This window comes from Vulpes lagopus, chromosome 21 (genome assembly GCF_018345385.1).
Source record: "Vulpes lagopus strain Blue_001 chromosome 21, ASM1834538v1, whole genome shotgun sequence".
In the NCBI taxonomy this organism is placed as follows: Eukaryota; Metazoa; Chordata; class Mammalia; order Carnivora; family Canidae; genus Vulpes; species Vulpes lagopus.
Genome location: NC_054844.1, coordinates 44840015 through 44979280, shown reverse-complemented (window position 1 = coordinate 44979280; position 139266 = coordinate 44840015). Strand labels below are relative to the sequence as shown.

The following is a 139266-nucleotide window of genomic DNA, read 5'->3' as shown; positions in this document are numbered from 1 at the left end:
GATATTTCCCACTTATTTTTTTCTCCTTTCCCCTTTATTCCCTTTCACTATTTTTTATATTCCCCAAATGAATGAGACCATATAATGTTTGTCCTTCTCTGATTGACTTATTTCACTCAGCATAATACCCTCCAGTTCCATCCACGTTGAAGCAAATGGTGGGTATTTGTCGTTTCTAATTGCTGAGGAATATTCCATTGTATACAGAGACCACAGCTTCTCTATCCATCATCTGTGAATGGACACCAAGGCTCCTTCCACAGTTTGGCTATTGTGGACATTGCTGATAGAAACATCGGGGTGCAGGTGTCCCGGCGTTTCACTGCATCTGTATCTTTGGGGTAAATCCCCAACAGTGCAATTGCTGGGTCGTAGGGCAGGTCTATTTTTAACTCTTTGACCAGTTCACATTCCCACCAACAGTGCAGGAGGGTTCCCCTTTCTCCACATCCTCTCCAACATTTGTGGTTTCCTGCCTTGTTAATTTTCCCCATTCTCACTGGTGTGAGGTGGTATCTCATTGTGGTTTTGATTTGTATTTCCCTGATGGCAAGTGATGCGGAGCATTTTCTCATGTGCATGTTGGCCATGTCCATGTCTTCCTCTGTGAGATTTCTCTTCATGTCTTTTGCCCATTTCATGATTGGATTGTTTGTTTCTTTGGTGTTGAGTTTAAGTTCTTTATAGATCTTGGAAACTAGCCCTTTATCTGATACGTCATTTGCAAATATCTTCTCCCATTCTGTAGGTTGTCTTTGAGAGTTGTTGACTGTTTCCTTCCCTGTGCAGAAGCTTTTTATCTTGATGAAGTCCCAATAGTTCATTTTTGCTTTTGTTTCTTTTGCCTTCGTGGACGTATCTTGCAAGAAGTTGCTGTGGCCAAGTTCAAAAAGGGTGTTGCCTGTGTTCTCCTCTAGGATTTTGATGGACTCTTGTCTCACATTTAGATCTTTCAACCATTTTGAGTTTATCTTTGTGTCTGGTGCAAGAGAGTGGTCTAGTTTCATTCTTCTGCATGTGGATGTCCAATTTCCCCAGCACCATTTATTGAAGAGACTATCTTTCTTCCAGTGGAGAGTCTTTCCTGCTTTGTGGACTATTAGTTGACCATAAAGTTCAGGGTCCACTTCTGGGTTCTCTATTCTGTTCCATTGATCTATGTGTCTGGTTTTTTTTATATAAATTTATTTTAAAAAAAAAGAAAAAAAATAAATTTATTTTTTGTGGGTGTTCAATTTGCCAACATATAGAATAACTCCGCACTCATCCTTTCTAATGGCTGCGGAATATTCCATTGCATATCACACGTCTTCTTTATCCATTAGTTCCTTATAGATTTTAGATCATCCGATGTCATCTGCAAATATCTTCTCTCATTTCATAGGTTGCCTTCCCCGTGCAGAAGCTTTTTTTTCTTGACGACGCCCCAATAGTTCATTTTTGCTCTTGTTTTCCTTGCCTCGGGAGACGCGTCTAGTAAGAAGTTGCTGAGGCTGAGGCCTGTGTTCTCCTCTAGGGCTCTGACGCTTTCCTTTCTTACATTGAGGTCTTTCATCTATTTTGAATTTACTTTTGTATGTGGTGTAAGAACCTGGTCCAGTTTCTGCATGTGGTTGTCCAGTTTTCCCAACACCATTTGTTGAAGAGACTCTTTTTCCCACTGGATGTTCTTTCAGACTTTGTTGACGATTAGTGGACCTCAGAGTTGGGGGCCCATTTCTGGGTTCTCTGTTCTGCCCAACTGCTCTGTGTGTCTGTTTTTGTGCCAGGACCACACCGTCCTGATGACTCCAGTTTTGTAATAGAGTTTGAGGTCTGGAATTGCGATGCCTCCTGCTTTGCTATTCTTTTTCAACATCATTTTTGGCTAATCACGGTCTTTTCTAGTTTCCATACAAATTTTAGGAGCGTGTGTTCTAGCTCTGTGGAAAAGGCTGGTGGCATTTTGACAGGGATTGCATTAAATGTATAGATTGTTTCGGGGCAGTAGAGACATCTTAACGATATTTGTTCTCTCGATCCATGAGCACGGAATGTTTTTCCATTTCCTTGCGTCTTCCATTTTTTTTCATGAGTGTCCTATAGTTTTCAGTGTACGGATCTTTTACCTCTTTGATTAGGTTTATTCCCAGGTATCTTATGGGTTTTGGTGCATTTGTAAATGAGGTCAATTCCTTGCTTTCTCTTTCTGCCGCTTCATTGTTGGTGTATAGAAACGTAACAGACCTCTGTATGTTGACTTTATGTGCTGTGGCTTTCATGAATTCATGTATCAGTTCTAGCAACATTTGGTGGCATATTTCGGGTTTTCTATATAGAGAATCACGTTGTCTGCAAATAGTGAATGTTTGACTTCGTCATTGCCCATTTAGATGCCTTTTATTTCTTTTTGTTGTCTGACTGCTGAGGCCAGGACTTACAGGGCCGTGCGGGACAACAGTAGTGAGTGGACATCCCTGGCGTGTTCCTGACCTTAGGGGAGAAGCTCTCAGTTTTTCCCCATTGAAGATGATGTTACCTGTGGGTCTTACATATATGGCCTTTATGATGTTGAGGTATGTTCCATCTATCCCTACTTTCCAGAAGGTTTTTATCAGGAAAGAATGCTGTATTTTGTCAAATGTTATTTTCTGCATCTATATTGAGAGGCTCAGATGGTTCTTGTCCTTCCTTTTATTAATGTGGTGCATCACATTGATTGATTTGCGGATGTTGAACCACCCCTGCAGCCCAGGAATGAATTCCTTTTTTTTTTTTTTAAGATTTTATTTATTTATTCATGAGAGACACAGAGAGAGAGAGAGGCAGAGACACAGGCAGAGGGAGAAGCAGGCTCCATGCAGGGAGCCCGATGTAGGACTCGATTCTGGGTCTCCAGGATCACGCCCTGGGCCGAAGGCAGGCGCCAAACCACTGAGCCACCCAGGGATCCCCAGGAATGAATTCCTGATCATGGTGAATAATCCCTTTAATGTACTATTGGATTCAATTAGCCAGTGTCTTGTCGAGAATTTCTGTATCCATGTTCATCAGGAATATTGGCCTTTAATGCTCCTTTTTAGTGCAGTCTTTGGTTTTGGAATCAAGGTAATGCTGATCTCATAGAATAAGTTTGGCATCTAGAGCTTTTTATTCAAGGTTTAAATAATTGCAAACGATGTATATTAACGTCTGTCATACAATCCGCATGGCTCACTACCTCACTAACTTCAGGTCTTTGTTCAAATACCACTTTTTCAGAGAAGCCTTTCCCGGCCAGCCCATCTAAAATTGCCACTTTCTTGGGGCGACTGGGTGGCTCAGTCGGTTAAGCATCTGCCTTCAGCTCAGGTCATGATCCCGGGGTCCTGAGATCAAGCCCCACATTGGCCTCCCTGCTCAGTGGGGAGAGTCTGCTTCTCCCTCTGCCCCTCCCCTCGCTCCTGTGCTCGTTGGCTCACTCTCTTTCCCTTTCATATAAATAAATAAAATCTTAAAAAAAAAAAAGAAAGAAAGAAAGGAAAATTGCCACTTTCCTCCCATATGTTCCCAACTTTATTTTTGTCCTTAGCACATCTTTTTCTTCTTGTCAGCTTTTTTTGAGGTATTATTTAATGCACCAAAAAAAAAAATGGCACATATTCAATGTAAACATTTTGGCGAGTTTGGACATATGCATACACCCATGATACCATCCCACAATCAAGGTAATAAACATATCTCCAAGGGATTTCTTTTTTTTTTTTAAGATTTTATTTATTTATTCATGAGAGGCACAGAGAGAGAGAGGCAGAGACACAGGCAGAGGGAGAAGCAGGCTCCATGCAGGGAGCCCGACGTGGGACTCGATCCCGGGACTCCAGGGTCACGCCCTGGGCTGAAGGCTGATGCTCAACCTCTGCAAAAGATTTTTGTGTCCACTTGCCGTGTGTGTGTGCGTGCATGTGCGTGTTAAGAGCACTTAGCATCTTAGCCCCGGATCCACCCTCTTCACAAGCTAAGCGCACGGCACGGTATTGTTCACTACAGGCACCAGGCTGTGATGCAGGTCCCTAGAGTCCGTTCACCTTGCAGCCCTTCTCACCCTCTTGTATCCTATATAATTTACTCACCTGCCTGTTTTCTTCGCCAGGATGTAAGCACTGTGAGGACAGGGGTTTCCGTTCTTCTCACTGATATAGCCCCAGTGCCTAAAACAGTGTCCAGAACATACCAGGCTCTCAATACACATTAGCCGAAAAAGTGAATGAATCGCCACTTTCACCCGCCTCTGCATTCTCATCCTGTGACATCTATTTGTCCATACTCTTGTTTTGTGCAGGTCTCAGCCTATCGGTAACGCACGTGGCGCCCTTGTGCTTCTTATTACGATTGCAAGATGCCCTTCGGCAATAACATCGTGGAACCTGGAAGACGAATCAAAGCTTTATGACTTATGAAACCTGAAAATGCTGGGCCACCCCGCAAGGCCGTGGGGAAGAAAGAGCATGCAGGCCTGGGGGTCTGCTTTTATTGGGGTCAAGGGTGGGGACCTAGGGCTTCATAGGCTCACTCTTCATTGGTGAACCTAAAATATAAGAGCGGGAATTTAAAGTCCTGGGAGAGAAAACACCAGCAGCGCAAATGGTCCGTCACGAGACCCCCGAGAGCTCTGAATCAGGAGCGAGGAAGGGGGCTGGCTCTCCGCGGAGCCCGGCGCCTGGCTACGTGCGTGCTGGAGACAACCCTCTTGGAAGCGGACGCCTCCTGGAGGTGATGCTGCGCCTGTCAAAGCTTACGCCGGGCACTTGCATGACGAGAAAGAGAAAGCCCAACCGCAGGGGGTTTACACTACACGCCCCTAGTCTCAGACCACTTTTGGCACCTGTGCTACGTCTTCACCAGACAGGAAGCTGGGGGAGGCAGGTCTGGATACAGGAGCCATCCCGGTGTCTCCAACTCTCTAGGTAAGAGACGCTTAGCAGGGGGTCCGTGTAGCGAACGGGGAGTCGTGTAGGAGCCAACCCCGGAGGCCCAGACCCCCACACAATGCTCCTCCCATCTTCTGCACTAATACCCGCTCCCCGGACTCTGTGGGCACCTGCCTTCCCGCACCCCCACCCAGCCCGGGTCCTCTGGCCCCACAGGGGAAGAAATCTCCAGGACCACACATCCAACCCGAGGTGCGTTTGGAGGCGCAGTGATCACGACAAGCCTGATGCAGGGGACCAGCTTCCCCAGACGCCGGTTCAGAGAACCTGCAGCCCGGATGGAGCCTCCTCAGCCCCGGAGACAGTGGCCCGGCAGAGGGACGTGGGCAGGCAGCCAGCCCTCGTGGCAGGGGCCTGTCCAGCCCAGCACGGTCACCTGGCTTGGGGGTGGTGGGCCACCTGGCTTGGGGGGGTCACCTGGCTTGGGGGTGTGGGCCACCTGGCTTGGGGGGGTGGGTCACCTGGCTTGGGGGGGTGGGCCACCTGGCTTGGGGGGGGTCACCTGGCTTGGGGGGGGTGGGCCACCTGGCTTGGGGGGGTCACCTGGCTTGGGGGGGTGGGCCACCTGGCTTGGGGGGGGTCACCTGGCTTGGGGGGTGGGCCACCTGGCTTGGGGGGGTGGGTCACCTGGCTTGGGGGGGGTGGGTCACCTGGCTTGGGGGGGTGGGCCACCTGGCTTGGGGGGGTGGGCCACCTGGCTTGGGGGGGGTCACCTGCCTTGGGGGGGTGGGCCACCTGGCTTGGGGGGGTGGGTCACCTGGCTTGGGGGGGTGGGCCACCTGGCTTGGGGGGGTCACCTGGCTTGGGGGGGTGGGCCACCTGGCTTGGGGGGGTGGGTCACCTGGCTTGGGGGGGGTGGGCCACCTGGCTTGGGGGTGGGCCCGCAGGGTCACTGCAGGGAAACCAGCCAAGGTGCATGCAGACCCATCTGCGTCCAGGTGGAAGGCTAACCACAGCTTTATATCCCCCCCACTTTCGTGAAACGACCAAAATAATTAATAATAATAATAATAATTGTTTAATTAAAACAGGCTCATTTCCAGGTTTGCGGTTGTGTTCCTGCTTCCTGGGGTTACGGATGGCTCAGGTGCAGATAGGGATCATATTCTAAATAAATCGTATACAAATTAATGGGGGAAACGCTTAGCAACATAATTCCAAATGTAAAGAGGGGGAGCAAAGACTCCTCTGCCAACGTCTCATCCCTGAAGCCAGCTGACTCGATCACCACAAAAACAATAAGCACAGATACGGAAGTTCCAGTTTGGATGAAAACAGAAGGCGCTACAACCCCAAAGAACGCTTTCGGTGGAGAAATCCTGCCAAGTTCCCTGAAACTGGAACCGAGCCGCGGGCGGATGGGAGGATGCTGGCGCAGCCCCGGAGGGCCGGCCCCGCGCAGCTGACCAGGCGCTTCTCTAAGGGACACGAGCACTGGGAGCAGCGAGCTCGAGAGCCCTGCCGGTAACCAGACCCGCCGTGTGTACGCTCTCCGCTCCCGAGACACACAACACCCAGCAAAGGAAGACACAGGTGGAGGCAGCGCTCCTTAAAAATAGAAGAAAACTGGAGCCTCGCTGGGGGAGGGCGCCCCGGGAGCCAGGCGCTGGGTGTAGAGTTGCGGTTGTGCAAGATGAACAAGCTCTGCCGATGCCTTTCGCAACTACTGAAAGTAACACCAGTGATCTTACAGTGAAAGTGGTTTCTAAATAAAAAAATTATTTTTAAATGGGACGCCTGTGTGGCTCAGCAGTTGAGCACCTGCCTTCGGCTCAGGGCCTGACCCTGGAGTCCCGGGATCGAGTCCCACGTCGGGCTCCCCGCGTGGAGCCTGCTTCTCCCTCTGCCTGTGTCTCCGCCTCTCTCTGGGTCTCACGAATAAATAAAAAGTCTTTAAAAAGTGGTTTCTATGGTAATTCTATGATATGTGTATTTTACCGCAGTCAAAAAATTAAAATTAAAAATAGAAAACTTTAATCTGTAGGTTGAACGGAAAAAATGGTTCAAAAAGACCAACACTGGGTGGCTCAGTCCGTTAAGCATCTGCTTTGGGTTCACTCCAGGACCTCGGGGTCCTGGGATGGGGCCCCACGTCGGCTCCTTGCTCCGCGGGGAGCCCGCTTCTCCCTCTCCCTCGGAGCACATCCCCTCCGCGCACCCCTGCTCCCGCTCGCTTTCTCTCGCTCGCTCGCTCACTCTTCTCTCAAATAAATAAATCAAATTAAATTTTTAAAAAGACTATTGCTGAGAACTGGCCTAATACAATTCTTTATCTTTGAAGATAAAGAAAGGGTCGGTGGGCATTCGGGCAAAACTACCAACACATTCACTGAGGGGAAGAACATATTCCGGTTGCCTCCAGACCACACCAGCAAAAGACAGTGAAGAAATCCCGAAAGCAGGCAGCCCCGGTGGTGCAGCGGTTTAGGGCTGCCTGCAGCCCAGGGCGTGACCCCGGGGTCCTGGGATCGAGTCCCGTGTCGGGCTCCCTGCATGGAGCCTGCTGCTCCCTCTGCCTGTGTCTCTGCCTCTCTCTCTCTCTCTGTGTGTCTCTATGAATAAATAAATAAAATCTTTAAAAAAAAAAAAAAGAAAGAAAGAAAGAAAGCGCTAAAGCCCTCGGGTGGCGGGGAGGGGAGAAAAGTGGAGACCCAAGCACTTTGTACTGAATCTAACTATTGTCCCAGGCTAAAGGCAACAAATATTTCCAGGATGCCAAATTCAGGGAATTTCACTCCTGGGAACCCTTTGCGGACACGCTCTCAGACACGAGCCCCAGCCAGCCAAGAGATAAATGGAGAAAATGAGTAAAAGGATCAGCTGTGAGGGCTACATCCATCTCAGCGCAAGAAGGAAGCCGAAGACGTCCCGGACTTACGGTTACAGGGCAGAAGGCAAGTGCTATAAACTAGGACGTGACCAGAGGTCAGCGTGGGGAAGACGGGGATGGAGAAGCAGGCGGGACTCGATATAAATAAGCTGACACGCGTGACTTTCATAGTCGGAGCATCAAGAACTATTTTTAACCTGCTGAAGCAAGTAACAGAAGTGCGAAGGGAACCACTGCAAGAAGTAATAATAATCCCTGAAAGCCAGAGGGTAGAGAGACGGGCGCAAGGGGAAGCAGCTTAGGGTTTTAACCGTTGCCGGCAGAGGGAATCAACACAGAACTGGGGACGTCGTTTGAAGATTCGGTTACGACCATATAACCACGATCTTTACAAAGATCATCCCTACAGGACTATAGACAAGCCCTGAATGTCTTAGGTTTCATCCGAAGGGCCACACGTGAGAGGGAAGAAAGCAGCACAGGTCGCACCGCGGAACATAGTGAAGGGCAGCGCGGAGGTGAAGCCGGACCGGACGCACCTGTGCTACGGATGGATGGAAACTGCACGACGTCATGCGTTAAATGCAGAAGAGCCTCAGGCCGGACCCCAAGGCAACCCTGAGCTACGAACGGTGGATTAAGGGACAGATCCGTGACGAAGCCACTGTTTCATTTTGTCTTCCCCGCCACCTGGCCGCATTCCTGGCTTCCTCCCTGAATAATTCAGTGCAAAAGCCAGGGGCAGGCAGAGGCGGGCCAGACAGGTGCCCCCGTGGGCCGTGGGCCGGGGGGACCGGGGATTGCCCGAGAGCCGAGCTGGGTGGTGCAAGTGCAAAGAGATGAGGAGGGGGCCTGCCCAGGGGAGGCAGGGGCCTGGCGTGGGGATCAGAGCCCAAGGGGGCGCAGAGGGGAGTCCACCTGCTGCGGGTGAGTGGGCCGGACTCTCCGGGTGCCACACTGAAGCTGGACGCAACAGGAGCCACGGTTTTCAGGGGCACCCGGGCGACCCAGTCGGCAGAGCCCCTGACTCCTAGCTTGGGCTCAGCTCGTGATCTCATGGGTCATGAGAGGCAGCCCCTGCCCCAGTGGGCTCCGCACTCAGCGGGGTCTGCTCGGGACGCTCTGCCTCTGCCCCTTCCCCCACTCGTGCATGCTCCCACTCTCTGTCTCTCCCAAATAAATCAATGTTTAAAAGAGAAAAAGGACTCAGCTTTCAGTATATATACAAATAGATGTAGAAATCCACGGCGATGTAAACGGGCACGTGTTGTACATACACGTACACAGGTAGGTCCATACACGCGCCTCGTCCCCCGCTGTGACCACGGAAGGGCCTGGAAGCACTGACGTCTCAAGAACATGGAGCACCCTGGACCCATATCTTTATTTTTTTTTTAGGATTTTATTTATCTATTCATGAGAGACCCAGAGAGAGAGAGGCAGGGACACAGGCAGAGGGAGAAGCAGGCTCCACGCAGGGAGCCCGACGCGGGACTCGATCCCGGGACCCCGGGGTCACGCCCTGGGCCGAAGGCAGGCAGATGCTCCACCGCTGAGCCCTCCGGGCGCCCCTAAAGCCCCGAATCTTTGTTCTAAATACCATGAAGGGAGCAGAGTTCCTCGGAGAAACGGCTGAGAGCGGGCAGGGCCAGAGCAGGGAACGTAGGACGCCGCCGCGTCTGGAAGGTGTTCTTGGGCCACAAGAGGAAAAAGTGCTCAAAGCCGGGTGGAGACACGACAGAAGAACTCGGGGGCGAACCGGGAGGCTGGCGCACCCCCACTACCGCCGGCTTGTCACAGACTAACCGCGCTTGATGGAGAAGAACATTATAAAAGATAATAATAGTAACAAAATCATAATTCATTGACGAAATAGGGAGTCGTGAGCCCGTAATGACATAAATGAATGAACGGACGGGGACTCGAGAAAGTTTTCTTACAGCGGAATGACAGCTAATGAACGTAGAGGGAAGAATGAACTAGAAGATCACCATGGGGCAGCCCTGGGGCAGCCATCAGCGAACCAGCAAGTCTCCCAGAGGCGTCAATGAGGGGCTAGAGCCGACTGGTGACGGTTCGGTGAGGAGCAGGGCATTTGCGTGGCCTGGACCTTCCAACAAAAGGCATATTGACCTCAAAGAGGGAAAAGCGTGGGGCGCCGCCGGGGTGGCTCCGTCGGTGAGGCGACCGCCTGGGCTGGGTCATGAGCCGGGGCCGGGATCGAGCCCTCATGGCTGGGGCTCCTTGGGCCCGGAGCCTGCCTTTCCCCACCCTCCGCTCCGCCCTCCCCATTGCTGCTGTGGTGGGGAGGGGACAGCTAAGAGGGAAAGCCCTCGAGGCGGAGTAGCCTCCTCTTCTCTCAACCCTGGGCCTACAGGTGGCCTGCGATGTGCACCCACCGACCACAGGTACAGGTACGTCTGGAGAGCAGGGGTGCAGGGAGGAGGGCGCCTGGGGTCAGCGCAGCGGGGCCTCCCAGCAGCCTCCCAGTTGCAGATATTTGGCCATTCGTGACCTACAGAGAGGCCATATCCTATCCAGAGGGGCTGATCCTTACACCCCTGCTGTGGGGCCGAAGGAAATAAGAACTAGGTTTCCAAACAGGAAACGGAGAAACGCATTCCTCAGTGCTTTATGCATAGTCACTCGACCAATCCTTGCAAAAAGGGACCAAAAGATGCGATCCCCATTTTCAGATGAAGAACAAGAAGTAACGGGTTCTCACCGCTGTTGTTGGTGTGTCCTCCTGGAATCAGCTGGGGGGGAGGGTGGCCACACGCGCCTGCCCCCCAAGGCCTCCCAGCTGGGTCCAGATAGGGCAGATTCTCTGGTCACCTGAGTCCCGCTGCTCAGGGCAACTCACCTGCAAGTGACAAAATAAGCACGACCTGGGGCGCTGGAGGTTGGGGGGGTCTCAGCAGGTGAGCATCCGCCTTGGGCCCAGGACATGACCCCAGGGTCCCGGGATCGAGTCCCGCACGTCGGGCTCCCTGCATGGAGCCTGCTTCTCCCTTTGCCTGTGTCTCTGCCTCTCTCTGTGTCGCTTAAATAAATGCATAAAATCTTTATAAATAAATTAATTAAATTGAATTAAATTAAACAAAGAAGACAATCAGGATCGGGGACAGCCAACCAAGCATCACTTACCAAAGATTAGCACAAATTATCTGGAGCCAGAATCTCATTCCCGCTTCAGCGGCGCCCAGGAGGCTGCAGGCCCGCGATGCCTCCGGTGCCCTCGCCCTTAGGAGCCCCTGTGCTGGAGCCCCCAGGCGGGTCCCGGGTCTCCTCCAGGGCAGGATGCCCCCCCCCGGGCTCCCTCCCCGCCTGGGCCTCCCCGCAGAGCACCCGGCTCACCCGAGGACGCGACCCAGACGTTGCCAAAGGGGCCTCTCCTCCTCCGCGGCTGCCCGGGGACAGCAGGGAAGAGGCCCCCGGCCCCAATGCGTGTGTGCATCGCGGCAGGGAGGGCAGCGGACGCAGAAGCCACACTGCTCGGGGCCGTCGCCCGGCTGCCCAGCTCCCCACCCTGCAGGGAGGCCCCTGCCTCCCGGAGGAGATCCTTTCCACCGGCATCAGTTTTCAAATTACAATTTTGTTTTTATTGGAGTTCGATGCCAACAAAGAGCATATCACCCCGGGCTCATCCCATCAAGTGCCCCCCCCCAGTGCCCGTCACCCAGTCACCCCGACCCCCGCCCACCTCCCTTTCCACCAGCCCCTGTTCTAAGTACAAGTCACCACAAATATACCGGCTGAAAACAACACACATTCACCATCCGGTGGTTTTCGAGGTCAGAAACCTCACATGAGCCCCCGGGGCAAGAGTAGAGGCGCCAGGAGGGCCGCGTGCCTTTCTGGAGGGGGGACCCGTGTCTGCGCCCCTCCCGGCCTCCGGAGGCCACCTCAGCCCTGGGCTCTCGGGGCCACTGTCCCATCTCCAGAGCCGGCCGTGTCCAGCCGGCCCCCGGGGTCCCTCCCCGCATCCGAGATTCCCCGTGACTACGCGGACCCAGCGCATCCGGGTAACCCCCTATTGTAAAGGCAGCAGATCAGCGACCTGAAACCCAGGCCCTATTTAGGCTAACGGGTCTACAGATTCCGGGGATCGGGACGTGGACACCTCTGGGGCCACGATCTCGCGGACACCCGCGAGACCCCTCCTCCCGTGGGACCAGCCCTGCCGCCCCCTTAGGCCTTGGCGCCACTGGGGTCCATTGCCAGAGGCCCGACCACCCAGGCAGGTGCTAAGGTCTACACCTGCCCCACTGCCCCGGAGGAAGGCGGGTCAGCCAGTCCCTCCCGCCCGTCGGCTCCGTGTTCCCCAGGGCGCCGGGGCCAGGCCACAGCCTCCAGGACCCCAATCCAGACTCACCTCTCCCCAGGCCAGGCCCGCTCTCACCGTCCCCCCATACGGCCTGGTTCCCCGTCCTCACCGGCCGCAGTGTCACTCCCCGACACTGACTCATCCGTCACGGCTGAGCCTTGGTAGCTTTGACACCTCTGGCCACCTCCATCCGCCCCCACCTGCCCCTGGCCACCCCCCGGCGGCGCTCCGCTTCTCTGTGTCCAGCACGCAGCCCTCCCGTCCGCCTCCCCAGCCACAGGGGCTGGTTTGCAGCTCCTCGGGCCTGTGCTGGACCTCCCCCGACCTGGGCCTCCCCACCTGGGCCTCCCCCCGACCTGGGCCTCCCAGCCTGGGCCTCCTCCCCACCTGGGATCCTCCCCACCTGGGCCTCCCCCTGACCTGGGCCTCCCAGCCTGGGCCTCCTCCCCACCTGGGATCCTCCCCACCTGGGCCTCCCCCCGACCTGGGCCTCCCCCACCTGGGCCTCCTCCCTGCCTGGGATCCTCCCCACCTGGGCCTCCCCCCTACCTGGGCCTCCCAGCCTGGGCCTCCTCCCCACCTGGGATCCTCCCCACCTGGGCCTCCCCCCTACCTGGGCCTCCCAGCCTGGGCCTCCTCCCCACCTGGGATCCTCCCCACCTGGGCCTCCCCCCTACCTGGGCCTCCCAGCCTGGGCCTCCTCCCCACCTGGGATCCTCCCCACCTGGGCCTCCCCTCCTGGGCCTCCTCCCCTCCTGGGCCTCCTCCCACCCTGGGCCTCCTCTTGACCTGGGTTTACCCCCCTCCTGGGCCTCCTCCCCTCCTGGGCCTCCCCGCCTGGGCCTCCCTGCGGGGTGTCGCTCCATCTGTGGCTCCACTACCTGCAGGTGCTTAGCGAGGACCCGAGCCCACCCCGAGGCCGACCCCTGGGCGCCGCCTGGTGTCTGGAACCCGAATGAGAAACTACATTCCTACGGGTACAAGCAAGAAAAAGGGGGTTTGAAGCGGGAGGTGCTGCCCTCTGCTGGCCCCTGGGCCCAGCCGCGGCCGGCGTCCCCCTCCCCTGGCACAGAGACGCTGCCCTGTGGGTTCAGAACCTGCTGCCCCCCTCCTGGCTCGAGCTTAACTGTCCAGGTGCTTCCATGACGAGATGTTAAGCTCAGGGTCTCAGGGACGCCCGGGGGCTCGCGGCTGGGGGTCTGCCTTCAGCGTGACCCCGGGGTCCCAGGATCAAGTCCCACGTTGGGCTCCCTGCCTGGAGCCTGCTTCCCCCTCTGCCTGGGTCTCTGCCTCTCTCTGGGTCTCATGAATAAGTAAATAAAATCTTTTTTAAAAGAGAAATTGTTATTTAAAAAAAATACAATTGCAGGTAAGCACCAAGACACAACGGATGAAATCGTATTTATTTACGTATTTGAGAGAGGCCCCGTCGCCGGGAGCAGGGGAAGGGGCGGAGGGAAGCCCAGCAGCCCCCCTCTGAGCGCAGGGCCTGGGCCGTGCATGCGCCACCCACGGCCTGAGCCGAAACCGAGACCCACGCACTGACACGACGGGGCCACCCGGGCACCCCGAGTTTTAAGGCCAAGTGCCAAGTCACCCTAAGACGAATTCCGAGGGGATCTTTAAGAACTGGTTTCTGGCCGCCTCAGCCAGATGAAGGGTATTTTTTTTAAGTCCTAACATGGAGTGAAGGGAGGATTTGGGGGGAGGCACAGTAGGGATAGAGGAAGGAGAAAGGGGCCCCTGCCTTAGAGCAGGCCTAGCGGGCGCCCAGGGGTCACCCCAAGAGCCGAGTACGGAGCCTCTAGAGTTGAGGGCCTGGAGGAGCCGAGGAGCCCGGCCAGGAAACTCCACTCTGGGCCGTGGGAGAGGAACAAGCGAGCCCCGTGCACCCCTCGGACGCTGCCCTGTGGGGCTTCCTCAAAGGACTAGAGGACCCCGACGGCTGGGGAAAGGGGTTCACGTTCCCCGAGTCGGGGAGCCGGCGGAGGACGGGGGCAGAGGCCCCAGAGGACATAGAGGGGAGGGGCCGGGACCCTGCCCGCCGGGGGAGGGCGACGCTGCCCATCGGCCCCCGGCGCCCCAGCCCTTCCCCGGTGCAGCTCACTGGGGGGGACGGGCAGGCCTGGGGGGCGAAGGAGGAGGGGGGACCGGACAGACAGGTGGTCGACCCAGCCCCCGGCCCCCAGCCCCCCGGCCCGGGCCTCGGCCGCTCCCACTGAAGCAGGGCCCACAGGTGGCGGTGACGGCAGATGGCCAGGTTGTCCCCGCTCCCGCGCAAGCCTCAATGCCTGTCTCTTACTTGACAGCGAGCAAAATCCTTAGGATTATTCCCTGGTTTGGGGGCACCTGGGGGGCTCAGCGGGTGAGCATCCGCCTTCAGCCCAGGAGTGATCCTGGAGACCCGGGATCGAGTCCTGCATCGGGCTCTCCGCAGGGAGCCTGCTTCTCCTTCTGCCTGTGTCTCGGCCTCTCTGTGTGTCTCATGAATAAATAAATAAAATCTTTAAAAAAAAAGAGTCTTCCCTGATTTTTTACACGAGGACAAGGGGAAAAGTCAGCCCCACTGAGCAGCCCAATAAAGTATCGCTGCCCTTCTTCCCTGGTTCACCCCCTGGGCCCTTCACCCCTCACTCTCCAGGAAGAGCCCCCCAGGCCTCTTGAGAGCCAGGCCAGCCCCTCCCAGAGATGCTGAGCTCTTTCCCCGGGGGAGACGGGGAGGCAGGGAGGCAGGGCCCCGCAATGCGCTCGGGGTGAGGCCGTCCCCCTGCCCCCCGGGGCTCTCGCTGCCGGGCTCCTGGCGTCTCCAGAACACTCGTGTGCACCCAGAACCTCAGGTGCGGCCTTGTCTGGAGATGGGGTCTTGGCGGACGTGCTTGGTTGCAGCTCTCGAGATGAAAGCGTCCTGGATTTCGGGGGGAGCCCCGAAGCAAGGAGAGGACGGGCCACAGAGAGGCACCGGCCCCGCGCCAGGAGCCCCCGGGGCCACCAGCAGCTGGGAGAGGCCAGGAGGGGGTCCTCCCTAGAGCCCTGCCGGCCCCTGGATCCCAGGCCCGGGCTCCAGGACCGCGGCCCAAGTCCCCGCCGCTCGAAGCCGCCCAGTCGGAGGCACCCTGTTCCCCTGCGCGTGGCCCTAGCCTGAGAGGACGGGAGGGCGGCTGGCTGTGACCTTGAAATGACCCCCCCGGGGCCCTCCCCTGTGAGCCGCCCAGGGGGAAGCCCAGGCACCTGCCCCCACCTCCACCAGCGCCAGCCACACACCCCCACCCCCACCCCTGGCGATGGTCCAGAGCCCCGGCCCTTCCCTCCCAGGCCTGCTGACCTGCCTCCTCCTGCCCCGCGGCTGCAGAATTTTCCATCACATCCGCAAGTCCAAGTCATTAGGTTCAATCATTAACAGGGCGGGTGCCAATTAGCGGGCGGCGGGGGTGATGAGGAGCTGATCAGGCGAGGGCAGGCGGGGGCCCTGGCAGACGGCGAGGCTTGTCCCGGGGGTGCCCACCCCTAATCCTGAAGGCTCGGACCTCCCGGTGCCTTCATCTCTGCTTCGCCCAGAGTCAACGAGGAAACGTTTCCAGGGACGAGCCCCGGCTACCCCCGCCCATTCCTCGAGGGCCCAGTGGGTGCCAGGCCGGAGCTCAGCATCCTGGGGACTCCACCCTGGGGACATCGCCCCGTCCCCTCCCGGCCTGTGACATCAGGGATGCCTGACTTTACAGCGGGGAAAGCGGAGCCTCAGAGGCCAGTTTTGCCCAAGGTCATGGGGCTTCGTGCCCCAGGGACACTGCCCAGAGGCCTGGTGATGCGGAAGGAGCCCCCGGCCCGTGCCCCACTGTGGGGGGGGGGGGGTTGAGGGTCGATGACCAAAGGGTTCAAATGCGTCCCAAGAGGCCCTCGGGCCCGAGCCCGCTTCAGGCTCAGCCGCTGCTCTGCCAAAGCCACCACATCGGGCTCGTCGGGAGCCGCGCTGGCGTGGGTTCCAGGCCTCAGAAGAGCCGCTTCCTCTCTCTGGCCTCAGTTTCCCCTCTCTGGCTCCCAGGGCATGGGCCACGCTGCAAGTCCCCCCCCCCCCACCCGCTACCCGGTTACGGCTCAAGAAGACACAGAGCACTTTGCAAATGAGCAGCCCCTGTGTTTGAGTCACCAGCTCTGGCTCGGTCCCCAAGAGTGCCAGCTGCAGGGGGGCGTACCCAAGCCTGGCACACTGGCAGCAACGGGCTTTTCACAGCCAAGCCGGGCGCAGTGCAGGCAGGCGGGGCCTCCCAGCTGCCCCCTGAGCAGCCCCCCCCCCCCGTGCTACGGCCCAGCTCGCGGACAGGTGTCCCCGGTGGGCGTCGGAGGCCCGGGGGCAGGGTGCCCACACCTCGGCTGCAGGCCCAGCCCTGCCCCGCAGCTGCTCCCTCCTCCTCAGGACTCCCAGGCGTTTCCAGAGGAGCAGAGCCACTTCGAGGGACAGGCTTTCCTGCTCCCTGAGTGTTTTCCAAGCACGGGCCCCAGCCCCGAGCCCGCTCGAGGAGCCTCCAGAAGCGTGTGAGGAGCTACAGCAAACTGGTGTGAACATATGGCTCCCCGGGGGGGCCGCCTGGGTGGGGGGTGCTCCTTCGCCCACGAACCAGCCCCCCCGCCTGACGGCCCCAGAGCCCCGGGGAGAAGGGTGCACCCAGCAGGCCTCGGCCCGCCCACGGCCGTCGCATCGGAGGGAAAGGCCAGGCCAAGGCCCAGGTCCCTGCCTCTGGCTGCAGCCTTGGGTCCAGACGTCCCAGCCTGTGGCCGCGGCCCCTCTAACTCAGGATGGCAACGTTCCTAAAAGGGTTTATTTCTTCATGAGAGACACAGAGAGGGAGGCAGAGACGCAGGCAGCGGGAGAAGCAGGCTCCATGCAGGGAGCCCCATGCAGGACTCGAACCCGGGACCCCGGGGTCAAGGCACATTCTCCACCACGGAGCCACCAGGGGCCCCAGGATGACAACATCTGAGAATGGGAAGAAACCCACACAGTCACCTGGCCCCCTCCCATCAGGGATGAGAAAACAGACGGGCGTGTGCCTGGGGGTCGGGAGGAGCGACTGCCCCACCACGGAGGCCCAGAGACCTGGGCGCAGAGGGAGGAACTGACGTCTAAGCCCCCAAATGCCCCGCGGGCCCGGCCCAGCCTGGGCTACAGGACCCCCAGGCCTGAGAAGTAAAGCAAGATCCTAGTCCGTGTGTCCGTCCCGGGGGTGTGGGGTCGCTGAACTCACACCTGAGGGGCTGCTGGGGGTGAGGGGGACATGAACCAAAGCAGAGCGTGCTGAGGGCCAGGAGCAGCCCACGGACCGGAGCAGGCCCGCCCAGCCCAGGGCCGCACCTGCCCCGCACCTGCCTGCCCCGCGGGGAAGGGACAGGGCGGCCCCCGCCCACTGCCCGCAGCTGCACAGGCTCCCACCCTGCAGGCTAGCGCAGGGATGCAGGTGGAGCCAGGACGCCCTCGCAGGCCCGCTGTGCCCCACCAGCACCCCTCCCCGCCCTGCCCCCACAGCACCCAGCGGGCTCCTCCCTCCCTGCGCCCTCCTCCTCGCCTCCACCCCAGCACCGGCTGCTCCGGGCCCTCCTCCCACACGGCCCCCAGCAGCTGCCTCCCCTCCTCGCCCCGAGAACTGGAGCTCGAGGAGGCAACACGACGGTGGCCGAGGACTCTGGGGGGGGTCCCCGTGGCCGGAGCAAAGTCTGGGGGGAAGGGAGTGTGAAGGGGCCGGGCACAGCGCGGGGGGGGTCCCTCCCCGCGGGACCAGGCAGGAAGCAGGGCCACTGCGGGCTGCTCGAGGCTCTCCCGGGCGCCCGCGCCCGACCGCAGGCGATGCTCAGCCCTCTCGGGCCAGACTCTTCTCCCATTTTGCAAATGAGGAAACTGAGGCTCGGGGACGGGATTCTGTGGCCCCAGAGTCCCTGGTTCAAGTTCCAGGGTCCTGGTGGAATGGGGCCAGGCAGGGCCGAGTCCCCGACTCCGGGACACTGCGGACTCCGTCCTCTGGGAGCCGACAGGAGGGAGGCGAGGCGGGGAGGCCGGAGCAAGTGCCTGCGAGCTGACGGGCCGTGCTCCCCACCCGTCCTTGCCCTCCAGGCTTGGGGTCCTCGCTCCCCCTCCGTCCACCACCACTTCCAGCTGAGAGAGGAAGGGACAGGTCACCCCCCGCACCCCGCCCCGTCCACGGCGGCACCGCTCCCCGCGGCCAAGGGAGGAACCCGCAGAGCATCCGCGGGGGCCAGTGGATTGGGTGGTGACCGGGCGCAGGTTCAGGTGCAGACGTAGGTGTGTGTGCGTGTGCAATGGAGCACGATGTGGCCGCAGAAAACGAGGGGATCCTACAACACGGATGGGCCTTGGAAGCAGTGCGCTGCGTGACGTGAGTCCCTGCATGACCTCACCACACGCGGACTCTAGAACAAAAATTAAAAGAAATAAAAAAAAAAAAAAAAAATCAAAGTCCTTGAGAAGGAGGTCAGCTTTGGGGCGATCGGAGGCAGGAGGAGGGGCAGCGGGGATCGGAGGACGGTGGCCAAGAGGTACAGCCCGCAGGTGTAGGGAGGAAGGGGCCGGGGCTGGGGCGCGGACAGAGAGCTGCGCGGGCGGTGGGGAGCTGGAAAGGGAGTGACTCCTGAGTTCTTACACAAAGAGAACATTTTTCCCCTTTTTTCTCTTTTTTTCTCCTTTTTTCCTTTTTTTTCTTTATGGTTACCTATGTGAGACGGTCGCCAGCTGCACCTGTTGTGGTGACCGCGCCACGATAGGCCTCAGTCATCGTGTGAGCTGGGGTCTGTGCCTCCAACGTACACAGTGACGGACGACACGTATCTTTCATTAAAACCAGGGTGGGGGGAGCTTGTAAGAGGGTTGCTGGGGTCCCGGGGCGCTGACCCGCAGCAGGAGGGGTCGGTCCCAGGGGCCAGGGACCCGCAGGGCCCACGTGGCTGCAGAGCAGGCCTGGCCCGACCGCAGGAGCCCAGGCCTGCCCCAGGAGACTGAGCTGCCCGGGCTGGGGAGGGCCCGAGGTTATTTTGGGAGGTAAAGGGAAGGGGGGGTGACCTCCAGGTCAGGGGAGGGTTCCCCGAGAGCGGAGGCGGCCAGAGCTGAGGCTACCCCCCACCCCGGGGTCGCGGGGGTCACAGGGCCCCGAGGTCACAGTAACCTGCCGGGAACCTGCGGGTGCTGCACTTGCGCGCCCCTCCCGCCCCTGCCTCCCCGGTCCTCCCCCAGGGGTGCAGCCCCCGCCCCGGCCCAGCCCCTCCCCAGCCCCTCCCACCCCAGGCCTGCGCGGTGCCCACCGGTCCTGCCACGCCCCGCCGGCCTCATCCCTCCTCGCTGGTCCTGAGCCGCGCCTGGGCCCCGCCAGGCCGGGAAGTTCCCCCGCGAGTCTGACCTGCGTCCCCGGGACCCCCCCACCCCCGCAGTGCACCTGGAAACCGAGCACCTGCGCCCCCCCCCGCCTCTCCCCTGCGCCCCCACGGCTGAGCCACAGAGCCCAGCCTCGCGGGCCCCGCCCCCGGGTCCTCCCGCCTTGGCCCCCGCCCGCGCACCCCGGGGACCCCGAGCCCTCTGCCGCCCGCCGCCCTCCGCTCCAGCGTCGCGCCTCCACCTCCAGGGACAGTCCCCCCCTGCCCCGGGAGGCACCGCTCTACGCCCCGCGGGGGTCTCCCTCCGCCTTGGCCGCCGCCCCCGGGACCTGCCCCCCCCCAGGACCTGCCCCCGCTGGGGTAGCTCCCGCCCGCCCCACCCGCCCCACCCGCACGCACCCCTGCCCCACCCGCACCCCGCACCCCGCCCGCACCCCTGCCCCACCCGCACCCCACCTGCACGCACCCCCGCACCCCCACCTGCACCCGCACCCCGCCCTCACCCCTGCCCCACCCGCACCCCACCTGCACGCACCCCTGCCCCACCCGCACCCCACCTGCACGCACCCCCGCACCCCCACCTGCATCCCGCACCCCGCCCGCACCCCCACCCGCATCTCCGCCTCCACCCCTGCCCGCACCCCTGCCCCACCCGCACCCCACCTGCACGCACCCCCGCCCCACCCGCACCCCACCTGCACGCACCCCCGCACCCCCACCTGCACCCCGCACCCCGCCCTCACCCCTGCCCCACCCGCACCCCACCTGCACGCACCCCCGCACCCCCACCTGCACCCCGCCCGCACCCCCACCTGCACGCACCGTGTCTGCACCCCCACCCGCATCTCCGCCTCCACCCCTGCCCGCACCCCTGCCCCACCCGCACCCCACCTGCACGCATCCCTGCCCCACCTGCACCCCGCACCCCGCCCGCACCCCCGCCCCGCCCCGCCCCGCCCCGCCCCGAGCTCGGGGACCCCTGGCGCCCGCCCCTCCCGCAGCCCGCGGCGCGGCCACGACGGGGTTAAGGCTCGGGCTGGGGGCGGGGCGGGGAGGGGCGGGGGGAGGGGCGGGGGCGGGGCGGAGCCGCCGGGCGGCCGCCGAGGCCCCGGGGCCGGGAGCCGGGAGCACCGAGCCGGCAGCCGGGAGCCGAGCGCGCAGGGCCGGGGCCGGGGCCGAGCGGAGCGGAGAGGGAGCGCCCGAGCCCCCGACCCCCGAGCCCCCGAGCCCCCGAGCCCCCGCCATGGAGCCCGACAGCAGCCCGCGGAAGATCCAGTTCACGGTCCCGCTGCTGGAGCCGCACCTTGACCCCGAGGCGGCCGAGCAGGTGCGGGGCGGGCGGGGCGCGGGGACCCGGCTGCGGGCCCAGGAGCCCGGCTGCCCCGTGGGACCCCAGCCCCCTCCTCCTCCCCCCTCTCCCCTCCTCCAGCCCCCTCCCCCCTCCCCCGGTGGGACCCTCAGCCCCCTCCCCCAGCCCCTCCTCCAGCCCCCACCCCCCAGCTCCCCTCCCCCTCCCCCACCCCCCTCTCCTCGCGGGACCCCCAGCCCCCTCCTCCCCCCTCCCTCCTCCCCCAGCTCCCTCCCCCGGAGGGACCCCAGCCCCCTCCCCCAGCCCCTCCTCTAGCCCCCACCCCCCAGCTCCCCTCCCCCTCCCCCACCCCCCTCTCCTCGCGGGACCCCCAGCCCCCTCCTCCCCCCTCCCTCCTCCCCCAGCTCCCTCCCCCGGAGGGACCCCAGCCCCCTCCCCCAGCCCCTCCTCTAGCCCCCTCCCCCCTTCCCCAGCCCCCTCTCCTGGTGGGACCCTCAGCTCCCTCCCCCCAGCCCCCTCCCCCGGCCCCCTCCCCCCCCCCGTCCTGCACCCCCCCAGGCGACCCCGCGGGAGTTCCTGAGCTGGGGGGGCGCCCGAGGCCCCGGCAGCCTCGCGGGAGGGGCCTGGGGCCGAGGCCGGGACGCAGGCAGGGGTGCAGGCAGGGGTGCAGGCAGGGGTGCAGGCAGGGGTGCTGTTCCAGGACTGGACGGTCCCGGGGCCCCCGCCCGCGAGAACCGGAGGAGCCCCCGAGGGCGGGCCGGGGCGGGGGCGGGGGCGCTGGGTCTGCGGCCGAGGCCCCCCCAGCCCGCGCACGTGGGTCCCCGCTCCCAAGTCCTGCCCTGGGAGCCGCGGGGGGGGGGGGGGGCCGGGCCCTGCTCAGCCTGGCGCCCGGGGGGTGGGGGTGGGGGGTGGGGGGTGGGAGTCCGAGGCCCTGGCCCAGGCAGGCCTGCTCTATTTTTAGCTCGGAGCAGCCTGGCAGAGGCGGCGGCGTGGATGAGTGTGAGCAAGCGTGTGTCTCAGGGAGAGGGAGCGTGCGAGGGTGACCACCCGGGGCCACTACGACGCCCGTTTGCCAAATATTTGCTCATTTGCTCATTGCTCCATCTCTGTCCCCTGGCCTGGCCATCCCTGTCCTAAGGAATCCCCGGGGGTCACGGGGTCGGTCCTGCCTCGCCCCCCCAGCCGGCTGCCAGGGCTCTGGCCAGGCCTCCCCCCCCACCCCTGGAAAACCTCTGGGACCTCCTGGGATGGGCCAGAGCCTGTGTCCTCCGCGTGGCCCCAGCTGTTGGGGGCATCAGGTCGGGCGTGAGGGAAGGGCGGGGACCACACTGTCCCTGGATGTCAGGGGCCCTAAGTGTGGGAGGGGGTCGGAGCCTGCACCTACCTCCTCTCCCTGGGGGCGCCGGGGGTGGCAGTAGGAGGGGAGCCCTGGAGCTGGTGAGGATGAGGAGGGTGGAGAGCCGGAGCCCGGGGAGTGTCCCACCAGCGTCAGGGGCCAGGCCACTGTGCCCCGCACCCCGAGGCAGGGCCCTGAGATGATCTCAGACCCCGAGGAAGGGCCCGTGGGTGTGCGGGGGAGCAGGCAGCCGGGCTGAGGCACCGGGAAGCACTGCCCTCCACCGGCGCGGGCGGGTCTCCCTGCCTGACACCTGCACCTGTTTGGTGCTGGAAAGGCAGGTGTCAGCGTGTGGGGTGGGGGGGCAAGGCCTGCGGCTTCAGGGGGACACGGGGAGCCGGGCGGCAAAAAGAGAGCCGGGACTTCCACCCGCTTTCCTCTAATCTTCCAAAACTGGTGTCCACTAGACACCTGCTCCCTGCCGTCCGGCCTCCACCCCTCCTGCAGGGCCCCCGGGATTACCCACGCGAAGGGCTCCAGGCGTGGCCGGAGCCCCTGACCCAGACTGACCCGAGCAGGCAAATGGGGTAGAAGCCGTGGGTTAGGGGCACAGAACGGCAGGGCTGCCGGGGCGCCCACGGCCGGGGGCGCAGCGGCAGATCAGGGCCGGGCCCCAGGTGCCCTCGAGCGCTGGGACGAGACCCCGCTGCGAGGAAACGAAGGGACCGTCTATTTGTTCCCTAGTAGTTCGGGTGCGGGGAGGTGTTCGAGGAAGGTGGCTGCACCCCCCCTCGCTGTGGGGACCCTGGGTGCCTAGGAGTCCCGTCCAGGGCTCGGAAACTGGTTAAGGAAGGGGCGTCGGACGGCTCCCGAGGCCCTCGCTGACACACGTGGGTCCTTCCCAGGCTCCCGCCTCCCCCACCGCCCCCCAGCCCGTCCCTGTGACTCCTCTACCGCCAGCACCCCGTCCACCCACAGCAACAAAGAGGAGCCCCCTCCTAGGGAGGGGTGGCCCTCATCCGCACGTGAAGCACACGCGCACCTGCTGGTGCCAGCGCATCTGCATCAGGACTGGCCACACGGGCCCACGGCTAATGGGGGGGGGTCATGCACACACGCGTGCGCGCACATTCAGGACCAGTACTGCCAGGGACCTTGGAATGTCACCCCAAACAGATGTCGCTCCAGAGAAAGCAATGACCCGGCCCAGCATACCCTCAGCATATGCGTCCCACTTCTTGGGGGACAGTCCCCCTCTCGGAGCAACACCGCGCCTCTACTGTGGCCGATGCCCACCTGCTGGGCACAGAGAAGGGCGGGCGTCTTACCCCACCCCCAGTCCTGGTGACACCACATCGTGGACACAGACACGTAGAAATTTGATCCCTCGGTGTCCTCACCCTGCTGCCTCAGCCCCGGGTCACGTGAGCTCCTTTCCCAGCCATGTGGCCCTCTGTCCCCTCTTCTGCCCTGGAGGGAACCGCAGGGACGCGGCCCCACGGTCCCCTCACCGCCCAGCCTCGAAACCCTCCAGAGAAAAGGGAAAAGCCACAAGTCCCAGGAGTCCTTGGATGGCCTTCAACAGCGGTCACCTTTGTGGGCAGCCTGGCAAAGGAACGCAGGGGCCCGGGGACGCTCGGCTTTTGCCCGTCAAGTCCTTAGAACGGGACCCCGGAGCCGGGTGGGATGGGGCGGTCCCGCGGGGGCTCCTGCTGGTGGATTTACCACCCCGAGGATTCCCCCCGCCGCGCTTCCTGACCTACTGGAAGGGCAGTGAGTCCAAGGAGAGAGGGGACTTTGGGGAATGAGCCGGGGAATGCAGCTTCACCCCTGCGCCTGCACCTTCACCCCTGTGCCTTCACACTTGCGGTCTCACCCCTGCGCCTTCACGCCTGCGCCTTCACGCCTGCACCTTCACCCCTGCACCGTCTCGTCTGCACCTGCACGCCTACACCTTCACCCCTGCACCTGCACCCCTGCGCCTTCACCCCTGCACTCTCATGTCTGCACCTGCACGCCTGCACCTTCACCCCTGCACCTGCACCCCTGCGCCTTCACACTTGCGCCTGCACCTGCACCCCTGCGCCTTCACACCTGCCTTCCCCACGTGGCCCCCCGGGCAGCTGGGGCCTGAGGGGCGCTCTCCACAGATGCCAGGCCACAGACTGTTCAAGCCTGTCTTGGGGGCGGGGGGCGGGAACACCGAGGGACAAAGCCTGTCCCTCCTCCCGGGTGGTTTCTGACCACTGGTCGGGATGGACGGAAGGACAGCAGCCAGGGATCGATGCCTTAGAGCAGATGCAGCTGCTGAGACGGAGAGCTGGGGACATGCAGGCGCAGAGAGGGGTCGGGTGGGGCCTTCGGGGGCCCCAGGGGAGAGGGATGGGCCCGAGCATCTCCGGCCCGGACGGTAGGGCCAGTGCAGGGGCATTTTCGAGGTGTGTCCAGCAGGAGCCTGGGTCCCGCTGCCCGGCGGCACCGGGCGGGGCTTCGATGCCTCCACGTGCGCTCGACCTCTTCCCTCAGATTCGGAGGCGCCGCCCCACGCCTGCCACCCTCGTGCTGACCAGTGACCAGTCCTCCCCAGGTAAGCCCGGGCTGGGCCGCTGAAGGCAGAGGGGCTGCGGGGCGGCTGGGGCCAGTGAGCGAGGAGGTGCAGGAGGGGTGCAGGAGGAGAGCGGGCCTGAGGGGCGGGGGCCAGCTCCTGAGCCCGGACGCAGGGGCCGCATTAGCGGGACGGTCGCCTTTGCTCCGGAGAGATGGAGCCGTGCTGGGGGGACACACCTGGCTCCCGGGCCCCCAGGAGCCGGGCTGGTCCACTGAGTGCCGGTTGCTGCGGCAACAGCCTTCGGGTTGCTCCAGCAACTGCCATCCCCCCCAGCCCCCCGGGGCAGTGACAGCTGTGAGGGGAGGGACGGCCGTCAGCCAGCCTGCAGCCCTCCGGGAAGGGGAAGGTCGGGAGCACTCAGGGAGCAGCTGGCGTGGTCACCAGTGCACCCCGCGAGGTCTGGGGGGAACATGGTCTCGGGGAGCCTGACGGGATGGCGGGAGGCAGGTGCTGCTGCTAGTAAGCGAGCCTGCGGTTAGGACGCCCAAGTCCCGGCCTGCACCTGGCCACCCCCGGAGTGCACTCAGCCACCCTGGCCTGCACCTGGCCACCTGGCCTGCACCTGACTACCTCCGACCTGCACCCGGCCACCCCGGCCTGCACTCGACCACCCCCGGCCTGCACCCAGCCACCCTGGCCTGCACCGGGCCACCCCGGCGTGCACCTGGCCACCCCAGCCTACACTCGACCACCCCTGGCCTGCACCTGGCTACCCCCGGCATGCGCCCGGCCACCCCCGGCCTGCACCCAGCCACCCTGGCCTGCACCCGGCCACCCCTGGCATGCGCCCGACTACCCCCGGCCTGCACCCGGCCACCGTGGCCTGCACCTGACTACCCCCAGCCTGCACCTGACCACCCCCGGCGTGCACCCGGCCACCCCAGCCTGCACTCGACCACCCCTGTCCTGCACCCAGCCACCCTGGCCTGCACCCGGCCACCCCTGGCATGCGCCTGGCCACCCCTGGCCTGCACCCAACTACCCCTGACCTGCACCCGGCCACCCCGGCGTGCACCCGGCCACCCCCGGCCTGCGCCTGGCCACCCCCAGCCTGCACCCAGCCACCCTGGCCTGCACCCAGCCACCCCTGGCCTGCACCCGACTACCCCCAGCCTGCACCTGACCACCCCCAGCGTGCACCCGGCCACCCCGGCCTGCACCCAGCTGGATCGCTCCTCCTCCCTGCCCAGGGCGAGCCTGCTCGTCCTCTAGTGCCCACCGCCCTGCAGGGTGGGCCCCTGACCCCCGACCCCGGGGGAGGGGGCAGTGCTGGGGAGGAGAAGGACTCCCGCGCACCTCAGAGGGAGGAGAGGGGCCAAGGGTCCTACTCGGGAACCTCCAGGTGTGAGGCCAGGACGGAGACACTGACCTCGGAGTCAAGGACGGGACCGCGTGCGGGCAGGGGCGGCCCTCAGGGCCAGCCTCCCAGGGGCAGACGGGAGGCTCAGGGCTCGGGAAGGAGGCGATGGCCGAGGCTCCCCCTTGGGACGTCAGCCTCGGAGGGTCTCCTGTCCTCTTCACTTTCTGCCTTCCCTGTTCCCCCCAGAGATAGACGAAGACCGGATCCCCAACCCGCTCCTCAAGGTGAGCTGCTCGCTGGCGCTCAGCCCAGCCCACAGCCTGTCGGGGATCATTCCCCAGACCCCCCAGCCGGTGTGGCCTTTGGACCCCCGTCCTCTGCAGCCGCCTGCACGAGCAAGAGGGGACGCGCCCTGCCCCCACACCCAGGCCCCTTGCTCAGCACCGTGGGGGGGTGGTGCTGGGAAGCCGGGAACCCCCACACACCTTCTGAGGCCCACAACCCACCCCCAGCTCCAACCCAAGAGCCTGCAGGCACAGAAGGGGGGAGGGCTGGCCTCCACCTGTGCCCTGTGTCCCTCACAGTCCACTCTGTCCATGTCTCCACGGCAACGGAAGAAGGTGACAAGGACCACACCCACGATGAAAGGTCAGCAGGACTTCCGTCCCCTTGTCCCCCGCGTGCGGGGGGCTGAGCACTAGACCTACTGACCCCTTTGGAGGGAGTCCTCGGGAAGTCCTTCACCCTCCCTGTTGCCAGCCCTGCGGGTGCCAGCTCCGCCTCCGGGGGGCTGGGGGCCCAGGAGGACCCGCCTCACCTGCCGGGCAGGTAGGTGGCCTGGGGAGTGCACCCCACACGGAGGGGACTCGGGGATTCCTTGGAGTCTAGCCAAGACGGGGATCCCAGCCCCTCGGGAAGATCCTTGTTCCTAAAGGCCCTGCCCGCCCTCCCTCCCTCCCCGCAAAGGAAAGATGCTTTGCTGTGTAGCCTCGGTCGCCCAGCGATTGCCCCGCCCCAGCCCGGCCCCTGTCGCCAAGTGGCGGCCACGTCCCTCCCTCTGTGCCCCCAGAGCTCCAGATGATGGTGGAGCATCACCTGGGGCAACAGCAGCAGGGAGACGAGCCTGAGGGAGCCGCCGGGAGCTCGGGGACCCGGGAGCCCTGCCCGCCTGGGATCCCAGACACGGAGGCGGCCTGCAGGCCGGGCGCAGGGAAGGCAGCAGGTACTGGGGGGGGGGGGGGGGGGGGGATCATGGGGGGGAGGGGGGATGGCGGGAGGGAGGGGGACGGGGGAGCCAGGGTGCGGGGAGGGCCATGGGGGGCTGGGGGGCCGCCGCAGGAGGAGCAGCCTCACCTGCGTGGGGTCTGATGGCACAGAGCCGGCCATGCCTAGGGCTTCGCGGGGCTGGAGGGCATGACCTGGCCCCGCTCTGCCTGCCTTGCTGCCCGGGAAGGCTCAGGGCCTCAGCCTCGGGGCCTCGGGCGGCCTGAGGTGACAGCACACGATGGCCTGGCCTCGGGGTGTTGGTGACAGCGGGAGGAGGCGGGTGAGGGCCCAGCCGCTGGGGCAGGCGCAGCACCGGGCGGGCGGGAGTGATGCTCAGGGGCATCCGCAGCCCTGCAGACCCTGCAGACCCCGCAGCTTGGCAGCCCCCACAGCCCTGCAGCTCCGCAGACCCCGCAGACCCCACAGGCCCCGCAGCCCCGTCACCCTGCAGCCCCCACAGACCCTGCAGCCCCTGCAGGCCCTGCAGCCCCCACCACACTGCAGACCCCGCAGCCCCGCAGGCCCCGCAAACCCCACCACCCTGCAGACCCCGCAGGACCCGCAGACCCCACAGGCCCCACAAACCCCACGACCTTGCAGACCCCGCAGACCCCACAGGCCCCGCAAACCCCACCACCCTGCAGACCCCGCAGACCCCAGAGGCCCCGCAGCCCCCACCACCCTGCAGACCCCACAGCCCCTGCAGACCCCGCAGCCCCCGCAGATCCCGCAGCCCCCACAGACCCCGCAGGCCCCGCAGCCCCCGTCACCCTGCAGACCCCACAGGCCCCACAGCTCAGCAGGCCCCGCAGACCCCACCACCCTGCAGACCCCGCAGCTTGGCAGCCCCCACAGCCTTGCAGACCCTGCAGGCCCCACAGCTTGGCAGGCCCTGCAGCCCCCGCCACCCTACAGCACCTGCAGACCCCACGGCCCCACAAACCCCACCACCCTGCAAGCCCTGCAAACTCCCACCACCCTGCAGACCCCGCAGCCCCCGCAGCCCCTGCAGCTCAGCAGGCCCCGCAGCCCCGCAAACCCCACCACCCTGCACACCCCACAGGCCCCACAGGCCCCGCAGCCCCCGTGGGCCCGAGCCCGGAGCTCTCCGGGTTTCACGACAGGCACCCGGGCTTTACCCACTGAGACACCCGCGGGCCTTGTCATCGGACCAGAAACGCCTCTGCATGGAGCGAGGGGTCCCATCCATGGGGAGAGGCTGCACGTAGCCCGTATGGGGTCAGCTTTAGCCGAAGTGGACCCAAACTTTTTAAAAGTTTTTTTTTTTTTATTGCAAATTTAAGAATAGGGCCCTGTAGTGATGGTGGCGATGAGCGGGAACAGCCCGACTGTCCGACCGTCCCCAGCGGGGTCCGGGGCCACCGGGGCTCAGGGCTGGGGCGAGCAGCCCCCCCACAGGCCTTCCCAGCGCTGCCTTTGCCTCCCCAGGGCCTGCAGAACCCACGCGCGAAGCTCAGGAGAGGGGCAGGGAGAAGCCCGGCAGCGAGGAACCCACGGCCCATATACCACCACCGGCCTCCCTGGGAGCCAAGCCGGTGAGAGCCCCCGCTGGCCTCCCGGTGCTCGGGGGACAGGCTGCGTAGACAAGGGCAAGGGCTTGGATCTGGACTCGGGCTTAGGGGAACCCAGGGCCAGCTTCAGTCCCCGAAAAGCTGTTGTCCCGGGCAAGAAGACTTGGGGGTGTCAGGCACCCGGGCACAGAGGAGGGGCCGAGCCGAGCCGCAGGGGCAAGGATGAGGTCAGGCGGGTGTGAGGGCCTCCGCGAAGGGGTAGGGTGCAGGGTGCAGGGTGCGCAGCAGTGGTGCCCGCAGCGGGGCTGGCGACGTGGCTCCCCCCTGCTGGACTCGTCGGGCTCACCCCCCCCCTCTGCCCCCGCCCCACAGCAGGTGTGACTCGGAAGGAGGCATCCTGCCATCGACACTGCGGCTGGGAACGCACGGACACTGGATCTCTTTCTTATTCACTTTTGGGGAAAAAAAAACAAAACAAAAAACAAAAAAAAAAAACCCTCTTGTTTTTAAAAAGTGATAAATTTGGTGTTAGGTCCTCAGCATTTTCCTTCTTTCCCGGCTTGGAGACTCCCTGCTCCGTCCCTTCGCACCCTGCCCTCCCCGTCTGCAGCCCCGTCTCCTCGCCTCCTGTGCCAGGGAGGAGGAAAGAGGGAAGCTGGAGCCTGGGGGGGGCTCCCCGCACCCCGGCCCCGACCTGCAGTGGCAAGAGCAGTGTGAGGACCCCCAGGGTACCGGGAAGGAAGGAAGGAAGGGCCTGGGTTCTCTTTTCTCTTCTCTCAGTTGAGGGAAAGATAAGCAGCCTCCGGGGGGGTGGGGGGGCTGCCCTGCAGCTGCCGGACTTGGGGGGACCCAGGTGGGTCCCGTGGGACTGGGCAGGGGGAGCTGCGCCCGGGGCCCTCGCCGTGGCCGTGGCACCTGTCAGTGCCGCGGGGGACCTCCTTGCCCTGCCTCCGTGATTCCGTGCTCCAGGCCGGGACCCCCTCCGGCTCCGAGGCCGCCGCCACCCAGTAGCCCACCCGGGGTCCCACCTGGTAGCCAAGGTGGCCAAGAGCACCGTGGTTGTGAACACAGAGGCCCTTGCCGGGACTCAAGGACCCGGGACCCGCCGTGTCCCTCGTCCTGGACGACACCCAGCCCAGGGGAAGACACTTTGCGGGGCAGCCAGGCCTCTCCTACCCGCTGCTTTGACTTTCCGGGGCTGGCGTGGGGAGGGGAGGCGAGGCTGGGCTTCCTCACAGAAGCAGCCCCGGGGGAGGACGTGCCAGGTGCCAGGTGCTCCTCCGCCCCCGCCCGACCTCAGCTCTCCCCGCAGCTGCCCACCCTCGCGCGCAACAGGGACAGCACCAGCACCGCAGCAGGGGTCAATGGGCTTCGAGAGCGCGTGGGTGCAGAAGCTCGGGGCCCCTCCCAGCAGACACCGGGCACGGCCAGGCGGTCTCCCTTCTTTATTGATCTCTGGCTACAGCAGGGTTCCGGGAGACCGAGGGCAGGGGTGAGTCACATGCGTCTCTGCCCCACTTGGGGTGGGGCGGGGGCAGGGTCGAGGAGACCGTGGATATGGTCACGCCACAGGGCCCACTGTACAAATGCAGGTGGTATGTACAGGAAGGGGGAGGGCGGCCGCCCGGACGGGGGCCTGTCCTGGGACGAGGCCGCTCCAGAGCCTGAGGAGACGCGGGGGCCCAGGCCTGGCGGGTCCCTCCCGGGGAGGGGCCAGAACAGGGGGAGCAATGCAGGATGCCCGGATCACAGCTCAGCCTCCCCGCACCCCGGCCCCCCCGGCCGCCCTCCTGCCTGTGCGCCTGAGACGCACCCTGAGGGTGCTTGGCTGGGGAGACCTCAGAGCACTTTACAGACATTGGTCGGATGGGAGCCTCCTGGCCCCGGGGCGGACGGAGGGGGCAAAGGGCTCAGGACACCGGGCAGGCGACAAGCCCCAGGGCCCAGGCCAAGCCCAAGCTCTTGAGGACCCCAAAAGGCCTCCCTTCTTCCCCGTCCACGCTTCAGATTGGGGGGGAAGGAAGATTGGGAGGGAAGGAAGATTAGGCTGGGGAGGGGCGGGGAGGGGCGTAGGGCTGGGGTAAAGACAACACCCGCGTTCCCAGGCCCCTGGGAGCCCCCCCTCCGCGCTCAGGGCTCTGACAACCCCCAGCTCCCTGTCCTACTCCAGCCCCTCCCAGGGGAGGGAAAGGGGGACCCAGACCTGCCAGCTGAGATCTGGGGGGGGGCTGAGGGGACCCCCAAAACGTATTGCTTAGAAACTTGGAGGCATAAAGGATGGGGGGAGCCCAGGGGCTGGCGTCTCTGACCCTCCCCCCGGGCCCGGAGGCCTCCGAGGAGCTCCCCTCTCCCAGCCAGGCATCAGGCCACAGGGCGGGGGGAGTCCGGGGGCAGGGGACGGGCACAGTGGCCACTGGGAGCCTGAAGTTCCCCAGTCTTGCTGCTGGGAAATTAAAGGGCGCCCCAGTGGGTGTCGGGTGGGGAGGGGCCCCTCCCCCACCCCCACAGTCTCTGGCGTCCGGCCTTTGGCCTTCGGGTGGGTCGTGCTTTCCTGGGCCTCCAGGCTCCCTTGGAGCAGATGGGGGAGCCGGTCCCGAGGGATGGTGCTGATGGCGTGGAACACGTGGGACTCGCTGAGGACCTGGGACACGGGAGCCCGCTGAGCCACGGCGTCCTGCGGCCTGGCTGGGCCTGCTCCCCTCGGCCCCCCTGCCCCCGGCGCCCGCCCCTCCCGCTGCACCCCACAGGCTCACCCGCCCAGCCCCGGGCTAGTCCAGGTTCCCGTTCTGGTTGTGCTCGTCCTCGGCCGGGGAGGGCAGGGCCTCCTCCTCACAGGGGGACAGTTCGTCGATGGACATCTGGTTGGTGACGCCTGCGCGGGGCCGGTTAGGAAGCTGCGCCCAGACCGCGAAGCACTGTTCCCCAGAACCCCAGGGGTACGAGGAGCAGCGCAAGGGCCCCCGTGCATCCCCCGCCTTCAAGATGAGCCACCTCCGCGCCCTCAGGCCTTAGAGCTTTCCCGACCGAGGCCCCAGGTCACCCACATCTCCCGGGACCCCACTGGAGGCCGCAGCTTGTATGGGGTCCCGTGGGCCGCGGAGCTCGGCCGTTCCCAGCTCGTCTCCCGTCCCCGTTCTAGAACAGTCCGGGCCAGTCAGCCAGCCGGTCTGTCCTGTGATCTTTAGTCCAATCAGCCCCGTTCCCCCCTCTGGGAGCCAAGGGCAGCTCCAGGGCTTGGAGGGAAAGGTCGCGAGCGCCCCACAGCCCCCTCCGCCCCGCCGCCCGCCAGCGGCACCCACCACTTGCTGCCCGCTCCTTCCACTTCTGCTTGTTCTCCTGAATGTACTTGGTCCAGGTGGAGCGGAAGCGGACCACGTCAGGGTTGGGGTCTCCCACCTCCACGTCCAGGGAAGGCTGGCGCCACTGGAAACTACAGCAGGCCCCCGGCCGCTCGGAAGAGCCCTCCCCGCCCTCGGAGTCAAGGGGCCGGGGGGCCGGGGGGAGGCCGGGGGGCTCCTGTCCCCTCTCCCTCTGCCGGGAGCCCCTGGACCCTCCACTTCGCCCCCTCCCCTCCAACCTTCCCCCCTACTAGAAGGGAAATAAAAACAAGATGAGCAGAAAGGCAAGAGAGACAGAGCCGTGGGAGCAACAGAACTCGGGGGGCTGGGGGGGGGGCTGTCCGGCCAGCCCCGGGGGTGACGTGGGCAGAGAGGCCTGCTCTCCGCGAGTCCCTGTCCCGTCCCCAGAACCCGGACTGCCTGCCCCGGCCCCCCTCACCTGGGCTGGTTCTTAGACTTGGAGTCGTCATCCACCAGGGGCTGGACGCTCTTCTCGGCCACGTCGGTCAACACAGAGAACGTGGGCTCCACGATGAAGTCAATGAACCCTGCGGGGCAGCGGGGACACGGTGGCGAGGTCCCCCCCGCACGGCGGCAGGCCTGGGAAGTTCCCGCGGGGCAGCCTCCGAGCTGAGTCCTGGGACCCCGCGTGTGCACCCCCGGCCGCCACCCGGGACCCGTGGCCCTAGCGCGGGCCCACTCCACAGGGAGGCCGGCCCTGAGGGTGGCCACGCGGGGAGCCTCCTCGCCCTGCCCGGCGCTCTCCTCCTGCGACAAGGGACACTCACCAATCTGCGACTGTGCCACCAGAGTGGAAGTGCGGTCACACAGCGGAGAAAAGGGCAGGCCCAGCTCGGCCTCCTTGTCGCCCTGGGGAGGAGCCGGGCGGGGAAGCTGGAGGGGCTGCCTCCGACTACCAGGCCGGGGGCGCAGCGCGGGGAGCTGGGGGTGCTGGGGAGAGGGGGAGCCTCGGGGCCTCCCACCTGGAAACGGAGGTGGGCAAGCGGGGCGCCACGAGGGCCCGGGCGCAGGAGAGGGGCCTGTGGCCCCAGGGGTTGGGGATCCGGTGGGAAGGCCTGCAAACGGGGGGGACCTGCAGGGCTGGGGCAGGGGGGCCGGGGCGGGGGGCTGCGCGGCTACCTGGCGGAAGAACTCCTCCATGAGCGCCTTGGTCCAGCGGCTGTGCACCGCCCACTGCTTGGTCGGGTGGCTGATGTCCGCCGCGTGCAGCAGCAGGGACAGGGCCTTGGGCTTGTCGATCCTGGGCGGGGTGGGCGGTCACGCGGGGACACGCGAGCTTCAGGGCAGGGAGCCCTGCATGGTGCCACACCCCCCACCACGCGCCCTTGGCTGCCCGCACGGCCCTTCCAGCAGCCTCGGGCAATGGGCATGCGCTCACGCGCCCAGGCACACGTGTACACGCACGCACACAGGTACACACACACAGGTACACGCACGCATGCACGCACACAGGTACACACAGGTGCACACCTACATGCATGCAGGTACACGCACTGGTACACGCGCGCACATACACACAGATGCGCACATGTGCGCACACACAGGTACACACGCACACGTACATGCACGCAGATGTATGCACACAGGTACACGTACACAAGTACTCACGCATGCACACACACAGGTATGAGCACACATGCATGCATACAAGTACACACCCAGGTACACACACACAGATACACGCACACACACAGGTACACGCACACACGTACACAAGTACACATGCATGCACAGGTATGAGCATGTGTGCAGGTACACACCCAGGTACATGCACACAGGTACATGCACACAGACGTGTGCACACACAGGTACACACATGCAGACACGCACACACACGGGTACACACGCACAGGTACACACACTGGTACACGCACACACGTACACATACGCAGATGCACACACAGGTACATGCACACACGCACATAGGTACACACTGGTACACGCACTCAGGTATACGCACACAGATACGCACACACACACAGGTACAAGCACATGTGCATGCACACAGGTATGCACATTGGTACATGCACACACACAGGTACATGCATGCAGATACCCACATGTGCACACACACAGGTAACCTGCATAGGTACACGCGTGCAGGCACACACAGGTACATGCACACAGACACGTGCATGCACGCACACAGGTATGAGCACGCAGGCATGCACACACATGTGCACAGGTACACGTACACAGATACACACGCATGCACACAGGTATGCACACAGACACGTGCACACACAGGTGCATGCACACACACACAGGTACGGGCACACACACTGGTACACGCAGATATGCACACACACAGGTACACACGTGCACGCACACACACCTGTACATACAGGAAGCAGCCCAAGTTCTTAGAACCAGAGGGCAAGGGTTCGAATCCCCGTGTACCCATCAGAGCAAGTCACTTAAAATTTCCTATTCCACCTTCCTTAATCCTAACCGGGAATATTAACAGAAGTGACCACATAGGGTCGTTCTGAAAATCAAATGACACACAACACACAAGTATTTACTAGCGCGTCTGGCACGGCGCTGAGCAGGTGTTCCCTAGAATAACGGTACCATTATAAGTGTTGATCATCCGCCAACGATGCCACGCGGCACACTGTGCCCCGGGTCAGTGTACGTGAACACACACCTTCAGGACCCACAGGCTCGGTCTCTTCTCCGTCACACGCGTTTTTCTACTCCCACCCACTTGTAAGCGCCATTCAGTGTGGCCACGGCCTCTGTTCTGTGCTTTCTTCCTTTCACCTCGCATGACTGCCCAGCCCTCCCAGCGAGGAGCTGGCCGCCAGCTGCGGCAGGGACGCCCACCGGGCCCACCCTGCAGCGGGGGCGGGGGGAGGCCAGAAAGGTTGCCTGGGTTTCCCGGCATTCCAGGGTGAGGCTGCCCTGCAGCAGCAGCCAGAGGCCCACCTCCGACTCCCAGCCTGGCGACTCTCCAGGGGCCGCACGTCACCCCAGGGCCGTGTGCACACACGTGTCTCACACACACACACACACACACACACACACACACGCGTGCGCGGAGATGGGCTCACACACCTGGAGCCAGGAGAGCTTCTCCATCCAGCGAAAGACCTGGCACAGCAGTTCCCCGCGCATGCCCGAGTCACACAGCCCGCACCCCGGCCCTGCCCCGGCCACACCCCACCAGGCGCCACCTCTCCAGCTGCTGCAAGGCCGTCTTCATGCACTTCACTTGCTGGAAATGGCAGGACATGTCCGTGGCCAACACCATCTCGATGACCAGGGCCCGTAGCTCTCTGCACCGACACAACCAGAGAAGCCGTCAGCCCCCTCAGCCCCGGCTGGCAGGAGGCCCGGGTCCCTCCAGGTCGCCCACTCCCGCCTTCGGCTCACACAAACTCATCCTTGGTGAGGTTGATGAAAATGTTCATCTCGTCATCCTGCATCATGCGGAAGACGGAGCTGATGTGGTGGTTCTCCAGCACCGAGCGATCGTTGTACAGGATGGCGCACTCGGACCTGCAGAGCCAAGGGCCCCCGAGCGGCCCCCGTGAGCCACCTCGCCCACCCCCGCTCGGCCCCTCTAGCCCCCGCCACAGCCGCCCGCTCACTTGGTCTGGATGTGGAAGCTGTTGGTGGTGCCCGTGTGCTCGTAGTCGTGGATGGCCGCAGCGAAGATGATGGCTAAGATCTCGATCTCCGACAGGCAATGCTGGGACAGAGGGCGGCGTGAGGGGCCTGCCCGGGGCCGCCACTGCCCGAAGGCCGGCAGCCCGGGCCGCACCTCCCGGCCTAGGCCAGCTCTTGGGCTAAGCCGGCGGGCCCCTCAGCTCCCTCTTCCCAACCTCGACCCGCCCGCCGCCTCCCAGCACACACCCCAGCACGAGCACGGCCCCGGAAGTCACGGTCCGCCCCGGAATTCCCCAGAGTGACGAAGATCTGACCCTCAAGCCTTTGCGAGACCAAAGCGAGGCAAAGGGAAAGGGGAGCATCGTCTAGGCCTCCCGGTCCTGCAGCCGTAAGGCCTTAAAAGACGGAGGGATGATCCCCGGGCACCTACCACCATCCCCGTGCGCAGCAAGAAGCAATGCACCGTCTGGGTGACGTCAGCCGCGTGGATCTGGTTGTGATAAGGGTTCTTGTACTTCCCGTAGCCCGTCTCCAGCGCGTCCAGGAAAGTCATCAGGAACACAGTGGGGATCTGCAGCGGGACGGAGAGAACCGGCGGCCCGTGGGGGTCTGCGGGACACGGGACGCGGGGGCAGCGGAGAAGGCCCCGGCTCCGCCGTCAGGTGAACACGGCTCGCACCCTGGCTCTACCACCTGCTGGCCCTTGACCCTGGGCAGGCCACGGGCCTCTGAGACTTGGTCGCAGAGTGAAGATCATGCCCCGACCTTGCATTTACCCTCCGGTTAGTGCTCTCCAAACAGCAGCTGTGACGATGACTGTTTCCCTGGAGACTTTCAAGAAAACTCCCCCCTGTCTTCCGACCATCCCGTCCCTAGTCCAGTACCCCGAGCGGGGGGCGGAGGCAGGGAAAGAGCAAGAGGGCCGGGAGGGGCCTTTCCGGGCAGGCAGGGGTCACCACCTCGCCCAGGAGGGCTTTCCCTGTGCCCACCCCGACCCGCACACGCACACGCACCAGGGCAGCGCCCCGTGCAGCTATTATCCGCCGCCTGTATACGCCCTGGGAGCAGGCCTGCCTCCGTACAGGTCAGGCGTCTGCACCCGCCCCTAGGTCTCCTGAGGCTGCGAGGAGAGCCGGGTTTGGGACCTCGGGAGGGAAGCTTCCGTAGAGACGTAGAGACGCGGAAGTCCAGCCGTCCCCCACCCCCACCCCAGGGCTGTGCCCCACATTCAGGGAATTTTAAAGGGCCGTTTCCATGAGAACTGCCCTTGCTTCTGCGTTGCCATGGTGTCCCTGGAGGGGAGGGGAGGGAAGGGAAGGGATGCCGGGGAGGGGCTGGGTGCCCCGGAAGGGAACGCGGAGCGTGCAGGGCGGCTCCCCTCTCGGCCACCAGGGCGCGCTCGGCAGTAAGCAGGGTGGCCACCCGCCCCCCCTTGCCCTGGAGGAGCCAACTGGGCGGCCAAGCCCAGGCTGACACAGGTCCCCTGGGGGGGCCTCCAAAACCAGGCCTTGCAGGTAAGGAAGCAGAGTTTGGGAGAAGCTGGTGTCTGCAGCGTCTGAGAATCGTTTGGAGAAACATGAGCCGGGACAAGCCTTGGGGGAAGGAGGGCCCTGCTGTGGTCTGTCCCGGAGGGGACGGGATGGGACGGGGCGGGGAGGAAGAAAATGAGGCTGCAGAAGGGGAGGCCTCAGGAAGGCACTGAGGACAGTCGCAACGGAGCACCTCGGGAAAGTTCTGGAAACCTGCGCGGGAGCCGTGGAACGAGGAGTCAAGGGTCGAGCAAAGGCTCCCACGCACCCAGAGCCCGTCCTGGTGAAGCAGAGGCGGAGGGCGGGGGATGCCCAAGCCCCCGAGAAAGGCCCCCTTGGGACGCACGTTTCCTCCGCCCCGACGCCCGTGTCCACCCCCACCTAAGCGCTGACCACACATTCCCCTGCGACTCCTCAGCCCCATCACCCTGCACTTCCCAAGAGTGGCTTTTCCATGCGGAAGTGGCTTTTCCCAGCCCCTATTCCCAAAGGACACTCCCTCCCGGCACAGAATCTGGAGAGGACTTTAATCCCGTATTCTTTGTGGCCGGCCCAGCGGAGGAGCCAGTGGGGTCCACACGGCCTCCGCCCCTTCATTCGGCCCTACCGGCCTTGCTGAGAGCTGATGCCCTCCCTAGAACCCCTCGGATGGAGGCTAGAGGGGAGGGGACGGAGGGGGTGACCGACGTTACCCCCTCCGCCCACCCCGGGCCCACCCTGTCCCCCTGCAGGGAACAAATGGAGAGATGCGAGTCCCAGGGGCACCGGCGGGCAGCATCTGGACCCTCGGCCCCGGGCGTCCACAGGCAACAGGCAGGGGAGGTGAACCCCAAGCAGCCCGGAGAGGACACGTCCGGGAAGGAAGCAAAGCGGGACAGAGCAAGGTCCTAGGCCGGATGCTCGCACGCCCTGAGTCTCGTCCTAGAGGGCAGCAGGTGAAGTCCGCGGCCCGGGATGTAGCGGGTGACAGAAAGGCTGGGCAGGGGCCCCCGTGTGCCGGGGACCTTCTGGAACAGGAGTGATGGGAGCGGAGACCCCCCAGGAACAGGGCCGGGGGCTGCCCAACCTTAAAGCGGCTGATGAGGTTATGGCGAGTCAGTAACTCGAAGACAATGGTCCTCAGGGCGTGCTCATCTGCTGCCCGGTTCAGGGAGAAGACGTCGAAGCACCAGCGGTCCAGGTTCTGGGGAGACACGACGGGCTGGGCAGGGAGCCTCCCACGGGGGTGCCTCCCACGGAGGGGGCCTCCCGGGGCAGCAGGCTTGCCCTCGGCTTCACGAGGACTCCCGGCGTTTGCAGACCCCCGGGCAGCGGCCTGTCCCCCCAGACAGTGGCCGGTGCGAGCTCCCGCAGAGGGTGCACACGTGGTTGGGGGAAAGCCGGGAATGACGGGTGGCAGGGAAGGCAACCGTGCCCCCATAGAGTCGGGAAGTCCCAATGCCCCTGCCTTCCCCCAACCTTCCCCTCTTCCCCAGAAACCCGGGGATCAGTCACCTTGAGACAGTTGAGGACCACAGTGGAATAGGTGGGGCCCACGGACGTGTACGTTCTCCGGAACATCCTGGGGGCAGACGCAGAGGCCGGGCATGAGGGTCCGGGAGCCGGGGTCTCATCGGGCGGGGCTGCGGGGGGCTCCGGGGCCAGGGGGCACGGCCAGGGGCAGGGGGAGGCCGGCAGGGGCAGGCCTCACCGCTCCACGAAGATCCCGGCCTGCACGGCGTGCACGATGCTCCGGAACTTGGGCTTCTCCTCGGCGCGGCGGCCCTTGGCCCGGGCCTGCTGGGTGAAGGTGGACGCCAGCCAGTCCCGCACCTCCGACGGCACCGCGTCCGACCGCAGCTCCTGCAGCTCGTCCTCCGTGTCCAGGATTTGCCTGAGGCCCCGAGGCGAGTCCCGCGTCCCTAGGCTGCTCCAGCACCTAAGGACGCTGCACCCGGCCGCACCCACAGCTCGAGAGCCCCTCCCCCCCCACCCCGGCCCCGGCCCCGGTCCCAACCCCGTTGTTTTCTTTATTTCTGTCCCTCTGATGCCTCCAGGACCGAAGCCGCCCGGCCTGAGCGGCGCACCCCAGGCCCAGGCACAACCTGGCGCAGGTGCCCCGGAGGTCGGACGCCGCCACCCCCGTAAAAGCGATTTGGCCGCGTCTAGAGGCCGCGTTAAAGTCCGAGGGAAGGCGGGGATTCCTCTGAATGAACACGCGAGGCATCACACCCAGTGCGAAGGCTCCACACCATCCACCGTGTTTCACGAGGACACCAGGCCCCGACTCACACAAGAGCTCACGGGCCACGCGGGCCACGGCTCCCCCCACCCCCGGGGGCAGGGCGCTGCAGGGCGTGGGGCTGGCCAGACCGCGGAGCCCGTCCCCCCGTCCCCCCGTCCCCCGTCCCTCCATCCCTCGCTGCCCTGTGTCCCCACCGGGCCAACTCCCTCCCTGTGCCCCCACCCCTTCCTCCCGCCCTCCCTCCGGGCCCCCCTGTCCCCCCACCCCGCCCCGGGGCGCCTCTCACCGCGTCTCGTCTATGTAGACGGCCTCCAGCAGGGACGCCGTGTACTCCAGGTTCTTCTTCAGCTCTTCGATGTTGACCTCCCCGTTCTCCAGCTGCTTCACCATGTAGCGCAACCTGGGCGGGGCGGGGGCGGGGGGTGCACTTAGGCGCCGCGACCTGGGCCCGAGAGCCCGACCCCTGGAGGTGCCTCAGTCTCCACAATCCTCTCTGCCCGACAGCAGGAGGAACAGCAGCTGGCGCGGCTCGTGCTGGGCTCTTACCCCTGCCTGTCGGACACTGCCGACCCCCAAAGTCTAACCCCAGGTCCCCCGACCCTGCCCCAGCCACCTGCCTCCGTCTCCCCACATCCCTAACCCTGGGTCCCTGACTCCACCGGCCCCACCTGTCTCTGTCCCCCACATCCCTAACCCCGGGTCCTCTTCTCCACCGGCCCCACCTGCCTGTCTCCCCACATCCCTAACCCCGGGTCCTCTTCTCCACTGGCCCCACCTGCCTCTGTCCCCCACATCCCTAATCCCGGGTCCCCTTCTCCACTGGCCCCACCTGCCTCTGTCCCCCACATCCCTAATCCCGGGTCCCCTTCTCCACCGGCCCCACCTGCCTGTCTCCCCACATCCCTAACCCTGGGTCCCCTTCTCCACTGGCCCCACCTGCCTCTGTCCCCCACATCCCTAACCCCGGGTCCTCTTCTCCACTGGCCCCACCTGCCTCTGTCCCCCACATCCCTAACCCCGGGTCCCCTTCTCCACTGGCCCCACCTGCCTCTGTCCCCCACATCCCTAACCCGGGGTCCCCTGACTCCATCGGCCCCACCTGCCTCTGTCTCCCCACATCCCTAACCCCGGGTCCCCTTCTCCACCGGCCCCACCTGCCGGTCGCCCCACACCTCCCTTCGGCCCATGTTTCCTGACCACCCCTGTTTAGAAGGCCGGGGCGGCAGGATGCGGCAGGTACAGGCCCGCGGGTGGTGTTTTGCACACGATGTGTTTCGTAGCCCGAGGGACCAAGAGCTGGGACGGCCATGTGCCCCCGGACAGTGAGCGGTGGGGTCCTCCGCAGTCGGGAGCCCCCATTACATCCCCGGTCACAGCTGGGAAGGGGCGGGGCGCACGTCCACGCACCCACAGGCCCCCCCAGCCCACCGTCCCTGGGTCCCTGGCGGGGATGCGAAGACACAGAACAAAGAGCAATCTGAACGCTTTCGCCTGGCCTCCCTCTATTCAGGCAGAGCTAATGGATGATGATTCCAGAATCCGTCAACCGGGACAAAGCAGGATTAACCCCCGCCTCCCCATGCCGTGCGAGAACCTCGGGCAGCGTCTGACTGCACCCCTGCCCCGCAGCGGCTCCCCAGGGCCCAGGCGGTGCTGCGGGGCCAGGGGTCTCACGGATGCCCTGCCAGAGGGGCAAGGCCTCCTCTTTCACGCTCAGGATCGCTGGGGCTCGGTGACCAAGGGGAGACTCCCTAAAGGACGTCTGGTGGGCGGGCCCAGGCACGGCGAAGCACAGGACCCTCCTGACTTTCGATGGTGGTTTCGGAGCAAGCAGCTGACGGGTCCCCTGCGGCCCCCTCCCCCGCCCCGCCCCGCCCTGCCCCACCGAATACCCACGCGGGGCTGAAGTGGAGCCGTGACACTTCCCCACTGAGAGGAGCTTCAGAAACCCCAGGTCCCCCTATGAGTCAGGGAGGAAAGAATGAGTCAGGGACAGAGGCTGAGTCGGCGTCAGTCCCGGGGGTGTCGGGGTGTCGGGAGGGAGGACCACGGCGCTCCTGAACACAAGCAGCTCCCCAGTGCGAGTGCGGGGTCTCAGCAGCTTGGGTTGGGGGTGCCGGGAAGAGCCAGCCCGCACCCAGGGGCCGCTACCTGGCAGTGTGCATGCAAGTGGGCAGGGGGGGGATGGGGGCACAGCAGACCAAGGGGACGCCCCGCAGCCTCTTCAGCGGCTGAGCCTCCGACCCCCCTCCCGCCCCCCTCCGGGACGTCCCACGGCACCTGCACCACCTGCAAGTGGCAGCTGCTGACCCACAAAGCCGGGGGGTGGGGGGGTGTTGCTTCTAGAAGACCTGGCCCAGCTGCAGCCCCACTGGGGGCGGGTCGGAAGCCACACACTAGAGGCCGGAGAGCTGCCCCGAGGGCGCAGAGCAAAGAGGTTCCTGCACCTCCGGGCCCCGCACCCCCCCCCCATCCGTCCCATGGCCAAGGGCCCTCGAGGCTGCAGACGCACAACCCAAGAGGAAGGAAAAGCCCCCGGCCCTCGTGGTCCACGTGGCTCAGCCCTCCCTGGACCCAGCGCAGCTCTTCTGCGCTCTCTCGCCCCATATCTTGAGACGCTCGCCCAGCTCAGGCCCCAGCGGGCGGCCGAGCCCACGCGGCTCATCTGCACGCAGCCGCGCAGGCTGACACTGCTGCCAGCCCCGGGTTTTATTTTAAAAAGCCGTTTCTCCTACGTTGTCTCATATTAGCCTCACGAAGGGCGGGAGTTGGGAAGAACCCACCAGCCCTATTTCCCGGGCAGGGACCGCGGCTCCGGGCACAGTCCTGGGAGGCAGGAATCCCTCCTGGCCCCGAGCCCTGGGGCGAGCACTAACTCACTCAGCATCTCTCAAGAATCACTGGCCCCAGAATTACCTGGGATACTCGTGAAACACTGAGACCCCAGGCCTCACTGCGCACCCACGGAACAGAATTCCTAAGGGTATGACCCACGGATCCGCGAACACGCTCACCACCACCCGGGGTGATTCTCACCCACTCCCACGTTGGAGAACCTTTCCCTCGGAGCCTCTGTCCTTCCTCTGTAAACAGTGAAGATGATGATAAACCACCTGTGAAGGGCTGTTAATAAGAACTATTATTTATTTTATGACTTATACACGAAGTAACATATGCAAAAGGCCTGACGCCTACAGAGGGTCTCTCTAAAGGTGACGTGAGTGGGAATGAACCGACCAGATGGTGCTGGCCCCACCCAGCTCCCAGGCCAGGGCCTTCCAGCACACGAGCCCGCCTTCTCCGTCCCAAGTCCGGCGGGAGAAGAGGGAGGCTAGCGTGGCTGGAGGCTCGAGATGAGGAAGCCCCCGAACGGGGGAGCGGGACGATGAAAATGGCCAGGATCTCTCCTCCACCCGAGGAGGGAGGTTAAGGGACTGGCCCAAGGTCACACAACGTGGCTGTCCTGGTCGCCAGCAAGCCCGGCGCTCACACCGCTGGGGCCTAACTGCACACGACAGGTAAGGGGCCAAGGGGCCTAACTGCACACGACAGGTGAGGGGCCAAGGGGCCTAACTGCACACGACAGGTAAGGGGTCAAGGGGCCTAACTGCACACGACAGGTGAGGGACCGAGGGGCTGGAGGCTGTAAGCCCCTCGGAGCGAGGCGGGGGCCCCTCGGTCGCCGCTCCCTACTCCGTCGTCTGCCCCCAAGCAGTGCTGAGCCCACGGGAGACCTGAGCAGCCTATGGTAGGACAGTGGCTTGTTTATCCCGCCGCTGTACGGGATGCGCTCGGGGAAGGTTCATTAGATAAATAAAAGGGAGGGAGGGAGACTGGCGGGGAGGGGGGCTGTCTCCCTGAGCTCACCAGAGATCTCTGAGGCAGGGTCTCCGCAACCCTAACGGAGAGCCCGCGGGGAAGAACAAGGCCGTGGAGCCTTCCTCCCACACAGCCTTCCCTCCGCGTCTCCGCAGCCTCCACCCCGAGACCCCGCTCTTTTATGGCTCCTGTTGAAATCTGAACCGAGCGTGACCGAGACACCAGATGGAGCGGTGAGGGAGGGGAAGAAAGATTAAACAATAAACTTGACAAATGGGGAGTCAAGAAGGGGACCTGGACCTGGACCCAGGCGGCTGGAAGGCGCCAGGTGCTGACCCCCCCCAAGGCCTCTAACTCCCCAACAGCGCCCTCTCCAGCCGGGCAGTGGCCGCTCCGGTTCTCAAGTCCTTCAGAGTTGGGAGCTCCCCAGACCCACGGCCCGGCCTCCCCTCACTTTCTTCTGCAGGAAGCGCTACTTCCCTGCCGGGGCAGGTCCTCACCCAGGCCGAAGGAAAACTGGAAGCTTCCGCAACAACCCCTCCACCTGCAGCCCTAGCCCTGTCCCACCACACCCACTTCTTTCCCCTTCCCCCTCGGCCCCCGCAGCCTGGGAACAGCCTCAGACCCCGACCCCTGGAAAGCATCAGTCGGCCCCAGCTCCAGGCAGCACACAGGAAGGGGAGGCTGGGGTAGGCATGATCCCCGCGCCCCAGGGGAGCTCAGCTCCCCCACCAGTTCGTCTCTTTGGATCATCACGGCTGATGATCTGGCAATTTCCAAATTTCCAAATTTTCCCGTACTACTTCCTGCACCCACACTCCTAGAAGGCCAGGGTAAGTGGGGGGCTTCGGACAGAGCAGCCTCAAGGCCCAGGGCTAGGCGTTGGGAGAAGGATCTCATTCCCTTTGGGGCTCTTAGCCCCGATGAGGAGGTCTCAGAGGAATGTGAGGTCCCACAGATGCCGGGGTGAGGAAGGAGAGAAGGCGGGTGGTCACAGCCACGGCGCCTGCCTGCCACGGGCAAGAGGGAGCAGCACAAAGGAAAGGGAGATGGGAATGGGAGGATAAAGGGAAGGGCAAGACAGGAAGGGGAGAAGTGGGCACAGGTGCACGCAGCATGTGAGGACCAGGTCTCGATCCCCCTCCTCCTGCCCGCGGTGACCCCAGGTGACCTGTCCTCCTCCTGCCCTCGCCCTCCTCGGCTCTGGTGCCTACCTGAGGATGGGGCCCTGGAGGTGGCTCCTCTGCACAGGAACAGGGTTTGCCATGGGAATCAAAGTGTCCTACTCCAGAGCACCCAAATCCGCCCGGGGCCCCAGGGCCCCTGCAGGGAAGGGCCCCCTCCTGGGCCCAGCTTGATCTCCCAGGACCGAGCTACTGCTCCTCCGGGGAAGGAGAGGGAGACCAGACAGGCAGCCAGCAAGGGCGGGAGGCCCGGGAAAAGTTTCACATCGGAATCGGGAATCGGACCGAAAACAAGAGCCTGTTCTCAGAAGAATCCCAGAAAGGACAGAAATAGCACAGTCCGGCCCCCTGCTCCGAGGAGGTGGGGCTGCTCCCGGGAGAGGGGGCTAGTGCGGGTGCGGGGCCAGGGCCTCCCCCAACCTGCGGGAGGGCAAGTGCCCCAGGGTGAGGCCTGCAGAGCCCCCGGGCCCAAAGCAGGGTCCCCCAGCCCCGCAGCCCCCCAGCCCCCCCAGGCATCCTTCACCACCTGGAAGGACGGAAGCGAGGCAGGAAGAGACCAGACCCGCGGGAGGGGGTCGGGGTCCGGGTCCCCCCCCCCCCGCCCCGCGTGAAGGAACCTGGGGCGCCCCTGCTGGGGCCCCAGGTTGGGCAGGTCACTCCCACCGCCAGCCCCCCCTTTCCACATCTGGAAAACCAGGACGGGGGGCGGGGGGGGGGGACTGGGAGTCACTGGGGGTCGGACGCGGTGGGACGCCCGGGGCGGGCCTGGGGCTGGGACCCGCTCGGCCTCCAGGCTCTGCCCCCGCCCAGGTGGGGGAGGGGCTCCCGCGAGGTGGGCCCGAGGGGCCTGGGGTGACGTCACCAAGCCAGGCGCATCAGGGCCGCGATTGGTCAGCGGGGGCGGGGCGGGGCTACGGGGGGCGGGGCTGCGGGTGGGCGGGGTTAAGGGGCGGGGCTGGGGCGGGGCTAAGGGGAGGGCGGGAGAGGGGCGGGCGGGGGCGAGCGCCGCAAGCTGCACACCCGTGGACCAAGCTCCTTCCTCCCAGGTCGGGCCCAGGAGGCCCGGGAGGGTGCGGACAGGACGGTTTAGACCAGAGGGTGCAGACAGGAGGGTGCAGATGGGAGGGTCCAGCCGGGAGGATGCAGATGGGAGGGTCCAGGCCAGGAGGGTGCCAGACAGGAGGGTGCAGACAGGAGGGTCCAGCTGGGAGGGTGCAGACAGGAGGGTGCAGACAGGAGGGTGCAGACAGGAGGGTCCAGCCGGGAGGGTGCAGACAGGAGGGTGCAGACGGAGGGTCCAGCCGGGAGGGTGCAGATGGGAGGGTCCCGGAGGGTCAGGCTGGGAAGGTCCGGCCAGGAGGGTACAGGCGTGAGGGTGCAGACAGGAGGGTGTGGACGGGAGGGGGGGGCAGGGGGGGCGGGGGGATTGGGGGGGTGACAGGAGAAAGGGGGAAGAGAAGAAACAGACCAAGAGCCAGGATTTTACGACGGGAAGTCTTCCTCCCCACTGCCGTCCCCGAAAAGCGGAGAGAAATTTAAAAAGCTTGTCGCTGTGCCAAAGCCGTGAAGGATGATAAACAAATGAAGTTCGGGAACCTGCTGTTTCTCAGCCTCCCCGCGACCCGGGACAAGTGGAAGTGGGCTCCGACAGCAGCAGCAGGAGCGGCAGGAGCGGAGGTTAAACATCCACAAGTCGTTCTCCAGTGAACTCCTGTAGCCACGAAGCGGGGCCGCTGCAGGTCTGGGAAGACAGGAAGCCCCCCCCCTGCGCCCCTCTCATGTTCTCAGCGCTCCCACCACACACACACACACACACACACACACACACACACACACACACACGGTAGTGTTTTTAGAGAAAAAGGACTAGGCCCAGAGTCAGAGCCCCGGGGTGGGGGGTGAGGGACAAGCCCAAGGCCTGTTGGTGGCCACGCCTGCCTGGAGGGCTGGGGAGAGGGGAGGAGTGCGGGGGGGCGGGGGGGGGTGGCCAGCGGCCTGCACGGCCTGCACAGCCTGAGACGCCAACAATCAGGAGCCAGGGCCGCCCCCCTCCCTCGGCTCACTCCAGGCCCTCAGTCCAGGCCCCCCCACCTCAAGCAGGCACTAACCTCAACCCACCCACGGCAAGCGGAGACGTCTTAGACTAGAGAAGCCTTGGAGGGAGATGATACCTTGTCCATCCCTCTGCCCTCCTGCCCAACAGAACCCAGAGCCAGCTGGACAAACGACCAGCCCCGTCACCCCACACAATACGCGTTGCATCGTCCCCATACGAGCGTGCACCCCATACGAGCCCACCCCAGCCTATGACCGTTATTAACCGTCCCTAACAAGAAAGGAAACCGGCCGGCCACTAGCCCTTCCTGGGGAAAACAGTCTCGCTCACAGCCACTCACCCGCGCATACACACACACCACACTTGTGTCCCAGCCGGGGTGGGAGGCGGGGCGGACGTGGGGTGACCCCAGCAGAGTCCAGCATGGGTTTGCCTTTAGCCTAAAAATCTAGTTTAAAAATAGCAAGGAGCACGACCATGATGCCTCCGTCCCAGGCCCAGGCCCAGGCCCAGCATCCCCCAAGTGCCCTGAAGGACAGGAGTGGGGATAGGTGACCCCGCCTCTGGTCAGAGCAGGACGGTGCAGGACAGGGGGTGGCAGTGGGGTGTAGGTGGGAGTGGGGTGGAGGGGAGCGGTTGGGGAAGGGATTCACCAGCTGATCTCAAGGTGCCAAAATCTCAGAAATCGAAAGAACCAAAGAAATCACCTAAATCCAGGGGAAAGAGGACATGAACTAAAATCAGAAGACTTGGGACGCCTGCGGGGCTCAGCGACTGAGCGTCTGCCTTTGGTCCAGGGCGTGACCCCGGGGTCCCGGGATCGAGTCCCCCGTCGGGCTCCCTGCATGGAGCCTGCTTCTCCCTCTGCCTGTGTCTCTGCCTCTCTCTGTGTCTCTCATGAATAAATAAATAAAATCTTTAAAAAATAAAAAATAAATAAAATCAGAAGACTTTTGCCTAGACTTTATCATCATGTGTGACCCTGGGCAGGACGCGCGGAGCCCATTTCCTTGTCTATGAAATGGGAAAATAGTATGTGCCTCACAGAATGCACACAAGGACCCGCCGAGGTCGCACGAGAGCCCCTTGGGAGCCAGGAAGCGAAGCGTCAATGCCACAGCTGACTCCTAGTCCAACTAGTCCGCTCAGCAAACGGCGGGTCCTCCGTGAACCCTCGTACCCAGGACCTCTGGGGTGGAAGCGCCCCGGTGACCCTGCCGCCACCTCTCCGGATGTCTAGGGCTCATCCCTGGCTCCTTATCCCACAGCGGCCACGGGGCAGTGGAAGAAGGAGGGGGGACGCGCAGAGCCCCCGGAACGCCCTCCCCCTGCCCGGCCCCGCCGCTCCCCTCACCCCCTGCTTCCCACTGCTATGCGGGCAGCCTCCCTTCTGGCAGCTGGCTGGGCACCGTGGCGGGGGTGGCTCCAGAATTAAAAATAGCCCCCCTGGTGGCAGAGCCGGGGCGCCATGGGGGGGTGGGGAGGCCCGGACAGAGGGGGGCGGTGGGGGATGGAGGACGGGTGGGAAGGACAGAAACGGGGAGAGCACAGGGAGAGGAGGGGGCCGCAGGGACAAGGGGGCAGAGAGGGAAAGAGGGGAGACCTGAGAGAGCCGGAGAGGGCCTGGGAAGGACGGCGGCGAGGTGGGGGGGTGGCTGGCTCCCCCCAACCTGCCCGCCCAGAAGCTGCCCTAGCAACGGCCCAGCGAGGAACAGGGTCGGCCAAACAGCTTGAGCCTCGTCCGGACTACGGACCCCAGATTGCCCGCACCCAGAGTCCCTCAGCCTTAGACCTGAGCCCTTACGAGAGGGAGGGACTGGGGGGGGCAAGAAAGTCCAGGGGAGGCTGGGGACAGAGGAGGGCCCCAGGACACAGCGCAGAAGAGGTCCCTCGGGCTCCCGCGTCCCCGCGCCCCCTCCCTGCTCTGCTCCCCCCTGCTCCTTAACTGCCGCCCCCCGACCGCCGACCGCCGACCGCGGACCCCAACCGCCGACCCCGACCGCCGACCCCGACCGGCCTCCAAAGCGCACCCAGCACATGCTCCAGCCGACGCCGGCGTCCAGGGGCCCAGCAGGTGCTGGAGGCGGCCTGGGACGGGAGAGGGAGGGGAAGCTTGGGGGACTGGCGGCAGGTGTGGCGGGAGCCGCACAAGCGTGTGCAGGCCGCAGGCGGGCCCCAGCCCCGGCCCCACCCGACCAGCCGTCCCTGGGCAGCACCTTCCCCCTCTGCTAGCCTGTCGGATGTCGGATGTCGGGGTCGGCTGCCGGGGGCAAGGTCACCCTCTCTGACTAGCTCGCTGCCTGCCCAACTCGCCCCTACCCTGACGCTAAAGGGAGGAGGGCGGCTTTCTCCCTCACCAGAGGAAGGTCACGTTCTAACCTCCGTGAACTTTTCAGGAAGTTCTCCCGCATGTCTATCTTTACTCCATCTTGCTGCAATTAAAACGACAGGAAATTTTCTTGGCAACTCAAAAAAAAAAAAAAAAGGCAGGACAAAGACGTCTTTAGGGTGAATCTGGTGCACTCTGATTTATGATATTTCTTTAGGGCTGGAATTTCTAAAGCTCCTGCTTAGCAGAGACACAGTGAGGGTTCAGGGAGCCTGGCAACACTGCTGGCACGTGTGCTCGCTCAGCCCAGGCCCCAGAAGTTTCCAAAGGCGGTGGGCATGGAGAGCTGGGGGGTGCTGCACCCGACACCAAGGGCTGATGAAGAAGACGCTGCTCTACCGCCAGGTCCTGCCCGCGGGAGAACCACGAAGCCCCCTGGAGGCCGAGCTCCCTTCCCACCACCGCTCGGGGCCAACGCCAGCTGGCAGCCTGATCCTGCCACTGCAGCCACAGTAGCTGTTGGCAAAGCTGACTTCTCTGCAGCTGCGGAATCCACCGGCCCAGGAACCCGGCTGCGCCCAGCAGCACCACCTGCAGCACCCCTTCCCAGCTCTCCTCCAGCCCCAGGGCCCCCAGGCCCCCCCAGGCCCCACCCTGCCCTTCCCCCCGCCACGACCCCGTCACAGCTCCCTCGGTGGACTCGGGCCAGGTCTGGGATGCTGACGCAGAATCCGAACCTGATGTTTCCTTCCCAGAGCCACACAGATGCAGCGGGAGCGCAGGGGAGAGGAGCAGGTGTGGGATGGGGGGGCTCGGGACAGAGCCGCAAGAGCACGGCCAGCAGGGACCCCCTGCACGGAGGACAACTCACTCGCTTCCCTTCCCCTTCCCAGGAGCCTCCTTCCCCCTCGATTCCGATCTTTGCCCCAGTCAGCCCCCCCCCCACCGTGCCCTCCCAGTTCCCCAGGACCCTTACGTCTTCCTCCCGGAGGGGACCATCTCATTATCTGGGACAACTCCCAGTCTCTCGGGGACCTCACCTGCACCCCACCTGCTGCCCTGGTTTTGTCCCTTTTCCTCTGCTGCTATCCTGAGCTGGAAAATAGCTACCCAGCTTCCGCACCTGAGAAGACGAGCCCCCAGAGAGCAGAAGGCAATGACTTGGCTTCCTCCCCAGGGCGGCTGGGAGGTGAGGTCACCGAGAAGGCAAAACAAAGGCCTTGCAGAAAGAATCCTCCGGGGGTCGCAGACACCCTGTGCCTCACCCTGTGCTGCCAGCATCACACGTGGGGTGGGGGCGGAGGCCCCAGGCATTTCCCGGCTCCAGGCCAAGCTGAGAAAGGGGTGCAGGGTGGGATCAGGGAAGGCCAGAGAGGCCACGTCCAAAGGAATAGGGAGGGAGGAAGTGGGACGAGAGAAGAGCAACTGCAGCCCAGCAGGGAAAGATGGGAACAGAGGAGAGGGACGGGGAGCAAGGGTGCAAGAAAAACCAGAGACGGGAAAGCAGAGGGAGCAGAGAGGCGGGAAACAAACCCTCGACGATTCCTGGAGAGACTCAAAGGAGAGGGAAAGATGCGCTTCAAGGGTCCCCGCTCCTCCACCCCAGGGGAGCGGCCAGAAACGAGGGGAAGGTAGGCGACAGGTAGGCGACGCCGCTCACCTCATTGACTTCAGGAGCTCCCTGGACCGCGGGCAGGTGCAGGGCTCCAGGGAAGTCCAGCCTCTCCCTCTCCCTCTCCCTCACCCGCGGGTCTCCCAGGGCCAGTGCGACCCACCCCGAGCCACCTCACCTGCCTCCCGGCAAAAGTGACAAGTGCAACCTCCACGGTGGAGTTTCCTCTCTCGGTCTTTCTAACTGGCCTCCTGGGGCTTCTGGGCCAACAAAATGACGTTTGGGTTTGGGTTCTAAGGGACTTTCGAGATTCTCTAAAGCAGCATGCGGCATCCCTGCTCATGTCCCCCCCAAGGCCCAGACACTCGGGATCGATGCCAGAGGACAGTTTCTCCGACGTTCCCGGATTCACCAGTGGCAGCCCCTGGGCTCCCCGCGCCCACCAGGGCCTAGAGCTGCAGCCGCCCTCTCCCCTGGGGTCTGACCACCGCGGAAAGGGGTGACAGGGGCAAGTCCTTCAAGTCCTTCCTTTTTCCTCCGACCTCAGTGCACATCCTTTGCAGGTAGCCCCCCCTCCGCCTTCCGCTCTCCAGGCGCAGACACCCGCCCTGCCCCTCCAGACGGCGCCCGGTCAACGGGACTCCCCAGAGTGGTGGCCCAGACGCTAGGCCCCAAATCTGTTGGGCAGTCGACAGCCCTGCCTCTTGGTCTTTATCGGTCTCCCCTCCGAGCCTCTCATTCCCTCCCCCCACCCCACCTCCCAGGGAGCAAGGTCTCGGGTGCGGAAGACACTCTAGACTTTATCATTTAAGACTCGCTCTCATACGCGAGGCATCCAGTGAGGAACTGAGACTCGGACACACTCCGTGGCTCCAAGACGTGGGAACATGAAGTCGGAGTCCACACACAGGGCCACGCACATCCTCTCGTCCACGCACAGGACGGGCTCAGGTGCCCGGGTGCGCGCAGGCCTCCCCTCACGTGCCATTCATAAGCCTGAACACCGAGATGTCGTCACGGAGCTCCGAGGCCGCAAGCTGTCCCCCGCCCGCACGCCGACCTTCACCCACGCGTCGTGCACACGTCCACGTAACGGCTGCGTGTCCTCTCTGCATCTCCTTCAGCTCCAGGCTCCGGCCTGCGTCCTCAGACCCCGTCCCTCTTGAACATCAGCCTCTCAGAAGGCAACACGGCCTCCTTTTCTTCCATTTCCCCCCATCCCCTGCGACCCGCCCCCCTCCGCCCACGAACAGGAGCACGCGCAGAATCAGAGCCACACCTGGGCTCGGCGTCATATACACGGGTGACCAGGAAGTCATTTGCTCACCCCTTTGTGAGAAACGGCGTTTCTCGAGTGCCTGTTCCATTTCAGGTTCCGCACTAGACTCGGTTAAAACAAAGACGAGCCAAAATAATCCCCAGCTGGGCCCTTGCTCGCGCTCAGCTGTAATGACCTTGAGCCACAGCTTGGGACAAGTGGCCCAGCCACTCGGGAGTCCTGAGTACCATGTGAGGAGAGGAGGAGAGGAAGGGACTGTGCGCACCACCCCAGAGGAAAGGGGAGTTCTGTCTGTAAAATTCCAGGAGAAACTGGGGCAGGGGGAAGAAGGTGATGCTTGTGGCATCCTGGGAGAAAGGATTCCCGTGCGTGTGAAGCCCCCGGCCCACTCCGCCAAAGGAAAAGATTAGGCAGGAATGATAGAGGGAGAGTTTTACCACTTGGATGGATGTAGCAAAGAGAGGAACAGGGAGCCTTGTCCACTCCTACTCCTCTTGTCGGACCTGAACCAGACCATATACCCCACAGGAGCAGGACGGGGCCTACGAGGCCCACCAGCATACCCCAGCTCCAGCTCACCGCCTGAGCCTCAGGAGGACCCGGCTACTAGATGCTGAGTGAATGAATGAGCTAAGGACGGCGAGCCAATCTCTGTTTGCAGATTTTCTTGATTCACAGAAGACACAGAAAGCCCCGTGCTGCGGAGCCTCCCCTACACCCCTCAAAGCCCTCGGTCTCAGAGCAGCGTAGGCAGCCCGGTTAAATCCTTCATCTGAGGGTTCGAAATGCTCGTTCTGCTCACCCCATCGTCTCCAGACTCCCTAGCCCAGCCTCTCTCACGCCCCCACTTACGAGTCTGCTTAGGTAGGAAGATTTTCCTGCTAGGTAGAGGCGACATCCCATAGCTAGAGACTCCTCAGCTCATACGCTCCAGATTCTGAATGAATCTTTGGCCGAGTCCTACTGTGGGAAACAGGATTCCTGGATGCCCTCCCCAAGAAGAAACTGCCCTACAACTTATATTAATATGGGCTTTTTAACCAGAGGCAAAAGCACCAGACCCAGGCTCCCTGGAGACGAGCTAGATTAGATGCCCCAGATTAGAGATTAAAAGGATTGTTGGGGGGGCGGGGAGATAGGAGATGTCGTGTAGGGGAATCGAGGCCTTTATGTGCACGTCTTCATTCTACTCAGTACCCAGCCATGAGATAATGGCATCCGTCCCCCATCCCCTCACTAAGGCCTCCCCAATATTCAAACGGCCCAACCCAGTAATCCATCAACTAGGGATCTACCCTGATATCAAAATCTTTGTCCAGTTTGGGAAAGTGAGATTGAGAATCTATTCGTGCGGATTAATAACATGGAAATGAGACTTCTCTGCGTGAGTTATTACATGCAGCTAGCACTTAAGGACCAGACAGCTAAAGTAAGGGAAGGCCGGAGTAATTCAGTCCGTAAGCTTAGTGACCCCTGTCCAGCCCCATCTCCGGTAAGGACATCTCAGCTAACGCACTGCGTAGGGGCAGCTGCCTCTACTCCCTTCTTTCCCTGGGTTTCAACGTCTCCTCTGGGGATCCTCTTCTCTCGCCATTGAGCACTTCTCATACTGAAGGAAGAAATGGGAATTTGCTTCCAGGAGAGACTTTTGGCTAGAAAGGTATGGGAGGCAGTGAAACAGGCACAAACCTGCCCTTGCAGGGCCCACTCATTACCTGGAATGGAGGCAAGGAAAGGATAGGCCGAGGGCCGGGGCCGGGGGCCGGGGGCCGGGGCGCATCCCTGGGACACCTTGAATTCTCTCATTCATAATCCCCGAGCTCCCTTCTTTGCCTTTCCACCACTTCCTTACCTGTCACCCGCCCCAAGCTTCGTTACCATTAACAGAGCATCGTTTTTCCCCGTCAAGAATCGCTCAGTGCTCCTCCCAACAAAAATCAATTCAATCCGGCTTTCCATTTCTTCACCCCAGAACTCATTCCAAGGCTGCGCTTCACAGAGCCCGGCAAATTGCATTGGCTGGAGGCAGCAAAGGACAGGAACCGAGAAGCACAATTTGGATGCCGAGCCTCATTGCCCACCAGGGCCCGGTCGTCCCTAAGGCCTCGCTAAGCAGACCCACCCGCCCAATGGCCGGGCGTCATCTTATTAGCACGGGCGAAGCATTTTAAAAACAAAACAGTCGTGAGCATCTATGCGTCGTCTCCTGCCACCTGTCTCCCTCCACCGGGACCCAGACACGGAGAGCTTCAGTGCTCACTCTTCAGGATGATGGGGAGGAACTGGGTTTCGGGGCTATGGTTCCTGCAGTGCCTCCCTGAACCCCTACAGCCTCTTTCCCGGGACTGCTGGGAGTCGCATCAGGGGGACGGGCACCTTCCCTCCTTGTCTGATTAAGAATCCACAGACTGCGGAGGTTCCTGGATGGCGGCTCCCCGGGAGGTGAACGTGCTGCATGGGTTGACTCTGACCCACTCGTCTCCCTCTCTGGGGAACAGAAAGAAAAGTTGCTTCCGTCCCCTGGGACGGGACTATGGGGTACCTGAGTCCCTCGGTGGCCTGTTTACCCGTCATCCGCCCCCCCCCATGCCCTCCTCCTGCAACAACAAGAGAAGATGCCTAAAGGTGCTTGGAGATCCCTGGGAGACCCTACAGCCACAGAAGGGCTTTGACGTCGCCCGGCCTGTCAGCCAAGGTCCCTCCCCAGCGCCCAGCTCCCGGGGACCTCGTCCAGATCCCGGCTGCCCACGGGGTCCAGCCCCGGAGCACGGGCAGCTCAGGTGTGGGCACCCGGTCCCCACCCCGTCCCCACCCGTCCCCACCCCGTCAGGCGCAGGGGGCAGAACCCCCGGTGCCAGCGGACACTGGGGACCCACAGGTTGGCCCGAGCATCCCCGCGCGCTCCGCTGCAGCTGTGCGCTCCGCACACCGAGCGCCCCGCGGCCCTCGCGCACACGCGTGTGGTGTGCACCGGCGTCCGCACGGCCTTGACACGGGTGCGTGTGAGTCAGCGGCAGCCCCGCGCGAGCCCGCACAGGTGGCGGCGCCCGGGGTGACCTGCCCCCGAGTGTGCGAGGTGCCCCCCCCCCCGGCCCCGGCCCCGCCGGCCCCTCCCCGCGCGCCGGGACTCACAGCGACCGCAGCTTGATCCACATCTTCTTGCCCGGGGCCGACTTCAGCTCCAGGGGGCACGGGCAGTCGGGCTCCAGCATCGCGGCCGCGCTGCGCGGGGACAGCTCCATGCTCGGCCTCGCCTGGGTCGGGGCAGGGCGCCGCGGCTCAGCCTCCGCCCTCCGCGCCCCCGCCCTCCCCGCCGCGTCCCCGGCCCCGGCCCCGTCCCCGGCCCCGGGCCCCTGCGCTCGGCCGCGGCCCCGCTGCGGCTCCGGCCCCTGCGCGCGCTGCACCCGGCTGCGGCTCCGGCCCGCCCCCCGCCCCGCCTCCCGCCCCCCGCCCCGCCTCCCCCGCCTCCCCCTCCCCTGCGGGCGGTCCCCCTCCCCCGCGCCTCCCGCAGGGCCGCGGGGCTCACGCAGGAGCGGCGCCGAGGGCGGGCACGCAGGGGTGGGAGGGAGGGGGTGCGCGGGGGTGCGCCTGGGTGCGCGCGTCTGGGTGCGCGTGTCTGGGTGCGCGCGTCTGGCTCTGCGCCTGGGTGTGCCCGGGGGTGTGTGCGCGTCCGGGTGTGCGCCTGGGTGTGCGCGCGTGTGCCCGGGCTGGGTGCGCGCGTGTCCGTGTCTGGGTGCGCGCGTGTCCGTGTGTCTGGGTGTGCGCGCGTGTGCCCGGGGTGTGTGCGCCCGTGCGGCCCCGCGCATCCCCGCGCCCCCTTGCGCCCCCGCCTCTGAGCCCAGCCCCAGGTGCGCCCGCGCCGCGGGTCCCTAACGCGCTGGCCCCGCAGGTCCCCGCCGGCCTCCCTGGGGGCGGGACCGTCTTCCCAGCCTCGGGCTCCCCCGGGCAGGACAGCTGGGGGGGGGGCTCCTTCCCGGCTCCCGGTTCCCGGCTCCCGCGCCGCCGCCCGCCCAGCCCCAGGGCCCCGCAGTCCGCCTTGGGCACCGGGGACGCGGCCGCCCAGGACCCAGCACGGCGCGGGCGGGCGCACGGCCTCCCCCAGCGGCCCAGTCCCCCGAGCCCGGCCCCCAAGCGCCCCGGAGCCCTCACACTTGCTCTCCTGCCTCCATCACCACCTACCTCAGCCGGGTGGGGAAATCCTCTGCGAAGGGAGAGTGGAGATGCAAGAGGTGTCGGTCCCCTAGGTCCTGGTCGCACACAGGCCTCTGATCCAGGATCCCGGGATGGGACTTGTAACTTGGAGGACTGGAGGCTGGAAGGAGGGTGGTCAGGAGAAGGTATTCACTCCATTCCAAGTGTCGGGGGGAGGGTCCCCCCTTCCCAGGCAACGGGGAGAGAGGAGCAGAGGCGAAGTGGCGGGTAAAGACGTCCAACATAAAAGAATCGCCTCTTAGGTGATCGGGTCAGGGCAGGCCTTCAGACCCCAGACCCCGGATGGCCCAGTACCCGCAGAACCCGCTCCCCGCAGAGGCCCCCACGGAGGGGACAGCAGAGCCAGCAGCAGGAGAGGCGGACAGCCTGCGGCACCTGGCCCGCGGGGCCTCTGGCGTGTGCCTGGGAGCCGCTCTCCCCTCCTCGCCCGGGAGGAGCCCCCGCCAAGACAAAGCTGCAGCTGAGACCCCGTCGGACTCCCACACACCCCAGCTCTCCAACCTGGAGCAATCACCTTCCCGAACAACTGGAAAAGAATGGGCTGGCAGCTACAAAAGAATTGCAAATGAGCATCAGCGTTAAGGAGCTGCCCAAATTAGGCAGATATTTAAACTAAGAGAGGCGGAAAAGGGGCGGGAGGTGTACCTCCAGGGGGACCTCGAGGGGCCTCGTCAGCGCGGCAGCAGATCCCACCCTGCTGCCCCGGGCCCCCAGCCCCTGCCCCATTTTAAGAAAAGGAAAATTCACCAAAGCAAAGCAAAGGTTATTCATGAAAGACACGTTAGAGTCCATCTAGCCCAGCCCCCTGCGTTCAACAAAGGGGAAAACCAACAAAGGGGAAAGCCCAGGGAAGTGATGGTCCCACAGAGGGTCAGCACCGAGCCCGGGCCAAGCCTCCACCCTCCTCCTCCTCCCCACGCTTTTCCATCCTGTGGCTCTCTTTCTCCTTTAGTCACCCGTCCCGGTGTTTGACCTCAACCCCATCCTTCTGGCACTTTCATCCCCCACCTCCTCACAGATAGGAACCCCATTTGCCTGCTCCATCCATAGGCTCTAAAGACCATGGCTGTTCCCTCCCTGTCCTCTTGCCCCCCCCACCCCCGCTTTTCCAGGCTGCCTCTGCCAGCCTCACTCGTCTCTCTCCTTCGTGCCTTCCGAGCTGCCCCTGCCCCTTGGAGCCCCTGCCTCCTCACTCCCCGAACCCCACTAGCCTCCCAACCAGCTGGCAGTTTGATAGAGACCAAAAATGATGCTTTGGCAGCGGTGACGGATGGATGTGATGTGCCTCCCACGGGAATGCTATTTAAAGGGGCGGCCTCGCCATCCTCTCCTTCCAAAGTGACAGGAGAAGAGCCTGCTCCTCAATCTCTCCGGAGCTGCAAACTCAGCTCAAGTTAACTTCTGGCTTCCTCACCCTGCAGCCTGGCCTGTGCTCCCGCTTCCTGCTCAGGTGGGAGGGAGAGTACTTGACAACTCACGGAGGTGTGGGGGCTGAGGGGGGCTCATCTTCATCTCTTTTGATGACAGGTACTTAGGAGGAGCGGGAGGCCCAGGGGGGGACGGGAGGCACAGTCTTCCCCCAACCTCGTGAGTGCATTTCAGCCATGTGCCAGCTTCTTCTCGGAGTCAAACTTTGTTGGAGAAGAACGGGGAGAGGCCTGCCTTCCCTCCTGGGCCCCGGCCCAGCAGCCGCTGTTCTCTCCCTCGCAGGCGGAGGCCCGCAGGTGACAGCCCCGGGCCAGGCCCGGCCGCTCCGTGAACCACCCGGGTGGCGGGAGCTGCGTGGCACCGCCCGAGGAAAGGGAGCTCGGCTGCCAGCATGTCACCCCAGGCCTGGTGGGAGGGGGCGTTCCACCTCAGCGCCGCACACAGCTAATGGAGGCGCTACTGAAACCACCGCACTAATGAAACTGCTGAGGCTGGGACCTACTCTCTGCCTGCAGACAAAACGGTCGAGTCAGGCTCTCTCCCCGCACCGTTCCTCACTTCCTTTTAAGGCGTAAATAAAACAAGCCTGGGATGTGAGAGCAGCTGGTTGCGTCCCCAGCAGTCAGGGGTCGGAGGCCCTCCTGGTCAAGGAAGCATAGGGTCCCTACGCGTCCATGAGATGCTCATGGGTCCGTCACGGCACCCGTCCCCTTCACCTCTAGACACTTCTTGTTTCGGGTGGTAAAGCCTCGTGCCCTCACCTCCTCCAATGTGCTCATTCTGGAGCCTCGGGATCCTAACAACCAAGTCTTCCCAGATGGCCCGGCGGTCTGGTCAGGTAGAAATGATCCAAGGATTGGTATCAGACGTGGTCCCGGATCTAGATGTACTGCTAATGTGTGACCCTCGTTAAATCATTAAACATCTCTGCATCTGTGTGCTGGCCTAAAATAGGGAGGCCTTCCCTGGCTCCCCTGCAGAATAAAAAGATGCTGCTTGCAATGACTTTTTTTTTTTTTTTTTTGCAATGACAACGTTTTAGAAAAGAACAGATCTCTGCTGCCAAGGATAAGGGAAGGGGAAGGGGATATGGTTGCAAAAAAAAAAAAAGCAACGTGAGGATCCTTGCGGTGACTGGCCTGTTCTGTATCTTGACTGTGGTGGTGGCCGCTGCACAAACCGACTCGTGAAAACGCTGTTACATACACACGGAGCAAGGAGAATGAGTAAAACTGGGGAATCTGGATTAGATCATGACATGCTATTATTAGCACAATACCCTCTAGTTCCATCCATGTCATTGCAAATGACAAGGTTTCATTTTTTGATAGCTGAGTAGTATTCCATTATATATATATATATGGCATATATGGAAGTCGGCATCTCGGTAATGATAGTACACTATGGTTACGCAAGGGGTCACCTACGGGAGAATCTGGTAAAGGTATAGACGCTCTCTCTGCGTACTTTTTTTTTTTTAGTTGACACCATGTCTCTGTTGTTTCTTATAAGTACATGTGGATGAACTGTCTCAAAAAAAATTTTTTTAATATTTTTTTATAAGTAAGCTTTATGCCCAACATGGGACTTGAACTCACAACCCTGAGATCGGTGCCCAGCCAGGCACCGTTCTCTCAATAAAAAATTTTATTTTTTAAAGATTTTATTTATTTAGGGATCCCTGGGTGGCGCAGCGGTTTGGCGCCTGCCTTTGGCCCAGGGCGCGATCCTGGAGACCCGGGATCGAATCCCACGTCGGGCTCCCGGTGCATGGAGCCTGCTTCTCCCTCCGCCTGTGTCTCTGCCTCTCTCTCTCTGTGACTATCATAAATAAATAAAAATTAAAAAAAATAAAAAATAAAAAAAAAATAATAAAAAAAAATAAAGATTTTATTTATTTATTCATTCATGAGAGACACAGAGAGAGAGAGAGGCAGAGACACAGGCAGAGGGAGAAGCAGGCTCCATGCAGGGAGCCCGACGTGGGATTTGATCATGGGTCTCCAGGATCGCGCCCTGGGCCAAAGGCAGGTGCTAAACTGCTGAGCCACCCAGGGATCCCCTCAATAAAAATTTTAATTTAAAAAAAATGTATCAGGTCTACCCTCCCTTCCCCTGCAGCAATGTGTCTCGCGGTCGTCCGGGAGACTCCTCTCAGGGAGCTCTATAGGGACGTGGAAGAGGGTCTCCACGTCAAGGACAAGATCCCAGCGGAGAGATAAGGGCCTAGGAAGAGTTGCTAAGAGGCTCCCGAGCCCTTTCATCCTCATCAACTTTGCGCTCAGTCTCCAAAGGCCTGACCCTGAGTCACTCCTCGAGAACCTAAGGTGCTGTCCGCTGTCCGCAGCAAGGAAGCTGGATGCTCTGCTGCTTCTGCCCTAAGGACCACTCATGGTTGAGAAAGCCTGAGGTATCGGTGAGGAGTACCGAGTTAAAAAAAAAAAAAAGTATTGACTAAGCCTGGGTCTTGAGAAAAAAAAAAAACAAAAGATCAAAGATCAAACATGCACACAAAAGGCCAAAACCGCGGTCACACGGCTTTAATAAACCCCCGATGGTTTTGTGGAAAACCAACAATTGCTTCCTTTTTATCGTGGGAGTGTGGTCGTGACCCTAATTAATCAACGGGTTAGTCGCGTGTGCCCGTCTCAACCGCTCTCGACCTGTGACACAGGGTCTGTTGCTCCAGTTCTCCCCGGCCACGGGGGCGCAGAAGGGACGGACGGGGCCGCTGCGTCCTGCCGCCGAGTGCACCAAAGCCGGTTCAGTGCTATCCTGAACGCCCCAGGCACTGTGACACTTGAAATTCTAATTAGTGCAGAAAAGGGCTGAGTTGAAACAGCTTGTACTCCCTCAAGTATACCCACTCTCAGGGCCCTATAATCTAATGAGGTCTATGAAATTTAAGATCTAGGGGAGAAATCCCTGCCTGGAGCAACAGCTGTACCCAGGATGACAAGGGGATTTGGGTTAAACTAGTGGCTCCGGATAGGAGGGAGAGTACCCCCAAGTGATCTGGGAGGGAGACCCACTAACTCTGATCCCATTAGTTGTCACGTGGCCTAGAATTAGCTAGACTGACCCTCTGCTCCGGGTTGTAGGGACGTCACAGGAAAAGCGGGAGGGGTTACAGCTACGCAGATGGGAGAAGGTGCTCGTGCTCATTCCCTACAAGGTGGGGGGGGGGGGGGGGACAGGGACGGTCTCTCAAGAACACCTGTTGCCCCTGGAGGCAGCAGAGCTGGAGGCGGAGGGAGAGCCCCACGCGTCCTGAGAGAGCCCCACAAGGAGAGGGGAGCTCCTCTGCTCCTACTTTGCAGGAGGAGCCAGCTGGAGGTTTGCTGAACACGTTCGGGGAAGGAAGAGAGGAGATAATCGTCCTAATGAATGTGCAGGAGACAATAGCAGCTCCAGTGGGAGGATTATAAGCTCATTATGCTTTAATGTGATGATGGATCATCCCTGCCCGCCAGCACCATCCTCGGAGTGGTGATGAAGGTCGAGAGACCCGTGCGGTCGTGCGGTCGCAGCTCAAGCGCTGGTCACCGCAAGAGAACAAACGTGCCCGTGTGTGGCTCGGGCTTCTCGCGGCAAAACTGCACGCACGTGGCCCCAATTCCCGGACTTCTCCCGCAGACCGCCCCCCACCCGCACCCCCGGCCAGCCTGCCCCGCGTCCCCGCGTCCCTCGATTGTCCCCCGCGTGTCGTCTGTTCCTCAGCCCCGGCTCCCGGGCCCATCCGTCCCTCGAGGAAACGGCTATAGCGTCACGGGGTTAGGTGGGTCCGAAGGGCCCCTCAGTGGGTACTGGCTGCCACTCGGTTCAGGTGGAAGGCCCGGGACACCTCCCGGTAGGCATTGCGAAGCAGGACGTAAGGGAAACAGGACTCCAGCATGTCCAGAGTCAGGAAGGAGGACTCCTCCACCACCTGGAAGACAGGAGGCCGAGAGATGAGAACCGCGGGCGGCGGGCGGGGGGGTGCACCTCGGGATGCCCTGTTCCTCCCGTCCCGTCCCGTCCCGGGGCCTTGAGGCCCTCGGAGCTGCAAGTGGACGCGGTTCCCAATCACACTCCCCGCTTGTCCCCTCACTCGAGGAGAGCAAGGCGGCCCCTTAGGCTCCATTCTCACGGCCCCGAGGCCCCTCATCAGCAGCCACGAGGAGCTGTCGGAGCCGCCCTTCTCTCCCATCCTGGATGCGGCACCAGCGTGCGTGGGCAGCACCGAAGCAGGTGCGTCTGCACAGGAGTGCCGGTGATACAGCCTCACGGCCGAGGAGACAGTCACCACCGCGGGCCCAGAAAGCAGAGCCTGGAAGCCACGCGGGGCCTCCCGTGCCGGGCTCAGCAGCCTCCCTCCCTCAGAGCGGCGCTTGGGGAGCAGTGAGGATGCTGCAGAAGGGAGCGGGCATGATTAATTAGTTTAATTAGAAGCCTGTGCGCTGTGGCAATCCAGCAGCCCCCAGAGCCTAGCAGGAGGGTAGCTCGAGATGCCCGGGAAGACGCGGGCAGTGGTGCGCGGCAGGAGGTGCGGGCACATTAGTCCAGGGCCCTACAGCCTGCCGTTGGGCTGCGGGGTCCCCGTCCCCGAGGGAGGAGCAGGGTGTGTGTCCTTCAGTGCCCCCCGCTCCTCGCCCAGCAGACTGTGGGACTAAACACCCTGGAGAAAATGCACCCGACCCAGAGGATTTAGCGTGTCTGCTCTACCGCGGCTCCCCGCCTGCAGTCCTCGCACGTTCCCAAGCGCGTAGGGGTCTGGGTCCTCAGATACCGGCGTGCACGGCCCGACGCCGCAGGCTGCACCCGGGGAGGCCGCCGCTCAGGCTCCCGGCAGCCCCACCGGAGGCCGGGGGGACACAAGGGCTTTCTTGCTGAGCAAGACTTCCAGACCTTAAGCCAGGAGGGGGAGAAGGTGTCTTCTCTAGGATATGAGCCCCAGGTACAAGGAGATGAGTGGCGGCTTCTAGAAGGATCCACGGGCCCGAGACTTCCCATTGTTGGCTCCATCAAGCACGGAAAACCTCGGGGCTCCTCGCTGGAGGAAATTCATGGCAGCGAAGGCCGAGACCCCTGGGCTGTCATCCCAAGTCCGCCCACGTATTTGGGGGGAGACCTTGAATGTCATCTTCCCTCCCTCTCCTCCGCTCCTTCACCTACAGATTATACGGGCCGGACCTGGGCTGATTCTGACGTCTAGGGTTCCATGATCCCGAGTCCTCCCCTGCCCAGGAACCCCCTGCCCCGACGGGCTGCAGCGCTGGGGGTGGGCCGGCCCAGCCTTGCAGCCAAGACGGAAAGACCCCGGGAGGGGAGCGCCTGGCCAGGCCCGGCCCAGTTCCTTCCCGTATTTCTGCTGGGAACATTTGCATTTAAATTGCTTTGCAGCAGCTAGTGCCCAGGTCTCTCCCGCGAACAAAAAGCACCTGGTCCTAGCCGTGGCCTCCCACCCACACGTGAGGGCGAGGAGGCACGGCCGAGGGGCAACAGGGCACCACCCGCAATCTTGCGGAGGCGAGAACCGCCCAGGAAATGGCCCAGAAAGTAAAAGGAGCAGCAGAGAGCGGCCCGGCACTCGCTGAGCATGTGGCACATACCAGGCACCGTGACCAGCACCTTCCCACGAGGGGATTATTGCCGCCTTTCATGGGTAGAGGGTCGGAGTCTCAGGGAGGGTCGTCCACTTGCCCGGGGAGCCCGCTCCGGGCACCCGCCCCCACCTGCCTCCCGTGGCCTCGCCACCCACTGCGCCCCCCTCCCCGCACGGCCTCTCCTCTGTCTCCATCCTGAGCCTTAGCCCAACGGAGGCCCTTCCCGGCTGGCGCAGCTAAGCCACAGACCCTCCGGGCGCCGCGGGGGTCCCCGGTGTGCCTGCCCCCGACGTCTGCGGGCCTGGCCGGCGGTGCACATGCCAACCTCCGCAGCGTGTGACTGGAGAGACCCAGCAGGATCTTGTATCCTTTGACCCTCACAATCTACCCTTATAATCCCGTGAAAGGCCAGGTTCGAATTCAGGACTCCCGGGCTCCTCAGCGTTCCGCACGGAGCAGCGTGGAGGGGACCGGCCCGGCCGCGGCATTTTGGAGGCACGTGCATCCGGACTCCGGCCACGGACCCCCACTAGAGCTCTCCGTGCGGCCGCCCCGACGTGCGCAAGGCCACCGAGGAAGCTTTAGTGCCGACCCGGAGCTGGAGCACGGGCTCCCTCCCGACGGGCACAGCCGCCCCCCGAGGCCAGAGAGGGCCGGGCTGGGAGAGCCCCTGCCCACGCATCTCAGGGCGCCGGTAACCTGGGAATCAGACTGAGAGCGGAGCAAAGGAGTGAGTAAGCGTGTCGAAGAGGAAAACAGGGTCATGGGGAAAAGATTTTTTTTTTTTAAGTTAACTGAGTCAGAGTTCCCAGAACTTTCTGCCAAAAGCAGTGAAAAGCCCACAGCTCGGGAAGAAGGAGACGGCAGGCGCTGACTCATGGCCCACCCGGCTCTGTGTCTTGGGCTCTGCAGCCAACCGCCCCTCCTCGGAGCCCCCCTCCGCTCCCGCCGCACCCCCACCTCCGAAGGACAAGGCACGCGGTGGCGGGACGTGCGCAAGTGGAATCAAACATCAAACGTGACCTGGCCACGGGGCGCGGACACAGCACCCCCGCCCTCCGGTCGGACCTGATAGGGCAGGTCACCGGGCGCCGTCCGCCAGGACCAGGCCAGCCCCGAGGACTCGGCCCCGAGGGCCCTGCCCCGGGGTCAGCGGACGCGTCGGGCACCTTAACCGGAATGTGCGGCGGCACCCGGGAGCCGCAGAGGCCGCCGCGTCCCCCCACCCCGGGCCTCTGCTCTCTCGGCCCGGACCAGCCCGAGGCACCCACGTACCAAGCGCATGAGCAGAGAAATGGATTCCCGATTCCTGGTCTTCAGCTTGTCGGTCTCTTGGCCCAGCTGCAGGAGGCTGACGGAGGCCACCTGTGGGGGAAGCGTTTGTCAGAAAGCGGAGCCTTCGGAGGTCAGAGGAGGACAGCCTCAGGCCACAGGAAGAGCAGGAAAGATCAGGAGGGGGGCTGGGAAGCGCTGGGTGCGGGAGGCTCTGGAGAGGCGCCGGCCTGGCCTGGGAGCAGGAGGTGGCCTGACCGCCGGGGCTGGGGACAGACGCCGGAGCAAGAGCTCATCTGCCCCCCAAGCAGCCTCGGCTGGGCCCGGGGCTCCCACCGCAGCGGCCTCCCCCTGCACCGAGACCGCCTGGGCCTCTGAGGCGCTGCAGCCGCGCTCCGTATGCTCCTCCTGTCACCTCCCGAGTGCCCGTCCTCTGCGTGTACCTCCAGGCCCCAGCAGGTCGTAACTGTAGCCCCTGCCCAGGTCCCTCTCGGTGCAAACAAACAGGGTAAGGTCGGGGGGGGGGGGGGGTCCCTTCTCACCCCCTAGGGATCTGTGGAGTATTCACATCGAGGGGGCCCGGAGCCCCGCGGGTTGGCTGGCTCGCCCAGTTTACACCCAGGCCCGCTACCTCCGCTCCCAGGACAACGTAGGATGCCCAAGAGAATAGGGTCGGGCGTGTTTCCTCCTAAAGGAAGCAGACGAGGCCCCAGTTCTTAGGCAGGCCCGTGCTTTGCGAAGGAATAAGCTCCCCATGGCCGAGGGTGCTCCGGCTCCGGGCCGCAGCGGGTGACGGCCCAGGCGTCAGAAGCGCAGGGTGGGAACTGCTCCACGGAGGCCCCGAGCGGAACCTCCTGGGCCTCTTTCAGCAATGGAAAGGGATTACTTCCGCTGTGTTTTCCCAGAGGCAAAACTAAGATCAATGGTGTAGTTACAGGGAGTCAGACTTTGGCTAAAAATGGCTCCTAAAACAATCCTTTCCTCAAACAAATTGGACGTGACCCACGGTAGGTGGGTTACAAGCTCCAGTCCCGATCAAAAGCTCCAGTCCCAGAAACGGAGACGGACGGGTGCTCTCCAAGGGAGATCCCAGGACGGAGGCAGCAGCAACACCGGGGGACTTGGAAATGCAAATTTTCCAGCCGAGCACGTCAAATGTACTGAGTCAGAAATCCCCCAGGTGATTCTGATTTATGCTCAAGTTGGCAAAGTGTGAAAAAAAAAGTTTGATGTTTTTAGGTCAGGATTAAAGGCGGAAAGTGGGGGGGCGCCTGGCTGGCTCCGCGGTTGCGTGACCCTGAGGTCCTGGAATCGAGTTCCGCGTCGGGCTCCCTGCATGGAGCCTGCTTCTCCCTCTGCCTGTGTCTCTGCCTCTATGTCTCTCTCTGTGTTTCTCATGAATAAATAAATAAAATATTTAAAATAAATAAACAAAAGCAAAGCTGGAAAGGGCCTTATAGGCTCTAAAACTTGGCGTCTCCGACTTGACTGTGCACCAGATCCCCTGGAGACCTCATTAAAAACAGAGGAGTGGGGGCGCCTGGGTGGCTCAGTCGGTTGAGCGTCTGACTCTTGATCTCAGGTCTCAGTCTCTTAATAAAAATAAACAATAATTCATTCTTACTTTTAAATTAATTGTTTTTTAAAAAAAACAGAGGCCTGGGCTCACCCCGGAACATTCCACCCTTGCACGTCTGGCTCAAGGATCAGGAGTCTGTATTTCAACAAGCTCCCTATAGGATATTCTACGCACCCCAAGGTAATGAATCGCAGATTCGGCGTCACCTCCCTATTGAATAAATGGGCAAAACGAGGCCCCCGAAGTTTGGCTCTTCAGAGGTCCCACAAGCTCTTACTGGCAGATCCAGAACCACGACTCACGATTCACGGACTCAGTCCAACGCTCCAGGTGATCAGGTGGAGGCTGACACCTCCGGCCCTTCACAGGGTGGCCCCTCCCTCACGGAACGAATTAGGTGACAGGTTGGCCTCCGGGGCACCCAGCAACCGCGTCTGGGGACTTAAGTCATGTACCCCGGGGCCACACTCACCACCAGAAACTCCTTGAGGTGCGTCTCGATGTTCTTGTTGTAGAGCGTGAAGAGGGCAGCGGACACCTGGATGATGGCTTTGGTCAGGCAGTGAATGTTGTTGTTGTAACCTGGGTCATGATTGACAGAAGCGGGGAGAAGCGAAGGGGACACGTGAGCTGCGCCGGGCTGGCCCTGGCTGGTACCCTCAGCCTGTTCAGGCGAGACCCCCGCCCACCCCCTGCCGGCCGTTTGACACCAAAAGGACCAGGAGGCATGTGGGGATGAGATCCCTAAGAAATATGAGGCGATATTTGGATATTAGGAGAAGGATGATCCTTAAAAAATTCCACCGGGATTGAATTTTGCAGATAGTTCATTCTCTTTTTTTAAAAAAATATTTTATTTGTTTATTCATGATAGACACACAGAGAGAGAGACAGACACAGAGACACAGGCAGAGGGAGAAGCAGGCTCCGTGCAGGGAGCCCGACGTGGGATTCGATCCCGGGTCTCCAGGATCACGCCCTGGGCCAAAGGCAGGCGCTAAACTGCTGAGCGCCCCGGGGATCCCCAATAGTTCATTCTCAAGTGTCTTTTGAAACAAAACTACACCTGAGTCAGAAGTCTGGCTCCTCCCGGCAGAGGTTTCCATCCCACCCCCCGGCCCCAGGAGCCTGGGAGAAGCGCACGGGTCCCTCCAGGGGCTGCAAGCGCCGCCGGCCCACTTACCGTCCTTCTCGATGCTGAAGAAGGAAGCGGGGTCGGTGGCCAGGAGCGGGAGCGAAGCGGCCAGGAAGACCAAGAGCAGGCAGGCCACCTTATACTCCTCCTCGGGGGATGAAGTATCTGGTAGGACGGGAGAGGACAGTGAGGCCCGGCCCGCGCAGCTCTGTTCCCAGGACTGCCCGAGGGTCACGGGACAAGTACCCAGGACACGCTCGGTAAAGCAGGTGAGCCCTTCCTGCTCAGGGGCCAGGACCCGCCCGTGTCCCGGCCCCTGGAGCAGAGCTCTTAGCCGACCTGTGGCCCGAGGACACGCAGGCAGCCTGCAGGGGGGAAGGGGGGGAGGCAGCAGGGAGAGGCAGGCGTCCCCCCGGAGCAAGACAGAAGGGCCAGTCTGGCCACGTTGAGAGGGCTGAATGCCAGCCCCTTGGTGTCATCCCGCTCCGAGTATGGGGAGGAAAACGGGAAAAGTGAGAGAAAACAGGAGGCCGCACAAAGAAGCCAACAGTGTCAAGGTGATTCTTGCCTTTTTTTGTTGTTGTTAAGATTTTTTGTTTACTTAAGAGAGAGCAGCGTGAGTGAGAACACGAGTGGGGGGAGGGCAGAGGGAAAGGGAGACGGAGAAGCAGCCTCCCAGCCTCGCCGGAGCCCAGCGTGGGGCTCGATCCCAGGACCCCGGGACCATCACCTGAGCCACAGGCAGACAGATGCCCAACGGACCGAGCCCCAGCTACGGGAGGGGAGAGCCCGGACGCCCGCCCCCGCCGCGTCATCTACATTCCTCTGATTCCCTTCTAGACTCTGCGTCCCTCTGGGTACTGGTTGCTGTCAGAGTTCGCATTTTTTAGCAGACTGACGGGTCAGCCCGGCACGACCTGGCTGCGACTCTAACTGCCTGGGGCTCGGGGACCACACTTTAGGTCTTTCTTCAGCTCCCCGCTTGTACCCTCTGAATTGACAACCCCAAATTGACGTCTTCCCACCTGAAAATACGGCCCGAGCCCTCCCCCGCCCGCTTTCCTCAATTTTACCGGCTTTCAGGTTGGCGATGGCAGCCACCAGCGCCGGGTCAATGTCGCAGCCCACTCCTGCAGCAGAGGCCAGCTCGAAGATACTCAGGGTCACCTAGCAGAGGGGAAAACCGCATCCTGGACAGGGCTCCCGGGAGAGGCGCTGGGCGTTGGGATCCCTGGACCCAGATCTTAAGCTTCGGGCGCGCTCTGGTGTTCTAGGGATCCTTTCCCGGCCCTCCCTTGCCTACGGGGAAGCACAGGTGCTGTCCTCTGGCGTCAGGCACTCGATGCTCCACAGGACAGACTGACTTCCTCAATCTGCTTTCCCCAAGTGCTTCCTACAATCCCTGCAGGTGACTCCGGCCTCACCTCCACGCCTCGGGGCATGTGCTCTCCTCCCGTCCTGTCCTCCGCTTACAGGGACACCCATCCCTCGAGGCTTAACTCAAATCTCAGGTCGTCTGTGAAGCCCTCCTTGAACCCTCCGGCCCAACCCGTCTCTACCACGGGGCTCGCATGGATCGCACACAGGCCTGGTATTGGCAGCTCTCCGACAGGAGGTGAGACCTACGGCTTATCTCACCGCCTAGAAAACGACCCTTTAAAGCCTCCAAAAATAAATAAATAAATAAATGACATAAAAAATAAAAAATAGGGATCCCTGGGTGGCGCGGTTTGGCTCCTGCCTTTGGCCCGGGGCACGATCCTGGAGACCCGGGATCGAATCCCACGTCGGGCTTCCCGGTGCATGGAGCCTGCTTCTCCCTGTGCCTGTGTCTCTGCCTCTCTCTCTCTCTCTCTCTCTGTGTGTGACTATCATAAATAAATAAAAATTTAAAAAATAAATAAATAAAATATTTTAAAATAAATAAATAAATAAAAAATAAAATAAAACCTCCCGGCCTCTGAGGATCTGGGTTCAAATCCCAGAACCGCCCCTTTCTAGATGTGTGGCCTTGGCTAAAAGCTGCTTCGCCTCTTTGAGCCTCAGTTTTCTCATCTGTAAAACTGGGATAATAATACCCCCCAGAGCTGTCGTGGAGATTAAATTAGACCACATGTACCCTACACACTCAGTCTGTAACAGACCAATAGACGTCATGCCTTTACCCTCTTCCTTTATCTCAAAGCCAGAAAATGTGTGCTTCTTTTTCTCCTCTTGGGTGGTTTTTCTGTTTGTTTGTTTTTTGTTTTTGTTTTTGTTTTTGTTTTGGTTTTTAAGGATTTTATTTATTTGAGAGAGAGAGAGAGTTAGAGCAAGAGCAGGGAGAGGGGCAGAGGGAGAGGGAGCTCCATGCAGGGCTGGATCCCAGGACCTGGGATCGTGACCTGAGCTGAAGGCAGGTGCTTAACCCACTGAGCCCCCAGGCACCCCACTCCTCTTAGTTTCTAACACAAGGCTAAGCACCAGAAGGCATTAGATCAGTATTTACTGATGGATACTTGACTCTCTTGTCGTACTTAAAATCAGGTTCCCGGGAAATAGCCCCACACCCCGACTCCCGTGCCAAACATTTAGACCTCACGTGAGATTTTTTTTTTTTTAAATCACTTTGAAATGTTCTGAGAGACGGAGCACCTGGGTGGTGCAGTCAGGGTTGCGTCCCACCCTTGCTTTTGGCCCGGGGCGTGATCTCAGGGTCGTGAGATCGAGTTCCAAGTTGGGCTCCGAGCTCAGCGTGGAGCTCCGTCCGCTGGACGCGTGGTCTCTCCCTCTGCCCCTCCCGCCCCTCTAAAATAAATAAGTAAATTATTTAAAAAAAAAAAAAAAAACAATGTTCCGAGAGAACAAGGACCCTTGTTTCAAGAGTAGACAACCGAGTGGGGTGTCTCATGCAACGTGCCCTACGGCCGCACCAGTCCACCCACGGACCGCAAAGCCTCGCCGGGCCCTGCTCTGCCCTTTATTTAAGTCTCCGTGCTCAGGGCAACCACGGCAGGGGAGATGGGGACCCGTGCACAGCCTGGGTGTTCCGGAGGAAGGGAGGGATGACTGCAGGGAGTCCTATTCTCTGTTTCCCTAATCGGCGCACCCCCTGAGGCCTAACAGTATCTGCCGGACGGGACGGGCAGACAGGCCGGAGGGGCCGCATCCTCCCTTCTCTGCTCCCACCTGCTGAGCTGATCCTAACACTCAGTGGCGCCGGGAGCCCCCGACAGCCCGCAGCGCGGCCCAGCATCAGCGGCTGTCAGAAAGCCCGGTTCACCCCACGGGCAACACCAAACCCACGGGGCTCCGACGGCCGCAACGCCGGGCAGACAGAGGGGAGATGTCACGGCTTTTCTGATCTCAAGGGGAAGGACGTTTTCCTCGACATCTAACTCCATGCCCCCTGCGAGCCGACTCCCTGCTACTCTCAGACCTCTGTCCCCGAGAGGGACCCACTGTAAGACAAGCGGCCGGCCCTCGCGTTGGAAGGCCCCGTCCCCGGGCGGGACGTGGGCGGCAGGGAGATGGCCCTTTTCCTGGGAGCCCGCAGAAGCCTCTGGTCCTTTCTCCATCTCTGTAGCGACTGGGGGCCTGAGCCGGAGGCGCCCAAAGGTTTCAGAACCAAGAGAAAGGAAACGCCAGGAAAGGGAAACTGAGGGCAGGCAGGGTGGCTGGGGACGGAAGCAATAAATCTTCTTACAAAGAAGGGCCTAAGCTCCTGCTTGAGGAGGGGCGGTGTTTGCACGAGGTTGGGTATCCTGTGCCCACTCGAGGTGGACACCGACGGACACTAGCCTAGATCTCCGCCCGTCCCGGGAGCGGCTCCCCAGCTCCCGCAGCTCAGCCCGGTGCCCCGGCTCTCCACCCCGAGTCTCCCCAGCGCGGCCCTCGCTCGCTCGCTCGCTCTCCAGGAATATTATCTGACCAGCGCTCTCGCTCCACAAAATCCCCGCCGGCGCGTCCCTGTTCAAAGGCTGGCTCAGCTCCCTACAGTCTTCCTCAGAGCCCCCGTCCCCTTCCCTTACTAGATCCCGGCCACGTCCTCTTTGACGACACAGATCTCCCGAGGGGATTGTACTTCACACGGCCCCGTACCTTGATGTCTGTGTCCGCGGTGACAAACTCCTTCAGGCACTCAATGGGACCCATTAGGAACGGGCAGTGGGAGGAGAACACCTGCAAGAGACAGAAGACACGTGGGTCCCAGGGAGGTGCCAGTACCTTCAGAGATGGATGGACACGAACATAAAAAGGGCCTGGACTTGGGGCCCCGGGGTGGCTCAGCAGTTGAGCGTCACCTTCGGCCCAGGGTGTGATCCTGGGGTCCCGGGATCGAGTCCTGCATCGGGCTCCCTGCAGGGAGCCTGCTTCTCCCTCTGCCTGTGTCCCTGCCTCTCTGTGTGTGTGTATCTCATGAATAAATAAATAAAATCTTTTTTAAAAGGGGGGGCCTGGACTTAGAGGGACCCAGCCGGCCTCCCACACTGCCCCTCTCGCCATGCCTCCGGGGTCCTCCACTCGTCGTGCCCCACAGCCCCTGCAGGACCTCCACCATACCAAGCCCCTTCTTTTCCCCGGTGTTCACCGTGTGTTTCTACCACCTCTCATCCCAAGCCTGCCCTCGCAGGCGTCCGATCCCGGGGCAGCCCCGACCCTCCGGCTCACCTCCCGAAGTCCCTCCTGGGCCATGGCCCTGAACGTGAGGATGACCCCAATGATGGTCATGCGCTTCAGCACGTTATCAGCCCCTGAGGAGAACGAAGAGCGTTAGGAAAGTAGACGTTAGGGCCACAGCGATGGGTTCCCTCCTACAGACCCAGCCTAGCACCCCCCATCCTCCCGCGAACCCCGTCACCCGTCATCCGCAGGCCGCTCCGCAGCTTCCTCTCCTGTCCGGGAGGGGCTCACCTGTCAGCTGGGGCAGCAGGGAAGCCATCAGGTCCGCCCTGCTGAAGTTGGATCGGATCTGAACGAGCACGTCCATGTTTTCCACCACCAGCTTCTGCAGCGGCACCGGAGACACGACGCAGGGAGAGACCAAGTCGCGCTCTGCCCGTCCCCACCGGCCCTGCCCCCGTCTCCTGCCCGTACCCCTCTCCCGGGCCCAGCTCCCACGGTACCTTCAGCTCCACAATCTGAGAGGTCACGTGCCACATCAGGTTCTCGCTCAGGAACTTCATGCCATAGGGGCCCAAGAGCTCCGCCAAGGCCCGCATCTCTGCAAGAGAGTTACAGACGTCCCGGGGCGGGCGGGGGCGACAGGCGCGGGGTAAGCGAGCGCGCGCGGTGTCCTCCGTCAAGGAGAGGAAGTGGGAAGCTGGGGGGCAAGAGTGGCCTGGGGTCCACTCGGGTGGCGGGTCTGGCCCGCCCGTGGCACAGACGACCTCCCGGCTGCTGCGCACAGACGTCTGCAGACGGCATCTCCTCCGGGCTCTGCTGGCGTCTGTGTGCCCCCGAGCGCCCTTGGGCGGCGCCTGGGTGTTGCTCTCGGGGTTGCTGTGCGACCTCCAGGACAGGTCGGGCCTGGAGGCACTGACCCTTCCTGGGCCTCAACTTACTTCTCCGTAGAGCGAAGAAAGTACGATCTGCCCTGAATTCTTCAGAGTTGGTACATAAATACGGTACCATCCCGAGACAAGGTACCACCCTAAGAAACCTGCGGCATCTCCGACAAAAGGGCTGTTGGTACCATAACCCTTAACAGCCGCCGAGGCCGACGGCACAGGCACATCGTTCTGGTTCACCAGACACAGGAGAGTGAAGCTCGCCCAAGGTCACTTAACCAAGCCCAGGGCTGGGACCCGAGCCCCGCCTGGCGCAATGTGCCGCCCCTTACCTAGACACCACAACTGGTCCCTCATCTAAGGTCGGGCGTCCTCCACGCTCCCCCTCCGCTCTCCTCGCTGTCCAAATCTTGCTCTCCTCCAGCTACCTTCTCTTTTTCATAATCAACACGCGTCCCCAGAATCCCAGGTGTTGTTTCCTCTGAATCCTTCTTCCTCTGGTCCGCCCGGATGCCTGACCCGTCCCTACCCATCCTGCTTCTGGTCCTGCGTGAATTGAGTGAAACCTGCCTGGGGAAATCCCATTAGAAACAGTAGCCAAGGGCAGCCCGGGTGGCTCAGCGGTTTAGCGCCGCCTTCAGCCCAGGGCATGATCCTGGAGACCCGGGATCGAGGATCGAGTCCCACGTCGGGCGCCCCACATGGAGCCTGCTTCTCCCTCCGCCTGTGTCTCTGCCTCTCTCTCTCTCTCTCTCTCTGTGTCTCATGAATAAATAAATAAAATATTTTTTAAAGATAAAACACAGTAAGAGTTCAGAGAGGAAAGAAGTCAAGGCTCACCCTCTAGTCCTTGAAGGCAGGCCCAGTGGATCTCTGCCTCCACCCAGGACGGAGGAAGTGGAACTGGTCAGAGCCCTGTCTGGGCAAAACCCTACACATTTGTGGCCTCTCCTATCTACAGTAGGAACAACTGAGCTGAGCCCTAGAAACAACACTTTGCACCGGGTCAACTTGCTGATGCTAAAATGGCCGGCAGAGAAGAGGAGGCGAACTGCGAGCTCCAGAGGGAAGAGACATGAGCCCCCAGTTGGGATCCACCAAACCTCCTCGCTCGAGTCTTCTCAAATCCAGGCTAGTAACCCTGGGGCATCCTTCTCTTTCCATCTATCTATTTTTACAGTAGCATTGCCCCATCACCATGGTAACTCAGGGAAATTGGGGTGGGGGTGGTAGCAGGGGGAACCAGCCTTACCTCCTGCTGCTAATCAGTTGTCAGCAAGACCTAAAGCTGATTTTAGATGCTGCCTACAGTTTGTGGGTGGAGTTGATGAGAGGGGACATCTGAAACCTCCAACAGGCAAAGAGTAGGGTCAGCTTACGAGGGAGTCAGAATGAGGAGGGTCAGAAGGAGACGGGGCTGGACCACAGGGCCGGGGGCTCCCTCATAACAGCGCCCACCACCTGCACCACCACCACGCGGGCAGCAGGGCAGGGAAGAGCGGGGAAGGCAGGGTCGTGGAGGCATCCCCCACCTGCCCCAGACACCACGCAGAAGCCCCGGTTTATATGGAGGTGAGAGGAAGGAGGACGCAGTACCCCAGGTCATCCGGCAGTGAACAAATCCATTAGAAAGGGTCTCGGGGATCCCTGGGGGGCTCAGCGGTTGAGCGCCGCCTTCAGCCCAGGGCGTGACCCCGGGGTCCCGGGATCCGGTCCCGAGTAGGGCTCCCTGCATGGAGCCTGCTTCTCCCTCTGCCTGGGTCTCTGCCTCTCTCTGTGCATGTCTCTCGTGAATAAATAAATAAAATCTTAAAAATAAATAAATAAAAAGGATCTGTATGGCTGCCGGCCCTCTTTAAAACAAAAAGAACGACTCCCCAACCCTTTCGCTCCGTGCACCTTGCCGGCAGGCCTTGAGACACGGAGGCCCGTGTACACACTGGGGAGCCGCATGCACACGGTCAAGCACCCAGGTTCCAGAATTTAACTACCTTGAGCTGAAATCCCGGTCCCACCATTTACGGCCTGTGTGACCTCAGGCAAGCTCCTTCACCTCCCTGTGTCTCGGGGTCCTCATCTGTAAACCGGGGGTAATGGGAGCGCCTGTCTCAAAGCCATTGTGAAGATTAAAGGAATTAATGCGTGTGAACATTCAGAACTCAGCCCACAGTGAATGTCGGCTATTATTTTATCATCACTGGTACACATTAGCAATTCAAGCTCTGGCTCAGTATGGCCCTAAAATGTATGCCTTAAAGAAATATAAAATAAAATAAAATAAAATAAAATAAAATAAAATAAAATAAAATAAAATAAAATAATAAAATAAAATGATAAAATAAAATATAAAATAAAATAAAATATAAAATAAAATAATAAAATATAAAATAAAATAATAAAATAAAATATAAAATATAAAATAAAATAAAATAATAAAATAAAATAAAAATAAAATAATAAAATAAAATATAAAATATAAAATAAAATAAAATAATAAAATAAAAATAAAATAATAAAATAAAATATAAAATAAAATAAAAATAAAATAAAATAATAAAATAAAATATAAAATAAAATAAAAATAAAATAAAATAATAAAATAAAAATAAAATAATAAAATAAAATATAAAATAAAATAAAAATAAAATAAAATAATAAAATAAAATAAAAATAAAATTAAAATAAAAATAAAATAAAATAATAAAATAAAATAAAATAAAATATCCCTAAGAAGGAAGATGCCACATGGGGAGGTGATCACAGGGCATCATACTATATGCTGGTAAATTGAATTTAAATAAAAATTTTTTAAAGACCAAAAAAAAAAAAAAAACGGAAAGAAGAGACCCTGATACTAGACCAGTACTTAGTAATTCCAAATATCAGAATGCTCTCTTTACATGTATCCTTTATCCTATTTTTATTTTTTTAAAGATTTTACTTATTTAGAGAAAGAGAGAGAGAGGCAGACACACAAGCAAAGGGAGAAGCAGGCTCCACGCGTGGAGCCTGACACGGGACTCGATCCTGGGACCCCAGGGTCACACCCCGGGCTGCAGGCGGCGCTAAACCGCTGCACCCCCGGGGCTGCCCGCATATATCCTTCATCCTTCATTGTATGCCTCACTCTTTATTCTGTGTGGAAATAGAAAATAACTCTTTACCACCCTTCTAAAAACAAACCCTAAAAAAATTAAATAAATAAAAATAAAATAAATCAAAACAAACCCTCTCCGGGACCTGAGTGCCCGGCCTCGCCCCGCCTCCCTGTGCCCCTGCCACCCCGGCCAGTCCCCAGCACGGCCTGCCACAGGGCTGCGGAGGGCGCGGGCACGAGCCCGGGCAGCGGGAGAGTCGGGCGCGTCGGGGCCAAGGCGCAGCTCCCTGACAGGGCCCCGCGCTGGGCTCACCAGAGACGTCGGAGAACTCCTCGGCGCTGAAGTTCTGCTCCCCCTCTCTGGGCAGGCTGACGAAGGCCTGCATGGCCGGGGCCAGGGTGATGGTCCCGCTGCTGGCCTGTCTCAGCAGACCCTCCAGGTACCTGCGGGGGGCCCGGGCAGCCCCGGCGTCAGCGGCCGCCCGGCTCAGGGCACAGGCTCTGCCAGGGCTGCGGGGGGCGGGGGGACCCGGAGACGGGTGGCGGCCTGGGACGGTGCTGGCCCGCGAGCAGGTGCCTCCCCGGGCGGCAGGGCACAGCGGGCACGCCCCGGCCCCCGCCCTTCCCGGCCCTTCCCGGCCTCCCCGCCAGGTAAGCCGAGCCCAAGCGGCCGAGGAAACACCCCTCCTGACGGGCCCGTCTGAGAGCCGCTGAGCCTCGACGGCCCGATGAGGCCCGGGCGGCGACCCGGTGTCCAGACACTGCCCGACCCTGACCTCGGGCGGCACAGACGGCCTCTCGCAGCGGCCAGGAGCTGGGCCGGCCACACCTGCCCCGGCCCCGGCCTCCCACGAGTCCCGCCACCCACGGGCCAAAGCCAGCCACCGCCCTAAGGCCGGTTTCCTCTTTTAATTTGAACTTGTTGTCAACGTTCTGAAACTGGAAGATTTTACGTTAAAAGGAAGGCGTCGGCGGGCAGTGACCGGGGCGGAGGTAGCGGAGGCCACTGCGGAGGCCCAGCGCCAGGCCTCGAGGCCCGACCTCCGACCTCCTGACCGCCCCGCGGGCCTCTGCGAACCGGCCCAGGCCCGAGCCCGCGGGCCCTTCGGCCGCTGCTGCCACCACGGAGCTGACACTGGGATCAGGACGCCACCCAGTGGCTCAGGAGGCAGGAGTCCAGCCTCTCCCGCCTTCGGGCCTCCAAGGCTGCCCGCTCCCGCCTCCTCGGGCTCCGGAGAGCAGGCCCGGCCCATGGAGCCACCCTGCTGGCCCGAGCTGCGTGTCACAGGTGAGCTGCCCTGCAGATCCGGCGTCGCAGGGGTCACACGCACCGTCCTCAGGAGAGGAGCCGGGCAAAATGAGAGATCGGAGAACTCCAGAAAGGGAAGAGAGAGCACTGAAACTAAACACGGAGAATGCAGGAAAGGGCCACTAAGTACCAGCGACCCAGGGACAAAGGTCAGGGCCGCCCGGGTGGCTCAGGCCGCTGAGCATCCGACTCTGGCTCCAGCTCAGGTCCTGGTCTCAGGGTCACGGGGGCAAGGCCTGCACCGGGCTCCCACTCAGCAGAGTGTCCCTGGGACCCTCCCCTTCTCCTCCCTCCGCTCCTCCCCACTCACATGCAAGCACTCCAGCTCTCTCTAAAATAAATAAATCTTAAAAAAAAAAAAAAAAAAAAAGAGGGCAGCCCGGGTGGCTCAGCTGCCTTTAACCCAGGGCGTGACCCTGGAGACCCGGGATCGAGTCCCACGTCGGGCTCCCTGCATGGAGCCTGCTTCTCCCTCTGCCTGGGTCTCTGCCTCTCTCTCTGTGTCTCTCATGAATAAATAAATAAAATCTTTTTTAAAAATAAATAAATAAAATAAATAAAAGGAATGGAGTTACACATAACATCCTCCATGGACATAAAGGGGGTCTGGGTTTGCCCCCACTTACTGCGCCAGTTGTCGAGCAGAAACAAGCCCGTGTGGGGGTCTGTGACCCTGGGAGCTGAAACACCTGGACCCGAGGTCTGACCATTAAAGGAAAAAGTGCTAACAAAGGTGGAAGAGGACAAGCAACACTGACCAGTTTGTGTAGAGCGTGGTGATTGTCTGTTCCCCGCACGAATCCAGTGGCTGTGTCTGCTGGAGGAGGGCGTTGCGGATGACTCTGGAAACATCGGCGCCCACAAACTGGGCCAGCGACTGTATGAAGCTGATATACGCCTTGACTCCTGCCAACAGCTCAGAAGGCCTTGCAATCTCCTGGGTCGCGGCGTTGTAGCCAGCCAGCCACACAATGGCTCTGGGTGATTAAAAAACCACAATCACAATCATAACACTAGACACCGTAACAGCATATCTGCGCTGTGTGCCCGGCGCTGTGCTAGGATTTAAGTACACGCGATATCTCCTTTGAGTCTCATAGCAACCCTAGAAGGTAGGTGCGTTCCCCGTTCCTGCACAGGTGTCCCCCCCCCCCCCCCCCCGTCTCACTCAGAATAAAAATCAAAGTGCTCACAATGACACAGAAACACCTGCACAGTCTGCCACTCCCGCGACCTCTCTAACCCCACAGCCGCCCCATCCGCCCCTGGCTCATCCTGCTCCAGCCTCACCAGCCTCCCCTGTGTCCCCTGAGCATTCCAGGCAGGCTCCCACCTCGGAAGCCTTTGCACTGGCCAGTTCCTCTACCTAGGATGCTCTTTCCCGGATAGTCGCAGACTTGGCTTCCTCGCTTCCTTCATTATTCAAATGTCTGCTTCCTCAAGCAGCCTTCCCTGGCAACTCGAGTGAATATATAACATATTGTAAAAACAAGACATAGCAGACTAGGGGGTTGTTCGAAACAACTCTTCCCTTCGTTCCCCTAATTGCTGACTACAGCATCCAACTCCAGTATCAGGAATGTTCCTCCTCCTTCTGGGAGCAGTGGACAGAGAGGCACAGTGGAGGGGAGGGAACGTATCTTATCAAAGCCTACGCACGCCAGGAACGTTGTCCTCGTAATTTACCACCTTTAATTCTATTCCAATTCTCAACCACAGGTAGTTGTCACCGTGAGGCACATGTCATCATCCTCATTTACGGGATCAGAAACTGAGGCTCAGACAAGTCGATCCCTGCTCCAGGGTCTTAGCCCAGGGCCAGGCTGTCAGCACAGGTCTGCTGACTGCAAGAGCCCTGCTCACTCTGTTGAGCCGGTGGTGATCAATTCTGGTTGTCCCCCCTACACCCCGTGTAGAAGCTTGGGACCCTTTTTCTAATTGGATTTGTGTGTGTGTGTGTGTGTGTGTGATAGTCACACACAGAGAGAGAGAGGCAGAGACACAGGCAGAGGGAGAAGCAGGCTCCATGCACCGGGAGCCCGACGTGGGATTCGATCCCGGGTTTCCAGGATCGCGCCCTGGGCCAAAGGCAGGCGCCAAACCGCTGCGCCACCCAGGGATCCCCTAATTGGATTTTAATAAAGACACTTGAGGCCTACGCCAGGTGGTCCGCATCAGAATGACCACCAAGAAGAAGCTCACAGGACCCGGCTTTCAGAGCCAACATCCGAGGCCAACGTCCAAGACGAGGGAAGGGCGATACCTGTTGAGCCTGGCCTCCAGATGGCTGCTGAGATACTCGGAAGGGAAGATGGTGTGTTCAAACACGGAGAAGCTGTGCACGTGACTCATTGTCAGCGCCAGTTCTGTCAAGTGCAAGTGTAGCTTGTCCATGCTAGGACGCGGAGAAAGTAAAATGAGCCTTGATTACGGTTCTGGCTCTGCCTGCTAGTACCTGGGCGGGACTCATCAGGCCCGCGGCCCCCAGACCTTTCCCCTTCTAGGACTACTAGACCAGCACACACTGTGCCGCCTTCAAAGGCAAAGGAGAAAATTCACCTGTACGTGCTTTTCCGTAGCTGTCATTCCCCACCACCACCTCCACGTCCTCCTGCTGTGCACCACCTTCCCTCTTGCCTGCTCTCCCTTCTTTGAGGACTGCCCACCTGGCCCTCAAGGGCCCCGGTCCTCACTTGGTGACGATGCTGCGGTTCTTCCGGTGACTCTCAGCTCCTGGCTTGTCCCTCTCGGGCTCTCCTTTCCTGGGAGTCTGCTTCTGCTTCATTTTCTTATTCTTGGCCTTGCTGATGGTAGTGGCACAGTGTTTAGGTAGAAGCTTTAGGAGCAAACACAAGCGAGTAGAGAAATGGGAGTCATCCCTAAAACTGACAAGAAGCCCTCCAACGGGCCCTCCAGTACTGTCCGTTCTTTATTCTTCCTTCCTTTCTCTCTCGTTCCTTCCAGCATCTCTTTCTCTAGCGGGGGCCCATCTGAATTACACTCAGTTCTTTCAGGTTTCACTAAATACCCCTCATGGTTAGGGCTCAAAGTCTCCAAATGGCAGTGTCTTTTGTGGATCAGGTCATCAAGTCCCTACCTACATCCTGAGGGTCTTTCCTGATAGAAACATTCAAGGAGAGGTTGGGATCTAAGAGCTCCACTCAACTGCACTTTCTAGGGTCTTCCAACCTGGGAAGACAGTTGGTTTTTGCTTCTATGGAACACCCATCTACGTTCTCACCTATTGTGTCCCATAGAGTCAGCGACCCATACAGCCCTCCAAAGACTCAAAGCTCACCATATGGCCAGCAGCTCTCTCTCTCTCTCTCTCTCTACTTCTTTTCTTTTTCATAAGATAGCATATTTCTTGCTAGTTAGGTTCAACACCAATTCTCCCTCCCTTCTCTTCACCAAGATACGGGGTCAGCTGCACAGAAAATGTAAATAGGATATCGTGTATTCAGGTGTCTCCTTCAAGGTAATCATCTTAGAACTCTCCATTTCATCCCGTGCTGCTGAGCATGTACAGAGCTACGTCTGGAAACTCCCCGTGTGGAATCACTCTCAGAACAGCCTAAGGGCTGTGAGAAAACGGGTTTTGTTACTTCACAATCACACTAAAAGACGTGACACTATGATATGTCAACCCTGAAATTACGCCAAGATGTCTGTGGTGGATTCTAAAATTAGTTCCAAAAGACGTAACTCCATTAATAATGTCAACGTCACCCAAATATTTATTGGAAATGATAACTTTGGAGGGGGTAACACTCACTTGGTTGCAAAAGTTCGGGTGTGTGTGAAAACAATTACTCACAGCATATTCTAGTCATCCCCGATACAGCACTGAGCAAACCTCTTTAACTGCGTCTCTTGCACGTAGTGGGTATTCAAACTGAGTGATGAGTATACTCATAATCATACTTGCTTATCTATCTTCTTTGCATCCGTTACTTAAGTTTCTTTCTAACGTGTATTTTTATTCCGTTTTTCCCTTAAATCAGGACATTCCCCAAGGGCAGGGATTGTGTAACTTCCTTCTGGGGCCCATCCCAAAACCCAGCCCCGAGCTTAGTGCCCAGTAAGTACCAAATAATAGAACAGTTGACATCTTTGAGAATCGGGTATTGAATATTTAACATGCTCAACTTCACTTCATCTCTATGCTACCTCCATGAAGAAACTATTTTCATCCACACATTACCTATGAGAAGACGGAAAGGTTACATAAGTAATAAAATTAACTGTCCATATGTACACACAACACACACACACACACACAACCCGGCTCATCCTTCTACCAAAGTTGCTACAAAGCCTGACTCAAACCCAGGAAGGGTGGGTAGTCTAGGAAACCTAAAAGACTCCAGGGCAACAGCAGAAATAGCTCCTCATTTTCAAATTTTCTGAGATTTAGATTGAGCTGATCATGACCAGGGGCCGTGAGTCGGTCGAAGGAAGGGAGAGAGGGGAAAATACGCAGACGACGGACAAGAAAGCAGCCCTGAGGATAAACACAGAGGAGTGACGGGCCCTGAGGAGGGCACTAGATGGGGTGAGCACTGGGTATTGTACTATATGCTGGTGAATTGAATTTAAATTTCAAAAATGGGGTGTTATTCTGTATGTTGACAAATTGAACACCAACAAAAAATAAATTTATGATACCAGCCAAAAATAAATAAATAAATTAAATAATAAATAAAATAAATTACAGAGGGGGTGCCTGGAAATGTTCACATAGCCACAGATTAGCGTGCAGATGGGCAGAAAGGTGAGACAAGACGGGTAACACAGGGGGCCACTGTCCTAAGTATGTGTACGCAGGGCAGAGAAAGGAGGAGGAATAAATTAGAAAGTTAACCCATCTCTCAGAACTCTTCCAATGAGAGCATTGTTTTTGCTGGTGTGCAGCTGTTCAAATAAGAGTATTTTTAGACACCTCTATCTAGTCCCGAGGGAGTAAAGACTGATGGAACTACACCAAGAAAAAAACAAAATAAAACCTACCATAAACTCAAGTACACAAAGCCCTACCCCTACTTGAGAGAAAGGGTTAGAGAACTTGGCTTTTGAGAGGAAGACAAGGTCAACAGAGGGGAACAGAAACAGAGACTGAAGGCTTTTTGGTGTTTTTGGTGTTTTTTTTGTTTTGTTTTGTTTTTTGTTTTTGTTTTGTTTTGTTTTGTTTTTGTTTTTGTTTTTTTGAGCCTACCTGCTCGCTCAGATTTCGTTGTTCAGCACAGATCTCCAGGACACAGTTGCTGGTCTGCTTGGCCAACTCTTCCAGGAAGGAGTTGCAGTGATGAAGGCTGTGGTTTTTCAGGTGGGGGTACTTTGGGAAGGGGGAGCAAGGAAGAAACGGTCATCACCAAGAAAGCTACTTCTTCCTCATTTTCTGCTCTGATCCCCTGGCCTGAGCTACCACTCCTTCTACAGAAGAAGAAACTGAGGCCCAGAGAGAGGACACATTCTATATCAAGCCATGACCTCCAGGGACACATGTCATATATCTATGAACCCTTCTTATGACCAAAACCAGCACTTGGAATTGTGTTTGGGGGAACAAGGACGAGATGTGATTAGACAGATGGCCGGGTTAGAGTTCAGGGTACCCACCTCCTCTGGGCACATCTCGTGAGTGCAGTGGACAAAATGAGCACAAATCAGGGGGAAAGCAATGGCATAACGCAACATGGTAGGCTCCTCCAGGGTCATGGTAAACATCTTCTCAAAGGTACGGAGGTGGAAGCTGCAGAAAAGGGGAAAGAAAAAAAAAAAGAAAAGGGGGAAGGAGATTCAGAACCAGGGTTTAGGAGCTGGTACCTTTGAGGTGGAAAGGATATTCATTCTTTCAACAAATATTTATTGCTCTTCACCCCGCCCTTCTTCATTTCCCTACTCCTTTTTTTTTTTTTAAGTAAGCTCTATGGCCAACACGGGGCTTAAACTTGTGAACCCCAGATCAAGAGTCATCTGCTCTACCAACTTAGCCAGCCAAGTGCCCCATATTTCTCTACTCTTAAAGTAGACAGGAAGCCAAGAAACTTAACCCTTTTGGAGTTTTATATTGGACCCCACAGCAGTTTAGTGCTAATCTTCTTCCTCAATCTTGTACAAAATTTGCTATTCTTTCCTCAGAATCTCTGCATGATTTGGGCCATTCTTCCGGATTTAGAAGTCCTTCAGTAATATTAATTCATATCTCTCCTAAAATTCAACCACTCAGGATCCAGAAAACCCTCTCAGGCTAATCCCATGATACTAATCTTTCCTTAATCCTGCATCTGCTCAACACCGTGCACCCTTTATATGCTTTCCTGTGCTTGAAATTACCATGTCGATGTCCTTTTCACATATGAACCTTGTATTTCCCCACCTGTACTGAATGCAGAGAGCAGAGCCAACATGTCGTGTCGTTGGTTTGATCTACCAAAGGATAGAGTTATGTACGACAGTGGCCACTTGATAAATGCTGAATGATAATGATACCTGAGGAAGACAAACTAAGCTTCATTCTCCAAAGGCCCTATTCTCCAGCTCTCTCGATTACTCTCAGCTCTTTCCACGAAAACTCCACATTTTCTGTGTCTCTTTTAATTCACAAGGTACCAAGAATACAAAGAAGCTGAAGAAAGTTCCAAAGATAATAATGTGGCAAAAGATACACTGATGAATTATCCCAGATAATTATCCTAAAGAAAGTCAAAACGAAAGGAAATCAACTTCAGAGTCCTATCACTTGGTAGAACGTGGAACGAGTGAGTCGGAGCATCTGCCTCTACGGAGGCCTCAAAGAAAACAAGATTTTCCCATCTGCAGGAAGGAACTGCCATTCTCCACAGAGACCTGGGAAGAGATTGGGTCAAATGATAAAGATCTCTGAATAAGGACATACCAAAAAGTAGACAAGTCAGAAGTTTCCACCAGTACTTTCTCTACGGAGTCCAGCATTCGGGAGTGAAAGACAATGAGATTCATCACCTTGGCTAAGTCAGGGTTCTCGTGCAGGTGCAGGGGAGCCTTAGCCACACTGGTATATGCCTGTGGTTGGAGTTAGGAAAAGGGTGGAGAAGAGCAAGATAAATGAAAAGGACTGCGAGCCTTGGAGCTACAGTTTGGCTAGGGTTTGTCCTGCCAATTAGCAGTTTTCAATGTTGAATCAGGAGAGATTAGGAAATAAAAAGAGAAGGGACTGCCGGGGATGAAGAAGCTTCAGAATGGGAGACCATTAACAGGAACAGCCCTACCTGTAGACGGAACCAGTCCAGCCTCAGTCCAGAGAATTCAAATTTCTCTCCACTATCAACTGCAAGAAAAGCAGAAGTTTAAAAGAAAATAATAAAACAGGACCCTACATCCAGCTTCACAGAATGACAGGTCCTTTTCAAAGTCACCTTCCCCCATTCCTGGGCTCAAGATCGGTATTTCTAGAACAAGAGATGTTCACCCTTAGATAGACCCTTAAAAGACCTTTCCTCCTCCGTTCCCTCCATTTACCTTGTTTGAGATTCAGAGAGGAGAGAGTACTGACGAATGAGGACATTATAATGGACTCCTCCTCGGGACACACAGACAGGTTCTAGAAAAAAGTTGGGAGTCGCCATCAAGCGGGTAGAGATGAGGACCACAAGGCTCACTCAGCGCACGAAGGTACAAAGAACTGCCAAGTGCCACAAACAGACAGAAAGAGCTAAGCGAGCGATGCAGGGAACTCCCTGGCTTCCCTGCCGTGTTAACACCCAATTTCTCTTTCTTTTTCTCTTCTATTTCTATGTAGCTTCATGTATGAGGAATTTTTTTAAAAGACTGTGGAGATTGTCTTTCTTTTTCCCTTTTAGCAAATGTAGAGAGGAAAATTGTGTTTTTTTTTTTAAGATTTTATTTATTTATTCATGAGAGACACAGAGAGAGGCAGAGACACAGGCAGAGGGAGAAGCAGGCTCCATGCAGGGAGCCCGATGTGGGACTCAATCCCGGGACCCCAGGATCACGCCTTGGGCCGAAGGCAGGCACCAAACCGCTGAGCCACCCGGGGATCCCAAAATCATGCTTTTTGACGCACAATCTACAGAGTATGAGACTCAGCCAGAGTGGCCCCCAGCTCGGCGATCCCCAGTCATTTCCAAAGTCGAGTCCCTTGAACTTACTTGAATGATGTCGCTCAGCACAAGAGCATCAAATCTAGCCAGGTACTGCAGGTGGTACTGCTGTATCACTTTGATGTGTCTTCGGACCAGAGCCCTAATTTCCTCCAACAAGAAAAGCAGCTCTGCAATGCTCCTGCAAAGAGAGGATGAGAACAGGGAGCTTATGAGGCTAGAAATACCAACTGAGACAAAGGCAGTGATAACGGAGCTGACGGGAAACCTCCTGAGGTCATTTGATGTCTCCCTGTCCCTTTCCCTCCCATCCATCTAAGGTCAAGATTCTTAACCATGTCGAGTACTAACGAGTCAGCATAGTCCTCAGGAGTCTTTGTCTTGGTGACGTTTTCTGTGTGGCGAACCAGCCAGGTGACCTCATCACGAATGAAGGACAGGGCCATGAAAACATAAAGGGCCTAAGGAGAAGACAGGGACTATGAGAATTTTCAACTTGAAAACCAGATTTCAAAGCATAGAGAACTATCATGATAATATGCATAGAGATGCGATTGTGTAGCCACACCAGCAATAGTGCCCGATAATAAACACAGAGACCCACACAAAAAACATGTGAAACAGAATCAGACATGAATACGTGTTCACATTAGCTCACAGCCAATACCTTTCCGTGCCTGTTAAATCTCAGAAATATTTACTAGGCATTTATGTGGTTTGAAAGGAAAAAAGCAAGCTCTCCCTTCAATTAGTTCACGCTCAAATAGAGGATAAGACGAGGACACAAATGGCTACGATATACTACCCCGATGGTGCCCAAAAGAGATATCCAACGAGTTTTGTGGCGCTCCAAGGAGACTCAAGGGAATCCGCTTATCCATACACAGTGAGATCACGAAAGAGTCAGAAATGCAAAAACTCACGACTGCCAAGTCACTCCCCCGACATAGTCTTTTATCACTGGTCACCAGCCCCCACCCCGCACATCTTTCTCTTGCCTTGGGACCCAGTAGTCCTGGCTCATCAGTTAGCACAGTCTCCAGCTCCTTCACTGCCATCCGCAGAAACTGGCGCCGTTGACAGTGAAACTGGCCACTGAGGAAAGAAAGGGCAACCTGGAGAGTAATGCCCCTCCCATCCTTAAAAGTCCTCCTAAGGCATTTAGGAAGGGGCATCAGGGAGGACGAAGGCTCATTGCTGCAGTCAGACTTGGTAAGAAAACGTAAGAATCTGTGGGGCAACAGCAAGTTCTTGGGTTGAAAAGCAAGAAAGCTCTACAGACACTAGGGTGGCTTGGGTGAGAACAAAGGTCAGGAGAGATTCCTATTTCATCCCGTCTTGGGAAACCCATTCCCCACCTTTACCTGTTCGCAATTACATGCTCCTTGCTTTCCTTTATGTCTGCCACTCTCTTGCCATACCTGGAGATTGACACAAGCACAGCAGGGTTGGCCACACCACCCATTAGAGGCTCTGCCCCACTTTCCCAGTCCTGAGAGATTCCACACCACAGCCTATGTATGGGAAGCACGGCAGCAGCCCTCACCACCAGGATCTTTACGAACCCAACTTCTCACCCTGGCCCATTAAGAAGAGACTCACAGAGCTCAGAGGTTATCTGGTTCTCCTCGCGACTGTGCAGATGAAGGAAGTACTATCTAAGGAAGAAAAACGACTAGCCCCAGGTTACATAGGGCCCCAACGGGAAAACCGGGACTGGACTTCTCGTCTTGTGCTCCTGCCTTGACACTGTCAGGCCAAAGCACTCTTCCAGGTTTGAGGGATGTAAAAGGGGCAGAGTGCATAAATGACACAGGCCTTGCTCTTAAGTCCCAGTAGTTATTCTAGCTCTACCTTGGATCCCACCTATCTCCTCTTAGAATTCTCCTTTATGAGTTAGCTCTTTGTCACTTTAATCTCTCCCTCTCCATTGGTTTATTCTCTTTTCCCAACACATGAGTTCAAAGCCTCCCGGATCTTAAAAGAGCCTCACTTGACCCTGACAGTCTACTGAGCTTTCCCATCCTCCTATAACCACCAAACTCCTCCAAAGAGACACCTAATTCTTTTTACTTCCCCACCTTTCACTGACCCCTGAGTCCCTCAAGGCCTTTGACCCTAAAAACTGCTCTAAGGTCAGTGTGCATGGCTGAATCATCAAATGGCCTTTTCATTGTTCTCTGTTTGGCTGGAATAGTTGACTGTCCTGACCATACCTCTTTTCTTCTATTAGTGATCCGTGCTCAAAGCTCCCACATTACCTTAGGCTCCGCGTGCCCCCCATGTTGCTTATATCTGTCTCCTCCTGCCCAGGATCACTATTGCCACTGCATTAGTTAAACTTCATAACCTGTCTTCTCCCTTTTCCAGACCACCCCCTTACTGAACTTGGCACAGAATCAAAGAAATCTAGAGTTGGAAAGTATCTTAATTAAATCAGGATTCATCTCCATGGCATTCCTGGGGGATAATTATTTCAACCTCTGCATGGTACGATGGAGAGCAACGGGATTAAGAGCCAAGAAATCTGGAATTATTTCCTACTTCCATACTAACTGAGTGACATTGAGATTGAGCCCCATTTTCTCATCTATCAAAAGAATATACTGATACCTTAGTAACATGAAGTTACTTGAGGAGGGTCAAATTAGATCATTTCTGCCAAAGAACTCACTACACTACACATCCTACATGCTAGTTGTTGTTCTTAGTGTTGGGGACCTGAACGCTCTTCAAGCAATGCCTTCCACTCCTTAACAGCAATAATCATTAGATTTTGCTCAGCGGTTTTGCTCAGCAGCTGGGCGGCTGCCTTCGGCTCGGGTTGTGACCCCGGGTCCCGGGATCGAGTCCCGCATTAGGCTCCTGCAAAGAGCCTGCTTCTCCCTCTGCCTGTGTCCCTGCCTCTCTGTGTGTGTCTCTCATGAATAAATAAATAAAATATTTTTAATTGCTTACATAAAGTTGAAAATACAAGCACACCTTTACATGCTTATGTATACACACAAGCATTGGAGGACACACACCAAATTATTCTGGGAGATGAGACTGTAGTCAGCTTCCACTTTGTACATTTTTGGATTTTAGTTTACAACTATAAGAAAATAATAAAAGTATCTGACCCCGTCCTCAACTCAACACCTCCCTCTCTTTGTAGTTGTCTCTCTATTCTTCCCGTCACAAACTTCTTAAAAGAGGTATTTATTAAATTCGTTATCTCCCACTTGCTTCCAAACCCACCACAACCCAGCTTTCAGCCTCACCACTCAACTGAAGCTGCCCACAGGAAGGACACTAAGACCATCTTTATAGCCGAACCCAAGGAACGTTTGTCAGTCCTCATCCTCCTTGACCTGTCAATGTCATCTAACATAAATAACCGAGGGATCCCTGGGTGGCGCAGCGGTTTGGCGCCTGCCTTTGGCCCAGGGCGCGATCCTGGAGACCCGGGATCGAGTCCCACATCGGGCTCCCGGTGCATGGAGCCTGCTTCTCCCTCCGCCTGTGTCTCTGCCTCTCTCTCTCTCTCTCTCTCTGTGACTATCATAAATAAATAAAAAATTTAAAAAAAAAATAACCGATACTTCCTCCTGAAAATGTTTTCTTCCCTTAATTTCTGTCTTACCTCAAAACCCCTTAAAAATCTCAAAATAAGATCAGTTGGCTCTCGTGTCTCACCCTTTCCAGCTGCTAAACAAGTCCTCGGTGACCTTGTGTACTTGTAGCACATCCTCTCGGATGAGGGTGATGTACAGGGAGCCCTGCAGACACAGCTTCCACAGCTTCTGGCACTGGCTGTTGGAGTTGAGGCACCCGCTACAAAGGAGAAACCCAACTGCAGGTGGGCAAAACAGTGCAGAAGAAGACTTAGAATTCTCTATCCATGTGACATGCTGCTATATCTATTTCCCCTAATCCCATAAAACTTACTGATAATCCAGCGCTCCATCACTTCCACAGACAGGTACTCACAGGCCATCTGGGAGAAGAGAGGCAGAGATGGTCGAGCAGTTACTGAACTTGGTCTTCCCCTAAAGACTAAGGCAGTCTAGACAAGGGAAGTCAAGCTAAAATTCAAGTACTCAGACCAACTTTTATTTTATTGGACTGGATCAGGGCACTTTGATCAGCCAGGAGCGGGGGAACCTGCCCATAATGGAGATGAGGCAATTGGAAGTGGGACGAGGAAAAATGAATTCAGCTGAGAAAAGGAAAAGGAGCTTGGGCTGGAAGTCAGGACAAATAAAAGGCTTAACGTAACTTCTCTTCAATAGTTCAGAAAATCAATACCTAGAACATCCTCATGATTTCTCCCTCTTTTTTTTTTTTTTTTTTTAACGATTTCTCCCTCCTTTGGATTCCTTTACCACTTAAAGTAGAAATCACTCATTTGGCATTTTTCATTCATCTGGTACCATCCCTTGTATTTTTATGCCTATATGGCATGTATTCCCTAAGAGACTCTAAGTCCTTTAAGCATGGATATTGAGCCCATAGTCATAGAACAAAAATATGTGTTGATTAATCGACAAGTATGTTTAAGTTCCTGCTAGGCTGAAGAGTGTCTAATGACTCACTTTCATCTATCCATTCACTCCATGGTCATTTATTAATTTCTTTCTATAGGAAGGCACACACTAATCCTGGTCCAAACAAAAGCTCCAACCCAACCATGATTTTTTACCTACAAGAGGTGATCAACTCAGAGGCACATCCTGGAAGCTAAAAGCACTCTTAGGGATGGTATTTCCTGAGAGAAGCACCCTCTACGGGGATGGCCTTGGCAAAGAGAACGCCCTCGCTGACAAGAGGAGAGGGAACGTACTGTGTCTGAATTAGCAGGGTTAATCATAGCCGGAGGGGTACTGATGAGACTCAGAAGCTGGGCACTGCGCCACTGCTCAGCGCCCTGGTTCCTCCGGACGAAAAGGAAATGCAGAGAGAGGAGGGCTTCGCTCACAGCCTGTGGGGGAGAAGCAAATGAATCCTTAGTGTCAATGATGAGGACAATATGCTTCCACCAGAGGAATCCTCCACTCTCCCAGGGAACTTGCCTTTGTGTGAGGCCCAAACTCTTCTGTCAGCTTCTTCAGAGGGTGGTCATATTCTAAGACCATCTGCCCCAGACGCGCAAAACTGGGGTCACTAGGAGAAAGCACAGGAAGGAAGAGTTACAGATCTCCCATAACCATGATGCAAACCCTCAGGTTTGCATGTAGGATAAAGGCGTGTGCATGGCCTGGCATTCGCCTCCACCTCCAAAGATAAGCACACTGAACTGCGAACTACATATATAGATGACCCACTCCAGGCCCAAGTACATTAAACCATTAGATAGAACAATATTATTTGGGGCAGGTCCATGAACGTTTCTTCCTTGTGAGCACCCAAAATAGTGTTGAACACATAATAGGTGCTCTATAAATTCATGCTGATTAGTCGTAATTCAAGTAATATGGCTAGACCCAAATTTGTATACAACCCAAAAAGTTACATATACATTCAAAGCTAATGGGTAAGGCATATGCCAAGGTGTTCACGCAGACACATGGGAATACACATCATACATAAAACAATGTTTCCTAGCTTACTCCGATCCCCCTGGCCTTCATTTTTTCAGCCCTTAAATACTTTTATTTCCACTAATGGAGGGATACAGAATTTCAGATAATCCAAAATCCATTTATATTTGGCTTCAAATGAATTTTCATACATTACTTGCCTCTAACGGCTTTACCTTGCTAATATTATTCCTACCAGTACTAAAACAAACAAACAAACGAAACTTTCTTTTCCTTTTGCAATAACCTGAAAAGCATAGTGGAAGCCAGCCCAAGGATTAAAAACTGATCAGAGACAACGGCAACTGGATAACCCACCAGCAGACATTCAAGAGTTAACTGTATGTAAAAGTGCAGTGTTCTTGTTTGTATGCCACTGTAAGTATTTTGAGGTTTTTATTTTGCCTGGGTTACCATGTAGACGATCGGCTCTCAAATGGGAAAACACGACTTCTGTTTCCTTTGTGTCCACCTTGGACCTCATACCACCACGTATGAGATTCTTCATCTCCTATATCCCCTTAACTCACCTGTGCCCATGCAGCATCTCATGGGCACAGTTGTACATGCCAATGAGTACTCGTCGGTCCTCGATCCGTGACAGAAGTAAAATAACTGAGGTGTAAGTCACAATCAAGTCCAGGTAACTCTGAGTGAAGTCAAAGTTGAGATTCTACAAGGAAAATATGAAAACATGAACCCAAGAACAGCAAGGCCAATTAAGCCCTATTTCACCAACCATTCCAGATAGAGCCAAATAGACTCTGAAACGGTCTCTTTAGAAGGAGGAGCTGGCAGGATGGAAAAGTTAGAAGGAGAAAATTGGAACAGTCAGGGGTTAAACGTGAGCTCAAGGTATAAAAAGCCCAGGAAATACGGTCGCATTTTTTTTTAAGATTTTATTTATTTATTCATGAAAGACACAGAGGAGAGAGAGAGAGGCAGAGACACAGGCAGAGGGAGAAGCAGGCTCCATGCAGGGAGCCCGACATGGGACTCGATCCCGGGTCTCCAGGATCACGCCCTGGGCCAAAGGCAGGCGCTAAACCATTGAGCCACCCAGGGATTTCCTATATGGTAGCATTTAGAGGTTAGAAGTGGAATAAGAACACCTTTGTGTGATTTTTTTATACCAGATCATACTGCTAATCGACACATAAATACACTTTAACGTCAGTACTTGATACAAAAGAATCACAATCCTAGAATAAATAATACAGTATATTATATTATATCATATCATATTATATTCCTGAAGGAATAGCCATTCCTCCAGTCCCTTCCCAAACCCACACTGTCCCGACCAAGACCTCTGCTATGGCTCCGAGGATAGAAGAGAGTCGCAAAGATTCTTACAATATCAAAATGGCACTGGCAGGCGTCAATGGTGTTGAGAAGTTCATATACATGATCCTGGGGGAAGAATTGAAAATGAGAATGAATAAAGAATAAAGAGAAGGTGACATGTACTCCCAGAACTTTAGGGGAAGAGTTCTCTCCCTTACAGGTCCTAGAGAGCCGCCAAATACCAGAGGGAAGCAGTGCTGAAGAGAGGGAGTTCCTTCTCAGAAAGCCAGCAGGGGACCCCCATCAAGCTGACCCCACCAAATCTCATGTTTCCATAGGCACAAGTCACTACTATACCATGCAGGCTCTCTCTGATTTATCATCCCGGTGTCCCCGTCCTCTACAAAAAAGGCTACAAAAGGAAGATCATCTGATAGGCTCTTTTTATTTCATTTTTATTTAAATTCAATTAATTAACACACAGTGTACTATTAGTGTCAGAGGTAGAGTTCAGTGATTCGTCAGTTGTATATAACACCCCAAGCTCATTACAGCACATGCCCTCTTTACCCCACCCCTTCACCCCCTCCTCTCCAACAACCCTCAGTTTGTTTCTCTGGTTAAGAGTCTCATGGTTTGTCTCCCTCTCTGATTTCATCTTGTTTTATTTTTCCTTCCCTTCCTCTATGCTCTTCTGTTCTGTTTCTTAAATTCCACACGTGAGTGAAATTATATGATAATTGTCTTTTTATTTAGTTCCATCCACATAGTTGCAAATGCCAAGATTTTTTGATGGGCTGAGTAATATACCATTGTGAGCGTGCGTGTGCGTGTGCGTGTGCGTGTGTGTACACCACATCTTCATTATCCATTCCTCTGTCCATGGACATCCAGGGTCTTTCCGATTTGGCTATGGTGGACATTGCTGCTATAAACATTAGGGTGCAGGTGCCCCTTCAAATCACTACATTTATATCTTTGGGATAAATACCAAGTAGTGCAATTGCTGGGTCATAGGGCAGCTCTATTTTTGACTTTTTGAGGAACCTCCACACTGTCCTCCAGAGTGGCTGTACCAGCCTGCGTTCCCACCAGCACTGTAAGAGGGGTTCCCCTTTCTCTGCATCCTCTCATAGGTTCTTTCTAAGATGCCAGAAATCAGACCCATTTTTATTGATGAATCTCAAATTTTGTTCTTGGATTCCATCTCCTATTCTCAAAAATTAATTTTTTAAAATATTTTATTTATTTATTCATGGGAGACACAGAGAGAGGCAGAGACACAAGCAGAGGGAGAAGCAGGCTCTAGGCAGGGATCCCAATGTGGGACTCAATCCCGGTACCCCGGGGTCCCGCCCTGGGCCAAAGGCAGGTGCTAAACCACTGAGCCACCCAGGGATCCCCTCAAAAATTAATTATTAACAAATGGCAATACTACTCAACTTTCTATGTTTCTGTTTACTGACCACCTACTATATACTAACTGCTTACTAGATAATTTGTATAGATTTCATTTAACCCTCATTCCAGGGATAGGGAGCCTTTTTCTTTTCATACATAATTTTACCTAAACAAATATGCAGTTTTATTGTGGACACCTCCCTCTCTCTGACATTAGCATCCACCCTCCATCCTGTACCAACCCCCAAGTAAACCAGTTTAACAACCCAGTATGGCGTTTCTTTCTTTCTTTCTTTTTTTTCCAATAGGGCCTTTCTTAATTTTCCTCCTATTTATCTAATCCTATTCAGATAGAGAGAGGGGGAAAAAAACAGAGCTAGAGAAACAGGTTTTTTTTTATCAACATTCGTGTTACAAAATTAAGATAATACTGTGCTCTTCTTGCCATTTTGCTTTTCTCAGTCAACCTTACCTGCTGAAAGTTCTCAAAGTCATCTGGTAGGACACTAATGCACTTCTTTTTATTTTTTTTTTTTGCACTTCTTTTTAATGACCACATTATATCCCATAGTATGGCCAATTCATTCAGCCTTTTTCTCACTGATGGACATCTGCTTTGTTCCAAATTCCTGGTCTATCCTTTGTTCCCTATTTGTCCCATTATTGGTACTTTCATCTCTACAAAGGTAGAGCTGCTAGATAGGAGTACGTACATTTTTATTTTAAAAATATGTTGCCAAAGACTTGAGCAGTTACTTTACAGTAACAGATATACAAATGGCCAATAGGCAAATGAAAAGATGTTTAACAAGATTAGTCATCAGGGAAATGCAAATTTTTTACAATTATTTGTACTCAAATATTTATAGCATCTTGTGCATAATGGCCAAGAATATGCATAGTGGACACAACCCAAATGTCTACCAACAGGTAAATGGATAAATTATATCCATACAATGGAATGGTACTCAACAAAAATAGGAAATGAATCACAGTTACATGAAACAGCATAGATAAATATCAAAAACATTATACTGAGTGAAAGAAGCCAGACATAAAGGAATGCATACTGTAAAAATTTTAACTATATGAACCTCTAGAAAAAAGAAGAAAAATTTAATCTGGAAAGTACATTAGTGGTTGCCTGGGGCCAGAGGTTGGGGAGATAGGAACGACTAGGGAAAAAAAGGTTCAGGGAACATTTGGGGTGACAGAAATTTTCTATACTTTCGTTGTGGCGGTTGTTACACAGGTGCATACATCTGTTAAACTTTTTAAAATGGGGAAAAAAATGTTTCCACATTAACTTCCCCAAAAGGCCTAATTTAAATTAACACAAGGGAAAACCAAGGATAAGAGCAATTAAGATGCTTGCCCATGATCACAGGCTAGTAAGCGATAGTACCAGAAGTAGAACATGGAGACCCAGTGGTTTAGCGCCCCCAGGGCGTGATCCTGAAGACCCTGGATCGAGTCCCACATCAGGCTCCCGGTGCATGGAGCTTGCTTCTCCCTGTGTCTGTGCCCCTCTCTCTGTGTCTCTCATGAATAAATAAATAAAATCTTAAAAAAAAAAAAAAAGGAACATGGAGACCATGATTCTTCCCTCTATACCACATGACTTCTAAACCTCTATCTAGCTCTATGTTGCCTCACTTGCTAGGAGGGCCTTTCTAGAACTTCCAGCAACCCAATTCCCACAGGTCATAGCTGAGGTTTGCTTTAAGCCACTCACCCAATGTCACTAAACAAGTCTTATCCTCTTAAAGGTAAGAATCAGAGGGGACTGGAATTAACATTTGTTGGACTCTAATCCTACTATATGCTAAAGACTGAGCTAGCTTGTTTTCCAAGTATTATCTCATTTAATTCTCACAAATACCTCACATAGTAAATCTTATTTCCCCATTTCATAGATAAAGAAACTGGGATTCGAAGAGACTCTTGTCTAAAGTCATTTATCTGGTAAGTGGTAAAGCTGAGATTTGAAACCAAATGTGTCTGATTCAGAGTCTACCTACTTTACAGTGTACAACATCTCAGGGTCTCTATTATCCCTCTTGCCCTAAATGAACCATAGGATACACCGTGGGCTCAGAACTTTACCAACGCAGCAACCAGCAGTCTCTAAAATCCCCTTTGGACCCCAACTCTCACTAGTGAGACGCTTCTTTATATGCATCCAGCATTCTTTCAACCACCTCCACTAGCGCCTACCTTCTTCCTAAACCCTACCCTCACTTCCAAGATTAATAATTTCTGACCTGACCCTCCTTTAGATTTCACACTTTTCCATGGCCCCACTTCTCTTTTCATTGTGTACAGAATGGCTTGGGTTAGCCCCCTCTGGCAGACACAGGGCACCCAAACCAGGGCTCCACAGTCTGGCTCCATCTAAAGAAACACTATGAAACTATCACAAGCTTCAATTGCTCAGATGGGTAAAATTTGTGTGATTTCTTTTTTTTTATTTGTGTTATTTCTTAAATGCATAAATAATACATGTTCATTGCAGAAAATTAGAAAATACAAACAGGCATAATTTTAATTAGTTTTTAAAACCACTCAAAATCCCACCAATCAGAAGTCCAAATTTTCTTTAAATGTATGTTTATCCAGGTAAATATACAAATTAGGGGCATCTTATGTCTTACTGTATTATAATTTGCATTTACATTAAAGAACATATGAAGAACATTTTCCATGCCAATTAACATAAATATTATCATCTTTCAGAGCTGTGATGATATTCATTTATAGGCATGTACTCTGAACTTGTAACCAAGCCTCTATATATTGGATACATCAATTATCAACTTGTCACTTTATTTATGTATGTATGTATGTATTTATTTATTTATTTATTTGAGAGAGTATCTGTGCACGACTGTGCCACCAAGGTGCCCCTCAACTTGTCACTATCTTTTTTTTTTTAAGATTTTATTTATTAAAAAAAAAAAGATTTTATTTATTTATTCATGAGAGACAGAGAGAGAGAGAGACAGAGACACAAGCAGAGGGAGAAGCAGGCTCCACGCAGGGAGCCCGACGTGGGACTCAATCCCAGGGCCCCAGGATCATGACCTGAGCTGAAGGCAGACGCTCAACTGCTGAGCCACCCAGGAATCCCAACTTGTCACTATCTTAACACAACAGAGTATATTCTTTTTGTTTTTAAGAGTACATTCTTGTTATAACATTAGAATGCTACACATGACCCCCATGATAATGACAAAGAAAGTAGCTATAGAAGGGCGCCCGGGTGGCTCAATCAGTTAAGCATCCAACTCAGTTTCAACTCAGGTCATGATTGCAGGGTCATGAGATAGAACCCCACATTGGGCTCTTGCTTGAGGTTCTCTCTCCCTCTCCCTCTGTCCATCCCTCCAACTCATGTGCTCTAAATAAATAAATAAATAAATAAATAAATAAATAAAATCTTTTTTTTAATTAACATCTAATAATAAAAAAAATTAACATCTAATAAAGAAGCAGTAGTATCTGAAGGAGAATGCCTACATTGGGGTCCTGGGCTAGAGAGAACTCACCCGAAATTCCATGACATCTACAAATGACTGGTAGTAGTTGGTGAGGAATCTAATTATCTCGGCTTTTTCCCGATGTACTGGTCCTAAATGTTGCTGGGAGAAACACAAAACCAAAATTTTAAAACACAAAATAAGAAGACAATCGATCTAAATAACCCTAGAAGAACAGGAGTTATACCTAAAACATTCTCGAAGAGGCTTGAAATACACTGACAAAGTTGGAAGACGTCTAATGCTCTGAAGGCCTTAAACAAAGGAGATTCTCTAGAAAGAATGTTGCATGTGGCTCTGACTAGATCAGTGCTAAATGAGAGGAAATTTCAAGGTCCCTTTCAGTCCAAGAGACTTCTCATTTATATTAACATCAAAGGAAGCAGAGTGAGAAGAACGAGTAAGGTACAACGGTAAGAAATCTAGGGCTAACATTTAATTGGGGAGAAATAAGGGATATTCCATGAAATGTATGACTAAGTTAATTAGCAAGGAAGCATTGAATGGGAAAAAAGGAACAATGGTAAAATATACCCACCCTGCTGGGTTGATGGAGCTGTCTTCCTCTACAAGAACAAAGCGTTCTCAAGAATCTTGCAATGGAGAAAGGGGCGATGCTTTGCTCTAGCTTACCCTGCGAGAACCCCACCTTACCTCAGAATTCTCAAGACTACAAGGACCTGAAGCCCCGTGGGTGACCCCAAGAAAACTACTCTGTCCCCTGCCAACTTCAAAGAAAGGCAGTCAAAGGGGAGCGTTTACACTACCCAAGCGTAGAGTTATTTCAGAGGAAGGGGGTGGGGAGTGGGGACCATGTTCTCACCGTGCTGTTTCGGACATCTATGTTGGGAAATTTCTTGTTGATGTACTTGAGAGAAGATTCCATGGACTTTTCCAGTAAGAAAGGTGGCTTAGATTTGGGGTCTGAACAAGTCTGCACCAATAAAGCACATGATATTTCAACCCTTCCTCCTGCCCCTCCAAACGTACTCCTTCCTGCAGCATCCATTCTCAAATAGTCTCTCTTACAGAAAGGGGTCTGGGAACTCATTATGAAAGCATAGCGGTAGGTGAGCAACAAGCTTCGGGACGCGAAGCCAACTATCAGTAGAGCTGAACAACCTGGGTATCTTGTCTTGCCGAGAAGAGTTCAGCGTCTGCTTGGCCCCAGTGCAAAGAGGAAGCTCTCTCCCCACCCCTCAGCCGAAGCCGGAAGGAGTGAGAAAAGCAGCTGCTTAGGAGTTAGACTTCACGGGTGAGTGTGTCACAATTATTGTCCATATGTAAGTATCCCATCCCAAAGGGTGTTTGTGGGGGACATTGAGTCAGTGGAACCATGTTCCTGGTGATTTATTTTATTACAAAATGCACAGAAGTTCCCTCTCCTTATTTTCTCTTCCAGAAACTCCACACTCCTGCCCATCTCTCTCTCTTTACTCCTCTAGGCCCAGCCCCTCACCCCCAGCCCGACTCTTGTCCCCGAGCCTCTCTCAATTCCACAATTCCCATCCCAAGCAAACACACAGGACTGCAGCATGAACTCTCGGACTCTAAGTACTTCAGAAGGCACCTACCCATATTTTATTGAAATATCATATCTATTTTTTCCTTTTAGGGAAGTACTTCCATGGAAAAGTTTTTTGCCATAGACCCAACTTTGAATATCTTCAGAGTATGGAGGATCCGCAATAAACAACGAAACCCAGAATTCTACACCCCAGACCTTTATTCGAGGGCCTCAGAACAAAATTATTTCCTACCCCCATACACCCAGCAGAAAGCAGGTGCTCTTGCTGGGGCAAGAATCATTACTAGAAGGGGTAAGCCCTTAAGAAAAACCCTCCCCTTCTGCCTCCCAGCACCGGACGGCCCATATAATCCAAGTGATGGAAGGTCAGTTAAACCATCGGGGAAAGATGGGGGAGTCTAACCCCTGGAACTGCAGGCCTCAGGGTCCCCTGCCCTGCTGTTGCTGGAATAAGTGGTACCAGTGCAGCTGCCCGTGCTTACCTTCTTGATGTTATACATGCGGATGAGAACCCCCTGACCTCGATCATTCAGGATGGTGAGCTTCTCTGCCAATTTATGCTGGTAGGCAGAGGTCAAAGACATGATGGCCACCGAGAGAGGAGTATCCGGACAGCGATGCCTAATGTCCCCAAACGCTTTCAGCTTGGGTGGTGACACCCCCTGGGCGGAGGGACCCAGCCTGGTTGGTGCGCTGGTCTTCCTGTTGCCTCTACAATTGGCTCATGGGTGAAAGCAGTCATTACGGCTCACAGGCCTTCAGAATCTTCTTGTGCTTCCTCTTGCACACTCAGCAGGAGACACTTCCTCTTTCTAGCTGTGCAGCACTATTGGTAAGACTGTGAAGTGGGTGGAGGCAGGGGAGAGGGACAGGCTTTCAAGGCTCTTCCACAGTCTGGTGCCAACCTTTTTGGCCTTAACCCTTCACTCGAGTCCTATAAAAAGCTCAACACCAGACAAAAATGTATAGACCACCCCGGTCCCATACACCTTTAAACTACTTCCTCTTTTATATATCCCCATCAAGAATACCTGTTATTCGGAGCTGAACCTTAGGCCTATTCATCTTTTAGAGCCCAGATTAAATCCCAACTCTCCCTCATCATCCCATCTAATGTCAAATATTATATAGAACATCATATTCTTTTTTTAAGACTTTATTTAGGGATGCCTGGGTGGCTCAGCAGTTGAGCGTCTGCCTTTGGCTCAGGGCATGATCTTTTTCCTTTTTAAATCTTTCTTTTTTAATGAATTCTTCTGCTTAGTTTATTTATTTATTTTAAGATTTCATTTATTTATTCATGAGAGACACAGACAGAGAGGTAGAGACACAGGCAGAGGGAGAAGCAGGCTCCATGCAGGGAGCCCGATGGGGGACTCGATCCCAGGATCACGCCCTGGGCCAAAGGCAGACGCTCAATCGCTGAGCCACCCAGGCGTCCCCTTGACTGAATGAATTTTAGCACTAATATATTCTTGCCATCCCAACTGGGCCTTAGCTCCCTAGTTTAAGAAAACAAACTCACTTTCAGGTTTCTTTCAAGGCAAAAAGCAGAAGGTCCTCAGAAAAATTCTACATTGAGTTTTCTTCATATCTACTTCCTTTCTGATACCTTTTCTCAGCTTTCCAACCATCCTCATTTTCCATATCCAGGGCTCTTACATTGTCCCCGTAAATCCTGGAGTGGAGGGATGGGGGGAGCTGATTAGCGTCATTATACACAGAACTTAATGTTTGTTCCCAAGAGAACGTATCTTTTACAGAAGCAAGAAGACGGCAGTGCTTAACAGTCAAAAATCTCAAACACCTCTAATGGGAACTTCACACGTTTGGAGAATGGAATCTGCCTTCCAGTTTATTCACCGGATAGAGCCCCGAGAAAGCTAGAGGCCTGCCATAGGTGGTGTTGGCCTCAAGGATTTGAATCACCTGCTGTTATCAAAGGAACCCAGGTCCTACTAGAGGCATCTGTGGGGTTTCTGTTGCTCTTCCACGTTGATGGGGGACAGTAGGAGCAGGCGGTGAGAAACGCACACGTCGGCGGCGGAGCGGTGGTACAGCAGCAGCCTTCGTGCAGGTGAGTGTAGTTCTACGGGACCGTTTTCTCTTGTATTTCTTATCCTGCTGTAACTTTTGTTGAAGACTCTCCCCACGAAGCTGATCTAGTTTTCTCCTGTTCCCTAATACATCCTTCCCAACCTGGCAGAGACCAACCTGGTCTACTGTGAACGTAGACTTTCCTCACTCGTGCTTTCCCTCTTGCTGACCCAAATCCTAGCCAATCATCTGGATCTGGTTCAAAGAGTCCAAAGCCGGGCCCTTGTGAACTCCAACAGGACTTGGTCCCTACCATTAGGCCCCGCCTTTCCATGCCTGTTTCGTATTATACTGTCCCCTCAGCCGGACTGTAAGATTGCTGGAGCCTGAAAAAACTCATTTCCTTATACTTGTTCTGTGGGAAGAGCCTACATTTTGACATCAGGCAGAATTTTGTGCTTGAATACCGCTGAGTCCAGCGCACTAGGCCTTATGACTTAAAGGCAAAGAGCCCAGGTCTGGAGCCAGAAAGCTTGAGTCCACATCCCAACTCTATCACTTGGCAGCTCTGATCCAGGTTCCCTGCCTGCAAACTGAAGATGATATCGATGATAGTTCCTATCACATGCAGCTACTGTGTGTATTAAATAACTTACCTACATACGAAGCGACGGCCTATTTACCATGTACCGGGTACTTTAAGTGCTTTACATGTATTACATCAAATAATATTAATAATGCTCCTCAAACCTGTGCTAGCTTTGTAACTGTAGGATTGTCTGTCACCACTGAGTTGGTCTCCTAACCTATAAAACAGTGGGAATCCCCCGTACACCTGCAGAAGTGGTCATATGATCCGGCGTTTATAAACATTCAGCTCGAGGCCTGGTACACTGGATTCAGAATGCCAGAACGAAAGTAAAATTTGGTTTTGTTTTGTTTTGTTTTGTTTTTTTTAGTATGTAGTGAGCTAATGCACTTCCTCTGAAATTCTACTTGGCACCCCATAAAGGAAAAGGCCAGGTTTAAGACGGGACTAATCATTCCAACGGGTAGTCCTTAGAGAAACTTCGCTGGAAAGATCACGCAGCGGTTCTTCCTGGAAACTGGAAGGAACCTCCCGAGGACGGCCGAACTGCCCCCGAGGGGGCCTAGTAACCCTGGCTACAAATCAGAATCCCCTGTGGAACTCTTTTAAAGCCACAGTTAGGGCAGCCCCGGTGGCGCAGCGGTTTGGCGCCGCCTGCAGCCTGGGGTGTGATCCTGGAGACCCGGGATCGAGTCCCGCATCGGGCTCCCTGCATGGAGCCTGCGTCTCCCTCTCCCTCTGCCTGTGTCTCTGCCTCTCTCTCTGTGTCTATGAATAAGTAAATAAAATATTTTTTAAAAAAATAAATAAATAAAGCCACAGTTAGCCAGACCCCATTTGTGAAGATTCTGATCCACTAGTTCCATAAAATCTGTCACTTTAAAACTACCCCGGGACTCTCACCCACAACCAAGACTGAAACACCACTTCGGGACTTAACTGTGACATCAGGAACTTCCAAGCCTCTGAGAAACCACAGACCATATGGTGGGAGAAGAGGAATTGAGTAGCTTGAGCAGAAAGTGGACTCACATCACTTGACAAAGGTACGCTGCTTGCCCCCTCCCCAAACGTTGGCTGTTCGCCTCGTTTTGACCTACAGAAGGGATCGTTTCCCTCTTCAGATCCAGACACTTCTTTTTAAATTCTTGAGAGACGCCGCTTCAAGAATAAGGTAGGTCTCAAGAGACTTTAGACGTGGTTCAACTGTCAAGGTAGCATCAAGGCTAGGATGCTCTTGCCAAGTCTAACACGTATTATTTTTTTTATGAATTTATTTTTTATTGGTGTTCAACTTGCCAACATATAGAATAACACCCAGTGCTCATCCCGTCGAGTGCCCCCCTCAGTGCCCGTCACCCAGTCACCCCCACCCCCCGCCCTCCTCCCCTTCCACCACCCCTAGTTCGTTTCCCGGAGTTAGGAGTCTTCATGTTCTGTCTCCTTTTTTGATAGTTCCCACTCATTTTTTCTCCTTTCCCCTTTATGCCCTTTCACTATTTTTCATATTCCCCAAATGAATGAGACCATATAATTCTAACACGTATTAAACCAAACGGCCTCCGTGCTAGTCTTGGCCTCCCACCTGGGACATCCAGCTATGGATAATGAGGTGAGTGACCCAAGGCCGTCAATTCTCGCTGCCTATTCTGAAGCGCTCTGTTACTAAGCCCAGCCTTATCAGTCTGACCACACTTCATACTTCCCTCGGCTGCTGGCTAAAAGAGGGGTTTGGGGTTATTTGGCGACAACATTTCGGCATGAAAGCTCTTCTTCCATTATCTTTAAGAATCTGAAGATACCTACGCAATGTTGGATTATACGCAACCTTTATTTTCCAGAAAGCCAATTCACTTTAATAACAAGCATTTGCGGCTCTAATATTATCATTAATATGCAGTGGGAGCTTTAAAGAGCCACCCTGGCTTGTGTTCTTAAAAGATACCTGAGTCTAAATCCCTGGACTTAATCATCTAAATGCCCTCAGGAAAATCTGACATTTAACAGTCTAGCTCTGTGCCCTTTGTCTATGCCCTAGGCATGATGCAAAGCAGAATTGAAATGGGCTATTCTAGGCACTTTTCTATCCTTAGTGCTTATGCCAGTCTGCCTTGATCTTTTTCCCCCCATCAGACTATGCTGTCCCTGCTCTGCAGAAATCTCAGCTGTAGCTGTTGCCTGGAAACTTGGGAGTCCTTGAAGTGAATGTCTGCTAGGACAGCTAAAGGCAGCTAGCCATAAGGGAAAGTAGGCCTCCTATTGGCAGGAGAATGTGGCAGATTCGAGATGGTGTATTCTTAGTTCACTTCTGGGAGTCTTCATATGTTAATACCTACAACTTTAGAGACTCCAGACTGGCGTTCTCAGATAATTATAAGGTAGCCTGGACTCAAACATGGTACTGTTCATTCTTCCGATCCCCTCTCCCCAAAAGTGGCTATGCTGATCTGACAAGTAGCATCCTTGTCTAGTAAAGAGCTTAATTTAGACACATTTGGCAAAGAGATGAGAAGGAGCAACGCTGAACAGGAAAGGAAACGGCTGCCCCAGTCTTGCTTTCTCAACACTCAAGCTGATAGCGTCGAATTTCATCTTGCCCCAGTACTGTGAGCTTTCCAAGGAGCCTCGCCTGTTCCGTACTCTGTCTGGGGGCAAAGAATTCTATCCAAAACAACCTATTAGACTAAAATATATGTACAAAGGTTAAGTTTTGGTTTTCCAAGGCATATAAGCACTTCCCCTATTATCTAACTGACTAGGCTACTGCTTTAGTCATCCAAAACCTTCATGGTGAGATACCCACACCTCTCACTCTTCTTTTGAAAACAGTAGTAGGCCTGTGTCAAAACTACCTGATGTCAAATGTCAATATTTTCTTTGCCAACCCACGGTTCCTACTATTTAGGCCTCATGGAGACAGAAGCCTTGGAAATATGTCCTTATGACCCAAGCCACAGGATGCCAGTCAGCAGGTTACAGTACCACCTGGCATCATGTAGAAAGGTAAGTTTTCCTTATAAAAAAAAAAAATGTTGGAGATCCCTGGTTGGCTCAATGGTTGAGCATCTTGCCTTCAGCCCAGGGTGTGATCTTGGAGTCCCAGGATCGAGTCCCACATCAGGCTCCTTACACAGAGCCTGCTTCTCCGTCTGCCTGTGTCTCTGCCTCTCTCTGTGTCTCTCATGAATAAATAAATAAATAAAATCTTTAAAAAAAAATGTTAACTCACTGGAGGGAGAAAAATAAGCTCAGAAAATGTTAAAGATTAAAAGAAGAAGAAGAAGAAGAAGAAGAAGAAGAAGAAGAAGAAGAAGAAGAAGAACAAGCTTCTGACCATACATAGCACTTAGCAGTTCTTAATGTTGGAAATGGTTTGTCTTAAGCATTTCCAGAAAGGAATGGAGGGTGGAACACAGGCATTGTATAATAGCCATTTAATGAGCTTTTTTTCTTTTAGAAAAATCCGAAGATAGCTAAAAAGATGGCTAACTGCAAATATAATGCTTGCCATGTGGTCCCCATCAAAAGGCTCAAGGAACATGAGGTTAACTGTGTCAACAGAACTGCTGTAGATGATGGTAAGTGGGTTTTGTTTTGTTTTTTTTTTGAGGAGCAGATAAGTGGCATCAAGTGCTATCGCCCCGTGTCCTTCACATTTCCTAACTACGGAAATCTTAGCCAAATGAGAGGAATGAAAAACAAAAGGAAGTTTCTACCCTGCTTCTCTAACTTCTGATCTGCTTCATTTCAGAGCCATTTAATCTTCCAAAGTTCATTTCTCCAAGTTTGGAAACAAATAAAAAACTTTCTAATACTGCCAATCAGATTTTTGACCCCGATGTCTGGAACATAGGTGAGCAAGGGTGAATCAGTGAACACAGTCATAAGTGAAAGCTTGGACCCTAAGCCCTTTGTAGCTAATTAAGTACTATAGTCCTATATAAATTAAGCCTTAATACTCCTCCCACAGAAACCTTCAAAACAATCAAATAAATCTGAGAATTTCATCTGTTCCTGGAGACGCGACCCAGTAAAAAGGAGCCTAATTAAAACCTAAAATAATTTATAATCATTTAAAGAATCTTATCTTGGGACACCTGGGTGGCTCAGTGGTTGAGCGTCTGCCTTCAGCCCAGGGCGTAATCCTGGAGTCCTGGGATCGAGTCTCACATCAGGCTTCCTGCATGGAGCCTGCTTCTCCCTCTGCCTGTGTCTCTCTCTCTCCCTCTCTGTCTCTCAAGAATAAATAAATAAAATATTTTTGAAAAATTAAGAATCTTAGCAATACCTGTTCCCTTTCCTTTTTTAAAAAGATTTTTTTTTAATCTTTTAAAAATCCACACTTGGTTTCCCAAGCTGCCACAGAAAGAGAATGGAGGTACAGGGGTCCCTTAAGCATCTTGGCCCAGAAGAAATACTTCCAGTCATATCCTATTGGCAAAAACTTGTCATATGACCCTACCTAAAGTCAGGTTGGTGGGAAAGCAGTCCCTGGCAAAGCAGCCAATTCCCAGCAACAACTATGGAAGGGAGATTCGAATCTCTGCTGCCAATGGCTTTCTCTGCAAAAATATAAAAATGCTTAGTACTTGTATCACGTCTCCATCCTCTCTTCTTCTTTCTAGATAACACACGTCATTCTCCTTCATTTGTTCTTAAGACATTTGCTCCAAAAATGCTGGTCTGTGAAAGGTAAGATAAATCATCCTACAGAAGTTATTGGAATAGAGGCCAAAACACCTTTAAGGTTGACTCTTAAGGTGAGATGGTCACTAAGTCATAGGCATGGCAGATGCCTAAAATTCATTATAAATTTTAAAAGACCAATATTCATGGGCTCTAAGTACTTCCATTCCCTCCCGAAGGCTCCTCTCTTAGGACCTTAATCCACTAAGGCCTTGATTCCACAAAGTTCTCAATTCTAGGTAAGATTTTCAAAGAATAAAAAACCCTTTATAAAGTTCATAAAATTTTGAAGGGAAAAGACCCCGTACAGTTATACATGAAACAACCTAACAAGGATCCCCAACCTAACAAGCTTGAAGGGCATATCTAGGGTAACTCCATCAATGGAGTAACCCATCACACAGCGGGGAGGGAAGTACAAAGGAACTATATATTAAATATATATATATAATAAATTAATTAAAATTAAAATAAAAAAAGACAAAGGAACTATATAAAACAGAAACTTGTACAAAATCAGTAATTTCTACCTGGCATTTAATATCCACCATTTTTTATAAAGTAATTTTAATCTCCTAGAACTGGTTATCTAAACTAAATCTCTAGTTCTGGTCCCCAACTAACTTTCCTTTTTTGGTCATCTCCGACAAGTGACTCAAGAGACATAAAAAAAGAGACTATGGATGATAAACATCCTAACAACGTTAAGTCCTGGAGAAAAGGTAGGGTAACATTTTTAAACTAAAATCATGGTTCTACAATAGTCACATAGTTTTAACTAATATCACTAATGTATTCTAGGTCTTCAAAGATGCTTAGACAAACTTTTATCCTTTAAAAAAGTAAACCAGGGATCCCTGGGTGGCGCGGTGGTTTAGCGCCTGCCTTTGGCCCAGGGCGCGATCCTGGAGACCCGGGATCGAATCCCACGTCGGGCTCCCCGTGCATGGAGCCTGCTTCTCCCTCTGCCTATGTCTCTGCCCCTCTCTCTCTCTCTGTGACTATCATAAAAAAATAAATAAATAAATAAATAAATAAATAAATAAATAAATAAATAAATAAACCAACCATATTTTCTACTTTAAGTCCTTCTCCCTGGGTGGCTCAGTGGTTTGGTGCCTGCCTTCAGCCTACGAGGTGATCCTGGAGTCCCGAGATCGAGTCCCACATCAGGCTCCTCGCAGCCTGCCTCTCTCTGTGTGTCTCTCATGAATAAATGAATAAAATCTTAAAAAAAAAAAAAAAAAGTCCTTCTTCCCCCATAACAGAAAGCAGGGAAAGTCTCAGTGGCTTTAAGACAGACTGGCAGAGAAAGAGCTCTCTAGAATTCTATTGGAAATGCAACTAATGCATATCAAGCTTAGGTCTTCCATAAAAACATTTTCAAAATGACACTACCCTAATGTTGTCTTTCTACCTGTAGGTCAGAAAAACTGATGGAGAAGCTGTGGATAAAAGAACCAGCAGACAGAAAATTTATTTTTCTTTAAAAACGTTGGTGAAATCTTTATTTTTTTTTTCCTTTGGTGAAATCTTAACTGTCATATTTTAGGTAACAACTCCAGTCATTGTCGGCATCTTAACATGTTTTTATTTATTTAAATAAAGAATACTTTTCCTATGACAAGCTTCATTGGATTCTTTTTCCCTTGTTTTCATATCCTCATTTGTCAACCAAAGGCTAGGAGGCTTATTTGCCTATTTCCCTTATTAATAGAGGAAATACAGCTACCACGTGGGCTATGCTATTCCTTAACCAGATTCTTTATCCTCCAATTATTTTTCTCCTACTCCAAGTCATGCACCATATGACCATTAGATTATCCTTCTTCAGTCGGTTTTGTACAACTCTTTCACGCTTAAACGATACGGTTTTGGGGGGCGCCTGGCTGGCTCAGGGGTAAAGCGTTGCAACTCTTGATCTCAGGATCTGAGTTCAAGCCCCACGTTGGGTGCGGAGCCTACTTTAAAAAAACACAAAAACTATAGTTTTTATAAGTGAGTTTGGAGCATGTCTCCAAATCTCTCTTCTTAACTCTGTAGAAGTCAGTTTACTCCCATCTTAAATATACCTTATTCTTTTTCACTCTGTTCATTTTAAAATGCCACCCCTTGCCCTTCAACCACTGAAATTCCTTTCTAGCTTTTTTTTTAAATATAATTCTTAATTCTCACCACATTTAAATCTTCCAGGCATCCAACCTCAACCATACCACACCCTTCCCAAGAGAAGTCAGAATCACATGCTGCTTTATATTTGCTGAACCATATACCACTAGCCAGGTTCTAGGCATCTAGTAGATAGTCACATACTTGGTGCTTAAACTGAACCAAGACCCAATTTATAACAAGCCAAAATTTGTTCCTTTTAAGCTGTAAATTTTTTTTCAGCTAGTTAATTTTAAAATTATTACCTTGGTTTTTGTTGCTAGTTTACTGATTAGTTCAGGTATATTTAGACTTATAATTAAAAGTAGAAGTTGTAATCAAATGGATATCTTCTGCCCTTAGAAGTCTTATCCCTATTTCCTAGGTCCTTTTTCAAAATGGTCTTTTTTTTTTTCCTTCAGTTAAAAGGAGAAAACAGAAGGGAGAAAAGCTAGATACTTTTAGTATCTAACACATTCTAGTAGACTGTGTACAAAGGAGGGCTAGTGATTTACATTACTATATACAAGACTTTTTATCTCTTGACTAAGGCCTTACCCATCTTTTTAATTTCTTAAATCATACTTTGGTATATTAACACCAAACTATATGAAAATTAAAAGATTTCCTAAGAAAAATGGCCCGAAAAGATAAAGATGTCTTCCTCCCTCATTTTTTCAGTATATGGAATCTTCCCCTAAAAAACCATGTAGTCTGAATTGGAGCAACTACATAATTTTTCCTTCAAACCAGGATACTCTTAAGCATGAAAAGGAGAATAAAATATGAAATGCCTGGGCGGCTCAGCAGTTGAGCATCTGCCTTTGGCTCAGGGCGTGACCCCAGGGTCCTAGGTCGAGTCCCGCGTCGGGCTCCCTGCAAGGAGCCTGCCTCTCCCTCTATGTCTCTGCTTCTCTCTGTGTGTGTCTTTCATGAATAAATAAAATCTTTTAAAAGGGAGGGGGAATAAGAATTATCCTGAGATAACCAAAAAATCAGGGTGTCCACCCTAGTCTTAAGAGATAAAACATCACTATTTGGGCAGTTGTCATTCAAAATATGGATGCCAGATACTCAAGTCTCACTTTAAGAAGTTTTGAGGGGTACCTGGGTGGTGCTGTCCATTAAACGTCCAACTCTTGGTTTGGGCTCAGGTCATGGTCTCAGGATCATGAGATCAAGCCCTGCACTGGGCTCCATGCTCAGTGCCGAAGGCTCTCTCTCTCCCTCCCTTCCTCTCTCTCTCAAATAAATATTTTTTTAAAGAAAAGTTATGAGCCCCTCATAAGAAGGCACAATAGAAACTAAAATATCACTTTTTTTGGCCTTTGACATAACGTTTGATCAAAACTTAAAAAAAATTTTTTACAGAAAAAAACTGTTTAAAAAGTTTCCAAGTTATTGTCTCAAAGCCTGCCTAGATTCCCCAAAGTCTTAACTATTCCCCCTCCATACTCCCATAACAGATGGTTTATGCCTCCATTTAACATCCTTTCGTTCTGATCTACTATTATCAAACTCTAAGATGCTTTAGGACGGGCATGATCTTGACTGTGTAATAGTCCTGGGCCCCCACACATAAATCAAAGTTGCTGAATGTGAAGAATCTATATAGACATGGGTTAAAAGAGACTCGGTGCCCTGGCCTAAACATTTACACTGAATCAATCAATCTCTCAAAAGCTTTGGTAACCAGATTCACTCATCTTCACCAAAAAGTCCTATCAAGGCCATTTAAATTATATCTATGTAATAGTAATAAGACTTTCTAGCTATAAAGTTTCTTTTCTATGATCAAGTTTAAGATTTCCACTCTTACATTCATAGCATGAGCCATGGGGAAAAAATTGCTAAGGCCCCTTACTCATATGTACCAAAACCTTACTCACTGGTTCCCCAGCTTTATCCTATTATTGGTCCATATTTCACAACCTTTTTGTGCAGACCTCCCAAGCAGCTGTGGTATAAAATGAGGAAAGAAAAAAACCTCTAATATTTTCGTCTCTTTAACAACCGTAGTGGCCATGGTCCATTATAAAGGAGCAATGTTGACAACTATAGTAACAGGCAGTGGTTCTCAAACTTTATTAAAATCACTTGAAGGTCTTGTTAAAAACAGATGATAAGACATCCCATCCCTGAGTTTCTGATTCAGTAGGTCTGTAGTAAGGCCTAAGGATTGGCATTTTCTCAAGTCCCCAAGTGATACTCTGCAGTCCGGGACCACACTTCAAGAACCACTGGCCTGATACACAGCTTAAGTGCTAGGAGGGAAAGAGGATGGAAGGAGGTACTAGAAAACCTAAGAACATAAGCCCAGGCAGAGGTTAGAAAACTTTACCAGGGGGGGAAAAAATGACCCTTGGGTTTAAACATTTGACATTTTTTTTCTGTGCTTTTGTTTTGTTCTTTTATCTTTTTTAAGTAGGCTCCACACCCAGCGTGGAGCCCTACGCTGAGCTTGAAGTCATGACCGGAGCTGAGGTCAAGAACCAGTTGCCTAACTGGCTGAGCCACCCAGGCCCCCCTTGACATTTTTTAAAATAACAGATGAGAAGAATGGCAGTTTTAGAATTTTAGAATTGTTCTGTGCAAGACTAGTCATGGGCATAATTTTTAGTAGGTAGAATTTCTTTAGTAAATTCTGCGGTCCTACCATCTTTTCAACAACCTTCTTTCAAGAAGTTCCGTTCCTCACCTACCAGTTGATAAAGCCTTGCCAATCCGATACTAACCTAGGTCTGAAAACTTTGACCTAAATTTGCATTTTAGATGCCAGCACAGAAAGAGAGTGAGGGGCTCTTTGTTGCTGACTCCCGGAAAAAGGAACTACCTAGAAGTCAAGGAAAAACACAGAGAACGGATTTCCCAAGCCCACTGGTAACTGTCACAGGCAAGGTGCGTCACACAGGAAGGTGACGTTTACACAGTAAGACAGAAAGACTTTATAAATTTTTAAAAATTACCATTAGTTTTTTCATTCATCCTGTGTTATCCTGTGTTTCTAGAGCTAAATGTTGCCTATTCATTGCAAACTCCCATTAGGGACTCTTTTTTTTTTTTTTTTTTTCAAGATTTTATTTATTCAGGAGAGACACAGAGAGAGAGAGAGAGAGAGAGAGAGGCAGAGACCCTGGCAGGGGGAGAAGCAGGCTCCATGCAGGGAGCCCGACATGGGACTGGATCCCAAGATCCCGGGGTCACGCCCTGGGCTGAAGGCGGTGCTAAACCACTGAGCTGCCCTGGGACTCCTTTTTAAACATAAATTTTCTTTGGCTCCCTGGTGGCAGCACTTCTCCCTGCTACTTTGCCTGAAAAATTGTAAACAGCACCGACTTTTCACCCTCCCCTAAAGCAATACTTCCCAATCCATCCTCAACAGTAAGACTATCTATTATGATCCCCTAGATCGTTCATTTTGAAATATTTTGCTACTGTGTTTATTCAATGATTTTCCTATTTTTAATTATGCACTTAAGTACAGGTCAGAATTGATAGATGAGAGAATCAGAACTTTGTTGATAACATCCAGGCCAAAAACAAAGAAATTTAATATTTTAGTCTTCTGGAGGGCTAAGTTTTCTTGGGCTATCTAAAACACTGAAAATCCCTAAAGAATCCCGAGGACTACTGGAATTCCTTCAATCCTGAAAGGTAGGAAAACTCATTTTCTAACAAAGATTTCTGTGGTGGGGGGTGGGGGTTGCCTGAGTGGCTCAGTCCGTTAAGCCTCTGACTCTTGCATTTGGCTCAGGTCAGGACCTCGGGGGGTCATGAGATGGACCCCCATGTCGCGCTCCATGCTAAGCAGGGAGTCTGCTTGAAGATTCTCTCCCTCTGACCTTCCCCCTCCAAGTAAATAAATAATTTTGTAAGATTTTTTTTTTAATGTGCTAGGGCGCTGGTCTGTCTTTTTACTCATTAGTCTTTGTTTTTAACTTACAATTATTAGTTCAAAAATATGAGACATAACTTAGTGATCGTCGGAAGCAGCAAGGATCAGATTCAGCTGGGGCATTAATCCTCGCTAGCTCCTAGACTGACCCTGTAAAATTGCCTTGGTCTCTCATTGTTTTTCCCCTTTTCAAAATATATTCAACTGGCTGAAAAGCCAGGCTGAAAGAAAGCTCAGCAGGGATCCTAGATAAAGCAGGAACTTTCCCCGGTTGGAGATGAATGAACAAAGCATTTGAGAATAGAAAGAATAGAAGAGTGGCGCGTTTTTATTTTAAAGTCTCCACCGAAAGACAGTTTGGGGTTTCTGTTTATTTGTTTAAAAGTTGGTGGGCTTGTTCACTCGTGCTAAACGGAAGCGCTTTCTCCGATGAGGATCCCGCCACCCTGACAAAGCATCCCTGGAGGCAGCGAAGCCGGACTCTGGATTCTCGTTCGGGTACCCAGCCGCTCCGTCCTCTCCAGCCCTGGCTCTTGCTCAGAAATTCCAGTCTGCAGGTACCTGAGAAGTACGTACGCGGTCACGGTACGTGTCCACAAGTCCACCAGCTTACTGCAATTTAAAGCCTGAAAAATCACATCTCACTTCAAATCACATCGGCCGTGCCAACCTGCATGAACGGTGAGATCCAGGAGAGGTTTAGGATGCCAGGAAGGTTACTTTAAGATATTCCTAACAACCTGAAAGGGATTCACCAAAACAGCAGCTTTCTCCAAAATGCTTTTGTGCTAAGCGCGCAGGGAGGCTTTCATTCTTAGCTATTATCTTTCAAAATGCACTTTAACAGCTTGCTCCTCCTTCACAGGAATTCCCCGGGCCACTCAGGTGAAAGAACAGCTTTCCTAGATTCAAAACAGCGCCCAGGTCAGTGTTTCTCAGCCCTGACTGCTTATTAGAATCATCTGGGCAGCTTTTTAAAAATAACCATGCCCAGCCCTTCCTGATTAATTGGTCTGGAACGGGAACTTGGCCTAGGACGCCTTAAAAGCTCCCCAGATGACTCTAACGTACAGACAAGATTAAAAACCACCAGCGTGCAAGAATGGCTTGGGCGGGGTGTCTAACATTTCTTTTTAGGGTCTTAATATGAGCCAACGACTATGAAGCATACTCTCCTCAGCCCCAGGGCTGCTAATCTTAAAAAAAAAAAAGGGTAGGGGCATCTGGGCGGCTCTGGTCCTGGAACCCAGCCCAGCCTGCTCAGCAGAGTCTGCTTCTCCCTCTCCCTCTGCCCCTTCCCCGACCCCTTGGGCTCTCACATGGGCACTCTCTCATATAAATAAATAAAATTTCAAAAAAACAACAAACAGGTAACAATCTATGTTCACTAACTAGTCTCATAAAAATAAAATGTCCCAGGGATCCCTGAGTGGCGCAGCGGTTAAGCGCCTGCCTTCGGCCCAGGGCGTGATCCTGGGGTCCCAGGATCCAGTCCCGCATCCGGCTCCCTGCATGGAGCCTGCTTCTCTCTCTGCCTCTCTGTCATGAATAAGTAAATAAAATCTCTTAAAAATAAAATAAAAATGTCCCATCTCCATGACCCTTTTCACTAAGGTCACATTCAGCTCTTGCTATCAGGAAGCTCGAAGCCCTCGGCCCTACACACCACCGACATGTTCCAAGAGCCCCAGTCACTGAGCCCTGGGCGCTCGCCGACACCGCCCCCTACACCTTGGGCAGTGCAGAAATCTCGGTCATATCGTGTTTTCACTCCTCGGTTTTGAAGAATCGTGCGAGCAGATGTACCGTGGAATCACCACCTTCCTTTATTTGTGTCCGACCTTCAAAGCCCACAGCCCCCTTCTCTTCCATGGACCCTTCCGAGGTCGCAGTGGGCCCCGCAGGCTCCCTCCTCGGGCCGGTTTCCAGGCCTGGCCGTGTTCCCGGCATGCCACAGGGCCCTGGCACCTGCCCTGCCCCTGTCCTCCACCTGCCCTGCCCCTGTCCTGCACCTGTCCTCCACCTGCCCTCCACCTGCACCGCCCTGCACCTGTCCTGCCCCTGCCCTGCCCCTGTCCTCCACCTGCCCTGCCCCTGTCCTCCACCTGTCCTGCCCCTGCCCTGCCCCCTGTCCTCCACCTGCCCTGCCCCTGCCCTGCCCCCTGTCCTCCACCTGCCCTGCACCTCCACCTGCCCTGCCCCTGTCCTCCACCTGCCCTGCCCCTGCCCTGCCCCCTGTCCTCCACCTGTCCTGCCCCTGCCCTGCCCCTGTCCTGCCCCTGCCCTGCCCCCTGTCCTCCACCTGCCCTGCACCTCCACCTGCCCTGCCCCTGTCCTCCACCTGCCCTGCCCCTGTCCTCCACCTGTCCTGCCCCTGCCCTGCCCCCTGTCCTCCACCTGCCCTGCACCTCCACCTGCCCTGCCCCTGTCCTCCACCTGCCCTGCCCCTGCCCTGCCCCCTGTCCTCCACCTGTCCTGCCCCTGCCCTGCCCCCTGTCCTGCCCCTGCCCTGCCCCCTGTCCTCCACCTGCCCTGCACCTCCACCTGCCCTGCCCCTGTCCTCCACCTGCCCTGCCCCTGTCCTCCACCTGTCCTGCCCCTGCCCTGCCCCCTGTCCTCCACCTGCCCTGCCCCTGCCGTCCCCTGTCCTCCACCTGCCCTGCACCTCCACCTGCCCTGCCCCTGTCCTCCACCTGCCCTGCCCCTGTCCTCCACCTGTCCTGCCCCCTGTCCTCCACCTGTCCTGCCCCTGCCCTGCCCCCTGTCCTGCCCCTGCCCTGCCCCCTGTCCTCCACCTGCCCTGCACCTCCACCTGCCCTGCCCCTGTCCTCCACCTGCCCTGCCCCTGTCCTCCACCTGTCCTGCCCCTGCCCTGCCCCCTGTCCTCCACCTGCCCTGCACCTCCACCTGCCCTGCCCCTGTCCTCCACCTGCCCTGCACCTGTCCTCCCGTCCGGGCACCTCGGGGGCAACAGCTACTGCTCCCACCGCGCGCATGCGCCGCACCTCCTCGGCTCCCCTCCCAGCAGGTGCTCCTAGATGCTACCACCCGCTCTTCGACCTCCGGGCCCTACAGGGCCTGCTACGCGACAGCTGGGTTCCCTCGACCCGCGCCCTCCAGGCCCGCTCCTGCTCCTGCTCCGCCCGACGCGGCCGCAGGAAGGCGCGAGGCCCGCGCGCATGCGCCACGCGAGGCTGCCACGTTAGGGACCCAACGAGGCGGCGCGTGCGCAGGTGGCAGGAGCGGCCGGGCCCAGGCGGCGCGCGCAGCCCCGCCCGACGTCACAGGAAGTGGGGCCCACGCGGCGTGTCAGGGGCGGAAGTGAGCGTTGCCGGGGCGCGGCCGTGGGGGAGCGTGTCCCGCCGAGGTAGGCCGGGCGTCCGCGGGCGGCGGGCGGGGCGGGCGTGGGGCCTCGCGGCGCCGAGGCCGCCGGGCTGGAAGTGGGCGGCCGCGGAGCCCTGCTCTGGCTCCCGCTCCGAGGAGGAAGCGCGGCTGCTTCCCGAGGGCCCGCTCCGTGGGGACCGACCCGGCGCCGGCCGCCGGGCGGGGACAGGTCGGGGCCGCGGCCCGCCGTGGGCGCGGCGGAGGGGCCGGGAGCGTCCTCCGGCCCAGGCCCGGCGGGCGGGCGGCGCCGACCGTCCCTCCGAGCGGCCCAAGCTGCGCAGCGGGGCCGCTGCCGCCTCCTCGCGGGCTGCGCGTAGGCCGTTGGCGGAGCGCCCGGCACGGAGGTGTGTGAACGTCGTCGGACGCGGCCTGCGGCCCCGGAGGGACGCGAACGCCCGCCCCCCGGAAGCGCGGCCGCGTGCGTCCGCCGAGGTTCCGGGCCGCCACGTCACAGCGGGGGGCGGGGCCGGGGGGGGGCTGCGGGGAGGCCCAGGGCGCCTGCGCGGCGGGGGCGGCGGCTCCACGGGAGCTTAGCTCCTCCCCCTAAGTATTACGTCGGCGCAGCGCGGAATGGGGATCTTTGGTACTAGCGGACTCCAGCTGCCGAGGCCTCCCTAAACTGGACGGTTCCTTTTGCTTTCCCCCCCCCCTTTTTTTTTTCCTTTTGCTTTTTAATCAAGATTTTCATGCATTGGGCAGCCCGGGGGGCGCAGCGTTTTGGCGCCGCCTTCAGCCCAGGGCATGATCCTGGAGACCCGGGATCGAGGCCCGCATCGGGCTCCCTGCGTGGAGCCTGCTTCTCCCTCTGCCTGGGTCTCCGCCTTGCTCGCTCTCTCTGTCATGAATAAATAAAATCTTTTTTTTTTTTAATTTTTTTCATGTATTTAGAGGGAGAGAGAGAGGAGGGAGACCCCCGCCGGAGCAGGGAGCAGGATCTGGGTGGGGGGAGCGATCTCTGCCAGGACCCTGGGATCATGACCTAAGCCAAAGGCAGATGCTTAACTGACTAAGCCACGCAGGCTCCTCTGAGATGGACGGTTCTTTTTTCTTTTTTTTTTTTTTTAATTTATTTATTTATTTATGATAGACATAGAGAGAGGGAGGCAGAGACACAGGAGGAGGGAGAAGCAGGCTCCATGCAGGGGCCCGATGTGGGACTCAATCCCAGGACTCCAGGATCACGTCCCAGGCAGAAGGCAGGTGCTAAACCGCTGAGCCCCCCAGGGATCCCCGAGATGGACAGTTAAGTCCTGACACTCAGGAGGCTTCCCTCCGTGCAGAGAGGAAATAAGTCCTCACTGGAGAGATTAACCAAGTCTGCCCGTTTCCGTATAGGGGATTGGTGGAGGAGAGGGGAGGCGAAGCCCCGCTGGACTGGGGGTCACGCTTCTTGATCATGTTCAGAAAAGTCATGGAAATAGTAAACTAGGGGCGCTGGGTGGCCCAATCGGTAGGGCGTGGGCCCTCAGCTCAGGTCGTCATCTCTGGGTCCCGGGCCGAGGCCGTCATCAGGCCCCCTGCTCAGCGGGCAGTCTGCTGCCCCCTCGCCCCTGCTCATGCTCTGTCTTTCTGTCTCAAATAAATATAATCTTTAAAAAGAAACCGTAAGTTAGAATGTCTCTGGGCTTACTAGATGGATTAAGCGCATACTGGTGGACCTAGACGTCCAGCCTTCCCAGGTCCCAGGGAGAACAAGACTGGCAGCCCGCCCATCCTGTATTTTTAGGAACTTGAGAATAGAGCTTTAAGATAATACCCTATTCCTAGGTTTATCCGAAAGTTTAAATGGTAGTATTCTCGTGATCTTAACGTGCCGCCTTTACTGTTAAATAGTATGGAACCCTAATGCATGGTAAACAGTGACAGGTTGTTGTCATGGCGCTTAGAGTATCTCTAAACTTGAAGACAGTTTAAATTACTGGTCATATTTGGTTTTTCTTACCTGCCAGCCTTAGAATTTGTTCCAAGAGTGTGTGTCAGACAATGATGTTAAAATGCTTCAACGTTGTAAAGAATGCTTTAAAGGAGAGAAAACACTTAGGGGAGGGGAACACTCAGGGTTTCTTATATTGAGCTTGGGTAGCTTCAATTCCAGTTTGACTCCACTTTTTAGAACTTCTTTGGTACATTTCACTTTTCTGATTACCTGAAACACTGCTCTTTTTTCCCCCCCTCAGCACTTGGATTCAGCTCCTTCGTTTCCAACATGGAAGAAACTTACAGTATGTACTTCTTATTGCTTTTAGAGAATAAGTTAAATTTCTTGCGTTAAAAAAAAAAATCCTTACACATAGACTTATGTCTCATGAGACTTTTAGCGTATTGGGAAAGATTCACATTTCTCCCTTAAGTCCCTACTCTAAGTGGTAGTAGAGAAGTACCCAAATTTGAAATAAGATACTTGAAATTGATCCAGCTTTAGAAAAACTGCAGTTGGGGCAGCTGTGTTAAACTATAATTTTATTAAGTGAAACTTTATAATTTCTCAGGACTTTCGTTTCTCCTATTAAGGACGAGGGGATAGTAACCTCTGTTTTCTTTCTGTTTTGAGGACATTATGATAATCATAGTAATGCTGATGTTCATGGAGTTTTGGGGATTAAAGAAATCCTAGGAAGAATTGTTATTTCTCAAGTGACTCAGGAACCTTAGATGGCCCGAAAAGTCAGAAGGGAACTAGCATCTAGAATCATAGAGGAATCAAATGTAGGAATAAAAGCTGAAAAAATATTTCATTTAACATTTGTATTTTACATCTGGGAAAATAAAACCTGGATTAACTGGTATGCCCAAGGTTACATAGTGAGGGACGGAGTCATATGTTGTTCATATGTAACACATACTTGATACCATAGGCACTATCTTTTCTAGGCCCTGAGTTTAAGGAACATCTGCATGAATAGATGGGTAACAGTCGTCAGCAGGGCCTACTTTCTTACTTTGCTGTATTGTTGAGTCTTTTTGAAATTAATAAGTTACAACCAAAGGATATTTTTTAGTCTCATTCTACTTTCAAGGAAGAGTCCAAAGGAATCTTTCTCATCAATATATAGAAACTACATGGAAATAGTCTTTATTAAATATCTACATCAGAGGTTCTCAAGCTTTAGCATGCAGCAGGATCACCCAGGGAGTTTGTTAAAACTAAGGTTGCTGGTCTTACCCCTAGAATTTCTTTTCTGTTTGTCTGGTTTTGGGGTTTTTCTGGTGGGGGATTGTGTGTTTACTCCCAGAATTTCTGATTCAGTAGGTCTGCAACCCAAGAATTTGAAATTCTAACACATTCTCAAGTGAGGCTGCTGATCTGAGGACCACACTTTGAGAATCCTTGATCTGAAAGAAGGTTGATTCTCCTTGGTCTTCCTTAGGGCTCTCTCCCCAACCCCTCTAATTTTTCTTAAAATTTTTTAATGTATACCTGGAATTCCCTGTGAGATAGGTAGATTTATATTTATTCTTTAAAGCTTACCCTCTCTGTTAAATTAGAAAGCAACAACTCCCCTTTATGCCTTTCACTTTTTTCTGTTTCAGCTGTAGTTTTTTCCTTAGAAAAATATCACCTGTTCTCAGAAGTTCTCAGAAATGCACAATCTCAGGGCCCCATCCCAGACCCACTAAATCAGAATCTGCATTTTAATACAGTCCGCAAGTGATTTAACACTGCTTTAGAATATGCTTGACCCTTTTCCAAAATTGACCTTGAACTCTGACCTTAATCTGATAGATTCCTGAAGATCTCCAGCTTCTGTTTTGGGGCTGTACCTCTTAACTGATGATACTTTTGTCTGGTCAAGTTCCCTATTTCTGTGAAGTTTCCTCTATTTCTCACCATGGGTTTCAGGCCCTAAGCATCAGGAACATGTGAATCTATGCTTTTGGAGACAGCTTGTCCACAGGGCTTATGCTGTTTTCCAAGTTGTTATATTCCCAAAAAAGCCAAAATAGAATTTTTGATGAGTAGGTTGATAGTGTTTATCACAAGTATAAAGTATTTGTTACTTTATTTTTTTTTTTTTTAATTTATTTTTGATAGTCACAGAGAGAGAGAGAGGCAGAGACACAGGCAGAGGGAGAAGCAGGCTCCATGCACCGGGAGCCCGATGTGGGATTCGATCCCGGGTCTCCAGGATCGCGCCCTGGGCCAAAGGCAGGCGCCAAACCGCTGCGCCACCCAGGGATCCCTATTTGTTACTTTAAATGCACGTGTACCTCAATGTAGCACTCTAAGGTATCTGCCCAAGAGAAATACTCCTAGTATACAAGTATGTACCAGATTGTTAGTCACAGCATTCTATATAATAGTAAAAAACTGTAAACGACCTAAATGTCCATCGGTAAGAGAACCAATTAAGAATGTCTGGCACAGGGCAGCCTGGGTGGCTCAGCGGTTTAGCGCCACCTTCAGTCCAGGGCGTGATCCTGGAGTCCCGGGATCGAGTCCCACATCAGGCTCCCTGCATGGAACCTGCTTCTCCCTCTGCCTGTGTCTCTGCCCACACACACAACCCGCCCCCCCGCGTCTCTCATGAATAAATAAGTTCTTAAAAAAAAATCTCTGGCACAGGGACACCTCAGTGGCTCAGTGGTTGAGCATCTGCCTTCGGCTCAGAGCATGAACAAGTCCCCCAAATCCTGCATCAGGCTCCCTACAGGGAGCTTGCTTCTCCCTCTGCCTATATCTCTGCCTCTCTCTGTATCTCTCATGAATAAATAAAATCTTTATTAAGAAAAAAAATCTATGGCACATCCCTATGCAGCACTGATATATTCCTGTTTGGGCTTGGTTTGGGGTTTTTTGTTGTTGTTGTTTTTAATATTCCTTATATATACTGACATAGAAGGAGCTCCAAGATCTATGAAGTTAAAAAGCGGTGGAGGGGGTGGGGGTGGAGGGATTGCACCTGGCTGGCTCAGTTGGAAGAGCGTGCAACTCGATCTCAGGGTCATGAGCTTAAGCCCTACATTGTGAGCAGAGATTACTAAAAAGTATAAATAAAAACAAAGAAAAAGCAAAACGCATACAGGAAATCCTGTCACATGCTACAATATGGATGACCCTTGAGAACATTATGCTAAATGAAATAAGTCAGTCAAAAAGAGATACCCTATGATTTTACTTATATGAAGTATCTGGAATAGTCAGATTCATAAAAACAAGGAGTAGAATTAGTGGTTGCCAGGGATTGGGGAGAAAAGAGAATGGGGAATTGTTGCTTAATAGGTATTGAGATTCAGTTTTGCAAGGTGAAAAATTCTGGAAACTGGTTGCATAACAATGTGAATATACTTAACACTATCAAACTATACACTAAAAATTGGTTAAGATGGTAAATTTTATGTTGTATATATTTTTACCATCATTAAAATTTTTTAAATCAAAAGTAAAATAACATTTTTGAAATCTAGAAAACCAGGTTAGAGTGAACCCAAGTTACCGGAGGCCAGGAGTTAAAGCATTATGGTAGGAAGCCGTGGTAATCAACTCTGGGGTATGTCCCCGTGTGGGCAGTGTACTGTGTATGAATCACAAGGCATGTCCAGTCTGTCAGCTACTGACACGGCCTAACACTTGCTCATGATGGAATGGATTAAATGAAGGGAAACTAACAAGAATTTTGTCTGTAAACTCTCCCTGGGTATCCTGAAGCTTCAGAAATCTGAAAAGATTGCTGGTCAGGATGCGCCTGGTTGGCATAATAAACCTTCCTGTCCTCTAAGACTTTTCCTTCCTCTTCGTGCTGTCCTTCAGGTCACCTTTCTGGCTCATTTGCATCACCATCATGGTTAGCAATTTATTCCATGTTTACCACTCTTCCAGGGAAACTGTCTGTTTCAATTCCCCACTGGCTTCTGGTTTTCATAGCAATCTCCTGGTTTATAAGCTCCTTATCAAACGTGAATTGTTTATCCTATTTCACTTTTATCATTGCCTTCAGTGGTGGCAACAGCATTTTATTAGGTCGCCTCTTGTCCTCATACTCAGAATGTGCTTAACCATTTAATTTCCCTTCCTTAATCAAGCTCACTAAAATTTGTAAAGCCGACAGGCAGCTTTACACCTTTAGAGAAACTAATTTAGTAGCTATAGGGTTGAATCCTGAAAGTATAATGTCCTAAGGGAAGTTTTAAATAGCATAATCTAGGTTAGGGGCTTGCTTTCACAGGGCAGTTCTATATGTCTGCAGTTGTCTTAAACTTAGGACGTTCTGTTTTTGCAGATTATTTTTTTATCTGCCCAATTCAATCATCACTAGATTAAAGAATTCTCTGGTTTTTCCTCATCTGTGTTCCAAACTGTGAAAAGTAATACCACCGATCTGACAAAGGTATTGGTTTCTTTTGGGAGGTACCTAGAGTAGCCAGGATCAAGAACTACTGACTTTAGTAGTAAGTAAAAGCAGTCAGACAAAAAAATCATCTATCAAGCCGCCATAGAACTTATAACTGATTTAGAGCAGAGCTTATGAACTTTTTTCATGTCATAAAATACTAATAAATAGGCAGGAATGCTGGCAAAGAGGATTAATTACCCTCAACTTGCCCTAGAAGTGACTGGTGAAGGGTAAGATAAGGATAACCTTGAATTAGCAACTTCTAGGGGCACCTGGGTGGCTCAGGGGTTGAGTGTCTGCCTTTGGCTCAGGGAGTCCTGGGATCGAGTCCCGCATCGGGCTCCCTGCATGGAGCCTGCTTCTCCCTCTGCCTGTGTCTCTACCTCTCTCTCTCTCTCTCTCTCTGTCTGTGTGTGTGTGTGTGTGTGTGTCTCTCATGAAGAAATAAAATCTTTAAAAAAAAGAGAAGAAGAAGAAGAATTAGCAGTTCTAGAAGGGAAAAGGATATCATTTCATTTAACTTTATTGTTGTTTTCATTGATTACCCCTAGTATAAAACAACTCTGTGCACAACCAAATACGAACTAAGATCCTATCCCGTGATAGCTTGTTTTGCTGTACTTAGGAAGATTTGGTGGTAATACAGTTTTATCTTCTCAGAGTTACATTTCCATGTTTAAATGTTTAGTCATCCTTTTTTAAGTTCCAACTTGTTGTTAGACTGTCTTTTCTATTCTTACAGAGTCTGTTGAAAAATCCAGTATGCCTGGAATACTGTAGTTTTACAAAGGCTTAAAGCTTAAGCTTCATGTTTATCCTACCTTTCTCTCTTTCAGTTGATTCTCTGGACCCTGAAAAGCTATTACAATGCCCCTATGATAAAAACCACCAGATCAGGGCCTGCAGGTTTCCTTATCATCTTATCAAGTGCAGAAAGGTAAGGCATTATTTTCATGATTTACCTTGTAATGACCTCTTGAGACTTTTAAAAAGTCAAATTTTGTAACTATCATATAATTTTAGCAAAAAATGTTTTGATTTAATGCCAGACTTGTTTTAGGAATCTACATTTGTGTTAAATACCAACATTCATAGAAAGGCGTTTATTTCTTGGGTACATAAGTTTTTTCTTGTTTTCATGTTTTTCTCCCTAGTGACAAAGTGCCCTCTATATACTCTTCTCCTTGTAAAACAGAGAAAACACTAATTTTTGTTAACAATAAGAAATCCCTCTTGCCGTGTGAATTTGATGTATTCGTTGTCCTAATATAGATTGAGTGCCACAATACACTTATTTCTGATTTCTTTTTGTTTGGAATTTTAGAGAAATTGAATAGCTAGAGGTTAGCCTAAGAAAAGATAATTCCTATAAATAACTTTCTCCAAGTTTCAGTCTTTGAAGCATCTTTGAGAGGGGGAAAAAAGAACTGATAAAATTTTTTTCTCTGGTCACTCTTTTGTAGTCTTAGCTGATACAAACTACTTTAATGCTGGCATACTAATTGAAGCATTTTGAAGGGATTGTTAGAATACGGATGTTGGATCAAAGGCCAGAAGTCTGCGGGGATTTATGCTTGGACAGCATTTTTGGTATTTAATCCAAACTTCATACGATTCATGTATGCATTAGCATCCTTTAAAGGGCGTTTCTCTTGCAATCCTAATGACATGATTATCATGCCATTGTTGATCATTTCTCCAGCTCTTTACAGTCTCTAGAATAGGGGCCCCTGGGTGGCTCAGTCTGTTGAGCGTCTCCCTTCGGCTCAGGTCACGATCCTGGGGTCCCAGGATGGAGCCCCGGGTCCCTAATGAGCAGGGAACCTGTTTCTCCCTCTCCTTCTGCATTCCCCCCCCCCCCGGCTCCTGCTCACTCACTCACTCTCGCAAATAAATAAAATCTTAAAAATAAAACTGTAGAGCAAAGATCACTTAAAGTTCAACCTGGATAATGTGGACCAGCAGATACCACCATGACTTCCTTCCTTAAGCTTGCAAACATGTCCCAAGGATAAAGGTTGGGAAGCCAAGCAATAAAAAGGCATTGTCTTCAACTCTCCTGTTTGTTTGTTCATTTGTTTTTTGAGAGCGAGCATTCGCACACAGGGGGCGGGAGGGGCAGAGGAGAGAGAGAATCTTAAGCAGTCTCCCACCCAGTCCAGAGCCCCACCCAGGGCTCCATCTCATGACCCCAAGATCATGACCCGAGCCAAAATCAAGAGTCAGACACTTAACCAACTGAGACACCCAGGCGTCCCTTTAACTCCCCTCTTCTAACGCCCTTAATCTTCAACCACAAAAATCTTTGCATTGGAATGCTCAGTATCCCTTATGAAAATCATGGAGATAACTGCCCTCACAATTTTCTTCATCCTGTTTTTATCTAGCGTCCTCCCACCTCACATTATTTTTACTTTTTTGAGTATCATTTGTGATACATGTTTTGCTTCTCCTAATCAGTTTTTTGATTGCTAATATGCTTACTGTAGGACTTGGATGATATTAAACACTTCAGTTTTTTTGTTTTGTTTTAAAATAAGGACTTGATCAGCAGACTCGACTCTCTCATTTAGGCTTTTCCTTAGTAAAATAGCTGAAATAAAGGTCAAATTGTTCACAGCCTCATTTCAGGCATCGTTACTTTAAATAAGCGTTCCTGTGTTAATCCGAAAAATCATTGGTCTGCTGCTTCTGCAGCTCCCTCCCCACAGCTGTTTTCCAGCACTATTGTATGGCAATAGCAGGGGCACTACTGCAATGCAGACTAAGAATATGTTTTCATTTTACTGTTTCCTGAATATCACCCTCCAGAGACAGCCAGAGAGCTCCACCATTACAGGCTGTGCTGCCAAGAGTCTTGGGACCCTGAGAAATATGCTTCAAATACCCAATCCTAGCGGCGTCTGGGGGGCTTAGTCGGTTAGGCAGTCGATTAAGCATCTGCCTTCAACTCAGGTCATGATCCCACGGTCCTGGGATCGAACTCATGGTGAGCTCCCTGTTCATCGGGGAACCTGCTCCCTGTGCCCACCCCCCACCCCCATTCATGCTCCCTCGCTGGCTCTCTCACTGTCTCTCAAATAAAATTTTAAAAACAAATGAAACAAATACCCAGTGCTGAATTCACTGTTTACTCCCATATAAGCCACTGTAAACCCAGTACCTGTGTTGTCACTCTCTAAGATCATAAGAAAGAAGCTTACATTTTGATGATTTTGAGGTCATCTGTACAGTCTGTATGAGTGAGAAATAAGTTCCCTCTTAATTTTCTACCATGAGCTCAACCATCTTAGTTAAGCCACAAGTGTATTGGGAGATTTTAGAGGAGCTATTTACAGCATAAGGCTAAGCCACTCCCTTTGAATATGAAGAGATCCAGAGAATTGACAGACCCGTTAATGTTTGTTCCACAGAATCATCCTGATGTCGCAAACAAATTGGCTACTTGTCCCTTCAATGCTCGCCACCAGGTTCCTCGGGCCGAAATCAGTCATCATATCTCAAGCTGTGATGATAAAAGTTGTATTGAGCAGGATGTTGGTAAGACTAGCTGAAATGTGTCAGTCCTGGAGGTTAGCTCCTTCAGATTTGTATTGTGCTCCGTTGTCCCCTTGATTTTTGGCTTTCATCATTTCAGAAGAATAGTACCTTTCTGCCCTTGAGTTTTTTATCTCCTCAATAAAAGGTTGTCAGGCTGTGTTTATCAGACTGTTTTCTCTTCTGAACAACCTGATCCATTTTACCAATAATTCATCTAAAAATAAAAATCTTTTTATTGCCAAAAATATGGTAACCAACTTTGTTTTTGCTTCTTTTTCTTCCGTCAGCAAGGGGTAAGACCTCTGTTGAGCTATGAATGGCATGCGTTTTTCAGAAGCAAAGACCTATTAGGCTACCCTGAAACCTTTTAAGCCACTTAAACCACTTGATGGTATCCCCTTCTTACAACAGAATCTTTATCATCTTGCAGTCAACCAAACCAGGAACCTTGGACAAGAGACTCTGGCTGAGAGCACATGGCAGTGCCCTCCTTGCGATGAAGACTGGGATAAAGGTGAAATGTCTCTACCTCTTTTTCTTCAGTGTCTAAACCTCAGGTCATTTGCTATAGACAGAAGGAAGATTTTTCTTTTTTATGAGCATACCATGTTGTTCAGAATGCCTTATTTTTATTGGATCCCCAAACGAGCCCATTTGTATCGCTGTGCAGACACGTGGAACGGCCTATCCCTCTTGATTGGAAAAAGCACTTCTTTACGTCTGTTTTTTTACCATAAATTGTGTCGTGCCATCTGTGTTTGGTTGTTACTAGGCACGTTTATTATTATTTATGTTGCTTGCATTTATATCCTTCAATTAAATCCTTCTGTGTCACTTAGGCAGGGTACTTGATCAATTTTTACTCGCTTCTCTCAACTAGGGTGTATTATTTCCCACCTTACAGATTCAACTAGCATAAACCGCTGTTTTACCTAGGAGTGCCACAAACTCTGTTTTCCTTTCTTTGGCAGATCTGTGGGAACAGACCAGCACCCCATTTGTCTGGGGCACAGCCAACTACTGTGGCAACAACAGGTAAATGGAATGGTCTCATTCCCAGCACTGCCTCCCAAAATCCCAAGTGCTTTGTAACCAAAAGAAGCCACCAAAGGATGATTTTATGTCTTTCCTTAATGATGTTACTTGGTGGTAACTTAGTCTAGAAAGTTTTAATGGGTTATTTTCCTTACTTATTCCTCAAATCATTAAAAAGGTCACATGCTTTGTGTTAATTGCTGTGGGAACACAAAAATACGAGCTTATAGTCTAGCAAGGGGGACAGTGATACCCAACATTCTTATGTCTAAGTTGGGGTTTTTTGCTAACTTGGCATTATTTTAAGACTTTGGAAAAATTCTCTAGCTACGCCATATGGATCACTTTTACTCTGGGTAATTAATGTCTAAGGGAAAAATAATCTTTCAAGTTCTTGATTTGAAATTGGGCAAGCCTGGGATGCCTGGGTGGCTCAGCGGTTGAGCGCCTGCCTTGAGCTTAGGGCGTGATCCTGGAGTCCCGGGATGGAGTCCCACATCTGGAGCCTGCTTCTCCCTCTGCCTGTGTCTCTGCCTCTCTCCCTCTCTCTCTGTCTCTGTATGTTTCTTATGAATACCTAAATTAAAAAAAAAAAAAAAAGAAATTGGGCAAGCCAGAGTACCTACCTACTCTGGAAAAGAAAATTCATCTCTTTTCCACTGATTTTGGGTCTATTTGCATCTAAGTGTGGGGCTTGAACTCATAACCCTGAGATCAAAACCTGAGCTGAGATCAAGAGCCAAGACACCTGCTTAACCAACCGAGCCACTCAGGCACCTTGCTATCTAATTTAAATCTATGAGATTTCTCATTACTACTTCATCTTCAAACCTTAGAAGATCAAGTTTCAAATATTCAGAAATGAGAATGTTTATGGATTAGAAAATGAAGAAACAAGATGCTACACTTCATTTTTCCCCGAGTAGAATGCTTATCAATTTTTATTTCTTAGCTCCTAAGATAAGTTTTTCATTGTACGTGTACCTTATTTTGTTTGTACACTAAAATAGAAAAACTTAAAGATGAATTTTTAATGTTACAATTTTAATTTTACCTCAGTTCTGTGAGATTGGTTGCCTTTGATTTGGTCACCTTGGCATTTTCTTTTACCTCTTACATTTATTGAGCGAGTTGATGAGCCTGTCATACAACTGAACAGTAGATGGCATTGCTGTTTATCTCAATTTCTGGTAAATGAAAATGGTTAGACCCATGTTAATGCTTGTACAGAAAAGGGAGCTTTTCAGAGAAGTAGTAATCATTCTAATTGTGTTTACATTTCAGAATGTAGTTTGCTGTTTTCCCCCAAATTACAAAAAATGCATTTTGATGGTCTTGTGTGTGCCTGCCTGAAGACTACAGATATGCTGGCATAAGCAAATTTGTCTTTATTTTTGCAGCCCTGCAAGCAACGTAGTCATGGAACATAAGAGTAACCTGGCTTCAGGCATGCGTGTTCCCAAGTCTCTGCCGTATGTCCTGCCATGGAAAAACAGTAAGCGAGATACAGGCGAAATGCTTTTACTCCTCATTGTGCTAAATGCAGTTGGTCTTGATAACTCAAAGACATACTCAGTGGGCACTCGTCTCACTCACGTGACCCTGAGAACAAGTGCCTCCTTGGATTTTGCATTCTTAGCACCTCACTCACTTCACTCCAGTCTCGGCCCTGGTTAGTAAGAGGAAATTATGAGTAGGAAAATACAAGACTGCAGAAACCAAAAGAATATTTTCAAGTTGGGGTGACCACTGACATCAAATACCTTGGGTAACGTTGGGGACCAGTGAAAAGCCTACTGATTTGGGGTAGGAGGAAGAGTCATCCCTGATGCTCAAGGCATAATACCAGTAGAAATTGGATTGCAGAGACTTAAAAGGAAATGAGTAGAAAGAAAATGAAAGTAATAAGTAATAGGAACTAGCATAAGAATAGTATTCCGATGTCTTCCCTAGACCTCAGAGGCCGTGCCGACCAAGGAGGTACTAAATTCATATATCACCCTGATAAATTCCCACATAGGGAACACCAAGATACTATCATTTTTATTTAATATAGACTCTCCTTAATGTTGCCCCCAAATTCAGATTCCCTTGATTTCAGTCTTTGCTACTGTTGGAGCTAATTTTTTAGGTGGTTAGAGGATTCCCTTTAAAACATTTCCCTTTGGATACTTGTATTTCCCAAAAAATGAGATCCCCAAATCATATGCCTAAAGGCTTGATAGGCAATGTACTGTTCTTTTCCCAGGCTCTTGAGTAGAATCCAATCACTAATTTTAAATTCTTCCACGTCTGTATTGTAATTCAGTATACCCCAAGAAGAACTCATTTGTGTTCAGTAAAAATAGGGGAAGAAGTGATTTTCAATTGTCATGGTGTGTTTATTTTGAAATATTTCTACTCCGTAGATGGAAATGCACAGTAACGGAATATCTATCTCATCAAGTAAGTGTTTCAGTTTTATTTCACTATCTCTTCAGATGGTAGCAAGATTTGACTGGACATAAAGCAATTTGGGTCCAATTTTCTTTCAGATTAGGGTACCAAATTAAAGCTTTGTGCGTGCCTGTGTTTTTTAAGTATATAGCTTCTGTTATGGCTCTACACGCTAATGAATAGGCATTTACTGGTTAAATTAGAATTCTGTTAACATGCCAAGTTGCTTTCCCTAACGTTAGTACACATTGCCTTTTTCCTTTTCCTTTTTTTTTTTATCAAAGTTGCATTCTAGATCTATCATGCCTTTTTAATGGACTGAGATTAATCAGGCAGCTGTGCTTCACTGCTCTGCAATTCTTTCCCTGTGCAGTACGGTTTAACACTCATCAAAAAATTCATACTCTTTTTAATGAGCTGTTAAAAGTTTGGGGTCTCTAAGAAGCTTGCACTGTTGACATTATCTAAATATTTGAGTTAGCCAAGTCTCACAAAATTTATATGAAGAGACCAAAACCTCTTTGTTTTTACAAACGAAGCTTTTCCTTGAGGTAACCCTCTATACCTATGGCAGACCCAAAGTTGATGCTTCAAATGCTGTTTTGGCTGAGGTTGTCCAGCCGTATCGCTCCTGACAAAAGGAATATTATTAGGCCAGGAATGAGACCACATCCGCACTGTCTTGCCGATAGTAGGCCCTCTGTGAAAATTTATTTAATGAGTGAGTAATTGGCCTCTTGCCTTCCAGTTCATTCACTTCCCCTGCAGGGTGAAGCAGATGGATCTCCTGAGTTAGGATTCATTTACACCAAAACTGATATTTCTTCTAGTGAGCAGCAGAAAAATTCTAAAAGTAAACACCCCTTAGCTATGAACAATAATGTTTATGAGTTGCTTCTAGGTGCTAGCCATTGGTTTTGATGTCAGATTGTTAAATACATCTGGAAACCAGAAAACTGAATTTGGCCCCAGAAGGGAAAGAGATGCAAAAGCACTGGGGTGTGTCAGGAAAGCACACACCAACCTGGATGGATGGTGAACTGTGAATCCTTCTCTGACACACTGCACACAAGGTGCTTGGTTCGCGTAAAGTAGGGATTGCTACCTAATAAAAATGGTCTAGGGGCACCTGGCTGCTTTAGTCAGAAGAGCATGTGACTCAACGATCTCAGGGCCATGAGTTCAAGCCCCACCTTGGGTGTAGAGCTTACAGAGGGGAAAAAAAACGTTACTCTATGGGTGCCTGTGTGGCTCAGCCGGTTAAGGGGCCAGCTCTTGATTTTGGCTCAGGTCATGATCTCAGGATCCTGCAGTCAAGCCCTGCATCGGGGTCCCTGCTCAATAGGGAGTCTGCTTTCTTCTTCTGCCCCTCTCTCTGCTCACATGTGTGCACATGGTCTCTCTCTCTGTCTCAGAAATTTTTTTTAAAGATGTATTTACTTATTCATGAGAGAGAGAGAGAGAAAGGCAGAGACACAGGCAGAGGGAGAAACAGTCTCCATGCAGGGAGCCCGATGTGGGACTCGATCCCAGAACGCCTGGATCACACCCGCTAAAGGCGGATGCTCAACCACTGAGCCACCCAGATGTCCCAAATAAATCTTTTCATTTATTTTTTTTTAAGTTCATTGGAAACGGAAGCATATTTGTGTTTTATTTCCCAGAAAGCTTAGACCATTTTTTTTTTTAAGATTTTATTCATGAGAGAGAGACAGACAGACATAGGGAGAAGGAGAAGCAGCCAAAGGCAGACGCTCAACGACTGAGCCACCCAGGCGTCCTCCAAATAAATCTTTTTAAAAAACAAGTTACTCTAAGGGGCGCATGGATGGCTCAGTCAGTTAAGCAACTGACCTTGGCTCAGGGCATGATCCTGGGGTCTTGAGATCGAGTTCCACGTAGGGCTCTCTGCTCAGTGAGGAGCCTCTTCTCTTCCTCTGCCTGCTGCTCCACCCATCTGTGCTCTGTCAAATAAATAAACAAAATCTTAAAAAACAAGGGGTGCCTGGGTGGCTCAGTGGTTGAGCGTCTGCCTTTGGCCCAGGGCGTGACCCCGGGGTCCTGGAATCAAGTCCCACATCGGGCTCCCTGCATGGAGCCTGCTTCTCCCTCTGCCTGTGTCTCTGTCTCTCTGTGTCTCTCATGAATAAATAAAATCTTTTAGAAAAAAAACAAAAAACAAAAACAAACAGAAAAACCCAAGTTACTCTAAGGTAAGAGCCTAGGAGAAGCTTCTGTCTCTAACACCTAAGAGTAGACACTTTCTCTCCTTTGGAACTTCACTCTTCATATATCAAACCCCATACATGCTGAAAATGTATTTTTCTGTATGACCCCTGGGGGATCAGGAGAGAAAAACTATCCTAGGTTAGGTAACAATCTTTAAACGCCACAGACCTTTTTATCTCTTAATAAAAATAAAGCATCATTTTTTGAATGCCCGTTGTTGCAGAATTCTCTAGCTTCTTTGGAAAGATAGGAAAGAAATAGAAAGTAGGGCTTATTCTCTGAAGGAACTTCGGTGTGGGTGGAGATTTTTTCTTTTTTGAATGCACATACATGAACAGGGTTTGTTCACCTTGCACTTGATATGTTTTATCTCAGCGTGTTTTTATCAAAAATCCACTTTTTTACTAGATAAGTATCTCAAACCAGGTGATAGCACATTAATTTTTATTCCCCTAATGTATGTTTTAAGAGATCAGAAAATATTACTGAATTACTGACATATGACAGAGCATATGAGAAGAGAAAAAGATCAATGTAAGTTAATTGAAATTAATCCAGAACTGTCTGGAGGAGCCAGTCGTATGCATAGTCAGTTCTGATTTTCTTCTCACTTGTGAAACTCGACATGAGGAGTGTTCATTGATCTCTGTAGAATGTCTCTAATTCCATCAACAAGTTTCTGTGTGCTTCGTGGTACTGAGGGGCTGAGGGTCGGATGAACAGCAGCACATTCTCCCCGCGGACCAGGAGCTGGTGCCCGGTTACGGTTGTGTGACCTGTTGTCAGATGTAGCTGCTGTTTTTATCACTGAAAGGAACTAAGAACTTTTCTTTTTCTCTCATTTCCTTTCAGATGCCAGACCCTGGAAGAGTCTTGCTTCTTCCTGCTACCAGTGGGTTCTTCGGGGTGTTTTTCCTCCTAACCTAATTATAGAAAGATAAACTGTCTGTGACTTTCAAACTGACAAGTACCTTTTATTCTCCCCTCCCTGCTCTGAGTCTTCACGCATTTGATGCAAGAAAGAACCTCACGCCCAGAACTGTTTCAAATAAAGCATCCATGTAGATAGCTTGATAGTTTGGCTAAGTACCTGCAGCCCCAAGAGCAGAAATCACATCTCATTTCACATTAATGAAACATAATTATTTGAAGTTATCTCAAAAGGATCCAGCTAAAGCAGGCAAGAAACACAGGGGTTGGAAAAAGTAACTGTGTATTTGTGATCTCTGACACACGTAGCTCAGATTCTCTTTAGAATTTATAGGAATAGACCTTTTTTGATCAGTGCATCTCCTTGTCCAGAGTCTTTAAGATGTTGATAGCATTTAGATAGCAAAATACCCCATTGTTGTTTGGAGTCTTTAGGACATCTTGCTCCCTGAAAATTTCAACCTGGAGTAGGTTTCTTTTGTTTCTTTTCTCTCTCCCACATTCCAGCTAGAAATTATACCAGATGTCAAACCAGGTGTAGATTATGTAGGAGTGAAGATGGAGTGGAGGAGAGGAACAGCGTGTATGTGGAGAAGAGACAGGCTTTCCACCTATGTGTGAAATTTGATTAAGCCTCAAAGCTTGCATGTGTGATGGCCCTGCTGACTCTCCTGGAATGTATGTATAAAAGTTAGACCTGAAATACCCAAGGCTCTGGCTGTCCTAGCATTTTGTTGGCCCTTAAAGGAAACTTCATAATCTCCCAGCCCAGTTTTTTTATTTGGATTATCTGTGTATTTTTTGAGTTTTTGTTGGTTGGTTTTTTCAGGTTTGGTTTGGTTTGGTCCTGAATCTGTCTGGCATGGATAGGGTTGGGGGATCTGGTATAGATAAGGACTAGGATGAAGCATTCTGAGAAGTAATTTCAAAAATGATCTATGTAGCATTTTGTGAGTAACAGATAAGGGAGAGGGGGCTCTGGTGGAATGCCTCCTTTCATGGTATTTACACAAAACAGGATTCTCCTGATAAAGCAGAGCTGTTTATTTAGTTGTAGTCCCTAAAAACAGGTTCAAGATAAGCCCCAGTACAGTGGCATCTCTGCCTCTAGCTGTGTGATCTTAAGTGAAGAACTAGACCATTTCCTCAGGAGAGGGTGATAATGTATGGAGGGGGAAGAAAACACCCATTATGCCACTAATTCTGGTTATTTGTTTATCGATCGATACCTCACAACAGCTTAAGGTTATTACTGGAAAATACAAAACCCTTTTGACTTCATTTGTTTAGGCAATGACAGAACAGAACAGTTAACACTACACGGGTAACCCGCGACTCCTGCCTGGTTCAGGGAAGGCAGGAAGGGTGCGGGTCTCATTGCAAAGGAGTAGCCGCTTGAATAGGCCTCAACAAAAGAATCAAATAGAAATCACAAAATCACAAAACCATCTGACCTTCTCGATGTGAGTAGCGCTCCGTGCAGGAGAGTTCCTACCTGCGTTGATGTTGTTGGCTCACAAAATAAACAATCCTGTGGTTTGTTCAGTCCAGCCAATTTGTCTGGTCCAGGAGCTTTCAGAGACTGCTTGGGATGTTTATGGGGCCTAGAATTCTCTAGTCTGGATTTAGTTGGCTGGAGATTTTTGGAGATTCCCAAAAACTAGAATAAAGAACTGGCCGTTGGCACGTCTGTCAGAACGGGAGTGGAGCAGCTGACTTACCAGGGAGACCCTCTTTCTCAGAGGAGGCGCTTCCCGTGGAATGTGGACAGGTAAGCAGTGAATGTTCTGCCTTAATTTCAGTTAAAGGCAAGCGTTAGGGCTAAAGGTTAAATGCAGCGGTGGTTCAGAAGCTTGGCCCGGAGAGCCTGTAAGGCCTGCGTTTCCGTCCTACCCAGGGCTTCCACCTCCACCCCAAAGAGAGGGTTTGCCTTCAGAGGATGGCCTTTCTCTGTAGGGGTTCTAGGAGGGCCATTGTGATTTGCAGATGTTCTCACCAGGAATAAACACAAGTAGGTAAAGACGGTGCTGAGCTCTCCTGGCAGCTGTACCTGAGCGAAAGGAGGAGAGTATCTGGAATCATGCGCTGCGGGTGCGGGTGCGGGTGCGGTAGGCTTTCCGTCGGGGCGGCGGTGGCTCCTTGTGTCAGTCTCTTAGACAGAACCTATAGACGTGTGCCGCCTTTCTTGGGCTCCCAGGGTTTTTACCTGGCCCAGCTCATGCTAAGCTCCAAGGTGGGCAGAAAATGAGGAGGTGACTTATGCTTGTTACAACCAGTTTAAAAAAAAAAAAAAAAACAGTTTTGAAGAGGCAGGTCACAAAAATCAAGGGAATTTGTATTCTATAGTTTAAATGATTGAAGTAGGACGGGCCCTGGCGAGGAGACCTTGAAGAAAATAACTCGTTTTCTTCTGCCAATTCAGTGCGTAGAATAAGGAAAACTCTCTAAATACCATGAGAAAAATACTGTATGACCACTCATTCTTTTGATCACTGTGTTCCTGGTACCATTAAGGGTTGGAACGTATTCACGTCCTCCTTTACAGTCATGGCCTCTCCAGAGGCCACTGAAGACACATTGACCTGTCACCCCATAGCCACAGTCTCAGGTGGTCTGTTCCCAGCCACACTGAGGCCTGATAGGTGCACACCTGTATGAAGAGGGCATCCGACCTGCACACGGCAATTCCACTGCCTGGTCCAACTCACGTAACTCATAAACTTTGTAACTAGTGAGACAAATGTGAAAGGTAAGGTTGTTTATAACTAGGAAAAACAGCATCCTGGGGCAGACAGTGACCCTGGAGAACAGCCTATGGTCAGCAGATTTGCATTTGTGTTTACCTTATTTAAAGACTGTTTTATATAAAAACTAAAATAGCATAAGAACCTTTGAGGAAACATGAAGAAGACAAAGTCGTTTTTTTTTTTTTTTAAGATAAAGTCGTTTTATTTTATACATGTGGACACATTTTTATGTGGAGGAAATAAATCCAGGTTGTATGAAAAATTGCATATGAACCCAGCCATGCCTCTTCATTTTTATTAAAATACTTGTCATTGAAATAAATATGCTCTCCTAGTTCATCTGTTTCAGTTCTATTTTCTCAGTCTTGGGTTTCAGGTTTTTGTTGGGCACGGTCAGGGGCTTAGATTATTTAGCTCCTTGTGTTTTCTCTAGGGTGGAACTTTCTAGCAGAGGTGCAAATTGAAAGTGACGGAAAGTCTCCATCTTGAGATTAGAAGCTCCATTGAGAAACCCTTTTGTTGACTTGGAGATTTGAACGGAAGAGTCGGTGTTTTAGCTGTATGAATCTTTGAAAAATAAGCATTTATTATATGGTTCCACTAAACATGTATGTGACTTTGATGCCCGCCCGTCATATCTCAGATCCCCTTGGAGCTGGAAGGGGGCTTAGAGAGCACCTAATCCAAAGCTTCATCTTTCGTATGAAGAAACAGGCCCTGTACAAATGTGGAACATGACATTTAACAGAAAGGAAAGAAGATGATAAGCACAAAATTCAAGACAGTAGTTACCTTCAGGGGAGAAGCCAGGGAGATGGATCAGTAAAAAACCCAGTGTACTGATACCCTGTTCAGTAAGTTGGGTGGTAGGATCCCTGGTGTTCCTCTTACTAGGCTTCGTGTGTGTATTGAATATCATATAGTTTTAAAACATTAGGAACAGTAAGTAGATAGTCACAGAGCGTCTGCTGTCGCCAAGCCACCAGCCACCGTCCTACCTGCCGTTTACATACTGTAACCCAGGGTGACGGAAAAGGAGGCTTCAAGACCATGATCTTTGCCAAGGATCTGTAGCTCGTTAGTGCTGGCTGAGACCATATCCTGGGACATCGATTTACTGCTTGCGGCTTCTAGACCCATCCTGCTTCCCTAGATGGTAATTTGCACTCGACCTCTCATTCTTCCGGGCGGCCGTGAGTTTCCCCCTGAACTCATTTCCATGTCTGTCAGCTTCGCGGTCATCACTTCAGTGGCCTGAATCAGCACCCGGAGTTTTCTCCACCCCATTGCTCTTTTACTGTCTCTGCTTCACCAATTCCCAAGTTAAGTGAAACCCACCCTCTCTTACACTGTATTTCTTCTAGGATATTGAGCAGAGTGGTAGAAAATCACGTAAATTTGCCAACTGACTCCACTGGGTGTAGGATTTCTTAACTCAGATACTCATTCCTGTTTGGCTTTTTCAGATTTACCTCGTAACCACTGCATTCTGTTTTTTATTATTCTCAACTTTATAGTCCTCCTATCCCACCCTTACTTTCAGCAGACAGCTTTGCCTTTGACTCTCTAGAGAAAATACACGTCATCAAACATCCTTTTTTTCCCCATCCCTAGACTAAATTCTCAGAGCATCCACTTTTCCTTTATTGCAGGGGTGTGCTTCCTCTCCGAGGCTAGCCTCTTCCTTTTACTGTGCTGTATCCCAGTGTATTCGTTATCTGTTGGTGCGTGACGGATTTGCCCAGAGCAGAGTGGATTAAAACAATGGTGAACATCTATTACCCCCACAGCTTCTATGGGTACGGAACCCAGGAGTGACGTAGGTGGGTAACCCTGGCTCGGGGTCCTTGATGCGACATGCAACATGTCAGCCAGGGCTGCAGTGCTCCGTAGACTTGCCTGGGGCTGGAGGATTTGCTCCTAAGGTGGATCACTCACCTGCTTGGCACATCAGGAATTTGAGTGTCTTCACATGTCAAATGCCTTCCTCCTGAGTAAGTTAGCAAAATGGAAACTGTAAATTCTTCTATGACCTAACTTGAGAAGTCACAGGACATTATTTCTACAATATGCTTTGGGTTACACAGCTGAGAGCCCTCTTCAGTGCAGGAGGGGATTTCGCAAGAGCTGAATACCAGGAGGCAAGGACCAGTGGGGGGCGGCCGGCTCTCACACCTCCTGTCTTCTGGTATCGTCCATAAGGCATTTTCTCTTTACCTTAATTTTATTTCTCTTTAACTCTTTTCCATACAGGTGTTATATTTTTCATTAATAGTCTTTCATCTTGAACTGTTTAATCTACAAAAGTACTAAGCTTACACGTGTTCTTTAAAAAACACACAACCTTTCCCAGCCCCATGCACCAAATAAATGAATAAATTTAAAAATAGAGGCACCGGCTGGCTCAGTCAGGGAGCATGTGACTCTTGATCTCAGGGTTGTGGATTAGAGCCCTATGTGGGGTGTAGAGATTACTTAAAAATGAAATCTTTATTTTTTTTTTTTAAAGATTTTATTTAGGGCCCCGCGGGTGGCTCAGCAGTTTAGCGCCTCCTTCACCCCAGGGCCTGATCCTGGAGGCACAGGATCGAGTCCCATGTCAGGCTCCCTGCATGGAGCCTGCTTCTCCCTCTACCTCTGTCTCTCTCTCTCTCTCTCTCATGAATATTTTTTATGTTTATTTATTCAGGAGAGACAGAGGCAGAGGGAGAAGCAGGCTCCTGCAGGGAGCCCAATGTGAGACTCAGTCTTGGGACCCTGGGGTCATGCCCTGGGCCGAAGGCAGACACTGAACCACTGAGCCACCCCACGTGTCCTAAAAATAAAATCTTTTAAAATATATCCATAAAAATGAACACACACTTTGTCCCCCAATGTTGATCCAGGTTTAGTTGTGGAAAATATCCATTGAGCTAGTCTAAGCAGGAAGGCTAGAGAAACACTCTAGCCTGGACCTCCAGAAACCACTCCCAAAGTCTCGTCCGAAGTCTTTGCTGCGGGGATCCCCGGGTGGCGCAGCGGCTTAGCGCCTGCCTTCCGGCCCAGGGCATGATCCTGGAGACCTGGGATCGAGTCCCACGTTGGGCTCCCAGTGCATGGAGCCTGCTTCTCCCTCTGCCTGTGTCTCAGCCTCTCTCTCTCTCTCTGTCTTTCATGAATAAATAAATAAAATCTTAAAAAAAAAAAAAGAAAGTCTTTGCTGCTCCTATAGTAGTTAGGAAGCCACCGGTACAGCTGCCAGTTCAAGAAGTGACGACAGGGCTCCTACCCACAAGTGTCACAGGAAACGACCTCCTGCTCCTAGAATGTCCAAGGGAGTAGAACCAGAAGAATCACTCAGGGCCACTTTCCTCGAACAGGCCTTGGACTTGGAGATGCTCAGAGCTACCGCCCCGACCTGCGCTTCCGCACACACGACTGCTCCAGGTTAATCTTTCCAGGACTCCTCAAGTGCAGTTAGGCGTCAGGTCCTGGCGTTCCGTAGCAGCGATGACTTCCGGCGCCGACCTGTTTCTCCACCACCACTGCTCGATCGCACATCCTCTTCCCTGGACTTCTACAGCAGGTAGTCTAGGCGCATTTCAGCCTATCCTCCACCTGCGTGGCACAGCGTCCGAGGTAGTTCTCTGTTTCCGGTTCACCTACTGACAACAGCAGAGGCTTTCTGGGCACTTGATAATGTGGCAAGCGCTGTACGAAAAAGCACCTTATGTGCATTGTCATACTTAATTCCGCGTGACCCCATGAAGTAGACATTATCAGGCCCCCGTGTGGCAGGTAAGGAAAGTGAGGATCACGGACCAGATGCGATTTGACCAGTCACTTAATTGCCATATGGAAGAATCGGAATTGGACCCAGGCCTGCCACCCCTCAAACAGTATCCCACTGCCGTGCACGGCTGCTGCAGCCCTGCTGTCCCCCAACCCTGCCCAGAGTTGAGCTCTAGGGAACTCGCCGTGACACTGTGCCCCTTAATGGCCCTACCTTGGCACATCTTGTTTTCTAGAACGCACTTGTTTCCTCCCTGGCCCCACACTTCCCTGCCTAGCACGTGCCACCTTCAGTTTCCAACTCAAATGTTATCTCCTCGGGTAACAGTCCAGGCTCTCTGATCCAGGCTCCTCTTGTCCTCTTTACATACTTTTTTTTTTTTTAAGATTTTATGTATGTATTTGACAGCACAAGCAGGAGAGGGAGGGGCAGGCAGGCCCCCCACTGAGCAGGGAGCCCAATGTGGGGTCTATCCCAGGACCCTGGGTCATGACAGGTGTTTGAGCCACCCAGGCGCCCTGTTCATACTATTTTTAATGGCATTTATTGAGTTGTGTTGTAATTATCTTCCAAATGCCTGTATCAGTCACGGTTTAGAGCAGGAAACAAGCCACACTCACTGTCAGTATTTTTAAGCAAAAGGGAAACTTAATACCAAGCACTATGAAGCGCTGACTCAGTCGTTTGTGGCTGGAGAAGCCGACCAGGGGGCCCCCCAGGAGTGATTCCCAGGACACCACTGAACTAACCCACCAGGGGAGCTGCGGGCTCCACGGCCACCGGATACTGAGTGTGAGGACGCAGCACCGTGACCACAGTCCAGGCATCAGGAAGCTGCACAAACGACCCCACACGTATACAGTGTCAGATGCTGACCGAGCTCCTGAGCAGCGCAAATACCCAGATGCGTGGTCAGCAGACGGAGGAAAGCGGACCCTGGACGATCCGTACCTGATGCACCGCGAGTTTGCCCGGGGCTGTGTTGCGGTTTTAGATACTTGTTTCATAAGAATAGGTCAGCCTTTTTTTTTTATTTTTAAGGAAATCAGCTACTTTCAAAGTTCAAAGAAAAAAGTACCATATGCCAACGTGACTCCCTGTTTAAAAAGAAAAAAAAAGGTCAAAAACGTATTGCGGCAGTAGTGAGT

At 54.4% G+C, this 139266-nt stretch overlaps 4 protein-coding genes across 9 annotated transcripts; 2 read left to right on the top strand and 2 right to left on the bottom strand.

Annotated features, from left to right (window-relative positions):
* Positions 1-20610: 20610 nt before the first annotated feature.
* On the top strand, positions 20611-30236 carry PPP1R1A (protein phosphatase 1 regulatory inhibitor subunit 1A). Of its 3 annotated transcripts, none has more exons than XM_041736121.1 (7): positions 20611-20804; positions 24649-24709; positions 26277-26314; positions 26648-26678; positions 27100-27252; positions 28746-28852; positions 29201-30236. In XM_041736121.1, exons 1-7 carry the CDS (start codon positions 20721-20723, stop codon positions 29207-29209), a joined length of 483 nt encoding a protein of 160 aa, XP_041592055.1. In that variant the 5' UTR covers positions 20611-20720; the 3' UTR covers positions 29210-30236. The 3 variants fall into 3 exon arrangements, with proteins under 3 accessions (XP_041592055.1, XP_041592054.1, XP_041592053.1); XM_041736120.1 differs by having other exon boundaries at positions 20614-20804; positions 26615-26678; positions 29204-30236; XM_041736119.1 differs by having other exon boundaries at positions 20614-20804; positions 26615-26678.
* Positions 30237-30258: 22 nt separating this feature from the next.
* PDE1B (phosphodiesterase 1B) lies at positions 30259-56030 on the bottom strand. 4 transcript variants are annotated; one of them, XM_041736115.1, is made up of 16 exons: positions 56014-56030; positions 54967-55088; positions 39842-39955; positions 39022-39204; positions 38826-38892; positions 38398-38514; positions 36233-36373; positions 35784-35884; positions 35566-35691; positions 35367-35468; positions 33307-33427; positions 32955-33036; positions 32606-32714; positions 32128-32258; positions 31582-31700; positions 30259-31469 (listed from the first exon to the last, which is right to left on the bottom strand). In XM_041736115.1, the coding sequence occupies exons 2-15, from the start codon at positions 55074-55076 to the stop codon at positions 31597-31599; spliced, it is 1608 nt and encodes a 535-aa protein (XP_041592049.1). In that variant the 5' UTR covers positions 55077-55088; positions 56014-56030; the 3' UTR covers positions 30259-31469; positions 31582-31596. The 4 variants fall into 4 exon arrangements, with proteins under 4 accessions (XP_041592049.1, XP_041592050.1, XP_041592052.1 ...); XM_041736116.1 differs by lacking the exon at positions 56014-56030 and adding an exon at positions 55361-55365; XM_041736118.1 differs by lacking the exons at positions 54967-55088; positions 56014-56030 and adding an exon at positions 46155-46338.
* Positions 56031-60891: 4861 nt separating this feature from the next.
* NCKAP1L (NCK associated protein 1 like) lies at positions 60892-98973 on the bottom strand. The gene is made up of 31 exons (XM_041736956.1): positions 98841-98973; positions 97654-97764; positions 96840-96932; positions 91960-92016; positions 91134-91276; positions 90097-90187; positions 89868-90005; positions 88973-89021; positions 88721-88877; positions 86407-86463; positions 86041-86137; positions 85394-85503; positions 85091-85223; positions 84441-84522; positions 84191-84249; positions 83839-83984; positions 82560-82692; positions 82156-82275; positions 79634-79776; positions 79204-79335; positions 77699-77917; positions 75945-76075; positions 72151-72248; positions 71939-72032; positions 71696-71778; positions 71126-71206; positions 68119-68212; positions 67094-67210; positions 66383-66492; positions 64335-64424; positions 60892-61402 (listed from the first exon to the last, which is right to left on the bottom strand). The coding sequence occupies exons 1-31, from the start codon at positions 98940-98942 to the stop codon at positions 61271-61273; spliced, it is 3402 nt and encodes a 1133-aa protein (XP_041592890.1). The 5' UTR covers positions 98943-98973; the 3' UTR covers positions 60892-61270.
* Positions 98974-103894: 4921 nt separating this feature from the next.
* Positions 103895-107107, top strand: LOC121479824 (gametocyte-specific factor 1-like). The gene is made up of 3 exons (XM_041735621.1): positions 103895-103987; positions 104442-104562; positions 107094-107107. The coding sequence occupies exons 1-3, from the start codon at positions 103895-103897 to the stop codon at positions 107105-107107; spliced, it is 228 nt and encodes a 75-aa protein (XP_041591555.1).
* The last annotated feature ends 32159 nt before the right edge of the window (positions 107108-139266 follow it).

What these genes read in the sequence shown, in the direction of transcription:
- PPP1R1A (XM_041736119.1), top strand. Translation starts at nt 20,721, where the DNA reads ATGGAGCCCGACAGCAGCCCGCGGAAGATCCAGTTCACGGTCCCGCTG. An exon ending in TCCCCAACCCGCTCCTCAAG is followed by an intron (nt 26,315 to 26,614) that starts GTGAGCTGCTCG and finishes TGTCCCTCACAG; the next exon opens with TCCACTCTGTCCATGTCTCC. An exon ending in GGGCGCAGGGAAGGCAGCAG is followed by an intron (nt 27,253 to 28,745) that starts GTACTGGGGGGG and finishes TTGCCTCCCCAG; the next exon opens with GGCCTGCAGAACCCACGCGC.
- PDE1B (XM_041736115.1), bottom strand. Translation starts at nt 55,076, where the DNA reads ATGGAGCTGTCCCCGCGCAGCGCGGCCGCGATGCTGGAGCCCGACTGC. An exon ending in AGCTTCCACATCCAGACCAA is followed by an intron (nt 35,692 to 35,783) that starts GTGAGCGGGCGG and finishes TTGGCTCTGCAG; the next exon opens with GTCCGAGTGCGCCATCCTGT. An exon ending in CTCACCAAGGATGAGTTTGT is followed by an intron (nt 35,469 to 35,565) that starts GTGAGCCGAAGG and finishes GTGTCGGTGCAG; the next exon opens with AGAGCTACGGGCCCTGGTCA.
- NCKAP1L (XM_041736956.1), bottom strand. Translation starts at nt 98,942, where the DNA reads ATGTCTTTGACCTCTGCCTACCAGCATAAATTGGCAGAGAAGCTCACC. An exon ending in GAGATGCTGCATGGGCACAG is followed by an intron (nt 90,188 to 91,133) that starts GTGAGTTAAGGG and finishes GCTTTCTCCTAG; the next exon opens with TGACCCCAGTTTTGCGCGTC. An exon ending in ACCACGCTCTACACAAACTG is followed by an intron (nt 76,076 to 77,698) that starts GTCAGTGTTGCT and finishes GGCCCCCCGCAG; the next exon opens with GTACCTGGAGGGTCTGCTGA.
- LOC121479824 (XM_041735621.1), top strand. Translation starts at nt 103,895, where the DNA reads ATGGAGACAGAAGCCTTGGAAATATGTCCTTATGACCCAAGCCACAGG. An exon ending in ACCTGGCATCATGTAGAAAG is followed by an intron (nt 103,988 to 104,441) that starts GTAAGTTTTCCT and finishes TTTTTCTTTTAG; the next exon opens with AAAAATCCGAAGATAGCTAA.